Source organism: Triticum aestivum, chromosome 2B (genome assembly GCF_018294505.1).
Source record: "Triticum aestivum cultivar Chinese Spring chromosome 2B, IWGSC CS RefSeq v2.1, whole genome shotgun sequence".
In the NCBI taxonomy this organism is placed as follows: domain Eukaryota; kingdom Viridiplantae; phylum Streptophyta; class Magnoliopsida; order Poales; family Poaceae; genus Triticum; species Triticum aestivum.
Window position 1 is genome coordinate 551,273,543 of NC_057798.1, and position 144,179 is coordinate 551,417,721.

Below are 144,179 nucleotides of genomic sequence, written 5' to 3' on the forward strand. Positions count from 1 at the left end.
GGCACCACTAGTGGAATCACGACATCTCGCATTGTGTGAGGGCGTGAGGAGAATACAGTGGCCCTATTGGCTTCTTGGGGAGCATTGTGCCTCCACACCGCTCCAACGAAGACGTACTTCCCCCAAAGGGAAGGAACTTCGGCAACACATCTTCGTCTCCACCGGTTCCACTTGTGGTTATCTCTTTCCTTTACTTTGTGCAGGCTACTATTGTGTTGTATCATTTGCTTGCATTTGTTGTTGTTGTTGTTTGCATCATATAGGTTCACTACAAAAAAATACACTTTCGTGATGATATGTGTTTGTCACAGTAGGTCACGTTTTCTCTCATGCATGTACATTCATGACGATTTTATGACAGAATCAAGAGAGTCATACATGTGTTGTCGTAGAAGTGTTCCATGACATTATCAAAATTATCATCACGGAAGTGTCCACTTCCATGACTATAAATCGTGCGTCATAGAAGTGCTTTCGTTAAGGGTGACCGACACATGACACCCACCGTAACGGGACGCCATTAAGCTGTCGGGTCCGGGTTTGGATCCGATAACCCGCTAACAGCCACGACCAATGCTGATTTTCCACGTGTAAAATTCTCATTGGCCGACGGAACCACGTGTCAGCTCCACATTGGCACAGGTGTCACTCATGCAATGGGCGAGATGCGCCTATGATATATTGACACGTGGACCGGCCCAAAATTGGCCCATAAAGATTAAAAGGGCCGGCCCAACTAAAGGCCCACAAGATTTTGCGGACCATAATGGGCCGGCCCAGCTAAAGGCCCACAAGATTTTGCGGACCATAATGGGTCGGCCCAGCTAAAGGCCCACAAGATTTTGTAGACCATAATGGGCCGGCCCAGCTAAAGGCCCACGAGATTTCGCCGACCATAATGGGCCGGCCCAGCTAAAGGCCCACAAGATTTTGAGGACACTAGTGGGCCGGCCCATTAACAGGCTGCCATGTTTTGGGACAAATGCCGTCCCATATTTGATTCGGTCCATTAACAGCCTGCCACGTTCCGGGCCTAATAAAGGCCCATATGAGATCCAGCCCATTAAAAGCCTACCACATTCTAGGCCAAATTACGGCCCAGATCAGATCCGACCCATTAAGAGGCTTTGGGCTAAATTATGGCCCATATCAGATTCGGCCCGTCAACTGGACGCTATGCTTTTGGGCCCGCTTCCTAAAGGCCCATTAGTAATTCGTCCTGATATTAGTTTCGGCTTATTAAAGGCCCGTTTACCATTTCAGCCATATATTTATTTCATCCTGTTAAAAGCCTGTCATATAGTTGGGCCCAACTACGACCCGGTTTGCATCCGACCTGCTCACAGTCGATAATCTGATCAGGCCATACAAGGACCAAGACAATTTTGGCCTGTTAACAGCCTGTGATGTGATTGGCACAATCATGGGCTGGGGTCTATTTTGGCCTGCTGCCGGCCCATGAGTTGTTCGGCATGTTTCAGGCCCAACCTACTTTTCAGCCTCCTAAAAGCCCATTGAGTTTTCTTGCGAAAATAGGGCCCGCGGTTTACTCGGCCTATTAAAGGCCCAAATCTACTAGTGGGCCAGTTTACATTTAGGCCTGTTACAGACCAAGATGACGGGGCCCATGATGTGGATCATACATAGTGATTTGCATGACGACCCAATTATGTACCGTAATTTTATGGTTTGGCCGGTTTACTGCGAAGATAGGATATATATACAGTAAAATAACTACAACATCATGAATAAGAAAAAACCTAGACTATACAATAAAGAAATTACAGCATATTACATCCACTGGGCATCAAAGTTCGCCACTATGATAATAAAACACAAGCAGACAGCAGATTACATACACTAGGCATCAAAGATCGCCACCAGCGCAAATAAACACGCCGACAAAATAATATACAAAACCGACAGCACTTCAATAGAGTTCAAGAAACGTTAGCCCTGCTTGGGAGCTGCAGCGCAAGCAGCTGAGCAAGCTGATGAGGCTGCGCTTGTTTGACACTTATATCCTCCTCACTCTGAAAGATAAACAAGCAGACAGATGACATGTTTTGCACATATAAGTATCAGTGCTGACAATTCATCACGTTTCTTACTGACAAATAAAGTGACACAATTTAAAATAGCATTAACACAATCTGGTATTGTTCAGGTCAAGACATGGCAGGAAATGACATTGTGAAGGAGTTGGCAGCTTCACGACACCACTGGATTACAGATCAAGAACTCATAAGTATCAATGGTTAGTGTGTTGTCAATTTATCCCATTTCAGATTGGCAAATAAAGAGACGGTTTAAATAATAGTAGAATGATATGACATTGTTCATAGTTAAGACATTGCAGAATATGACATTGTGCTGTAGTGGGTAGGTTCACTACACCACTGGATTACGGATCAAGAACAGAAGCATACGTGCAGTGCAAAAGAAGATCACTTGCTCTGTATAGTTTAATTTAAATGGTATGAAGAAGGAACTTGGTTGTATAGCTGAAAACTTAAATTAAGGACACACTTTTGTTTATGAACTACATAATAAACTTAAAAAATGCAGTTTGATGCAAACACCAAAAATAAATAGCTATTGCAGTCATGCCTAACCAAATATACACAACAAAGTTTGAAGGCTTGAGAAGGACAAACTTACATTATTGGTGAAGACATGCTCTATAAAGCCCTTGTCCATGCTGATGGGGGGGGGGGCAATTCAAGAAGTTTACCACAGAATCTTGTTCATAAGCATTGCCTTTATTCTACATTTTGTTAAGAGTAAATATAGATGTGATAATATAAGAAAAAATGGAGAATATTTAAGATAAGATGAAGAGTGATGCTACATAACCAAGTAGCTATAAATGTAAGTACAATGATACAGGCAAAAGGTAGAGCCAAGAGCAACGCAGAGCTAAACTTCTTCAGTACCATCGGTGTTATCCAACCTTATGGTAAGAGTAAATATAGATCTGATGTGTACAAAATGGAGGGCAAAGGAAAATAAGCTGCAGAGTGATGGTACATGCTACGTCTTGAGCTTGCGTTGGGTTTCCTTGAAGAGGAAAGGGTGATGCAGCAGAGTAGCGTAAGTATTTCCCTCAGTTTTTGAGAACCAAGGTATCAATCCAGTAGGAGGCTCCTCAAAAGTCCCACGCACCTACAGAAACAAACAAAGAACTCGCAACCAACGCAATAAAGGGTTGTCAGTCCCTTCACGACCACTTGCGAAAGTGAGATCTGATAGAGATAGTATGATAAGATAAATATATTTTTGGTATTTTATAATAAAGATGCAAAAAGTAAAGATGCAAATAAAAGTAGATTGGAAGCAAATATGATAAGATATAGACCCGGGGCCGTAGGTTTCACTAGAGGCTTCTCTCAAGATAGCATAAGTATTACGGTGGGTGAACAAATTACTGTCGAGCAATTGATAGAAAAGCGAATAATTATGAGATTATCTAGGCATGATCATGTATATAGGCATCACATCCTCAACAAGTAGACCGACTCCTGCCTGCATCTAGAGTATTAATTTCATAAGAACAGAGTAACGTCTTAAGCAAGATGACATGATGTAGAGGGATAAACTCATGCAATATGATATAAACCCCATCTTTTTATCCTCGATGGCAACAATACAATACATGCCTTGCAACCCTTTCTATCACTGGGTAAGGACACCGCAAGATTGAACCCAACCTAAGCACTTCTCCCATGGCAAGAAAGATCAATCTAATAGGGCAAACCAAACTGATAATTCGAAGAGACTTGCAAAAATAATTCAATCATACATAAAAGAATTCAGAGAAGATTCAAATATTATTCATAGATAAACTTGATCATAAACCCACAATTCATCGGATCTCGACAAACACACCGCAAAAATAGATTACATCGAATAGATCTCCACAAGAGAGGGGGAGAACATTGTATTGAGATCCAAAAAGAGAGAAGAAGCCATCTAGCTAACAACTATGGACCTGTAGGTCTGTGGTAAACTACTCACAACTCATCGGAAGGGCAATGGTGTTGATGTAGAAGCCCTCCATGGTCGATTCCCCCTCCGGAAGAATGCCGGCGAAGGCTCCAAGATGGGTTCTCGCGGATACAGGAAGTTACAGCGGTAGAAATTGTGTTTCGGGTGCTCCCTGAATGTTTTTGGGGTACGTAGGCTTATATAGGAGGAAGAAGTACGTCGGTGGCCGCCCGAGGGGTCCATTAGACAGGGGCGCGCCCTACATGGGGGGGGGCACCCTCCTATCTCGTGCCCGCCTTGGCTGCTTCTGGACTTGCACTCCAAGTCCTCTGGATCACGTTCGTTCCAAAAATCACGCCTCCGAAGGTTTCATTCCGTTTGGACTCCGTTTGATATTCATTTTCTTCGAAATACTGAAATAGGCAAAAAACAACAATACGGGTTGGGCCTCCGGTTAGTAGGTTAGTCCCAAAAATGATATAAATGTGTAAAATAAAGCCGATAAACATCCAAAAGGGGTAATATAATAGCATGGAACAATAAAAAATTATAGATACGTTGGAGACGTATCAAGCATCCCCAAGCTTAATTCCTGCTCGTCCTCGAGTAGGTAAATGATAAAAAGAGAATTTTTGATGTGGAATGCTACCTAGCATAATTCTCAATGTAATTTTCTTTAATGTGGCATGAATGTTCAGATCCAAATGATTCAAGATAAAAGCTTATAAAACATAAAAATAATAATATTTCGAAGAATACTAACAAATAATCATGTCCTATCAAAATAGCATAGCCAAAGAAAGCTTATCCCTACAAAATCATATAGTTAGGCCATGCTTCATTTTCATTACACAAAATACTCCCATCATGTACAACCCCGATGACGAGTCGAGCAATTGTTTCATAATTTTTTATGCGCTTCAGCTTTTTCAACTCTTACGCGATACATGAGCGCAAGCCATGGACATAGCACTATGGTGGTAAATGGTGGTGGTTGTAAGGACAAAAAATGGGAAAGATAGTCTCACATCAACTAGGCGTATCAACGGGCTATGGAGATGCCCATCAATAGATATCAATGTGAGTGAGTTGGGATTGCCATGCAACAGATGCACTAGAGCTATAAATATATGAAACTCAACAAAAAGAAACTTAGTGGGTGTGCATCCAACTTGCTTGCTCACGAAGACCTAGGGCATTTTGAGGAAGCCCATCATTGGAATATACAAGCCAAGTTCTATAATGAAAAATTCCCACTAATATATGAAAGTGACAATATATGAGACTCTCTATCATGAAGATCATGGTGCTACTTTGAAGCACAAGTGTGGAAAAAGAGATAGTAGCATTGTCCCTTCTCTCTTTTTCTCTCATTTTATACTTTTTTCTTTTTCTTTTTCTCTCTTTCTCTTTTTCTTTTTTTTCTTTGGCCTCTCTTTGTTTTGGCCTTTCTCTTTTTTTTCTTTTTGTAAAGTTCGAAATCTCATCCCGACTTGTGGGGTAATCGTAGTCTTCATCATCCTTTCCTCACTGAGACAATGCTCTAATAATGAAGATCATCACACTTTTATGGATTTACAACTCAAGAATTACAACTCAAAGCTAGAACAAGATATGACTCTATATGAATGCCTCCGGAGGTGTACCGGGATATGCAATGAATCAAGAGCGACATGTATGAAAATTATGAAGGTGGCCTTGCCACAAATACGATGTCAACTACATGATCATGCAAAGAGCAATATGACAATGATGAAACGTGTCATAATAAACGGAATGGTGGAAAGTTGCATGGCAATATATCTCGGAATGGCTATGGAAATGCCATAATAGGTAGGTATGGTGGCTGTTGTGAGGAAGGTAAATAATGGGTTCAATACCGGCGAAAGTTGCGTGGTAATAAGAAAGGCTAGCAAAGTGGAAGGATGAGTGTGCGTATATCCATGGACTCACATTAGTCATAAAGAACTCATATACTTATTGCAAAAGTCTACTTAGCCCTCGAAGAAAAGCACTACTATGCATGCCCCAAGAGGGATAGATTGGTAGGAAAAGACCATCACTCGTCCCCGACTGCCACTCATAAGGAAGACAATCAAAAGAGCACCTCATGCAACAAATTTGTCACACAACTTTTACCATACGTGCATGCTACGGGACTTGCCAACTTCAACATAAGTATTTCTCAATTTCATAATTATCCACTAGCATGACCCTAACATTACTACCTTTATATCTCTAAACAATTATCAAGCAACAAATTGATCATAGCATCCAATTCAATTTCTATGATAGTTTTTATTATACCCAACTTGGATGCTCATCATTCTAGGACCAAATTTGTAACCAAAGCAAATACCATGCTGTTCTAAGAGACTCTCAAAATAATATAAGTGAAGCATGAGAGACTAAAAATTTCTATAAAATCAAGCCACCGCCGTGCTCTAAAAGATATAAGTGAAGCACTAGAGCAAAAACTATCAAGCTCAAAAGATATAAGTGAAGCACATAGAGTATTCTAGCAAATTCTAATCAAATAGGCTTATCCCAAAAGATGTGTACAGCAAGGATGATTGTGGTAAAATAAAAAGCAAAGACTAACATAATACACGACGCTCCAAGCAAAACACATATCATGTGGCAAATAAAAATATAGCTCCAAGTAAAGTTACCAATGAACGGAGACGAAAGAGGGGATGCCTTCCCAGAGCATCCCCAAGCTTAGGATTTTGGCTATCCTTGAATATCTTGGGGTGCCTTGGGCATCCCCAAGCTTAGGATCTTGCCACTCCTTATTCCATAGTCCATAAAAGCTTTACCCAAAACTTGAAAACTTCACAACACAAAATTCAACAGGAAATCTTATAAGCTCTGTTAGTGAAAAAAAACAAAACCACCACACAAGGTACTGTAATGAACTCATTCTTTATTTATTTTGGTGTTAAACCTACTGTATTCCAACTTCTCTATGGTTTATAAACTATTTTACTAGCCATAGATGCATCAAAATAAGCAAACAACACACGAAAAACAGAATCTGTCAAAAACAGAACAGTCTGTAGCAATCTGTAACTAACGCAAACTTCTGGAACTCGAAAAATCCTACAAAAATAGGACGTACTGTAATTTTTTTTATTTATAAGCAGAAAAAAGAATCAATACAAAAGCACGTTTCTGTGATTTATTGAATTTTTTCTCGTGAGCGCAAAGTTTCTGTTTTTCAGCAGAATCAAATCAACTATCATCATAGTTTATCCTATAGGTTCTACTTGGCACAAACACTAATTAAAATATAAAAACACATCTAAACAGAAATTAGATGCAAGATTTATTACTAAACAGGAACTAAAACAAAAAACACAAAGAAAATTGGGTTGCCTCCCAACTAGCGCTATCGTTTAACGCCCCTAGCTAGGCATAAAAATGAAGATAGATCTAAGTAGTGCCATCTTTGGCACTCGATTCATAAGTAGCTCGCATGATAGATTCATAAGGTAATTTGACTTTCTTTCTTGGAAAGTGCTCCATGCCTTTCTTTAATGGAAATTGGAATCTAATATTCCCTTCCTTCATATCAATAATCGCGCCTATCGTTCTAAGGAAAGGTCTACCAAGAATAATAGGGCAAGAAAGATTGCAATCTATATCAAGAACGATAAAATCTACGGGCAAAAAATTTCTATTTGCAACAATGAGAACATCATTGATCCTTCCCATTGGCTTTTTAATGGTGGAATCCGTAAGCTGCAAATTTAAAGAGCAATCATCAAGATCATGGAAACCTAGAATATCACATAAAGTTTTCGGAATCGTGGAAACACTAGCACCCAAATCACACAAAGCAAAACACTCATGATCTTTAATTCTAATCTTTATAGTAGTTTCCCACTCATCATTAAGTTTTCTAGGTATAGAAACTTCCAAATTAAGTTTTTCATCATAAGATTGCAACAAGGCATCAACGGTATGTTTGGTAAAAGCTTTATTCTGACTATAAGCATGAGGAGAATTAACTACGGATTGCAACAAGGAAATACAACCTTATAAAGAACAATTATCATAATCAAATTCCTTGAAATCCGAGATAGTATGTTCAATACTATTTAAAGTCATGACCTCTCCCATCCCACTTTCACAAAATTTAGCATCAAGGTCTAAAAACTCCGAATTTTTGGGACGCCTTCTAGGTAAAGTTGACTCATCATCAGTCCCATAATTATCAAGATTCATATTGCTAAACATAGATCTAATAGGAGACGCATCAATAACTTTAAGATCTTCATCATTATTTTCATGGAAACTAGAAGAACACGCTTTTATAAAGATATCTTTTTTAGCACGCAATCTAGCGGTTCTTTCCTTACACTCATCAATGGAAATTCTCATTACTTTGAGAGACTCATTGATATCATGCTTAGGAGAATAATATCTAATTTCAAGAGAATCAACATCAAGCGAAAGTCTATCAACATTCCTAGCCAAATCATCAACTTTGAGCAATTTTTCTTCAAGCAAAGCATTAAAATTCTTTTGAGAAATCATAAATTCTTTCACACTATTCTCAAAATTAGAGGGCATCTTATTAAAATTACCATAAGAATTATTGTAGGAATTTCCATAATTATTAGAGGAATTACTAGGGAACGGTCTAGCATTAAAGTTTCCTCTATAAGCATTGTTTCCAAAACTATTCCTACCAACAAAATTCACATCCATAGATTCATTATTATTCTCAATCAAAGTAGACAAAGGCATATTATTGGGATTAAGAGGAGTATTTTTAGTAGCAAACAACTTCATAAGTTCATCCATCTTTCCACTCAAAACATTGATTTCTTCTATAGCATGCACTTTTTTACTAGAAGATCTTTCGGTGTGCCATTGAGAATAATTAGCCATAATATTATCAAGAAGTTTTGTAGTATCGCCTAACGTGATTTCCAAAAACGTGCCTCCCGCGGCCGAATCTAAGAGATTTCTAGAAGCAAAGTTCGAACAGGCATACATTTTTTGTATGATCATCCATAAATTCAAACCATGAGTAGGGCAATTGCGAATCATCAAGTTCATTCTTTCCCAAGATTGGGCCGCATGCTCATGATCAAGTTGTTTAAAATTCATAATATTGTTCCTAAGAGTGATAATCTTAGCGGGAGGAAAATACTTAGAGATAAAAGCATCTTTGCACTTGTTCCAAGAATCAATACTATTTTTAGGCAAAGATGAAAACCAAACTTTAGGACGATCTCTAAGTGAAAACAGAAATAACTTCAATTTGACAATATTGTTATCCGTATCTTTCTTCTTTTGCATATCACACAAATCAACAAAGTTGTTTAGATGAGAAGTGGCATCTTCACTAGGAAGGCCGGCGAATTGATCTTTCATAACAAGATTCAGCAAAGCAACATTGATTTCACAAGACTCAACATCATTAAGAGGAGCAATCGGAGTACTAAGGAAATCATTATTATTGGTATTCGAGAAATCACACAATTTGATATTATCTTGCGCCATGGCAACAAGTAATCCAACACACAAGCAAACAGAAAAGGCAAGCGGAAAGAGAGGAGGAGATAGGGAAAGAGAGGGCGAATAAAACAGCAAGGGTGAAGTGGGGGAGAGGAAAACGAGAGGCAAATGGCAAATAAAGTAAATGCGAGGGAGATGAGTTTGTGATGGGTACTTGGTATGTCTTGACTTGAGCGAAGACCTCCCCGGCAACGGCGGCATAAATCCTTCTTGCTACGTCTTGAGCTTGAGTTGGTTTTCCTTGAAGAGGAAAGGGTGATGCAGGAGAGTAGCGTAAGTATTTCCCTCAGTTTTTGAGAACCAAGGTATCAATCCAGTAGGAGGCTCCTCAAAAGTCCCACGCACCTACACAAACAAACAAAGAACTCGCAACCAACGCAATAAAGAGGTTGTTAGTCCCTTCACGACCACTTGCGAAAGTGAGATCTGATAGAGATAGTATGATAAGATAAATATATTTTTAGTATTTTATAATATAGATGCAAAAAGTAAATATGCAAATAAAAGTAGATTGGAAGCAAATATGATAAGAGATAGACCCGGGGGCCATAGGTTTCACTAGAGGCTTCTCTCAAGATAGCATAAGTATTACAGTGGGTGAACAAATTACTGCTGAGCAATTGATAGAAAAGCGAATAATTATGAGATTATCTAGGCATGATCATGTATATAGGCATCACGTCTGCAACAAGTAGACCGACTCCTGCCTGCATCTACTATTATTACTCCACACATCGACCGACTCCTGCCTGCATCTAGAGTATTAAGTTCATAAGAACAGAGTAACGCCTTAAGCAAGATGACATGATGTAGAGGGATAAACTCATGCAATATGATATAAACCCCATCTTTTTATCCTCGATGGCAACAATACAATACGTGCCTTGCAACCCTTTCTGTCACTGGGTAAGGACACCGCAAGATTGAACCCAAAGCTAAGCACTTCTCCCATGGCAAGAAAGATCAATCTAGTAGGCCAAACCAAACCGATAATTCGAAGAGACTTGCAAAGATAACTCAATCATACATAAAAGAATTCAGAGAAGATTCAAATATTATACATAGATAAACTGGATCATAAACCCACAATTCATCGGATCTCGACAAAAACACCGCAAAAATAGATTACATCGAATAGATCTCCACAAGAGAGGGGGAGAACATTTTATTGAGATCCAAAAAGAGAGAAGAAGCCATCTAGCTAATAACTATGGACCTGCAGGTCTGTGGTAAACTACTCACAACTCATCGGAAGGGCTATGGTGTTGATGTAGAAGCCCTCCATGGTCGATTCCACCTCCGGCGAAGGCTCCAAGATGGGATCTCGTGGATACAGGAAGTTACGGCGGTGGAAATTGTGTTTCAGGTGCTCCCTAGATGTTTTCGGAGTATGTAGGATTATATAGGAGGAAGAAGTACATTAGTGGCCGCCCGACGGGCCCACGAGACAGGGGGCGCACCCTACGGGGGGGGGGGGGGGGGGCGCCCTCCTATCTCGTGGCCGCCTCAGCTACTTCTTGACTTGCACTCCAAGTCCTCTGGATCACGTTCGTTCCAAAAATCTCGCCTCCGAAGGTTTCATTCCATTTGGACTCCGTTTGATATTCCTTTTCTTCGAATACTGAAATAGGCAAAAAAACAGCAATACGGGCTGGGCCTCCGGTTAGTAGGTTAGTCCCAAAAATGATATAAATGTGTAAAATAAAGCCCATAAACATCCAAAAGGGGTAATATAATAGCATGGAACAATCAAAAATTATAGATACGTTGGAGACGTATCAGTACATGAACAACTACCTGTCAATATAAGTACACTGATAAAGGACAACAGGTACTTACAAGAACAATGCAGAGCTAAAAAATTTCATTGGCATTGGATATATTCTACACTAATGTTACCATTCATACAGATCAGATAATTTGGAGCGAACAATTGATAAGCAAGCTATCATGCATACTGCTGTCACATAATGAACCAGGTATTTATGCAAGTACAGTGATACAGGACAATAGGTACTAACAAGAGCAAAGTAGCGGGTAGCATATTTGTGATATCCCGTCGTTCTTTTCAAACAGGAATTCTTCTTTGAGCAGATTTCCTGCAAAAAAGATCTGTAAGGCACATGCGGAAAAGTGGAAGTTCAAATTGTCATGTGATATCAACGACAATACCTCATCCTGGGAACGAGACCAGTGCATAACAAGGGTTTTACATTCAGTGTCTTCTAAATTTAGCATAGGAGACTTCACCGGAAATTCGCTTATAGACTTGCCATCAAAGTGTGATTTCCTCAGGTAACACCAATACTGCTGCAATGCTTCCTTGAAAAGCGCAAGCAAGATTTGCTTGTCATGACTATCCAGATTGACCCTCGCCTACTTACAACAATGTAATATAAATCACTGATGTGTTCAATCAGTAGAAAACAGGAAAATAATCACCATGAATAATAGCACTTACATGTAAGTGGGACAGGAAGATGTGAAAATGGTGTTTGTCTTCACTATAATCTTCCCATGATGGTAATATATGCACGTAGTCCCTAACAACATTGAAAGCATTGTCTTTTAAACTGGGAATAACTAGAATGGGGCTCCAATCTACGGGAATTGGCCGTCTCTGCAGTTGGGATAGGTCTTTGATCGGTGGACTTGTAGTAGCTTTTTGCTGGAGTGGGATTTTTCTGTGGTATGGCTGGTGTTATGGCAACTGAAATCGGCATACCATTTGCTGGAGTGCAGGTCCTGTGTGATGGGGCTAGTGGTGTGGCCAGTGAAGTATGGGTACAGTCTCCTGGAGTTGGTCCTACGTTTTGTGTCACTCGTTGTACAAACAATATAAGTGGGGTGCTGTCTGATTTCTCCGGCACCACCATGTTTTTCAAGGACTTTGAAGGTGCTCCTTCAGGTTCGGTAATCAACCTCTTCCTTTTTGATGTTTGATGCAAAAGAACAACATTTGAGTGGAAAAACATGGTATGATGACAGATGGAATATGTATTGATAATGGATGGGCATGGCATCTTGACACATATGATGAGTAAACTAAGCAGATGTCGGTGCAACAAACTAGAAGCAATGCAAGACAATGTATGCAAGATACGCGCAATCAATAAAACCTTTCCAAATTAGAACGGGCACCTTGATGGGTGAACAGGACATGCCATCTGCCTTTTACTCCTCGAGGTTAGAATAGTCATTAGGATCATATTCTGGACAAGAATCTATGGGTGGGGAGCGTATGAGTTTCATTGCATCCAGAATGGCACTCAATGCCTTGGTGCCAATTTTGTAAGTCATTGCAGTGTTTAGCTTCAAGAGTGGACTGCTGCTAGTGCGACACAAAGCAGCTACATAGATCATAGTGTAGATATAACGGGAAAATGTAAGCATCAGAGTAAAATCACAAAGTGGAACTTGCTAGAATATATGTGCTAGTATTGCCGTTACGGCTAGAAAGGCTTCGGATGCCATCTCTCTTCAACTGAAGGTGCGGTACTATTAATATTAGTGTAACTCTCAAAGGCGACATAGCTTCCCGCATTTCCTTGCTATTCTTATAGGATTCAAGTGGGCAGGCCACTTCAAATCCTATTCCTATGTTTACAAATCCTACGAATAAAAAAGGCCAGAGGAGTTCAAAGTGTCCATCACAACTGACCGTATAGACCTCTACACTGCAAATGTCCCTGCTCATCTTCACTACAAGGAACCTACTGTACTACTATCATACTCCCTCTGTTCCAAAATATAAGTCTTTGTAGAGATTTCCATTATGGATCACATACAGATGTATACAGATACATTTTAGAGTGTAGATTCACTCATTTTGCTCCATATGTAGTCCATGGTGGAATCTATACAAAGACTTGTATTTAGGAACGGAGAGAGTACTTATTAAAGAAGAACGGAAGAGGAACATGCTAAAGAAGAGCAAGCAGATTTTGGATAATAAAATGTTTGTTGCGCAGTGCCCACACATGATGAACCAGAGCGCATTAAGAAATGCCCACTTAAGTAGACATGTATGTTACAATTTGTGCACCCGCGGGTACACGTGATGGTGCGCATTTATTTAAGCCAGATGACGAACCCAAGCAGTAGCTATCGGTGTCAAAACCGGCGGATCTCGGGTAGGGGGTCCCGAACTATGCGTCTAAGGCTAATGGTAACATGAGACTGGGGACATGATGTTTTACCCAGGTTCGGTCCCTCTCGATGGAGGCAATACCCTACTTCCTGCTTGATTGATCTTGATGATATGAGTATTACAAGAGTTGATCCACCATGAAATCGTAGAGGCTAAACCCTAGAAGCTAGCCTATGGTATGATTGTTGTTGTCCTACGGACTAAACCCTCCTGTTTATATAGACACCGGAGGGGGCTAGGGTTACACAGAGTCGGTTTACAGAGAAGGAGATCTACATCCGAATTGCCAAGCTTGCCTTCCACGCAAAGGAGAGTCCCATCCGGACACGGGACGAAGTCTTCAATCTTGTATCTTCATAGTCCAACAGTCCGGCCAAAGTACATAGTCCGGCTGTCCGGATACCCCCTTATCTAGGAATCCCTCAGTAGCCCCCAAACCAAGCTTCAATGACGATGAGTCCGGCGCGCAGATTGTTTTCGGCATTGCAAGGTGGGTTCTTCTCCAAATCCAGAGTACCTGTCGTGGTGAACAGTGTCCAGCCTCCATTAATGTCGTACTCCTCGGCTTCTGTGCTTCAATAATGGCTATCTCCATGCGTCAAGTGAATACGAGAAGTCGGGACATTTTTACATTTGCCACCCTGACCCTGTAAGCCAACCGTCTATTTGAAGAGACAGGGATCCTCAGATCCAAATCACACCATCTTCCTCCCAGCAAGCATTCAACAGAGCGTGCCCGGGAAAAGCCATTCCATCATGGCTGGCCGCCGAAGCTCCTCCTCTCGCACCCTTAGCTCTAAGCCAGGCGATTGGGAAAAGTGTTCTGTCCCTCATAGCCGATTAGTGGAGTTGCAGACCCAGGGGTTCCTCCCACCTGCATACATGGTCCCCGTCCGAGCCAGACTAGCCACCTATAATGGCGGGGAGCAGGCGGATAAATTTCCGAACCCATCTAGAGGGGAGCGGATATGCCTTGTCCCGTATTTGCTGAGGGGGCTTGGGTTTCCAATCCACCCATTCCTCCGCGGGCTCCTGGAGTTCTACGGTCTCCAGCTGCACAACTTCACTCCTGCCTCCATACTGCACATCGCAAGGTATGTTGCCTTCTGCGAGCTCTTCCTGGGCTGCGAAGCTCATTTTGAGCTATGGAAGAGGCTATTCTGCCTCGTCCCTCGCAATCAGGAGGGATCTATATATCAAGTGGGCGGAGCTGAAATATGGCGCATCGCTCAGGCCGGATACCTGTCCGACACTCCAAAGAAGGCATCCGAAGATTGGCCCTCAGAGTGGTTTTATGTAGACGATGTTTCCCTTCCGGACCCAGTCCGGATGCGCCTTCCCGAGTTTACCAACGCCCCTCTGAAGAAACGTCAAAACTGGCACCCGCGGAGCCCCCAGGAGGAAGACGATAGAGAGGTCCTCTATCTGATGGGCATGATAAAAATTCTGGCCAAATCAGGATTGACAATGATAGAGGTTATGTCAATATGCATAATGCGGGGGGTGCAACCACTTCAATATCGGGGGAAACCCATGTGGCACTACAACGGAGAAGACAATGCCACCCGCTGCAGTCGTAAAGGTCCGGACTCCGCCACCGCACTGGCGAAAATATTGTCCGATTTGTACAAAGGGGAAGAAGAGGAGTTCCTCCGCATTAAGCCGCGGGATGGATTTTCCATGTACAACCCCCCAAGCTGGGTAAGCTGTCATTCCTTACTCGACTCTATTCATACCTGTGACCTTTGTCACCAATCATTTTATCTTGCTATTTTCAAAGCAGGAACTGAGGAGGGCCGGGGAAGAGTTCAACAGCCCACCTCCGCAGCCAGAGGATCCTGGCCGGGCTCTCGACCCCAGACTTGAAGAAGATCCGGATATATCCGTGGAGCTTGTAGACGGGACATTTTGTCAAGCAAGCCGCGACGGTGCTTTAGTGGCCATCCTTGCTGATTATCGCGGGCTGCTCCCGGTGTCGAACATAAGTAAAGTCGGTGCCGTAAATTCCGAATTATGCCGTGCGTTAAGCGCACATGTTGTATTTTTGCAGAAACGGCCATTAGGACGCTGTGCCGAGCCCATGGGGGGCTCATCAGCAAGGGGCATCCGATTCAGGCAGGCGTAAGAGGAAGGCAGTTAGAACCGAGACGCCGGGGCAGAGGTACAAGTTGTACTTGCTCTGTGATTATCCTTGCCGAATTGTGACAGTTTGCATTGCATCCTGGTAGGAAGAACATCCACCGGACTACATCCGGATCCCCTGCCGGCCACGCCTCAAGCAGCCGGATTCCTGAAGCGGACTCATGGGTGGAGGCTGATGTGGGGGCAACGCCGGATTGCCCTCCCACAAAGGATGCAGACATGCTTTCCGCTTCAAACTCCGAAGTGAGGTGTGCCATGAATCACTGGCGCAGACGGGCCGTACTCCGCAATGGTATTTTCTCTGAGGAGGCTTTCGATGCCTTCAACTCCGGAGACGCATATATTCGCGCCACTCAAGATGGACTTGCCAGAGCAACGGACCAGTATGCGAAGGATATACGGGTATGAAAATCTGATAAGTATGTGTAGTAGTAGCTCCTGAGACTTGAAACAGTTGGCACAACTGATTTAAGGATCATTGTTTGCATAGGTTCTTATAGAGAAGAATACCCATTTATCTCAAGAACTGGAGGAATGTAAGACCCAGATGAAGGCCGTTGTTGCTGAACAAGAGGAATCAAAAAGGGCCTCTTCTGGTAAGACTAACCTTGTACCAGTTATTTATTCGACATGGTTTATAAATCTAACAAGAGACGCTGCAGAAAATCCCGGGGAGAATCCGAAGATTGTGGAAGATAATGAGCCACATTTGTGAAGTCAGCTGAAGGTGGGCGAGCGTGTGCTGACGAAGGCTATTCGAGAGAGAAATAATCTCCAAGATGCTAATATCCGACTGAGCATCGAATTAAAAGATGTTCAGGCTCAGCTTGCTGACTCCATGAAGGAGAACAGGAGGCTTCGACGCGGCATTTATAGTAAGTGCTTAAACAAACTATAGTATAGTTCAGCGAGGAAGCGTATTGACAGAGTTATGTCTGCAGGTATGCTGACGGGCCATCCTGAAGAGGAGATGCCCGGATCCGTAGTGCGGCAGGAGCGATCAAAGCATCCGTACAATTTTTAAGGCTGTATGTGAAAAGTAAAAGAGGGCGAGAAAGGAAAAAGGAGAACATAATTGAAGAAGCGGAAGTAAGGAGACGAACACTGAGTCCGGCACTAGGCGTAGAATCTTCGGAGTCTGGCCGCGTTCCATGGGTTCGGCTCGAGTCTGTTATTAGATGCATTACGCAGACGGTACGCTCCTTCGGTGAGAACTTTATCAATGATGAAGGGACCTTCCCACTTGGGTTTGAGCTTGTCCTTCTTCTTCTCGGGGAGACGTAGAACTAGTTCGCCAATGTTATAAGTTTTGGCCCGTACTTCTCTGCTTTGATACCTTCGAGCTTGTTGCTGATAAAATGCGGAACGAGCTTTTGCAACGTCGCGCTCCTCCTCCAGGGCATCTAAACTATCCTGCCGATCAAGCTCGGCTTCTCTTTCTTCATACATGCGCACTTGAGGTGAGTCATGAATAATATCGCAAGGCAATACCGCCTCTACGCCGTACACAATGAAAAAGGGTGTATATCCGGTTGTGCGATTCGGCATGGTCCGCAGCCCCCATAGTACGGAGTCGAGCTCCTCTACCCAGTGCGTGTCTGATTCCTTCAGAGACCGCAATAGTCTGGGTTTGATGCCGCTCATAATAAGATCGTTTGCTCGTTCGACTTGACCGTTTGTTTGAGGGTGATAGACGGAGGCGTAATCGAGCTTAATGCCCATGTTGCCGCACCAAGTTTTCACCTCATCGGCTGTGAAATTGGAGCCATTATCGGTGATGATGTTGTGGGGGACACCGTAAACAACCCCCGATATGAAGTCGATCACTGGTCTGAATTCGGCCATTTTAACTGATTTGGCCTCTGTCCATTTGGTGAATTTATCTACCATGACCAACAGGTATTTTTTCTTATGGCTTCCTCCTTTAAGGGGTCCGACCATATGAATCCCCCAGACCGCAAAAGGCCAAGTTATGGGATTGTTTGAAGAGCAGTGGGAGGCATATGCTTTGGTTGGCAAAGAGCTGGCAACCGACGCATTGTTGGACGAGGTCCTGCGCATCTGCTCGGGCTGTCAGCTAGTAGAAACCTGTGCGGAAGGCCTTGCTTACAAAGGGCCTGAGTTGCAGCGTGGAGGCCGCCGAGTCCAACGTGAATTTCAGCCAATAGCTAACGCCCTTCCTCTTCGGAGATACATCTTTGAAGTACTCCGGTAGCGCTTTTCTTATAAAGCTCTCCCTCGTGGACCTTGTAGGCTTTAGAGCGCCGCACAATGCAGCGTGCCTCATTTTGATCCTCAGGGAGTTCTTGCCTATTTAGGTAGGCTAAGAAGGGTTTGGTCCATGGGGCGATGACCGCCATGATGAGATGCGCCGAAGGGGTTATTTCGGTGGCAGAGCCCCCGATTATGTCAGTGTGTTCGGTATCTGGGGTTGTTGCCGGATCCGGACTATTATTGTCGGTCTCCCCTTGCCACACCACGGATGGTTGAACAGCCTTTCCAGGAAGATGTTAGGTCGGACAGGGTCGCGCTTAGCACCGATGCGGGCAAGGATAACCGCCGCTTGATTGTTTTCTCGAACCACATGATGAAATTCAAGCCCCTCAAATCGAGCTGACATTTGGAGGACGTCATTACGATAAGCCGCCATTTTCGGATCCTTGACATTGAAATTTCCATTTATTTGAGATATTGCGAGGTTTGAATCCCCACGCACTTCTAGGCACTAGATGCCCATGGAGACCGCCATCCGAAAGACCATGCAACAGGGCCTCATATTCGGGCTGCGTTGTTGGAGTCTGTGTATAGTATTTGGAGTATGTATTGGGATTGTATCTCCAGTGGGGGGATGTCAAGACAACACCCGCTCCCAGACTAGCCAGCATTTTAGAGCCGTCGAAGTGCATGATCTAGTTGGAGTATGCGCCGTACTCTTTAGGGAGCTCGGCTTCTGTCAATTCGGCGATGAAGTCGGCCAATACTTGTGATTTGATGGCCCGCCGTGGTTTATATGTAATTCCCGAATGGGGGAGCTCGATGGCCCACTTAGCAATCTGGCCCGTTGCATCACGGTCATTTATTATGTCATTGAGGTACTTCGGAGGCCACTGTGATTGAACACTCTTGAAAGTAGTGTCGTGGTTTCCGGGATGCCATGAAGACCGCGTATGCTATTTTTGATAATGTGGGTACCTTGATTTGCATGGTGTGAGGACAGTGGATACGTAGTATACTGGCTTTTGAAGCGGAATTTATGTCTGTCCTCCTCTCGTTCGACGATGAGCAATACGCTTACAACTTGGTGTGTTGCAGCTATATATAACAGCATGGGTTCGCCAATGTTTGGCGTGGCCAGGATTGGGTTGCTGGCCAAAAGGGACTTTATTTCTTCCAGTCCGGAAGTGGCTGCATCTGTCCACTCGAAGTGTTCGGTGCATCGAAGAAGGCGATTGAGAGGTAGTGCCTTTTCTCCCAATCGGGAGATAAAGCGTCTTAAGGCAGCCACGCATCCAGTTAATTTCTGGATTTGCTTGAGGTCTGTTGGGGTAGCCAACTGTGACAAAGCTCGGATTTTAGCCGGTTTGCTTCAATTCCTCTATTGGAAACGATGAAGCCCAGGAGCTTTCTGGCGGGAACGCCAAAAACACATTTTTCCAGAGTGAGCATGATGTCATATGTTCGGAGGTTGTCGAACATAGAGCCTCAAATCGTCTATTAAAGATTCGACGTGTCTGGTCTTGATGACCACGTCGTCCACGTATGCTTCAACTGTTTTACCGATTTGTTTTTCCAAGCATGTCTGAATCATGCGTTGGTAGGTAGCACCGGCGTTTTTGAGCCCGAAGGGCATGGTGTTGAAACAGAAGGGTCCATATGGCGTGATGAATGCCGTTGCGGCTTGATCAAATTCTGCCATCTTGATTTGATGGTATCCGGAGTATGCGTTGAGGAAGCACAATGAGTCATGTCCTGCGGTAGCGTTGATGATTTGATCAATGTGAGGCAGGGGAAAGGGATCCTTGGGGCAAGCCTTATTGAGGTCCTTGAAATCGATGCATAGGCGCCAGGATTTGTCCTTCTTTGGTACCATCACCAGGTTTGCTAGCCAGTCCGGATGTTTTATTTCTCTGATGAATCCGGCTTCGAGTAGCTTGACTAGCTCCTCTCCCATAGCTTGTTGTTTAGGCTCTAAAAAAGCGCCGTAGTGTGTGTTTGACCGACTTGTATCCTTTTATTATGTTGAGACTATGCTCGGCCAGCCTGCGTTGGATCCCCAGCATGTCTGAAGGGTGCCAGGCAAAGATGTCCCAATTCTCGCGTAAAAACACCCACAGTGCGGCATTAATTGTGGGGTTCAGCTTTGCCCAATGGATGCTGTTTTTGTAGAGTCTGTTGGGCGGACTTGGAATTTGACTATCTCGTCCGCTGGTTTGAAAGAGGTGGATTTGGATCATTTGTTGAGTATCACGTCGTCCCTGTCCACTGTGGAGCGTAGCCTAGTTAATTCTTCGGCCACGAGGGCTTCGGATAATGCCTCAAGGGCCAGGGCAGCAGTTTTATTTTCGGCACGGAGTGCTATATCTGGATCACTGGCTAGAGTGATGATTCCATTGGGTCCGGGCATCTTGAGCTTCATGTACCCGTAATGGGGTATGGCCTGGAAGCTCGCGAATGCATCCCGCCCTAAAAGGGCATGGTATCCACTATTGAACGGGGCCACTTGGAATGTTATCTCTCCGGACCTGTAATTTTCCGGCGTGTCGAATATCACATCAAGGGTGATTTTTCCCGCACATTGTGCCTCCAACTAGGGATAATCCCTCGGAAGGTCATGCTGCTTTGCTCAATGCAGCTCTTGTCTATTCTATTTTGTTGAGAGTTTCCTCATAGATCAGGTTTAATACGCTGCTGCTGTCCATGAGCACTTTAGTAAGCCGGAAGCCGTCCACCAATTGGGCTAAGGACCAGAGCGGCTGGTGCTCGGACTGTTCGAATTGAGGCTTGTCACTGGCATTAAAGGTTATAGCCGTGTCATTCCAGGGATTTATTACTACAACGTGGCCAGACTTCGGCAAGGCCGCGGAGTCTCTCTTGCGCCTGTTTGTTCAAGGCGAAAGTCTCAAAGACTGTCATCACTGTATTGTTGTTTTCTGCGGGGATGATGCTCTGCGGTATTGTTAATGAGGATATCCTCGCCGCTCTTGGCCACCCGCCGAAGTATCCAACATGCTCTAAGGCTATGTGTTGGTATGGTATCCCGGCGTGCGTATGGAATTTTGCATGGCCTATTGAGCCATCCCTCCAATACGGTTCCCCACGCCCTGCAGTGGGCTTTTGGTTTCTCTGTGATTGGATCGGGTGTCTTTCGAGAGTACACCCCTTTTTTTCGGACGAGGGGTTTAGCGAGAGCCGGAGGATCCCAGAATGTTGCTTGGGTTTTCCAGGCGCTTTCCATCGCACAGTACTTCTGTACTATGGTCGCCAAGTCAGCTAAGTGTGATATGTCACGGCGACTTATGGCGTTGAGGATTCCCTTGTCCGTGCAATTTTTGCAAAGAATGAGATTGTGTCTTCCTTGCGACATTCCTTAACCTTGCTCATTACAAGGAGGAACCTGGCCCAAAAGTGATGTGCTGTCTCTTGGGATTGTTGTCTGATGTGGGAAAGATCGCTTGTATCTGGGTGGGTGGGCGGATTTAAATCCGAACCCTGACCCGATCCGGGACTCAGAGGCTAAGGAGCTTCTGAACTTAGCAGTTCGAGTTCTGGGATGTTGCCCAATTTTTCCTGGCCTGCCTGTATGATTCTAGATTCAGAGTTTGGGGCACGTCCTCCCGTGAGTGAGTATCCGGCTCAGTGAGCTCGGGAGTCCGAACATGGTTCGTCCTCAATATAGAGGAAGAGTTGTTGCATCGCTCCTCCACCACCGCTATATGATGGGTGATCGGTGGAGAGTTAATCTCTCTTTGATCGCGTTTAAGCCCAATCCGATCATAGTCCGTAGCGACTCCCAAAGCAGCGATGCGATCTAGGAGCTCGTTCAAGGACGATAGCTCCATCGGATCCATCTGCTTGGCGTGTTCCAAGTTGACGTGGAGGTTGTTTTCGACGACCCGAGAAGTCATCATCAGCACGGCGCCGAGCGGGCGGTCATGACGAAGCCGCCTAGTAGGAGGGTTTGGCATGAGGCCAGGGCCTCCCCGGAGGTGATGTTGTCCTTGATAACAAGGAGAGCCATCAAAACCTTTTTCGATGTCATAGTGGAAACTCTCAATGAAAGCACCAATGTCGGTGTCAAAACCGCGGATCTCGGGTAGGGGTCCTGAACTGTGCGTCTAAGGCTAATGGTAATAGGAGGCAGGGGACACGATGTTTACCCAGGTTAGGGCCCTCTCGATGGAGGCAATACCCTACTTCCTGCTTGATTGATCTTGATGATATGAGTATTACAAGAGTTGATCCACCACGAGATCATAGAGGCTAAACCCTAGAAGCTAGCCTATGGTATGATTGTTGTTGTCCTATGGACTAAACCCTCCGGTTTATATACACACCGGAGGGGGCTAGGGTTACACAGAGTCGGTTTACTGAGAAGGAGATCTACATCCGAATCACCAAGCTTGCCTTCCACGCAAAGGAGAGTCCCATCCGGACACGGGACGAAGTCTTCAATCTTGTATCTTCATAGTCCAACAGTCCGGCCAAAGTACATAGTCCGGCTGTCCGGATACCCCCTTATCCAGGAATCCCTCAGTAGCTGCATTCATTCCCCTCCCACTGCCTCTTCTATGGTCGCCGTCGCCCGGTAGCCATGGCCCGGCCGAAGGTAACGACATACGCCATACTCCCACCGGAGCGACGCTTTAATCTGGAAATTTTAGTGGACATGCATGCATCTTTTTGTGCTAGCACTCCTATATAAGGGTTGACCGGTCGCTTCCTGCGGACGTGCGCAGGCGGTCGAAGAGGAAGGAGAAGGGAAGCGGGCTATGAAGTAACATTTTTTTACCACAATTTCTTAGGAATTTGAGTGCAATAATTGAGTAGTTTTGCAAACTACCAGTACTACACTTGAAATGGTTCAAAACCAATACTCCCTTGCCAGCGCACGCTTCCCGCGTGAAACGGTCAGCGTCACCCTGGAGCATCAGTGCTGCATTAATGCCCAACCAGAGCAGAGGCGACCTCTCACTGGCGCCGGCTTTGAAGCAGCGCAACGGCCGAGAGAGCACCGCTTCCCGGTGCACGCGATAGTTTGGATGAGTCTCCATCGTGGGCAGCCACACTAACTGCGATGATATGGATCGTTCCATCTATGAAGAACACGTGAGACTGGAACTACGAGATATACATGTACCCAGGAGTGGACGTACGAACCTGAGTAATGTAGCGCAGTAAGTGAAGTAGAAAGGCACAAATAGTATGAACATGCGTGGCATATAGGCATTTATCTCTTACTACGTACCACTAAATGTTGTACGTGCAATGCACGGTGATGTTATGGAGTACGTGCCTAAGTACTCTACTACTACTATATTAATTGGAGGCACATATTAGCTTTTATATTTGTTTACGTGTATGCCTCGAGACCTTGCAACTAGACGTGTCTTTCTCTCCGGGTCGCACTTTGTATCGTTCATACAACTAGTACTACTATGTGTGGTCTCCGACCCAGAAGTGGAAGAAGTGGAGACGCTGTACCACACTGTTCATGTCCCACTCCTTTCGCTGACGTGTCACATCCATCACGTGCCATGTTTGGCACTCCTTTGTCGTAAGAGTTGAACGCTAGCATTCATTAGAAATAAAAAATAAATATAAATCAGCAGTGATACTATACCACGCGGTTTCCTTGCTCCTCGATATCGGAAAGAATACTTCCGTTCGCCAACATGTGGGGCGTCAACCATCCTGGTCCACTTGCCATGCACGTAGAACTCCAAGGGAGAGTCACCCCGGTCATCGTGCCGCAATAATAATGACTAATGAGCCGTCAATCACAGGCCCAACCTTTCCCACCGTGAAGTTGCTCGGACGAAGGAATCATCATGACTTCGTTGAATTCCGCTTCTTGAAGAAAACTACTGTACCAGCAGTACTGCTAGCTACAATAGTTACTTCAGCAGAGGCGTCCTTTCTTTCATAGGATAGGAATTTTATAGGAATATGAAAATCATAGGAAGTGAGATGACATGCATCTCAATTCCTATAGAGAAAGAGATGCCATTTGATGCATAGGATAGGAATTTTTCCATTGAGTCTAGGCTAATGTACTGGTAATTTGCTCTAAAAACTACAGTAGTAACTAGTAGTATTGGTACATGCTCGTACTCAAACACAGACACACACAATAACTACTAGTACTACCACTTCTCACATGCTGTCCAGACGTCGTCGTTCTCTGCCGGCTGTGGCGACATCCATCGTGGGATCCCGCGAGCTCTCTGCATAGCCATGCGCCTCTTCTTCTGCGACGTGATGGCCTCTATTCGAGTGGATCTCATCGAAGTCGGCTTTGCGCTCTTGCTCTACCCATTCGCTGGCAGCTTCAAATCCCACAGAGGAGGCTGGTCGGTGTCAAAACCGGCGGATCTCGGGTAGGGGGTCCCGAACTGTGCGTCTAAGGCTAATGGTAACAGGAGGCTGGGGACACGATGTTTACCAGGTTCGGGCCCTCTCGATGGAGGTAATACCCTACTTCCTGCTTGATTGATCTTGATGATATGAGTATTACAAGAGTTGATCTACCACGAGATCAGAGAGGCTAAACCCTAGAAGCTAGCCTATGGTATGATTATTGTTGTTTCCTACAGACTAAACCCTCCGGTTTATATAGACACGGAGGGGGCTAGGGTTACATAGAGTCGGTTTACAGAGGAGGAGATCTACATCTGAATCGCCAAGCTTGCCTTCCACGCCAAGGAGAGTCCCATCTAGACACGGGACGAAGTCTTCTATCTTGTATCTTGATAGTCCAACAGCCCGGCCAAAGTATATAGTCCGCCTGTCCGGATACCCCCTTATCCAGGACTCCCTCAGTAGCCCCTGAACCAAGCTTCAATGATGATGAGTCCGGCGTGCAGATTGTCTTCGGCATTGCAAGGCGGATTCTTCTCCAAATCCGGTGCACCCGTCATAGTGAATAGTATCCGGCCTCCTAATAAGGTTGTATTCCTCGGCTTCTATGCTTCAATAATGGCCATCTCCATGTGTCGATCGAAGACGAGGGGCCGGGCATTTTTGCATTTGCCACCCTAATCCCGTAGGTGAGCCGTCTATTTGAGGAGACGGGGATCCTCAGATCCAAATCACACCATCTTCCCCCAAGAAAGCATTCCGTAGAGCGCGCCCAAAGGAGGCCATCCCCTCATGACCGGTCGCTGCAGCCCCTCTCGCCGCTCCCCCAGCTCGAAACCAGGGGATTGGGAAAAGTGTTCCATCCCTCACAGCCACCTAATAGAGCTGCAGACCAAAGGGTTCCTTCCGCCCGCATACATGGTCCCCGTTCGATCCGGACTAGCCACCTATAATGACGGGGAGCAAGCGGAGAGATTCCTAACCCATCTCAGGGGGAGCGGGTATGCCTTGTCCCGTATCTGCTAAGAGGCGCGGGCTCCTGGAGTTCTACGGTCTCCAGTTGCATAGTGTTACCCCCGCCTCCATACCGCACATTGGAGGCTACGTTGCCCTCTGCGAGCTATTCCTGGGCTGTGAAGCTCATTTCGAGCTATGGAAGAGGTTATTTTGCCTCGTCCCCCGCAACCAGGAGGGATCTGTATATCAAGTGGGCGGAGCCGAAATATGGCGCATCGCCCAGACCGGATACCTGTCCGGTACTCCCAAGAAGGCGTCTGAAGACTGGCCCTCGGAGTGGTTTTATGTTGATGACGTTCCCCTTCCAGACCCAGTCCGGACGGGCCTTCCTAAGTTTACCAATACTCCGCTGAAGAAACGCCAAAGTTGGCGCCCTCGGACCCCCCAGGAGGAAGAAAACAGGGAAGTCTTCTATCTGATGAGCCGGATACAAACCCTGGCCGAATAAGGATTGACAATAATCGAAGTTATGTCAATATGCATAATAAGGGGAGTGCAGCCACTTCAATATAGGGTAAAACCCATGTGGCACTTCAATGGAGAAGATGATGCCTCCCACTGTGGTCGCAAAGGTCCAGACTCCGCCACATCTCTGGCAAGGATACTATCCGAATTCTACAAGGGAGAAGAAGAGGAGTTCCTCCGCATCAAACCGCAGGATGGATTTTCCATGTACAACCCCCGAAGCTGGGTAAGTGGTCGTCTTTTACTTAACTCTATCTGTTCTTACCTTCTTTGCCACAATTATTTACCTTGCTGTTTCAAAACAGGAACTAAGGAGGGCCGTGGAAGAGTTCAACAGCCCCCCTCCGCAGCCAGAGGATCCCGGCCGGGCTCTCGACCCCGGATTTGAAGAAGATCCGGACATATCCGTGGAATTCATCGACGGGACTTTCTATCGGGCGAGCAGTGATGGCTCTTCGGTGGCCATCATCGTGGATTATCCCGGACTGCTTCCCGTGTCGCATGTAAGTAATGTCAAGCTTCCGAAAGGATTCCTTCGCTTTACCGTACCTTATGATCGCACGCTGTGTTTTTATAGAAACGGTGGTTGGGACGCCGTGCGGAACCCGCGGGGGCCTCTCAGCAAGAGGTGCTTAGACAAGGTAGGCTTAAAAGGAAGGCGGTTAGGAGCGGCACATAGGTGCAGTGGTATTCATTGAACTTTCCCCGTGGTATATTTGGTCTATCTGTCGAGGCATGACGGCTTTATTTATGTCCTGTCAGGAAGCGCGGGACTATGCCCCGGGACCCTTCCGGCCATGCCTCTAGCAGCCGGATTCCTGGACCGGATTCACAAGCGGAGGCTGATGTGGGGACAGTGACAGACTGTCCTCCTACGGAGGATACGGATATGCTTTCCGCCACAAATTCAGAAGTGGAGAGTGCCATGAATCACTGGCGCTGGCGGGCCATACTCCGCGGGGGTATTTTTTCCGAAGAGGCGTTCAATGCCTTCAATTCCGGACATGCCTATATCTGTGCTGCTCAAGATGGACTTGCCAGAGCAACGGACCAGTATGTGAAGGATGTACGGGTAAGAGAATTTAATAAGTATGTGTAGTGGTAGCCCCAGAGACTCGAAACAGTTGGCACAACTGATTTAAGGATCATTAAATGCACAGGTTCTTGTAGAGAAGACTACCCAGTTGTCTCAAGAGCTAGAGGAGTGTAAGGACGAGATGAAGGCTAATGCAGCCGAACAAGAGGGATCCAAAAAGATTTCTTCTGGTAATAATGTCCTTCTACCAGTTTGCGTGTTCGACATGGTTTATAAATCTGACGAAGTATTCGGCAGACAATCTCGGAGGAAATCCGGAGACTGTGGGGGATGATGAGCTGCATCTGCGAAGTCAGCTGAAGGCGGGCGAACGCGTGCTAGCGCAGTCTATTCAGGAGAGGAATAAGTTGCAAGATGCTAATCTCCAGCTGAGCGTCGAATTGAAAGATGTTTGGGCTCAGCTCGCGGACTCCGTGAAGGAGAACCGGAGGCTTCGACGTGGCATTTATAGTAAGTACTTGAACGAACTGTGGTATAGTTTGGTGAGGAGGCGTATTGACAGAGTTATGTCTGCAGGTATGTTGATGGGACGCCCTGGAGAGGAGATGCCCGGTTCCGCAGGCGATATGCTATAGGAGCTTTCACAACTGCACGAGCGAGCTTGGCAGGTGATGCAGGGTATTGCCCAGGCTTTGTGGCTGTCCGCTTCCCTGCTAGGAGGTATGAGCAAACTTGTAGAGATGCTCAAAGGAGCACGGCGGCGCTTCCGATTATGGAAGGTGGCAGCTTGCCGGCAAGGTGCGAGAGAAGCTTGGGCCATGGTGAAGACGCGATACGCCAAAGCTGACCCTAACCATATGGCCGAAGTTGGACCGGCTGGGCCAGATGGACAAGAGATACACGTTAGTTTGGTGTATGATCAAGTAGCGTTAGCTGCAAAGTATTCCCAGCAGGATTGTAAGTTAGACAGCTTGTTGGATGGTATAGAGGAAGAGTATGGCCAGTCGATATGATTATGTAATTTGAACGGGCTCATGTACTCCCTAGCCGGATTGAAAATCATTTGTCATGGTGGACCTTTTCGCGTCAGCCCCCGGATCTGACAGTCCGGGGTGTGTTCGAATACCCGCACAGTTATGAAAAACCGGGGTATGCGTGGAAACCAGGCATAGGGGTCATAAGTGCTTGAACAGACAAGTACCCAACTAGTTATGTTATATTACATGGATAGTAAGAAACATCTTCCAGAGAGAATAGTTCCGTTAGGGGTTCCTTTCTCTAGGTGCGCATGCATTGATGTGCATGTCCAATCTGCGAACAGAAGCGCAGGAAACAAAACATCTGGGTTTTTTCGTTATTATGAACGAGGACATCTTTTATTCACCGATCGAATATTCCCTTAAGAACGCTAGCTTTCGGCTTCACCTAGTCTGAGGTACACATCTGGCTCAACCGACAGTAACAATCACAGAGGTGTTCCCCTTATGCCCTAGCCGAATTAACGGGAACGTAGGGCATAAATACAAGAGCCAGTCAACCCAGCATGGCCAAAACTTAAGTCATATCGATGCATATAATGGTGAAGAAAAGGCACATATGGAAAGAAAAATGCATATGTGATTGGCAAAAAGCCATTAAAAGTGGTTATATTTAGCTTCCGAATAGGAAGCCCCTAGGTATAGTGTGCACGCAGAATGCGACCGGAATGCTCAGGGCATCCGTACAGTTTTAAGGCTGTGAAAAAGGGAAAAGAAAGAAAAAGAAAAGGGGAGAGAAAGGAGGAAAGGGAACATAATTGAAGAAGCGGAGTGAAGGAGACGAACACTGGGTTCGGCGCTAGGCGTAGGATCGTCGGAGTCTGGCCGTGTTCCATGGGTTCGGCTCGAGTCTGTTATCAGATGCGTTGTGCAGACGGTACGCTCCTCCAGTGAGAACTTTATCAATGATGAAGGGACCCTCCCACTTGGGTTTGAGTTTGTCCTTCTTCTTCTTCGGTAGGCGTAGAACGAGTTCGCCAATGTTATAAGTTTTGGCCCATACTTCTCTTCTTTGATACCTGCGAGCCTGTTGCTGATAGAATGCGGAACGGGCTTTAGCGACATCACGCTCCTCCTCCAAAGCATCTAAGTTGTCCTGCCGGTCTAACTCGGCTTCCTTCTCTTCATACATGCGCACGCGAGGTGAGTCATGAATTATGTCACAGGGCAGCACTTCTTCTGTGTCGTACACCATAAAAAATGGTGTGTATCCGGTGGTGCGATTCAGCATGGTCCGCAGCCCCCAGAGTACAGAGTCGAGTTCCTCGACCCAATGCGTGTCCGATTCCTTCAAGGATCGCACTAGTCTGGGTTTGATGCCACTCATGATAAGACCATTTGCACGTTCAACTTGACCGTTTGTTTGGGGGTGATAGACAGAGGCATAGTCGAGCTTAATGCCCATTTTGCCACACCAGGCTTTTACCTCTTCGGATGTAAAATTGGAGCCATTGTCAGTAATGATAATGTGGGGGACACCGTAGCGGTGTACAACCTCCGATATGAAGTCTATCACTGGTCCGGTTCGGCCGTTTTAACTGGTTTGGCTTCTATCCATTTGGTGAATTTGTCCACCATGACCAATAAGTATTTTTTTCTTATGGCTTCCCCCTTTAAGGGGTCCCACCATATCCAGCCCCCAGACCATGAAGGGCCAAGTTATGGGGATCGTTTGGAAAGCGGTAGGGGGCATATGGCTCTAATTGGCAAATAGTTGACAACCAACGCAATGTTGGACAAGGTCCCGTGCATCCGCCCGGGCTGTCGGTCAGTAGAATCCTGTCCGAAAGGCCTTGCTCACGAGAGCTCGGGCTGCCGTGTGGTGCCCGCCTGGTCTGGAATGGATTTCGGCTAAGAGCTGCCGCCCTTCCTCTTCGGAGATGCATCATTGGAGCACTCCGGTGGGGTTCTTCTTGTAGAGTTCTCCTTCATGGACTTTGTAGGCTTTAGAGCGTCGCACAATACAACATGCCTCATTTTGGTCCTCGGGGAGCTCTTGCCTATTAAGGTAGGCCAAGAAGGGCCTGGCCACGGGGCGATAACAACCATTATTTTGTGGGCCGAAGATGTTATTTCAGTGGCAGAGCCTCTGATTACGTCTGAAGGTTCAGAATCTGGGTTGTGTTCGGAGCCGGACTAATAGTGCGGACTCTCCTTCCCATGCCACGGACGGTTTGAACAACCTTTCTAAGAAGATATTAGGTAGGACGGGGTCGCGTCTAGCGCTGATGCGGGCGAGGATATCGGCCTCTTGGTTATTTTCTCTGACCACATGGTGGAATTCGAGCCCCTCGAACCGGGTTGACATTTTGAGGACGACATTGCGATAAGCCGCCATTTTCGGGTCCTTGGCGTCAAAGTCTCCATTTACTTGAGATATTGCGAGGTTCGAGTCCCCGCGCACTTCGAGGCGTTGAATGCCCATGGAGACCGCCATCCGAAGACCATGCAATAGAGCCTCGTATTCGGCTGCATTGTTGGAGTCTGTGTATAATATTTGGAGGATGTACTGCACCGTATCCCCGGTGGGGGATGTCAGGACGACACCTGCTCCCAATCCGGCTAGCATTTTGGATCCATCGAAATGCATGATCCAGTTTGAGTACGCGCCGTACTCTTTAGGGAGTTCGGCCTCTATCCATTCGGCGACGAAGTCAGCCAGTACTTGCGACTTAATGGCCCGCCGTGGTTTGTATGTTATGTCGAATGGAAGGAGCTCAGTAGCCCATTTAGCAATTTGGCCTGTTACATCGCGGTTATTTATTATGTCATTGAGTGGTACATCAGAGGCCACCGTGATTGAACACTCTTGAAAGTAGTGTCGTAGTTTCTGGGATGCCATGAAGACCGCATACGCTATCTTTTGATAGTGCGGGTACCGAGATTTACATGGAGTGAGGACCGTGGACACATAATATACCGGCTTTTGGAGCAGGAACTCGTGTCCGTCTGCCTCTCGTTCGACGCGAGCACTGCGCTCACAACTTGGTTTGTTGCGGCTATGTATAATAGCATGGGTTCGCCAATGTTTGGCGCGGTCAGGACTGGGTTGGTGGCCAAGAGTGCCTTTTATTTCTTCCAGTCCGGCCGTGGCCGCATCCGTCCACTCGAAATGTCTGGTGCGTCTAAGAAGGCGATACAGGGGTAGTGCCTTTTCTCCTAAGCGGGAGATAAAGCGGCTTAAGGCAGCCACACATCCAGTTAGTTTATGGATCTGCTTGAGGTCTGTTGGGATAGCCAACTGTGACAGAACTCGGATTTTTGCCAGATTGGCTTCAATTCCTCTGTTGGAAACGATGAAGCCGAGCAATTTTCCGGAGGGTACTCCGAATACACACTTCTCCAGGTTGAGCTTGATGTCGTATGTTCGGAGATTATCTAACATAAGCCTCAAGTCGTTTATTAAGGTTTCGACGTGTCTTGTTTTGACGACCACGTCGTCTATGTAGGCCTCTACTGTCTTGCCGATTTGTTTTCCCAGGCATGTCTGAATCATGCTTTGATAGGTTGCGCCGGCGTTTTTGAGCCCAAAGGGCATGGTGTTGAAACATAAGGGGCCGTATGGAGTGATGAAGGCTGTTACAGCCTGGTCGGACTCCACCATCTTTATTTGATGGTATCCGGAGTATGCGTCGAGGAAACATAATGAGTCGTGTCCTGCGGTGGCATCGATTATTTGATCAATGCGGGGGAGGGGGAAGGGATCCTTAGGGCAAGCTTTATTGAGGTCTTTGAAATCGACGCACAAGCGCCAGGATTTGTCCTTTTTTGGTACCATTACCAAGTTTGCTAGCCAATCCGGATGTTTGATGTCTCTGATGAATCCGGCCTCGAGTAGCTTGGCTAGCTCTTCCCCCATGGCTTGCCGCTTAGGCTCTGAGAAGCGTCTAAGAGTCTGCTTGACTGGCTTGAATCCTTTTAGTATATTGAGGTTGTGTTCGGCCAGCCTGCATGGGATGCCCGGCATGTCTGAAGAATGCCAGGCAAAAATGTCCCAATTTTCACGCAGGAAGTCTCGCAGTGCGGTGTCTATTGTGGGGTTCAGCTGTGTCCCGATGGAAGTTGTTTTCGAAGGGTCCGTTGGGTGGACCTGGAATTTGACTATCTCGTCCGCTGGTTTGAAGGAGGTGGATTTAGGTCGCTTGTCGAGTATCATATCGTCTCTGTCTACTGTTGCTCGCAGTGTTGTCAGTTCTTTGGCCGCGAGGGCTTCTGACAATGCCTCGAGGGCGAGGGCGGTGGTTTTATTTTCGGCGTGGAGTGCGACGTCCGGATCGCTAGCTAGAGTGATGATTCCATTGGGCATGGGCATTTTGAGCTTCATGTACCCATAATGGGGTATAGCCTGAAAGCTCGTGAATGCGTGGTATCTGCTGCTGAACGGGGCCACTTGGAATGTAATTTCTCCGGACATGTAATTCTCCGGCATGCCGAATACCACATCTAGTGTGATTTTTCCCGCGCATTATGCCTCCCGACTAGGGATGATTCCCCTGAAGGTCGTGCTGCTCCGTTCAATGCGGTTCTTGTCAATTTCCATCTTGTTAAGAGTTTCCTTGTAGATGAGGTTTAGTCTGCTTCCGCCGTCCATGAGCACTTTAGTGAGCCTGAAGCCGTCGACGATTGGGCTAAGGACTAAAGAGGCTGGTGCTCTAACTGTTCGGAATTGAGGTTCGTCACTGGCATTGTAAGTTATAGCCGTGTCGTTCCATGGGTTTATTGTTGCCACATGGCAAACTTCTGCGAGGCTGCGCTGAGCTCGCTTGCACCTATTATTTGAGGCGAAATTCTCGAAGACTGGAAATACCGTATTGTTGTCTCCGGTGGGATGTTGGTCTGCTGTATGTTTTATGAGGAGATCCTCGCCGCTCTTTGCTACCTGCCGGAGTATCCAACATGCTCTAAGGCTATGCGTTGGCATGGTATCCGGTGTGCTGTGAATCTTGCACGACCCATTTAGCCATTCTTCCAATATGGCTCCGCGCCTTACGGCAGGCTTTATTTTCTTGGTGCGTGAATCGGGTGACTTACGAGAGTTTACCCTTTTAGTTCAGAAAGAGGATTTGGCTAGAGCCGGATTGTCCCAAAAACTTGTTTGGGTTTTCCAGGCACTTTCCATTGCGCAGTATTTTTGCACTATGGCCGCTAAGTCAGGGAAGTGTACTATTTCACGGAGACTTATAGCATTGAGAATCCCTTTGTCTGTGCAATTTTTGCAAAAGAGGGAGATTGCATCTGCCTTGCGACAGTCCTTGACCATGTTTATCACAAGGAGGAATCTGGCCCAGTAATGATGTACTATTTCTTGGGGCTCTTGTCTGATATGGGAAAGATTGGGTAAATCTGGGTGGGTGGGATTATTTGAATCCGAATCCTGACCCGATCTGGGACCCAGGGGCAAAGAAGCTTCCGAGCTTAACGGCTCGGGTTCTGGGGCGTTTCCCAATTTCTTTGGCCCGTCCCCCGATCCTGAGCCCGGGACAGGGGTCATGTCCTCCTGCAAGCGGGTGTCCGGCTCAGAGAGCTTGGAAATCCAGACATAGTTCATCCCCAAAGTGGAGGAAGAATTAGGATGATGCTCTTCCACTACCGATATCTCGTGGGTGACCGGTGGAGAGTGAATCTCCCTTTGATCAGGTTTAAGCCCGATCCGGTCATAGTCTATAGCGATGCCTAGGGCGGCGATGTGATCCAAGAGCTCATTGAGGGAGAAGAGCTCCATTGGGTCCATCTGTTCAGCAAATTCCGAATCAATGTGGAGGCTATTTTTAATGACCTGAGAAGTCATCGTCGGTGCAACCGCCGATCGGGCGGTCATAACGAAGCCGCCCAGCCGGAGAGTTTGGCCTAAAGCCAGGGCTCCCCCAGAGTTGATGTTGTGTTTGACAACGAGGCGAGCCATCATGCCTTATTGCGACGACACAGTGAAACTCTCAATGAAAGCACCAATGTCGGTGTCAAAACCGGCGGATCTTGGGTAGGGGGTCCCAAACTGTACGTCTAAGACTAATGGTAACAGGAGGCTGGGGACACGATGTTTACCCAGGTTCGGGCCCTCTCGATGGAGGTAAAACCCTACTACTTTCTTGATTGATCTTGATGATATGAGTATTACAAGAGTTGATCTACCACAAGATCAGAGAGGCTAAACCCTAGAAGCTAGCCTATGGTATGATTGTTGTTGTTTCCTACGGACTAAACCCTCCGGTTTATATAGACACCGGAGGGGGCTAGGGTTACATAGAGTCAGTTTACAATGGAGGAGATCTACATCCGAATCGCCAAGCTTGCCTTCCACGCCAAGGAGAGTCCCATCCGGACACGGGACGAAGTCTTCTGTCTTGTATCTTCATAGTCCAACAATCCGGCCAATGTATATACTCCGGCTGTCCGGATACCCCCTTATGCAGGACTCCCTCAGCGAGCGGTGATGAACTCGGCATGGCGGGATGCCATCGCTTCCCTACCATTTTGTGTGTGGTCATGAGCGATGAGGAACATGGCGCAGGGGGATGCCATCGCTTCCTTACCGGTTAGTGTGCAGCACAGTGGCATGAATGATGCTTGGTGAGAGCTCTGGGGTGGAGTGGCCGGACAACCGTATAGTGCATTGGTTTGTCAAGAGCTCAAGGACAGAAGACGAAGGAAATTTGGATTCCCCTTCAATCCTAGTCATTTATTACCGAGTAAAATGCATTGGTGGTCATCGAACTTGTCTTGATAGTTCACTTTGATCATTGTATACGAGATATGGTGATTATACGGTCACCGGCTCAACGTATAGCTCCATATTTGTCTAGTTGACCAGTCAAAATAGTCCGCATGCGCCTCATCAGCTCGTGTTCTTTATCTATCTATCTATGCGGGCTACCTGTTAGTGGAGAAAGAAATAAAAACCAAAATTATGCGTATGTGAGGAATCAAACCATGGACTCATCACTGCAACGCACACTCGTCAGCCAAATGAAAATGAAATACTATGCATTAAATGCACAAATAGATTTTTTATATATTATACATGATGCACACATTAGCGCACACCATCCATAGAGGTAAGTAGCATGTACGCGTGCAAACACTCATGCTCACGCTGTAAAGCCATGCTAATGCATGCACGTCGCCTTCTCAATCGAAGTCCTGCTCATGGCGCAACGCAAATAACGAGCCCGTCACCCGCGTGCCCCGACGGTGCCTGACATTACTGTTTAGACGTTTGATGGAGGCCTCCGCGAATGCCGAGCATGTATTCACCTGGCTCAACACCAATGGTCATACTCAGGACTCGGTGCCTTGCTCATGTATATCGTCCATCACAATGACAATCTATAAAACAGCCTAGCTAGAGAGGGTACTATGGTATGGAGTATGTACTATCGTGAGCGGGCGATCATAGTGCCACTGCACACGAGTGTGTGTCTGATCATATCATCCATTATTCGTAAGTTATGCATGGTTCTGTGGTGTCTAATGGTGGTCATCGAAGGCTAGCTGGCAACAAGAGCGATTGCATGTACGCCTAGTTGTCAATACGTGTCGCATACGCTTGAAAGGCTCGTCATCCACGAGTTCACGTTTTACCACCATGCCAGCGTCTGACTGCCCTGGCCTACCGAAACCCCTTCCATGATAGCACGCGCTTCCCGTGTGAAATGGTCACTATCCCTCCAGAACGTCAATGCCGCATTCACTGGACTTAACTGCAGGTGTAGTTGGTGTGTCACTAACATGCAGGCCAGATGCCCGTTGGGCCCATATGTCAGTGACCCAACACACCCACAGTTAAGTCACTGAAGTAGTGTCCACATTCACATCCCAACGAACCTACTCTGGTGCTAGCCATCCATCTGTCTGCCGCGGCTCATTGCCATTCGCCCGCTATATTAACTTGAGCCCCAGCTCCCAGCCATAGCCAAAGACCCACACTCATTCTCCTCCGGTCCCTTCCTTCTGTCTGCACCACTCCAACCATGGCCTCCTAGCGCTCCAAAGCTCTCTTGGACGTACTGTCGCAGGAGTAGACGAAGGACATCGGCGGCTTCGCTCTGGGCGCGCTTCAAAGCTCTGTTCGACGTACTATCACAGGTGCAAATGAAGGAGATCGCTGGCTCCCCACGGCCGCCCTCCGCCGCCACGACCACGAAGCCGGCGCACGTGCGCGGGTGCAGCCGATAGAGAGGAAGAGTAGTACACGGTAGGTCGCCGCCGCTTTAGTTCCAGGAAGGCCACCGCTACTCCACTCAGTCGATGCCAAGCTTCGTGGGATAAACATTGGCGGCCGATTAGCTGCTTGACGGCGATGTGGAGGCGGAAATCTTCAAAATCTTGTGCTCCAGGAGGAGGAGGTTATCAAGGCAGATGAGGAGCAGGCAAAGGCAATGGCCAGCTTTCTCGGGTTCATGGCCCAACATGGTGGTTGGGCGCCGGCGATCATTTAGATTAGGTTTATAGTAGGTTTTAGTATGGTTTGTGCGAAATATGTAATGAATTTCGTCCAGTTTGTAGGAAAAGTTTTCGAAATGTAATGAATTTCATCCGGTTAATTTGAAATTTGCTTTGTTTGCACGAATTCCATCTGGTTAGTTCATATAGTTGTCGAAAGGTATGCGGGCAGCATTGGATGGCATCCATTAGTGTCCTCGGACAGATGCCGGTGTAAATTTGTGGGCTAGCGCTGGAGATGCCCTAACTATCATGCTATAATCGCTAACAGTGCTCCATTATTTGGCAGGGAACAGATATCCCTCGATCAAAATCAGATCTGCCGTGTTTCGCACTCCTCCCACGTAAGAGTGTAAACTCTTCCTTACATAAAAATGGAGCAAGTGGACGGCACTGTAGCACGTCATATCACTCAAACTAGCCCGCCTAACGCGCGGGAAAGCATCGCCCTTGTCATTTTGTTCTGGATTTCTATCGATTGATCGCACAAAAATGTTACGCTTTGCAAGTTCAAAAGGAAAAGGTGGCACACTTACGAATTATACGTGTAGCACGCACGATAGTCCGGCTCGCACGCCGCTCAGCAGAGGGGACACGCGTTGTCTTGCATTTTCACTGACATGTGGGACTGCAATTGAATAAACCGTCGATAGCCGAAATCTAATCGCTCGGCGGGCGTCGGCTGAGAAGAGAGAGACGGGGGAGGGAGAAGAGATCGCCCGCCCGTCGCGCACGGACTCCAATAAATATATGGTGATAATGTGAGGTGGGCAATGCAGGAGTCCGGACCGCTTCCAAGCCCGCTTCTGACTGCCCTGGCCCACCAGAACCCCCCTCCCCGCGCGTGCTCCCCCCTCAGACACCAGCTGCCCGCATTCATAGCAAGTAGTACCAGTAAAATACTAGGCTATAAGCCTGCTTATGTGGAGGAGAGAGAGGCATTGACAAAGTCAAGGAGTTGGCTCTGCAAGAGCCCGTCTCTACATGTGCTCCTAGGTATAAAAAAACTAATTCTAAAAAAAGAGGCATAAAAAACAATTATGTCTAAAAAAGAAAGGTAAAAAACATTTGAGTGGAAATAGATAGAGAGAAAGTGAGAAAAAGTTGTAACCTTATAGCCAACCTTATAGTCAACACTATGGTAGTATTGCATGAGGAAGGTGGGAGTGGTGCACATGCCAAGTTCACTGGCTGCCGTGTTTCACACTCCTCCATCGTAACAGTGGAGACAATAGCTTTCATAAAAAATAAACAATGAATACTCGTTGCTCGTCCTCTATATCGGAAAGAATACTTTCATTCGCCGACATGTGGACGTCGACCATCCTGGTCCACCCCGGTCGTAGCGCAGGCCCAACCTTTCCCACTGTAAGTTGGTCGGACGAAGGAACCATCATGACCTCGTTGAATTCCGCTTCTTCAAGAAAACTTACTGTACGCGCAATACTGCTACCACACGCAAAGACTGGACGACACTGTACCACGTCATATCACTGAAACCCACTAGGCCAAACTAGCCCGCCTAGGTCATCTATTTGGAACCGGAGGGAGTACGTCTTTGTACTGCTATGATTTTGTGTTGTACATCTCTGTACTTTTGCTACGATTTTCCTACCCTATGAACCAAATGAGGCCTGAATGTATCTGTGTCGACTATTGTCTGATCGATCGCAAGCCTACAATTTTAGGATCTTGGGCTATTGGCCGATCGACGACAGATGAGTATAAGCTTACCATTGTACCATGAGGCAAATACTGCTTTTCGGTTTACAGGGCTATACTAGCAAGTACTAGTACTACAATAGTGGGCTCAAATAGCAATTTTGTCTCATGCAAGAGCCTGGCTATACGTGTGCTCCAAGGCACTACACATGCCCCACCCCTACACAAAGACTGCCATGCGAGCATTTGCAACTGCCACGTTCAGGTTGCGCTTGGCTCTTCACCTCTTCGAGAAGACGAACAATGATGTTACTACTACTTCTACAGTATCGAATCCACTGCTGCATGTCTGTCCACCGCGTGTGGGAGGGATAGAGTGTAGCGAAAGCTTCTCCTAGTCCTGCCAGCCACCACGCTCATGCGCGAGGGAGGGACGTAGTTTCATTGACTTACTGCTCCTGCCTTTGCGTCTATGGCAGGTGGGACCAATAGGTGGGTGGCCCACCTATCATGCAGCCAAAGGCAGGTGCAGTTAAGGCACTGGAGCTCAGTCCGCGAGGGAGAGGGTGTTGTAGTAATCAAACTTCTTGGTCTTGTATGAGTTGATGCGATACATCAAAGCACTGCACTCGATATATTTCAATAATTTGTGTTTACCGATGCATTAATTACTCCCTTCGTTCCTAAATGTAAGTCTTTTTAGACATTTCAAATGGACTACAACATACGGATGTATGTAGACATATTTTATAGTGTAGATTCACTCATTTTGCCTCGTATGTAGTCACTTGTTGCAATCTCTAAAAAGACTTATATTTGGAAATGGAGGGAGTACAATGCATGCATGCATGCCGTGACTTTCCTTTTGATACTTGCATGTGTTGATTTGATGCACCTTGCCAAATTTTTACTATAAATTTAACTAACCAAATGTTCATGCATGTCACAAAAAATTACGGGGCTGTTTGGATTGTGACTATGTTTGTCTTATGTTGCAACATTATTTTTGCCACACTGGCCTAACTTGAGTTGCTCAAATTGTGCGTTTTTGGTTCATGGCTAAGTTTGCCACAACTAACCTTAGGTAAAGTGTGGCTGCCACAAAAAGTGTGGCTAATAAAATGGCCACCCCAAGTGTGGCAAGATTTGGCAAAAAATTGAGACTATGACATGTGGACCATATAACTAGAGAAGTGTGGCAAGCCACAAGTGTGGTAATGAACCAAACACATGCCTAAGATGTTGTGGCATGACTAAGGTTAGGTGTGGCAACCTTAGGTTGGGAACCAAACAAACAGACACACTTTGGCTTGCCTAAGGGAATCTTTCCACACTTTTTGTGTCGATGACATGTGGGGTTCACTGCTAATAAAAAAATTCTTGTCTTAGGTGTGGCTAGAAGCAAACACCCACATAACTTGGTCAAATTTTCCTAAGGTGAGGTGTGGCAAAGTGTGGCTGGAAATCAAACAGCCCCTACATCATTGAAGGGGATATTTGGATTGTGACTATCTTTGCCATATATTGCCACATGATTTTTGCCACACTTGCCTTAGTTGAGTTGCTCAAATTGTTAGCCACACTTTGGCTTGACTAAGGGAATCTTGCCACACTTTTTGTGTCTATGACATGTGGGGATCACTGCTCATAAAAAAAATCCTTGCCTTAGGTGTGGCTAGAACCAAACACCTACCTAACTTGGTCAAACTTGCCTAAGGTTAGGTGTGGCAAAGTGTGGCAAGGTGTGGCTAGGAACCAAACATACGAATCAAACGATATATTTTTTGTTAACATGCACTAACATTTTGTCAGTTAAATCTTTGGTCAAAATTTAGCACCAATTACAAAGGGGCCCAATAATTATTGTACTCTCACATTTTGTTTTGAGGATACACCCAGATACTCCCTTCGTTCCCAAATATAAGTCTTTTTAGAGATTCTAACAAGTGACTACATACGGAGCAAAATGAACGAATCCATACAAAATATGTCTACATACATCCGTATGTTGTAGTCCATTTGAAATGTCTAAAAAGACTTATATTTAGGAATGGGGGGACTAGAAAATATAAATAATAATGCATGTTGGGGCAGCCCACGTTTCCGATAATTTTAGCCGTGGGCTTGTTCACAATTTTTACGAGGGGGGTGGTTGTTCATTTAATGGAGGGACTTGTACAAGACTTAAACGATACAAAGTGCGACCTGGCACACCGTAACACCACTTGGAATAAGCGCGTAGCTATCTCAAAAAACAATCAACAACTAAAAAGAAAAAACGGCGACCTGGCACGTACACAATTTTAAACGATTGTTTTGATGGAGTGAAAAAGGAAAAGTACCCCACTACGTATATAGGCCGGAGCCTCCGCGCTTGCTTGCTAGGGTTGCTCTATTCACACACTCTCATCCTCTCCAGAGCTAAACAAGATAGCGGTGGTAACGCTGTCTTTCTCCCTTCAAAAAACACTATCTTTCTATCCTCACCGCTGGTTACAGATCTGGACGTATCCCCCTCCATCGGTGAAGGGGGGGAGGGGCAGTGTTTAGGCCATCGTCAACAGCGAGGGAGGAGACCCACTGCCAGCCGCACCGTTATCTCTAGCCGAGCACCGGCACAGGAGGTCCTCCGATCCCTTCGTCATTGCCCTAGTGTGGGTGGATCCGTCCTCCCTCCGCCCACTTATCCACATCCTGACGATCTTCAGGTATATCTTCCTTCGAAACTGCCTTAGCTCTAGTTCCCCAGCTCGCTATGTCGCTGCATGTGCATCATTTTCTACCTCTTAGCCCCTCTCGATCGGATGGTCCAACGTCATCTATTTTTTTCTTCTATTGTTAGAGGTAAAGCTACTTCATGGAGTCGAATCTTGTACTTGGTTCAAACAAGAAATAAAGTGGGGGTGGGGGAATTTAGTATGTACATCGGACTTGGTACAAACAGGAAGGAAAGGGGTTGAAAGTAGTATATACTGGTCATCCAACCGGTCTCTTGGTCGAAAAGGGAAATATAGGGGTAATGTTGTACATAGTGGTATGACCAGGACTAGATTTGCTATCCACACATAGGAGTAGGTGGCTAGAGTGAACAAAAATGGGGCCAACCCAGATATGTTTCTTGGATGTTTGTTCTCGAGGCAACAAACTATGAATCACCACTTTATGCCCCTGTTTAGGTACATGGTGCTGGACTGCCGGTGCACCCACTGTCCCATGCCCTTATACCAAATATTTAGTTGTTCCTAATGAAATCCTCCTGGTAAAATGAAGCCATGCCACTGTTATAAGCCCTGGCAAGTTTAGCCAAATGTTTTTGCCTGTAATTGTTTGAGACTCTGATTGTTTCCTGTGTAGCTTTTTGTGCAAATAGGGATATCCATTTCACCTGGTTGCTGTTGTGACCTTTTGGTGCACTGCACAAAACACTTCTTAAAAGAAGTGACTTTTGTGATGTTTAACTGAAATGTCAGAATGGAACTGTTGGTTCATTTCGGTGGAACTGCACAAAGGGATATCTGTGTTCCAATCCTCATCATCCATATTGGCACCATAACCTTCCTTTACGTAAGAATGATATTTAATGCATGTGTCTATCTGTATTTTGCGACTGCCATGAGAAAATAATGCTATTTTTTACTAGTACACTTGTAATCCCTCGTTGACAAAACCAATTCTGAAATAGAAGGCCAATCATGTACTTGGTTTCACCAAGTGGTGAGGAGAAAGAGAAACAAAGCATGAAGAGGAAGAAGAAGAATAAACAGTGCCAAGGTGATCTTGCTGAAGCCAGAGGCCTCAGTCGAGGCCATTCAAGGGCTCCGACAACGTCTACCTTACTTGTGAGATGATCCTCTAGGGAGCCCTTCCACTTCTGCTGTCTATCCTGCAAGGTCACTTAATTAATTAGGAGTACTTAAGTACCACTAATTTATTGCTGCCTAATTTTCTTGTCGGAGTTAAACAAATATTTAGTAGCACCCTATGCTGAATCATGTACGTGTGTATGTTTGTCTATGGAGGTGAATCATGTAGTGGAGAAGGGAGGGAATATTATTAATGTCATGACATAATAGTGCTATTGTTTTGCATGTCAATTTATTGCCATTGGTTCAATGAGGCAATGTTTTGCGTATTGTCCATCATGAATTTGATGCTACTGTTAGAGTAATATGCTAATGTCTTTCTATCCCTTCTCACTAAGCTAATGAAGGTTTCATTGTTCCTACTTATGCAAACAGGAATCATGTTGTGCCAATCATACATTTAGTGGAACCACACAAGACAATACAATGAACCGTATCCCAGCCAGTGCTTTAACTCTGCTGGAAGTTCTTGATAATCTTTTGATATAATCTCAGCACTGGTAAACAAGAGTGATTTCAACCATACATTTGAAGTGCACAAAAACATATACTATTGAGTGATTCCAGTGAGTGCTTTATCATCTCTTATGGGACTACATGAATAAGATTTTTTTTCCTCAGGTTGGTACGGGCCTAAGGCCTTCATCCATATTAGTTTGCTATCATCTCTATTTGTATCGTGCTACTGTCATGACAAACTCCTTTATCTTTGCACGTTAAAGTTTTGCAACATATGATACATGGCAATGCTTTGAGTGTTGAGCTAATTGGCACTGATTAAATAAACTAATACCTCTATTTAAGCAAGACTACTATGTTGCTAACTTTACCCATTAAGATAATGAGGGTGCTTCTATTTGTTAGTGTGTGTTTCATCAACTAGTCCCACTATTACAGTAATCTCACTCTCTCAATATATGTGCCAACAGGGATGCTCGATTTTGGTGGAACTGCACAAAAACTTTGGGTGCTTCATTGCCTTGATAACTTCCGTACTTTCCAGCCAGTCGCTAATCTGGGCTTGCTTCCTTCCTTTGCTGTCAGTCGCTTCGCTTATATCGGCTTCTAGTCAAAGGAAATAGTAATTAATATGCTACCTCGCACAGGTTGGTACTAGTCTTTATCCTGATTATTGTGCTTGTCATATGTATTGGTAATTTGGTATTGTGCTACTGTTTGCCGATTTTATAAAGGAGTAACTTGGAGCCTGAACTCGCAGGCAAATCATCACATTGGGTGATTTCAGTAGAACTGCACAAAAAGATCAAATGGACAGATACTTATGCTGCAGCTATGTACTCCAAAGTTCACTCAGACAAGCATCAATGTTGACAAGAAGAAGTGCCTATATTCATTCGAGTATCAACTAACGTCAACCAGTTGTCAAACTCCAAGTATTAGGAGAGTGAACGCAGTCCAGTCTTTGGTCCCAACTTGTGCCTTTTGGTTATCGGCAGATATGGTAGCGAACTACATGGCATGGAGTCTAAAGATTCCAGACAAGTTGGTTAACGCATATATTCATCTGGCACTTAAGCAGTCTGCACGCCAGGGATGCTCCATTTCAGTTGAACTGCACAAAAAATCTGGGTGGTTCATTTTCTCAACCGCCTCCTTTCTTGTCTGCAATGTAGAATTTTGGCGAGCTACAAGACCAAGATGAGCCAGTAAACTAGTTGTATGAAAGTAGTGGCCAAGTTGCTCAAACCTCCCTCCACATGAGGCCACTATTTGAGGATAAACCTACAAGCAAAGTTTAGATTGTCTGTGTTGCCTCTTATGTACTCGAAAGTTTACTCGTACAAGCATTAATTTTAGCAAGAAGTACCTCCGGCTGAACACCATTTCCCAGTCTGTACCCTAGGTAATTAAAGTTCATTCGTGGATGATATTAGCTATGATCTCAATCATTTGGATGCATAAACATACTGAACATGTGTATATCTGAATCTTTTTGTGAATTATCTATTAATATTGTCGTGTGATCTATCAATCATTTGGATGCATAGACATGTTGAACTTGTGTATATATGAATCTTTTGAGTTGTGATTGTGAATGTTGGCTATGAATATGAACGTGTCTTGTGAACCTGGGTTTGATACAAATGTTTACCTTTTCTGTTGTACTTGTGTGTGAACTTGTTAGTATGCCTACTTTGGGATATGTGATGTGTGGGTGTCAACGGCACACCTTCTTCCCGAGAAGAATTGCACCTGCTTTGTTAGGGTAGCAACGGCGCATCAGCTCTTTTTAATCTTTTTGCTCTGTCTTCCCCCTCCCCCACTCAACCCCTGCCGTAATGTTTTCGGCCTCAAAACAAACATAGTACTGCGTTGTTTTTGGGGCTTGATGAAAAATCGAGTGCTGCTTTCTATAGGTTGGCCCGCCCAGCAAATGGGTTGCTGGTCCACCACGGACTGGGAGGCTAAAAATACAAGTTGTATGGTGCAGAGGCAAGTAAAAAAACACCATCAAGAGCCATCTATGAAGAAACAAAATCGCTCCTGATGTGCTTCTTCAGTCGCGCCGCCGGCCCCTTCTTTAATCCAGTTTGCCCGGGGATCTAGCCGGTGTCATTGTTTTCCAGAGGGCGAACAAGTATCAGCTAGGCCTAGGTTTGTTTTTTAACATGCGTAGCCCATGACATACGGAGACAGTGGTTTCAACTTATTGTTTGAGGTCCATACCGGCCTATGGGCTTTTTCTTAAAGATCGGCAACCCAAAGTATTCTTTTAATAAAACGCAGATCTCTGTTCTATTTATCTATATATAAGAATAATAATGTTGTGTCCAATTTATGTTTTCCCTTCTAACCACATTATATATATTTATATTATTACTATTATCGTATATTTTATAGAGACTTATATATACATTATAAAAACATCCCACGTGTTATTAACTTATAAAAGTAAATGTTTAACAAAAGTTGGCAAGGAAAATCCTGGTTGTTTTTGACTCACAGGCAAGGAAAATCCCAGTGATTGCGTACAAAAGCTTGCGAAGATTTTAAGGACCAATATAATAATAATGCGCTCATTTTTCTTTTGAGCAATAACACGGTCCTGTAGCTCGCCGGTTGACCAAGAGGATTGTGGCCCATCTTGGCAAGCTTACTGGCTCATCTAAAAAATGTGTCTCTCCGGTTTATTTTTTGATATTAATTGCTCCTTCTAACCTAACAATATATATAGAACGAACCCAACTATTTCGTGTATTTCAAGAAAGTGCAAATGGGCTGGGATTTCTTAGAAAATATAAATGGGCCGCATTGACACGAAATTATTTGTCCACCCAGCCCAGCAAATGGACCATACATTCTAGAAAACATGGGTTAAATGCCACATTTTTGCAGGCTGACATGTGGGCCAATAGGTCGAAGCCTACGCAGGGCGTTGTCAACTTGGTCAACAAATGATTGTGTCATCAACTTGGTCGAAGCCCGAACTAGTCAAGTTTCCCACTCCTCTCCATCTGCGACTCCACTGCTGTGTCTTCCCCATCTCCGAGTCGTTCTGGTCTGGGGCCTTGCCGTCGTCCACTGGCCTTGGTGCGCTCGGCACGGTGTGGTCAAGGTGGTCAACAACCAAGAGTCATTGGAAGATGACTGTACATGAGAGGCTGACAGTGGGGACGCACCACGTCCATTGACGCATGCATGCAACTGCATCCTTTTTACCCTGAAAAATAATCTTTTCTCCCCCTGACTGATGGGACCCACGAGCTACATCTTCGCACGCAAGGAAGTGCGTCCATATTACGGGCAAAAAAAGTGATTCGCCCCCTGACTGCTGGGAACTACCAGCTACATCTTCGCACGCAAGGAAGTGCCTGACAGTCGGGACCCACCTGGCCAAAGCGGACGTAGCGATGTCATTCTGGTCGCAAACATGTACGTACATACTGGTCGATGTAGAGGCGCGCATGTGTTGTAGTAGAGGCGTGCACGTGTCATAGTAGAGGCACACACATAGCATGTAAACGTACGTACAGCGGCGAGGGTGCAAGAAAGTAAATACGACCACGTACGTACATACGGGCGGGGTCTCGAACGCCTAGTCGCGCATACGTACGGCTAGGGCTCATGTACATGGCTGGGTCGGAATGGAGAAGCTGCGTCGTCGTCGTGTTCATGGGGAGCCAACCGGCTGGTTCGGAACGGAATGCGTCGTCGTGTTCATCGGGAGGGCTTGGACGGAACAGCCGATGGAAATGCGGCCTGGCATACCGTAGAACGGAGGAAATGGCCTTGTGTTTGACCGGCCACGGTCGAAACGGGATCCTATTTATCAGGAGGGGTCTGGCATACTGCAAAACGGAGGAAACAGACTTCTGTTGGACCTCCTACGATCGAAATGGGTCTTGTTGATCGAGAGGGGTGTGACGTACCGCAAATCGGAGGAAACAGACTTGTGTTGGAGCGCTACGGTCGAAATGAGGGTCCTGTTCATCGGGAGGGGTGTGGCGTACCGCAAAACGGGACTCCATGGGATACTGTTCATCTCCACCGTCGACCTCCTCCAACCTCCACGGGCTATTGTTCATCCACCGTCGACTTCCTCCAGCCTCCACCTGCAACTGTTCATCCACGGGCTCCTGCTCATCCAGCCTCCACCGCTCCTCCACCGGCTACTGTTCAACCATCCCTCTCCACGGGGTCCTGTTCAACCAGCCCACCATGGGCTACTGTTCATCCAGCCCTCCACCGACTACTGTTCAACCAGCCCTCCACGAGGTCCTGTTCATCCACCCCCAACCGGCTCGATCAGGGTCCTGTTCATCCACCCCCAACCGGCTCGATCAGGGTCCTGTTCATCCAGAGGCAACACCATGGGGTCTTGTTCATCCACCCCCACCAGGAACTGTTCATCCAAACCCCCCAACAACACTCACTGTTCATCAAGGGAAGGAGGCAGCAGGGTTCAATCGGCTTCAGTTAGTAGCAGTAGCGAAGGAATCACTTGGGCTCAGTTAACAGTAATGGATCGATCGCTCGGGTTCAGTAACGTAGCTAGTGCAATTGCTCGGGTTTAGTTAGAGCCCAATGCATCGCTTGGGTTCAGTTAGAGCCCAACGCCTCGCACACATGCTCGTACGTGTACGAGAGAAACACACATCGCTCGGCCCCCGATCACCCACCGTAACCGAGAACTCCCCGAAATTTTCAACGCCCTCACTTCTACCATGGTTTTTTCCGTCATGGACGGCCCAAAGAATGTCATGCAGTTGCGTCTCCGGCCCGCCCAGGATGAAAAGGCCATTTTCTATCATGATTTTTTGTCATAGAAGTAGGAGCCCACCACATCTATGATGATACCGGGTTTTGTCACAATTATTGTCATAGAAGTGTCATAAGCATGACAGGAAAAAATTCATTCGGCCCAAAATGTCACGAATGTGTGTTTTTTGTAGTGGTTGTCACCTAGTTGCACATCTAAACAACCTACTTGTTGCTAAACCTAATTTGTTAAAAAAGCTAAAAATTGGCAGTTGCCTATTCACCCCCTCTAGTCAACCATATCGATCCTTTCAATTGGTATCAGGGCCCCATCTCTTTATTAAGGGTTTCACCACCCGAAGAGTATGGTTGACTCCCCGGAGGAAGTGCCTGAGGTCGTGGAGTTGAATTCGATCACTCAAGACGACTTAAATGAAGCTATGGCTTCACTTAAGACGTCTATGATGTTCGAGGTCAAGTCCATGATTAAAGAATTACTTGAGGGGATGAAATCCACTCCCGATCCCTTGCTTGTGGTTAATCCCACAACATCGGAGTCGGAGGCCAATTCTGCCAAGGAAGCAGCTAAAGGTACTCATGTTCCTCCCCCTCATGGCAAGATTGGGACGGGAACCTTCGCCTCGGTTCCCCCTCCCATGGTCTATGGAGGACCGGTCCCTACAGCTTGCATTAATATTCATGGTCCTCCTCCCAAGCTTGTTAAGGGTGATTTTGCTAATTGTATCTTTTGCATTAAGTCTCATTTGAATCATTGCTCAACTAACCTTTGGAGAATCATTGAGGAAGGCTTCTACCTGCATGATCCAAACAACTTCACCCCAACAGAAGAAGTGGACAATCAATACAATCACTCTGCTTTGTTCATCCTTCAAGAAGCGGTCCCTCCCGAAGACCTTGCACACCTTCGACCTTTCACTCGTGCAAAGGATTGTTGGGAGCACATTGTTTTGATGTACAAGGGGAGCTCAAGCATCCAACGATCCAACTTTGAAGTGGTCCTTGATGAGGCCGATGAATTTGTGATGCTCGAAGATGAGGATCCGCGTGACCTTTACCGGAGGCTGACTACTCTTGCGGTTGATCTCCAAGACCATGGAAGCAAGGATACGAATGACACTTGGATCAAGTGCAATTCCTCAAGGCCATCATGCCCTTCAACAAGGCCATGTCTTCTGTGATTCGTTAAAGGCCGTACTTTCACTCCTTAATAGCAAGTGATGTGTTGGATGAGTTTATTGCCATGGACATCATGAACAAGAACGCCGACAATGCTCTTGCTCGGGTCCGATCAAGGAAAAGCACTCCCACCGTTGCTTTGAAGGCCAAGGCAATCTCGGAAGAAGAAGAGTGTGGCCCTGAGGACACAAAGTATGATTATCATGAGCACATGGCTTTTGCGTCAAGGAAATTTTGGAGCAATAAGAGGAACTCAAGGCCCAACTTCACCAAGAACAACTCAAGTGGGTCAAAGAACAAGCAACGTGTAAGAACTGGTTACAATTCTGGCAATGTGAGTCACTTTGTGGTGGATTGCCCTTACTAGAAGAGGGAAGACAATGGTGGCAAACTCATTCGGAAGGATAAAGCCAAGTCCTTCCCTAGCAAGAACAACTTCACCAAGAAGCCTCCTCCAAAGGGCTTGGTGGCACATGAAGAGTACACCTCTGATGATGATGAGGAAGATACAAGTGGAGAAGGAATGGCAATGACAACCATTACTATTGCTACATCTTCCCCCGCCAAGGTGTCTCTCTTCGGCGCCCCCAACGAAAACACCATTGCCAAATGTCTCATGCCAAAGGTATCAACAAGGTAACTCCTAACATCAAAACCACCATCATTACTACTCCTTCATTGTTAGATTGTGTTGATGATAATGAGGTGGAGAAAGTTGATGAGATCACCAAGTTTGTGAGCAAGCTCAAGGGTGAGTCCAAGAAGCCCTTTGTTGCTCTCTTGGAACAACTTGGTGAGGCCAATGATATCATTGAGTCCCATGAGGATACTATCTCCAAGTTGGAGGAGCATAGCCGTGACTATGCTGATGAGATTGCAGATCTTTCCATTGCTCTAAAGGAAAAGAAAGATCTTCTCTTGACTCTTGAGGAGTCACACAATGTTGAGCATGCTAAATTGCAAAAAGATCTTGATCATGCTATTGTTCTTACTCGTGTGCTTAACTCCGAGAAAGTCAAACTTGGGGTTGGCCATGCTAGACTCAAGGAAGAGTTTGATATACTTGACAAGGCTCACAAGGTCTTGAAGGGTGTTCATGCCGCTCTCAATGAGTCTCATGATCAACTCCAAGTGAAGCTAACAAAGGAGATTTCCATGTGTCCTCCTTTCGTTATAATTGATAATACCCATGCTACTAACCCTTGTTGTGAGCATGTGCATCTTGTGGAGGAAAATGCTAAGTTGAAAGAACAACTTGAGAAGGTCCTTGTGACTTGCATTCAAGGCGAGAAGAACCTCGACGACCTTTTGAGCAATCAAAAGGAAGTTGTAGGAAAGGAAGGACTTGGGTTTGTACCAAAGTCAAAGAAGAAGAAGAAGAACGAGACCTAGCAATCTCTCCCTCTAAAGGAGACCTTAGTAAAGGCGTGTGAGGGTACTTACAAGACGAAGAAGAACAAGGAAGTGGGTGGTAATGCCAAGAAGGTAAAAACTGCTCCCAACAACAAAGCCGACGACTTTAACCCTTCTTACGTTTTATGCCGTGCTAGTGATGGGCATGTTTATGCCAAATTCGTTCGTTCTTACTATGAGTACATTGAATGGTCTATTTGGGTTTCTAAGACCCTTGTTACTAACATCAAAGGACCCATTCCAAAATGGGTACCTAAATCCAAGCCTTGATCTCTTGTAGGAGTTTGCTTCCAGTGGAGTGTCATGGTTGCTTGATAGTGGAGCAACAAATCATAGCAAGGACTTGGTGGTGGAAGTGCATCCAATTCCATCTATGCCCACCCATGTCCAATTTGGTGATGCCTCAACTTCTAAGGTATTGGGACTTGGCAAGGTGGTCATCTCTCAAGATTTAACTATTGAGAAGGTCATGCTTGTTGAGTACCTTGCATACAATTTACTTTCCGTTCACCGACTTGCACTTATGGGCTTTGCAACATTCTTTGATCTTGATACCGTGGCCCTTTTGTGGAGAAAGACTCTTAAAGTAGCCTTTGTTGGGCATGTCGAGAACGGTCTCTATGTGTTGAACTTTTCGAAATGACCCACTAAGACCGCGACTTGCCTAATGGCTAAAGTTGATGTGGGTTGGCTTTGGCATCGCCGACTAGCCCATGTCAATATGAGATCTTTGCAAAGTCTCCTCAAAGGTGACCACGTGCGTGGACTAACAAATGTGAGTTTTGCCAAAGACCGTGCTTGCAGTGCCTGTATCAAAGGAAAGCTTCATGAAATGGCTCACCGTCCATCGACTATCATCTACTCAAAGAGGCCCTTGGAGCTCCTTCACATGGATATCTTTGGTCCTCCATCCTTTGATAGTCTTGGTGGAAGAAAGTATTGCTTGGTGATTGTGGATGACTACTCAAGATACACATGGGTATACTTCTTCAAGAGGAAGAGTGAGACTCAACAAACCGGCATCAAGTTTGCAAATGAAGCTCAATGTCAACATAATGCAAAGATCTTGATGATTAGAAATGACAACGGTACCGAGTTCAAGAACTACACCTTGGATGAGTTTCTTAGTGACGAGGGGATCAAGCACCAACATGCCACACCCGATACCCCTCAACAAAATGGTGTGGCAGAGAGGAAGAACCGGACGTTGATGGATGCGGCAAGGACCATGATGTCGGAATTCAAGTCTCCGTACAACTTTTGGGTCGAAGCCATCAACACCGCATGTCATGCATCCAATAGGCTCTACCTCTGCAAAGGCTTGAACAAGACTCCATATGAGATACTTACAGGCAACAAGCCCAATCTCAATTACTTCCGGGTGTTCGGTTGTAAGTGTTTCATTCTTAAGAAAGGTGTACGTTTGTCTAAATTCGAACCTAGAGCTCAAGAGGGCATATTTGTTTGTTATGCTACAGACTCTCATGCTTACCGTGTCCTCGACAAGTCCACCAGACTCATTGAGGAGACGTGTAACATGGAGTTTGATGATAATAATGGCTGCCAAGTGGAGCAAAGTGATCTTTGTGATGTAGGTGATGAAATTCCTCCTCAAGCCATAATAAGAACGGGGATTGCTCAAATACTCCCCATTGAGTAACCCCTTGTGCCCGAAGGAGAAGGACACATCATCTACACTAGACCCACACGCTTCCGAAGAACAAAAAGAAGGCCCTCAACCCAATGAACAAGATCAAGGGCAAGATCAACTCCATGAAGGTGGTGATGCACCAAATGATGCCCAAGATCAAGTTCATGCCTCCGAGCACACTCTGCTACCTCTTGAGCATTGTATTGGTTTTCCTTGAAGAGGAAAGGGTGATGCAGCAAAGTAGCGTAAGTATTTTCCTCAATTTTTGAGAACCAACGTATCAATCCAGTAGGAGGCTCCTCAAAAGTCCCACGCACCTACACAAACAAACAAGAACCTCGCAAGCAACGCAATAAAGGGGTTGTTAATCCCTTCACGATAACTTGCAAAAGTGAGTTCTGATAGAGATAATAAGATAAGATAAATATTTTTGGTATTTTTATGATATAGATTGGAAAGTAAAAGATGCAAAATAAAAGTAGATTGAAAACTTATATGATAAAAGATAGACACGGGGGCCATAGATTTCACTAGTGGCTTCTCTCAAGAAGCATAAGTATTACAGTGGGTGAACAAATTACTATCGAGCAATTGATAGAAAAGTGCATAGTTATGAGAATATCTAGGCATGATCATGTATATAGCCATCACGTCCGTGACAAGTAGATTGAAACGATTCTGCATCTACTACTATTACTCCACACATCGACCGACTCATGCCTGCATCTAGAGTATTAAGTTCATGAAGAACAGAGTAATGCATTAAGAAAGATGACATGATGTAGAGGGATAAACTCATGCAATATGATATAAACCCCATCTTTTTATCCTCGATGGCAACAATACAATACGTGCCTTGCTGCCCCTGCTGTCACTGGGAAAGGACACCGCAAGATTGAACCCAAAGCTAAGCACTTCTCCCATTGCAAGAAAGATCAATCTAGTAGGCCAAACCAAACTGATAATTCGAAGAGACTTGCAAAGATAACTTAATCACACATAAAAGAATTCAGAGGAGATTCAAATATTTCTCATAGATAAACTTGATCATAAACCAACAATTTATTGGATCTCGACAAACACACTGCAAAAAAAGAGTTACATTGAATAAATCTCTAAGAAGATCGAGGAGAACTTTGTATTGAGATTCAAAGAGAGAGAAGAAGCCATCTAGCTAATAACTATGGACCCAAAGGTCTGTGGTAAACTACTCACAACTCATCGGAGAGGCCTTGGAGATGATGTAGAGGCCCTCCATGGTCAATTCCCCCTCCGGCAGAGTGCCAGCGAAGGCTCCAAGATGGGATCTCGCGGATACAGAAGTTTGCAGCGGTGGATTAGGTTTTGGTCGTGCTCTTTGATGTTTTCAGGGTACGGGAGTATATATAGGCGAAGGAGGTACATCGGTGGAGCAACGAGGGGCCAACGAGGGTGGGGCACCCTCGTGGCCGCCTCGTTTGTTGCTTGACGTCCACTCCAAGTCTCCTGGTTGGCATTTGTTACAAAAAGATCGCTCCCAAAGGTTTCATTCCATTTGGACTTTGTTTTATATTCCTTTTCTTCGAAACACTGAAGTAGGCAAAAAAATAGCAATTCGGGCTGGGCCTCCAGTTAGTAGGTTAGTCCCAAAAATGATATAAAAGTGTATAGTAAAGCCCATAAACATCCAAAACGGGTAATATAATAGCATGGAACAATAAAAAAATTATAGATACGTTGGAGACGTATCAAGCATCCCCAAGCTTAATTCCTGCTCGTCCTCGAGTAGGTAAATGATAAAAACAAAAATTTTGATGTGGAATGCTACCTAGCATAATCCTTAATGTAATTTTATTTATTGTGGCATGAATGTTCAGATCCAAATGATTCAAAATAGAAGTTCATATTGATATAAGAAATAGTAATACTTCAAGCATACTAACAAAGCAATCATGTCTTCTCAAAATAACATGGCTAAAGAAAGTTCGTCCCTACAAAATCATATAGTTTGGTCATGCTCCATTTTCGTCACACAAGAATTCTCTCATCTTGCACACCCCCGATGACAAGCCAAGCAATTGTTTCATACTTTAGCAATCTCAAACTTTTTCAACTTTCACGCAATACATGAGCATGAGCCATGGATATAGCACTACGGGTGGAATAGAATATGATGATGGAGGTTGTCTGGAGAAGACAAAAAAAAAGTATCATGTTAATGAGGCTAATCAACGGGCTATGGAGATGCCCATCAATTGATGTCAACATGAGGAGTAGGGATTGCCATGGAACGGATGCACTAGAGCTATAAATGTATGAAAGCACAAAAGAAACTAGTGGGTGTGCATCCAACTTGCTTGCTCACGAAGACCTAGGGCATTTTGAGGAAGCCCATCATTGTAATATACAAGCCAAGTTCTACAATGGAAAATGCCCACTAGTATATGAAAGTGACAACAAATGAGACTCTCTATATGAAGAACATGGTGCTACTTTGAAGCATAAGTGTGGAAAAAGATAGTAGCATTGTCCCCCCTTTTTTGGGGGCCTTTCTTTTTTTATTCGGCCTTTCTCCTTTTTTTATTTGGCCTTTTTTAAGGGACAATGCTCTAATAATGATGATCATCACACTTCTATTTATTTACAACTCATGAGTTACAACTCAAAACTAGAACAAGATATGACTCTATATGAATGCCTCCGGCGGTGTACCGGGATGGGCAATGAATCAAGAGTGACATGTATGAAAAATTATGAAGGTGGCTTTGCCACAATACGATGTCAACTACATGATCATGCAAGGAAATATGACAATGATGATGCATGTCATGATAAACGGAATGGTGGAAAGTTGCATGGCAATATATCTCGGAATGGCTATGGAAATGCCATAATAGGTAGGTATGGTGGCTGTTTTGAGGAAGATATAAGGAGGTTTATGTGTGATAGAGCGTATCGTATCACGGGGTTTGGATGCACCGGCGAAGTTTGCACCAACTCTCAAGGTGAGAAAGGGCAATGCATGGTACCGAAGAGGCTAGCAATGATGGAAAGGTAAGAGTGCGTATAATCCATGGACTCAACATTAGTCATAAAGAACTCATATACTTATTGCAAAAATCTACAAGTCATAAAAAACCAAGCACTACGCGCATGCTCCTAGGGGGATAGATTGGTAGGAAAAGACCATCGCTCGTCCCCGACCGCCACTCATAAGGATGAGAATCTAAGAACACCTCATGTTTCAAATTTGTTACACAACGGTTACCATACATGCATGCTACTGGACTTGCCAACTTCAACAAAAGTATTCTTTAAATTCACAATTACCCAACTAGCATGACTCTAATATCACCACCTCTATATTTCAAAACAATTATCAAGCATCAAATTGATCATAGCATCCAATTCACTTCCTATGATAGTTTTTATTATAACCCACTTGGATGCCCATCATTCTAGGACCAATTTTATAACCATAGCAAATACCATGCTGTTCTAAAAGACTCTCAAAATAATATAAGTGAATCATGAGAGATCAACAATTTCTACAAAATTAAACCACCGCCGTGCTCTAAAAGGTATAAGTGAAGCACTAGAGCAAAACTATCTAGCTCAAAAGATATAAGTGATGCACATAGAGTATTCTAATAAATTCCAAATCATGTGGATTTCTCCCAAAAGGTGTGTACATCAAGGATGATTGTGGTAATCGAAAAGCAAATATTCATATCATACAAGACGCTCCAAGCAAAACACATATCATGTGGCGAATAAAAATATAGCTCCAAGTAAAGTTACCGATAGACGAAGACGAAAGAGGGGATGCCTTCCGGGGCATCCCCAAGCTTAGGCTTTTGGTTATCCTTTAATATCTTGGGGTTCCATGGGCATACTCAAGCTTAGGATCTTGCCACTCCTTATTCCATAGTCAATCAAATCTTTACCCAAAACTTGAAAACTTCACAACACAAAACTCAATAGGAAATCTCATAAGCTCCGTTAGTGCAAGAAAAGAAAAACCACCACGTAAGGTACTATAATGAAATTATTCTTTAATTATATTGGTGTTAAACCTACTATATTCCTACTTCTCTATGGTTCATACCCCCCGATACTAGCCATAGATGCATGAAAATAAGCAAACAACACACGAAAAATAGAATCTGTCAAAAATAGAACAGTCTGTAGAGATCTATAACTTTCGAATTCTTATCTAACTCTAAAAATCCTACCAAAATAGGAAGTCCTGGGAAATTTGTATACAGATCTACAGAGAAAAGAATCAACGCAAAAGAACGTTTCTGTGATTTACTAAAATTATTTTCGTGCGTGCAAAAGTTTCTGTTTTTCAGCAGAATCAAATTAACTATCACCGTAGGTTATCCTATAGGTTCTACTTGGAACAAACACTAATTAAAACATGAAAACACATATAAACAGAGTCTAGATGAAATATTTATTACTAAACATAAGTAAAAAGCAAGAAACGGAAATAAAATTGGGTTGCCTCCCAACTAGCGCTATCGTTTAACGCCCCTAGCTAGGCATAAAAGCGAGAATAGATCTAAGTAGTGCCATCTTTGGCATTCAATTCATAAGTAGCTCACATGATAGATTCATAAGGTAATTTAACTTTATTTCTTGGAAAGTGTTCCATGCCTTTCCTTAATGGAAATTGGAATCTTATATTCCCTTCCTTCATATCAATAATTGTACCAATCGTTCTAAGGAAAGGTCTACCAAGAATAATAGGACATGAAAGATTGCAATCTATATCAAGAACGATAAAATCTACGGGCACATAATTCCTATTTGCAACAATAAGAACATACTTGATCCTTCCCATAGGTTTCTAAATGGTGGTATCCGCTAGGTGCAAATTTAAAGAGCAATCATCAAAATCATGGAAACCTAGCACATCACATAAAGTTTTCGGAATTGTGGAAACACTAGCACCCAAATCACACAAAGCATAGCACTCATGACCTTTAATTTTAATATCTATAGTAGGTTCCCACTCATCATAAAGTTTTCTAGGTATAGAAACTTCCAAATTAAGTTTTTCCTCATAAGATTGCATCAAGGCATCAAAAATATGTTTGGTAAAAGCTTTATTTTGACTATAAGCATGAGGAGAATTCAACAAGGATTGCAACAAGGAAATACAATCTACTAAAGAACAATTATCATAATTAAATTCCTTGAAATCCATAATAGTGGGTTCAATGCTATTTAAAGTCTTGACCTCTCCAATCCCTATTTTAACAAATTTAGCATCAAGATCTAAAAACTCCGAATTATTGGGACGCCTTTTAACTAAAGTTGACTCATCTCCAGTCCCATCATTATCAAGATTCATATTGAAAAACAAGGATTTAAGAGGGGATACATCAATAAATTTTATATCTTCATCATTATTTTCATGGAGACTAGAAGAACACACTTTTACAAAGCAATCTTTCTTAGCACGCAATCTAGCGGTTCTTTCTTTGCACTCATCAATGGAAATTCTCATGGCTTTGAGAGACTCATAGATATCATGCTTAGGTAGAATAGATCTAAGTTTCAAAGAATCAACATCAAGCGAAAGTCTATCAACGTTCCTAGCCAATTCATCAACTTTAAGCAATTTTTCTTCAAGCAAAGCATTAAAGTTCTTTTGAGGGATCATAAATTCTTTAACGCTATTCTCAAAATCAGAGGGCATCTTATTAAAATTTATGTAAGAGTTGTTGTAGGAATTACCATAATTATTAGAGGAATTACTAGGGAACGGTCTAGGATTAAAGTTTCCTCTATAAGCATTGTTACCAAAATTATTCCTACCAACAAAATTCACATCCATAGATTCATTATTATTCTCAATAAAAGTAGACAAAGGCATATCATTAGGATCAATAGAAGCACTCTTAGTAGGAAACAATTTCATAAGTTCATCCATCTTTCCACTCAAAATATTAATTTCTTCTATAGCATGCACTTTTTACTAGTAGATCTTTCGGTGTGCCATTGAGAATAATTAGCCATAATGTTATAAAGGAGTTTAGTAGCTTCTCCTAAGGTGATTTCCATAAAAGTGCCTCCTGCAGCCAAATCTAAAAGATTTCTAGAAGAAAAATTCAATCCGGCATAAATTTTTTGTATGATCATCCATAAGTTCAAACCATGAGTAGGGCAATTGTGAATCATTAATTTCATTCTTTCCCAAGATTGGGCAACATGCTCATGATCAAGTTGTTTAAAATTCATAATATCGTTCCTAAGAGAGATGATCTTAGCAGGAGGAAAATACTTAGAGATAAAAGCATCTTTGCACTTATTCCATGAATCAATACTATTCTTAGGCAAAGACGAAAACCAAGTTTTAGCACGATCTCTAAGTGAAAACTGAAATAACTTCAATTTAACAATATCATTATCCGTATCTTTCTTCTTATGCATATCACACAAATCAACAAAGTTGTTTAGATGAGTAGCGGCATCTTCACTAGGAAGGCCGGAGAATTGATCTTTCATAACAAGATTCAGCAAAGCAGCATTGATTTCACAAGATTCAACATCATTAAGAGGACCAATCGGAGTGCTAAGGAAATCATTATTATTGATATGGGAAAAGTCACACAATTTGGTATTATCTTGCACCATCGTGACAAACAATCCAACACACAAGCACACAAAAAGGCAAGCGAAAAAGAGAGGAGAATGGGAAAGAGAGGGCGAATAAAACGACAAGGGTGAAGTGGGGGAGAGGAAAACGAGAGGCAAATGGCAAATAATGTAATGCGAGGGAGATGAGTTTGTGATGGGTACTTGGTATGTCTTGACTTGAGCGAAGACCTCCCCGGCAACGGTGCCAGAAATCCTTCTTGCCGCCTCTTCGCACTGCGTTGGTTTTCCTTGAAGAGGAAAGGGTGATGCAGCAAAGCAGCGTAAGTATTTCCCTCAGTTTTTGAGAACCAAGGTATCAATCCAGTAGGAGGCTCCTCAAAAGTCCCACGCACCTACACAAACAAACAAGAACCTCTCAACCAACACAATAAATGGGTTGTCAATCCCTTCACGGTAACTTGCAAAAGTGAGTTCTAATAGAGATAATAAGATAAGATAAATATTTTTGGTATTTTTATGATATAGATTGGAAAGTAAAAGATGCAAAATAAAAGTAGATTGAAAACTTATATGATAAAAGATAGACCCGGGGGCCATAGATTTCACTAGTGGCTTCTCTCAAGATAGCATAAGTATTACGGTGGGTGAATAAATTACTGTCGAGCAATTGATAGAAAAGTGCATAGTTATGAGAATATCTAGGCATGCTCATGTATATAGGCATCACGTCCGTGACAAGTAGATCGAAACGATTCTGCATCTACTACTATTATTCCACACATCGACCGACTCCTGCCTGCATCTAGAGTATTAAGTTCATGAAGAACAGAGTAACGCATTAAGAAAGATGACATGATGTAGAGGGATAAACTCATGCAATATGATATAAACCCCATCTTTTTATCCTCGATGGCAACAATACAATACGTGCCTTGTTGCCCCTGCTGCCACTAGGAAAGGACACAACAAGATTGAACCCAAAGCTAAGCACTTCTCCTATTGCAAGAAAGATCAATCTAGTAGGCCAAACCAAACTGATAATTCGAAGAGACATGCAAAGATAACTTAATCACACATAAAAGAATTCAAAGGAGATTCAAATATTTCTCATAGATAAACTTGATCATAAACCCACAATTCATCGGATCTCGACAAACACACCGCAAAAAATGAGTTACATCGAATAGATCTCCATGAAGATCGAGGAGAACTTTGTATTGAGATTCAAAGAGAGAGAAGAAGCCATCTAGCTAATAACTATGGACCCGAAGGTCTGTGGTAAACTACTCACAACTCATTGGAGAGGCCTTGGAGATGATGTAGAGGCCCTCCATGGTCGATTCCCCCTCCGGTGGAGCGCCGACGAAGGCTCCAAGATGGGATCTCGCGGATACGGAAGGTTGCGGCGGTGGAATTAGGTTTTCGTGGTGCTCTTCGATGTTTTCAGGGTACGGGGGTATATATAGGTGAAGGAGGTATGCCAGTGGAGCAACAAGGGGCCCACGAGGGTGGGGAGGCGCGCCCACTCCCAGGGGGCGCGCCGGGCACCCTCGTGGCCGCCTCGTTTGTTGCTTGACGTCCACTCCAAGTCTCCTGGTTGGCATTTGTTCCAAAAAGATCGCTCCCGAAGGTTTCATTCCGTTTGGACTCCGTTTGATATTCCTTCTCTTCGAAACACTGAAATAGGCAAAAGAATGACAATTCGGGATGGGCCTCCGGTTAGTAGGTTAGTCCCAAAAATGATATAAAAGTGTATAGTAAAGCCCATAAACATCCAAAACGGGTAATATAATAGCATGGAATAATAAAAAATTATAGATACATTGGAGACGTATCACACTCAAGGTCAAGAGCAAGCTCAAGGCGGTGCTTAAGATCAAGAGCGAACTCAAGGTCAAGAGCAAGCTCAAGACAGTGCTCAAGATCAAGAGCAAGCTCATGATCAAGAGCAAACTCAAGATGGTGCTCAAGATGTGCAAGATGATCCTCAAATGCCCATTGAGGAACTTTTGGAGCGTCGTGCCACTAAGGTGGCTTCCAAGCTAAAACATCAACACCATGTCATGGAGAATGTGCTTGGAAGCTTGAGAAAAGGGGTAACTACTCGCAAACAATTGTCAAAAAATTTGTGAGCATCACATGTTTGTCTCGTGTGTTGAACCCCAAAAGGTACATGAGGCACTTGATGATGAGGATTGGCTTGAAGCAATGCACGGTGAACTCAACAAATTCGAGCGCAATCAATTTTGGAATTTAGTGCCAAGGCCAACGGAGGAACATAATTTTATTGGAACCAAATGGATATTCAAGAACAAGCAAGATGCAAATGGTGTGGTTGTTCGAAACAAGGCAAGATGGGTGGCACAAGGCTACTCCCAAGTCGAGGGTATCGACTATGGTGAAACCCTTCGCTCCCGTTGCTCATCTTGAATCTATACACATGTTGATTGCTTATGTCTCTCATCATGACTTTAAATTGCAACAAATCGATGTGAAAAGTGCATTTCTTAATGGTCCTTTGAATGAGTTGGCATATGTCAAACAACCTCCGGGATTCGAGGATCCAAAGTTCCCCACTCACGTATAAAAACTCAAAAAGGCGCTCTATGTCCTTAAGCAAGCCCCACGTGTGTGGTATGAGCACTTTACCGAGTTGTTGCAAGATCGTGGGTTTGAAATTGGGAAAATCGATCCCACTCTTTTTACTAAGAGGGTCAAAGGGTATTTGTTCATATGCCAACTATATGTTGATGATATTATCTTTGGTTCTAATAACAAATCTTTCAATGATGAGTTTGCCGCACTAATGACCAAGAAGTTTAAGATGTCTATGATGGGAGAGTTGAAGTTCTTTCTCGGGTTCAAAGTCATGCAAAGAAGAGAAGGAACATTCATCAACCAAGCCAAGTACACCCAAGACATGCTCAAGAAATTCAAGCTAGATGATGTCAAACCGGTCAAGTTTCCAATGCCCACCAAATGCAAGCTTGATAGTGATCCCAATGGTAAATCGGTGGATCAAAAGGTATATCGTTCCATGATTGGATCCTTGCTTTACCTTTGTGCATCTAGACCGGATATCATGTTGAGTGTGAGAATTTGTGCACGGTTTCAAGCCGCACCTAAGGAAAGCCACTAAGTGGCTGTCAAGCGAATCTTTCGATATTTGGCTCATACCCCAAACTTTGGCTTATGGTACCCCAAAGGACCAAGCATTAATCTCATTGGTTACTCGGACTTGGATTGGGCGGGAGATTGTGTGGATAAGAAGTCAACTTTCGGAGGGTGCCAATTCCTTGGTCTCTCTTCGGTGAGTTGGTCTTCAAAGAAGCAAAATTGTATATCTCTCTCATCCATCGAGGCCGAGTATGTAGCTACCGCAAGTTGTTGTGCACAATTTCTATGGATGAGGCAAACTTTAAAGGATTATGGTGTCACTTGTGACAAAGTGCCTCTTTTATGTGACAATGAAAGTGCTATCAAGATCTCTCACAACCCGGTGCAACATAGCAAGACTAAGCATATTGAGATTCGTCATCATTTCATTACGGATCACATCAAGCGGGGAGATACCGATATCGTCTACATCAACACTCAAGAGCAACTTGCGGATATTTTCACCAAGCCTCTAGATGAAGCAAGATTTCACGAGTTAAGGCATGAGCTAAATATCATTGATTTGAGCAATGTGGCTTGAATCTAGGCACACCCCACCGCATTCAACATCATATGTTGTTCTAGATGTAGGCATGGACATAGGGGGAGTGTTGTTCTCTCAATGAACTCTCCCTCCCCCCATTATGCATAAACCGATCAAGTCTTTCGCATTAGCCATTTTTATGGTACTTGTGCTTCAAAGATGAGTTTTGGTCATGGGCCCAAGGTTAAAATCTTCGCGGTGCCATACCTTTACACTCAAACATAGGTGGCCTCGGCCACCGCCCCTTTTTCTTTAAAAGGGTTGGTTTACTTGGATCTTATTCGCTCTTGCTAGATTTTTGTTAGGTCCTAGGTGTTGTGATATCCAAGTAGTGGTTTTCTTTGGTTGCTTGTTGCACTCATGGAGGTCACCACACCCTATTTCAGTTACTTTCTCCATCCCAAGCCTTTCTCTACCTAATAACCATCTATTCCAATTGCACACAACTTGATCATGGTGTGGGTGATGTTGACTGGGCGGTACAACCGGTGTCCCTGGCGGTTCAACCGCTAGGACACTCATTTGTGTCGTCCCAAGGGTACTACCAGGGTTGTCTGGGCGGTTCCACCGCTGGCCCCCAGGTCGTGCTCTTGGATGGTACTACCGCTCGGTATCTGGCGGTACTACCGCTTCCTTCCAAGCGACAGAAGTACTGCCCGCAACCACTGGTATGTACCAGGGAGTGGTACAACCGCTTCGCAGTCTATGGGTATATATAGGGGTCGGGGCCGAGGGGGTATCCTCTTCCTCCCCTCGCCCCCATTCCCTTCGCTTGACCTAGCCGCAGTCGCCATTGCCCCTCCCCCGGAGTGCTCTTCGGCGCTCCGGATCCATGGGCCCTCCTTGGATCCGCTCCGTGGAGGCCCCCTCTCTCCTTCATGTGTCGTGATGAGTTCTTCCATGTGCCCTAGTGGTCCTTCTGCAATACACTTGGCTATGAGGATACCGGTCTTGACGGGAATGGTGGTATTCGTCCTCACGACCGTCCCCATTCCATGCCCAAGGAGAAGCTTGCTCCTCTATACATTAGTGGATGAGGCATTATTGGTGAGTCTAGGGATCTTCAGAAGGTTTATGACATCATGCATCACGTGTTTTGCAATGTGCTTCTAACCAAGGTTGGGAATCAGGATGAGATCTGTGGGTATCTTGTTGACTTGCTTGTCGCTATGAAGACCAAAGTGGGGATTGGTGCTACTTTTGATGTGTCCAACTGGCTTTGGCAGGAGATGTACAACATGGTCATCTACAGAAAGGTTCCAATTTATGCACCATTTTTCATGTGCTTTCTGAACTCTGTTTGGGTTGTTCGTCGTCCTGGAGAGCTCCTCTCTGCACCAGATAACCTCATCGTGCATGAGGTCAATCAGCTTAAGAAGAAGAAGCATGCTGAGGCTCTCTTTCCTGCGGATGATCCCGAGGATGTGTATGCCACCTCCGATGATGAGAACTTTGAGATGGAGCTAGGTGCCAAGCCCTCCTGGGTGGCCAAGCTCACTGCTAAAGTGAAGAAGACCTTTTGTCTTCAGACATCTATTCAGAAGAAGATGTATGAGGCACATGTCAATGAGAAGCTTGCTCCATGCCGTCAGATTGCCATGATGAAGCATCTCAATATGCTAGTGAAGAGTGGATTTGAGAAGAGCATCACTCCAGAGGATTGGTGGATCTCTACGCACAACACTTGGCCTGATAATGAAGCTGAGGCATTTGGTCATCCTGCCACCTCCATGTCTGTTGCGGTTCATGATACTATGGAAGAAGATGTAGAGTCCAATGATCAGATGAGACCGAGGGGTCAGATGAGATCTACTGAGCTCGAGGGCATTAGCATCGCTCTTTTCCTTTTTGGTCTCTTGATGCCAAAGGGGGAGAGAGTTTTGTTAGGTCTCAGGATTTGCATGGGAGTTGCTTGGGTTGTGTTTCTTTGTCGATTTGAGAGTTGAACTTGAGTTTCTTTCTGCTCTGTCTTACATTGTGGACCATGTAGTGTGAGACTCTACTTGCATGGTGTGAGACATGCTTTCTCTATCTATCTATCGTATATGTTTACCCTTTGCTTATCTATCTTAGTTAGTAGGATTGGTGGGTCTATAAAATCTAGGGGGAGCTTTGATACTAATGTGTCACTTTGCATTCCAAAAGCAAAATCAAATTAGCACACACATCTAGGGGGAGCCTGTCTATATTTTCTTGACCTCTTGTGCAAATCTCATTGTTGTCATCATCCACCAAAAAGGGGAAGATTGTTAGGACATTTCCTGTCTTTGTGTTTTGGGTGATGATGGCAACTCTCATTGTGGTCTAATCATGTGTTAAGTTCTTCAGGTTCTCTATGCTCAGGCTCGCATCGATTAGACATTCTCTCTGGAAGGACAAGATCAAAGACGGAGTTTTCTGTGTGTTTATTTCCTTGGTTGTAGGAAACCCATGCTATCAAGAGGGAATCCACATCGGAAGGCGTGGGGTGAATCATTGCACGTACACTCTTCTCGTCACCCACCGTCACCTTCCGTTCCGTGTAGACAGAGGTTCCTTTTAGTTCATCCTGGTGCAGTAGTTTCTCCTCAGCGGTTGTACTGCCCACCTGGGCGGTTGTACCGCTAGCCTGTTGTACCGGTCCAACCACCGCCCTAGGGGTGATACCCTAGGGTTTCACCTCCCAGGTTCTTGCCAAGCGGTTGTACTGCCATCTCAGGGCGGTGGTACCCCCACTAGAAGAGCTCTGGTGTGGTGCTTTGGGCGGTTGTACCGTCCGGGTACCGCCCAACCACCGGACTCGCTTCTGTGATAGGGCGGTACTTGGGCGGTGGTGGCCCGGTTGTCCCGGTTGTGCTCTGCATACCGGTACTACCGGGTGTCCGAGCGGTTGTACCGCTTGGGACTTAGCCACACCGTGCACTAGGAGCAGCGGTTGTTCCGGAGCACTACTGCTTGACCACCGCCCATGGGGGTGACTCCCCTCTCTACCGAGGCGGTTGTTGAGAAGTAGGGAAGCAGTTGGTCCAGTTATTCATAATAACCGGTATTACCGCTCCAGCATCCGCTTGTACCGCCTGCTAGGGTTTCAACAGCTTATCCGTGATTCCCGGTTGTACCGGGGAGAGGAGCGGTTGTACCGCTACAGTGTAAAAACTGTTGTAATGGTTGGATCTTAGGGTTTCCTATATAAAGGAGGTTCTTCCACCTACCCTCTTCACCTCTTTCCTCTCTCTCTCTCTCTCCACCATTAATGCCCTTCAAGCTTTCTTGCTCGATCTCTCTCTCTAGCCACTCAAACTTGTTGATTTGCTAGGGATTGAAGGAGGAGACCTAGATCTACAGTTCCACCAAAGGATATTTGATTCCCCCATACTTTCTTGTGTGGATTTTGTTACTCTTGGGTGTTTGAGCACCCTAGACAGTTGAGGTCACCTTGGAGCCATATTCCATTGTGGTGAAGCTCCGTGGTTTCGTTGGGAGCCTCCAATTTGGTTGTGGAGAGAGCCCCAACCTTGTTTGTAAACGTTCGGTTGCTGCCTTCAAGGGAACCACTAGTGGAATCATGGCATCTCGCATTGTGTGAGGGCGTGAGGAGAATACATTGGCCCTAGTGGCTTCTTGGGGAGCATTGTGCCTCCACACTGCTCCAACAGAGACGTACGTCCCCCAAAGGGAAGGAACTTTGGTAACACATCCTCGTCTCCACTGGTTCCACTTGTGGTTATCTCTTTCCTTTACTTTGTGGAAGCTATTATTGTGTTGTATTAATTGCTTGCATTTATTGTATCATATAGGTTGTTCACCTAGTTGCACATCTAGACAACCTATTTATTGCTAAACTTGATTTGTTAAGAAAAGCTAAAAATTGGTAGTTGCCTATTTCCCCCCACCCCCTCTAGTCAACCATATCGATCCTTTCATTTGGGTTAGTGCCTTCGGCGTTGTTGATCTTGATGGCACCAGAACGATTAACCTTCTCGATAATGTAAGGACCTTCCCATTTAGAGAGAAGCTTTCCTGCAAAAAATCTTAAATGAGAGTTGTATAGTAAAACATGATCACCTACATTAAACTCACGCTTTTGTATCCTTTTGTCATGCCACCTTTTACCCTTGTCTTTAAAAACTTGGCATTCTCATAGGCTTGGGTTCTCCATTCATCAAGTGAGCTAATGTCAAATAACCTCTTCTCACCGGCAAGTTTGAAATCATAGTTGAGCTCTTTGATTGCCCAATAAGCTTTATTTTCTAGTTCAAGAGGTAAGTGACATGCTTTTCCATAAACCATTTTGTATGGAGACATACTCATAGGGTTTTTATAAGCAGTTCTATAAGCCCATAATGCATCATCAAGTTTCTTAGACCAATTCTTTCTAGATCTATTAACAGTCATTTGCAAAATCAATTTAATCTCTCTATTTCTCAATTCTACTTGACCACTAGACTGAGGGTGATATGGAGATGCAATCCTATGGTTGACATCATATTTAGCAAGCATTTTAGGGAAAACACCATGAATAAAATGTGAACCACCATCAGTCATCAAATATTTAGGGACTCCACACCTCGGAAAAATAACTTCTTTAAGCATCTTAATAGAAGTGTTATGATCAACACTACTAGTTGGAATAGCTTCTACCCACTTAGTAACGTAATAAACAACAACTAAAATATGTGTATACCCATTAGAGGAAGGAAAAGGTCCCATATAATCAAAGCCCCAAACATCAAATGGTTCAATAACAAGTGAATAATCCATAGGAATTTCTCGGCGTCTACTAATATTGTCAATTCTCTGGCATTCATCACAAGACAAGACAAACTTACGAGCATCCTTGAGGAGAGTAGGCCAATAAAAACCGGATTGTAATACCTTGTGCATAGTTCTATCTCCAACATGGTGTCCTCCGTAAGCCTCGGAGTGACACTTGCATAGGATCTTTTCCTGTTCATGCTCAGGTACACAATGTCTAATAACACCATCTACTCCTTCTTTAGAAAGGTGTGGGTCATCCCAAAAGTAATGTCTTAAATCATAGAAAACCTTTTTCTTTTGTTTATATGTGAAACTAGGTGGTATAAATTTAGCAACAATGTAATTAGCATAATCAGCATACCGTGGAGCATTACGAAAAGCATTTATGACAGCTAATTATTCATCAGGAGAACTATCATCAATTGGCAGCGGGTCATCAAGAACATTTTCTAACCTAGACAAGTTGTCTGCAACGGGGTTCTCAACTCTCTATCAGTAATATACAAATCAAATTCTTGTACGAAGAGAACCCATGTAATAAGTCTGGGTTTAGCATCTTTCTTTTCCATAAGGTATTTAATAGCAGCATGATCAATGTGAATGGTTACTTTGGAATCAACAATATAAGATCTAAACTTATCACAAGCAAAAAACAACTGTTAAAAACTCTTTTTCAGTAGTAGCATAATTTCTCTGGGCATTGTCTAGAGTTTTACAAGCATAATGAATAACATTCAGTTTCTTATCAACTCTCTGTCCTAGAACAGCTCCAACAACATAATCACTAGCATCACACATAATTTCAATGGGTAAATTCCAATCAAGTGGCTGAACAATAGGTGCAGAAATCAAGGCTTGCTTAAGTATTTAAAATGCTTCTACACAATCATCATCAAAAACAAAAGGAACATATTTTTGCAAGAGATTAGTGAGAGGCCTAGAAATTTTAGAGAAGTCTTTAATAAACCTTGTATAGAAACCAACATGACCAAGGAAACTTCTTATACCTTTGATATCTTTAGGAGACGGCATATTTTCCATACCATCTACTTTAGCTTTATCAACTTAAATACCTCTTTCAGAAATTTTATGCCCCAAGACAATACCTTCATTAACCATAAAGTGGCACTTCTCCCAATTCAAAACAAGATTAGTTTCTTCACATATCTGCAAAACTCGATCAAGGTTGCTTAAGCAATCATCAAATGAAGTTCCGTAAACGGAGAAATCATCCATGAAAACCTCAACATTCTTTTCACAAAAGTCAGAGAATATAGCAGTCATACATCTTTTAAAGGTAGCAAGTGCGTTGCATAAACCAAAAGGCATACGTCTATAAGCAAAAGTACTGAAAGGGCATGTAAAAGTGGTCTTTTCTTAGTCCTCTTTGGACACAGGTACTTGAGAAAAAACAGAATAACCGTCTAAAAACAAAAAATGTGTATGGTTGGACGGTCTTTCTAGCATTTGATCAATAAAAGGCAGAGGGTAATGATCTTTTCTAGTAGCTTTGTTTAATTTGCGAAAATCAACTACCATTCTATAATTTGTAAAAATTATTTGTGGGATCAGTTCATTCATATCATTAGGGACGACAGTAATACCTCCCTTTTTAGGGACACAATGAACATGACTTACCCATCTACTATCAGCAATAGGGTAAATTATACCCTCTTCCAGAAGCTTTAGTATTTCATTTCTTACCACTTCCTTCATCTTGGGATTTAACTTTCGTTGATGATCAACAACCGGTTTAGCATCAGGCTCCATATGAATCTTGTGCTGACATAGAGTGGGACTAAGGCCCTTAAGATCATCAAGAATATATCCAATAGTGGTATGGTGCTTCTTCAGAGTTTTCTATAATTTCTTTTCTTCATTCTCTGAAAGGTTAACACAAGTAATAACAAGATATATCTTCTTTTCATCAAGATAAGCATATTCCAAAGTATTAGGTAATTGTTTAAGCTCAAAAACAGGATCACCCTTCGGTGTAGGAGGATCTCCAAGGATTTCAACAGGCAAATTGTGTTTCAAAACAGGCATTTGGTTAAAGAATATTTCATCTAATTCCTTTCTTTCATTCATAAACATATCATTTTCATGGTCTAGCAAATATTGTTCTAAAGGATCGGTAGGAGGCATGACAATAGAACCAAGACCAATAATTTCATCCTTACTAGGCAATTTTTTATCATGGAGTTTTCTACAAAATTTAGAGAAATTAAAATCATGAGACACAGCCCCAAAACTTATAGTAACAATTCTATCTTAGCATTGACAGTGTTCAAGAAAGATCTACCAAATATAATGGGACAAAAATTATCTTGTGTGGAACCAAGAACAAGAAAATCAGTAGGGTATTTTATTTTCCAACACAAGACTTCAACATCTCTAATAATCCCAATTGGTGATATAGTATCTCTATTGACTTCCAACACAAGACTTCAATATCTTCTATCTCAGCAGGTCCAATATCATTCATAATTTCTTGATATAAAGTAAAAGGAAATTGCACTCACACTAGCACCCAAATCACATAAGCCATGATAACAATGATCTCCTATTTTAACAGAAACAACAGGCATGCAACAATAGGTCTATGTTTATCTTTAATATCGGGTCTAGCAATTCTAGCAGCTTCATCGTAGAAATAAGTAACATGCCCATCAATATTATCAACCAAGATATCTTTAAGCATAGCAATACTAGGTTCAACATTAATTTGTTCAGGGAGTGTAGGTGTTCTAGTATAACTCTTACGAACCATAGCTAAAGCTTTAGCATGATCCTTTATCCTAACAGGAAAAGGTGGTTTCTCAATATAAGCAGTAGGAACAATAGGATCAACATTATAAGTAACAATGTATTATTCAACTCTAATAGGTTCTACTACTTTTACTTAAATGGTAGGATGATATTTAAACCACTTCTCCTTAGGGAGATCAACATGAGTAGCAAAAGATTCACAGAAAGAAGCTACTATCTCAGAGTCAAGTCCATATGTAGTGCTAAATTCACGAAAAGCATCGGTATCCATGACAGATTTAACACAATCAAATTTAAGGTTTATACCTAACTCATTACCTTCGCCGAGTTCCCAATCTTCAGAGTTGCATTTAATTCTTTCCAATAAATCCCATTTGAATTCAATAGTCTTCTTCATAAAAGAACCAGTGCAAGAAGTATCGATCATGGATTTATCATTACGAGAAAGCCGAGCATAAAAATTCTGAATAATAATTTCTCCTGAGAGATCATGATTGGGGCATGAATATAACATTGACTTAAGCCTCCCCCAAGCTTGAGCGATACTTTCTCCTTCATGAGGCCAAATATTATAAATATAATTCCGATAACGATGAACTAGATACATGGGATAAAACTTTTGATAAAATTCCAATTTCAATCGGTTGTAGTTCCAAGATCAAATATCATCACATAGCCTATACCATGTCAATGCCTTTCCCTTCAAAGATAAAGGGAAGACCTTATTCTTGACATCAACCTCGGGTAAACCTGCAAGCTTAAATAATCCACAAACTTCATCTACATAGATTAGATGCATATCAAGAATTAGTGTTTGATCTCTTCCATAAGGATTAGCTAGCAGTTTCTCTATCATACCTGAAGAAATTTCATAATAAATATTTTCAGTAGGTTCAGTAGGTTGAGGAGCAACTCTTTTCTCTACCGTTCGAGGTGAATATACCCCGAACAAGCCCCTCAAAGGATTATTTTCCATAGTGACAAGTGACAGTAAATTTCAGCACGTAATACAAATGTTTCCTTACCAAATTCCACTCACCAAAGGTGCTTCACTCCCTGGCAACGGCGCCAAAAAAGAGTCTTGATGACCCACAAGTATAGGGGATCTAGCATAGTCCTTTCGATAAGTAAGAGTGTCGAACCCAACGAGGAGCAAAAGGAAATGACAAGCGGTTTTTGAACAAGGTATTCTCTGCAAGCATTGAAATTATCGGTAACAGATAGTTCTGTGATAAGATATTCGTAACGGGTAACAAGTAACAAAACTAACTAAGGTGCAGCAAGGTGTCCTAATCCTTTTTGTAGCAAAGGACAAGACTGGACGAACTCTTATATAATGCAAAGCGCTCCCGAGGACACATGGGAATTACTGTCAAGTTAGTTTTCATCATACTCATATGATTCGCGTTCGTTACTTTGATTGTTTGATATGTGGGTGGACCGGTGCTCAGGTGCTGTCCTTACTTGGACAAGCCTCCCACTTATGATTAACCCCTCTCGCAAGCATCCGCAACTATGAAAGAAGAATTAATATAAATCTAACCCTAGCATGAAACATGTGGATCCAAATCAGCCCCTTACGAAGCAACACATAAACTAGGGTTTAAGCTTCTGTCACTGTAGCAACCCATCATCTACTCTTTACTTCCCAATTCCTTCCTGCCCAAATCATGGTGAAGTGTCATGTAGTCGACGTTCACATAACACCATTAGAGGAGAGACAACATACATCTCATTAAAATATCGAACGAATACCAAATTCACATGATTACTTATAACAAGACTTCTCCCATGTCCTCAGGAACAAACGTAACTACTCACAAAGCATATTCATTTTCATAATCATAGGAGTAATAATTATCATTAAGGATCTGAACATATGATCTTCCACTGAATAAACCAACAAGCATCAACTACAAGGAGTAATCAACACTACTAGCAACCCACAGGTACCAATCTAAGGTACTGAGACAAATATCGGATATAAGAGATGAACTAGGGTTTGAGAGGAGATGGTGCTGGTGAAGATGTTGATGGAGATTGACCCCCTCTTGATGAGAGGACCGTTGGTGATGATGATGGATTCGATTTCCCCCTCCCGGAGGGAAGTTTCCCCGGCAGAACAGCTCCGCCGGAGCCCTAGATTGCTTTTGCCCAGGTTCCACATCGAGAAGGCGGTGCTTCATCCCGAAAGCTTCCTCTTGATTTTTTTCCAGGTCAAAACACATCATATAGCAGAAGATGGGCACCGGAGGCCTGCCAGGGGGTCCACAAGCTAGGGCGCACGCCCCCACCGTTATGGCTACCTGGTGGGTCCCCTCTAGTACTTTCTTCGCCCAATATTTTTTATATATTCCAAAATACTTCTCCGTAAATTTTCAGGACTTTTGGAGTTGTGCTGAATAGGTCTCTCAGATTTGCTCCTTTATGTCGGATGTTGGGTTCTGGCATACCCTTAAGGTTCGAACTCTGGGGTGCACCCGAAGATCTTCCCTCTACCAATCCACGTCTGATTGGCTCGCGAGGATCTAAGCTAAACGATGAACAACTCAAGGGACACAAGATTTATACTAGTTCGAGCCACCGTTGTGGTGTAATACCCTACTCCAGTGTGTGGTGTGGTGGATTGCCTCAGGGGGCTGAAGATGAACAATACAAGGGAAAGAACAGCCTCGCGAGAGGTGTTCTTGCGGTGGTGGTTTGCTTGAGAAGGATTCGATCCTCTCTTGGCCCTAGATGATATTCTCGATGCCTTCTACTGTGGTGGCTATCCCTATATATAGAGGCCCTGGTCCGCTTCCCAAATATTGAGCGGGAAGGGCGCCAACAACGGCCATTTTGAAGGGGAACATCTAGTACAAGTTATCCTGACTAAACTTGGTCTTCGGCTGCCAAAGGCACTGGCGATGATGTTGCCTTGGGCTCCACGGTGACCTCCATCCTGCCGCTCTGCTGCTCTTGGTCTAGTTGCACCGAAATGGTAACCTTTGCCTAATGCCTCAATACTCCACGCCTGTGCTTTCCCCCTTTGCACCAAAGAGGAAACAAGGACACTACACAGGCCGGCACCCGCCTGGCGCCCGCCTGGTCTTGATCGTCATGGCTTGCGTCACGAGCACCTCGTGAGGTACCCTTGCCTTGATCTCTCCGCCTCCTCGCGAACCTACCTGGCGAGGCCGCTCCTGAGGAAGCCTTGCATCGTCCGCCCTGTGAGGCTTGGCCCCTCGCGAGGGTCTTGAGTTTGAGCTGATGAAGATGGGCCGTACTGGGCCACCACTCGAGCCATGTCGTAGGTTGCAGGCAAGCAAGTATGGGGACCCCCATTCCTAGAATGCTGACAGTAGCCCCTGGTCCCAAGGCGCGCTCGGACTTGGCTTAGCAGAGAAGCGAAGGGGCAAGTGCGGAGCGTCGCGGGCCCCATCAGCCTGCATCCTTGGGCGCCGCGTGGCGGTTGATTGGACGTGGGCATCTCCGCTTGCCCATGATGCCTCGGCAACTGCCCGTGTGACAAAAGGCTGGCCTGGGGTTAGGCTTACTTTCATTACTCTCATTTGCCTTGCTCCAAATCCCCTTTCTTGCTCTCCGCCCTCCTGCTTCCGAAATCTCCAAATCTGCCTCAGTCCTCATCTCCGACGAGCTATGGCGCCCCGTAAGACCGCGGCCGGGGCTCCTCCGGCCTGGTACTCGCCGGCTCTAGATCCTCCAAACGTGACGGAGAAGAATCTTGCCCTCACGCGCCAGATGGCGGCAACACAGAGTAACGAGATGGGGGCGACCACGCTCCAGCTTGGCTCTGCCCAGCCGGAGGATAGAGGGAGCACCTTCTACCCCCTCTTCATGAGCGCTGTCATCGCGGGTCTGGTGCCTCCTTTCTCTGAGTTCTTTCTTGTTGTCCTTCGCCAATACTAGTTGCATGCTCTGCATCTCCACCCCAACTCCGTTCTCCTCCTGTCAATCTTTGCCTACTACTATGAGGCGCACGTCGGGGTGATGCCCACTGTAGCCTTGCTGCGCCACTTCTTCTCCCTCCGGGTCACTGGCGCCAATATCTCGGCGTGCGCGAGCTTTGTCGTGTACCCCAAAGCCAATGCAATCTCGAAGGCTTGGAAGAGGGCCGACGGCTTCCGGAGCAAGTGGGTCATGGTGGACGCCATATGCAACAACCCCCTGCTAGAGCTGCCCACAGAGGAGCCCGACGCTGTCGAGGCGTGGTCTCATGCAAAGCTCGACGACCGGCGGGCGAAGCTGGTGCTAGAGAAGATGAACGCTGACCTGAGGCCGGACAATCTGAGGGCGGCGAACCTGACCGGGGCCACACTCTTGAGGGAGTTCCTGTCGCACCGGGTGGCCCCTCTTCAGATGCACTCGCACCCACTATGAAGGCTCGAGGATGCGGATGTTGTCCTCCGCCTCAGCTCGGATGCCCTGGCTGACAAGGATCTGACCGCAGCCCTCCGCTTCCTAGTCGGGGAGGACGTGGCTAGCCCGGAGAGCGCTCTGGTCCCCTTGTTCCTTCGTGATGACTAGGAGCGGGTGGTGGACACCATGCCCACCTTCGACGGGGTCGGTTTGGTGCCGGCGGAGGCCCCTGAGGGCCAGGCGGCGGTGATGGTGAACTTGTCCTTCGAGGACTCTGGCGAGGGAGAGGAGGAAGATGAAGAAGAGGAGGAGGAGCATGACTCGGAGGCGACCATCGAGGGGACGGGGGAGACTTCCCCTTGGCGCAGGTCCAGCGCCCTCCGTTCCATGCTGGACGACAACAAGACAGGAGCTAGGCGGGGGGGGGGGGAGAGGACCCGTCCTTGTGTTGGGCTCTACGGTAGGGTGCATCGACTGAAAATTAAAATTCCTACATGCAGAACAACCAAGAACATGCTACGGGAGATGGATCACAAATCGTTACCACTAGACGCGCAGTGCCGTGCAGCGGAAGTAGAGTTGAGGTAGCGTGTCAGCATGGATCGTCTCCTCCTCGTCCAATCTCCCTCGAAAAGCCGGTTGTCTGATCCCACGTACAAGTTCGCCGGAGCGGCGCAAGTGCACCGCCTCTAACGGTATCCACGCGTGCAGGAGGAACACCGTGCGGCGGACTGCTAGGTCCGATCACACAATCGGCGGCGAGTGGAGGTGGCTATTCGCAACACATGCAAACCCTAGTCGCAACACCGAAGCAATCAACCACATGAGTGTGCCGCACCTCCACTTTATATAGGCGTCCGTCGCAGGCTCAACACTTGGGCCTTGTACGGACCCTAAAGCCCAAAGTCTACTCGGTCACGTTCCTAGTCCAGTTCGGATCACATCCGACCACTAGAGTCAATCAAATAGACATCGAATGCCCATAGCTCTAACGTGCCCCTCATGCTTGGGTTGTGGAAGCGGCTTAGTCAACGGATCTACAATATTTGCATCCGTGTGAATCTTGCATAACTCTACATCACCATTCTTTACGATCTTTCGTATCAGGTGATATTTTCGATCTATATGTCTGACCTTGTGGTGATTCCTCGGCTCCTTGGCTTGTGCGATGGCACCAGAATTATCACAATAAAGGTCTAACGGTTTCACCGAGGCTGGGAAAATACCAAGATCATCCAGAAAATGCCGGATCCAAACACCTTCCTTTGCAGCTTCACAAGCCGCAATGTATTCGGCTTCTGTGGTAGAATCGGCCACCATATCCTGCTTGGAACTCATCAAGTGCAATGCTCCTCCATTCAAGACGTACACGAATCCGGACTGTGATCGACAATCATATTTGTTGGTTTGGAAACTAGCATTGGCGTAACCCCTTACGACGAGCTCTTCCTTACCTCCATAAACTAGGAACATCTCTTTAGTCCTTTTCAGGTACTTCAAAATAGTCTTCATCGCTGCCAAGTGACTCTCACCTGGGTTGGCCTGGTATCTACTTGTTAGGCTTATTGCAAAAGCAATATCAGGCCTTGTACATATCATGTCATACATGATGGATCCGATTGCCGAGGCATACGGAATCCTACTCATCCTGCTTCGCTCATCAGATGTCGAAGGACTCTGAGTCTCGCTTAGCCTTATACCATGTGAGAGCGGCAAGAACCCTTTCTTCGCCTCACTCATGTTGAACCGCTTCAACACTTTATCTATGTACATGCTCTGGCTTAAGCCAAGCAGCCTCCTCGATCTATCTCTACAGATCTTAATGCCTAAAATATAGACTGCCTCACCAAGGTCTTTCATCGAAAACTTGCCATTCAATGACTCCTTGACCTAGTTTAGCATCGAAACATTGTTCCCGATCAGTAATATGTCATCCACATACAAGATCAAAAAAATTATCGAGCTCCCACTTAACTTCTTGTATAAACAAGAGTCCTCTTCGCTTTTGATGAAACGGAGACCAGTGACGACCTGATCAAAACGAATGTTCCAACTCCAAGATGCTTGCTTCAACCCATAAATGGATCTCTTGAGCTTGCATACCTTACTAGTGCTAGTCGGATCGACAAAACCCTCAGGTTGTATCATATACACGTCCTTGGTTAAATTTCCATGAAGGAAAGCCATTTTGACATCCATCTGCCATATCTCGTAATCGAAATATGCAGCTATAGCTAGTATGTTCCTCACCGATTTCAGCATCACTACCGGCGAGTAAGTCTCGTTGTAGTCAATTCCTTGAACTTGTCCATAACCTTTAGCGACAAGCCGTGCTTTGTGGATCTGAACATTTCCACCCACATCGGTTTTCTTCTTAAAGACCCATTTGCAACCAATGGCCGTTATGCCAGGCGGCGGATCAACCAAGTCCAAGACTTGATTCTCATCCATGGACTTTAACTTGGATCTCATGGCCTCCAGCCATGCCTCGGAATCTGGGCTCACCATCGCTTCCACATACGTGGCCGGCTCGTCGCTTTCTAGCAACAACACATCACGCACTTTGCGCAATCGTTCCGACCTCCGTGGTTCTGGTGCCGCTTCCACTATAGGTTCCCTGACTAACTCCGGTATGATCTCATCACCAGCCGAGTCGTCCCCGAGTGGTCCTTGAATTTCTTCGAGTCGGACCGTCCTCCCACTGGCCACCCGACTGAGAAACTCTTTCTCAAGGAAAAACCCGTTCCGAGCAACAAACACTTTGTTCTCTTCCTGGTTGTAGAAGCTATATCCCAAGGTTTCCCTCGAATATCCCACTAATATGCATTTATCCAATTTAGGTGTAAGCTTGTCTGACATAAGTCGCTTGACAAATGCTTCACAACCCCAAATCTTTAGAAAAGACAAACTAGGACTCTTCCCGGTCCACATCTCATGTGGTGTCTTGTCTACGGATTTTGATGGTACCCTATTAAGTGTGAAAGCAGCAGTTTCTAGAGCGTATCCCCAAAATGACAAGGGTAAATCTGATTTTCTCATCATAGACCAGACCATGTCCAACAAGGTCCTATTCCTCCGTTCTGACATGTCGTTTCTCTGTGGCGTACCCGGAGGTGTGAGCTGAGGTACTATACCTTAGCTTTTCAGATGATCATCAAACTCCTGGCTCATGTACTCACCCCCACGATCAGATCGTAGAAGTTTTATAGTCTTGCCGAGCTGATTCTCAACCTCGTTCTGAAACTCTTTGAACTTTTCAAAAGTCTCCGACTTGTGCCTCATCAAATAGATATATCCATATCTACTCAAGTCGTCGATAAAAGTCACGAAGTACTGATAGCCACCTCTGGCAGTTGTGCTCATTGGACCACACACATCACTGTGTATAAGCTCCAACAGCTCGGACGCCCTCTCGCAACTCTTTGCAAAAGGGGACTTAGTCATCTTGCCGAGCAAGCATGATTCACATGTCTCGAACGACCCGAAGTCTGACGAAGTTAGGAGCTCATCATCATGGAGCTTCTTCATGCATTTCAGACTAATGTGTCCAAGCCGACAATGCCAGAAGTATGTCAGATTTATCTCATTAGGCTTATGCCTCTTGACATTCACGTTATAGACCAATTCCTATTCTAGATCCAATATAAATAGCCCGTCAATAATGGGTGCATAGCCGTGGAACATACCATTCAAAAATATCAAACAACCATTGTCCTTTAAATTGAATTCATAACCTTGACTCATCAAACATGAGGAAGAAATAATGTTCCGACTAAGTGAAGGAATGTAATAACAATTATTCAATTCCATAATGAATCCGAAAGGAAGCTGGAGCTGCATCGTGCCGACCTCCAACGCAGCAACTCTTGCTTTGTTGCCGACCCTAATGTCAATCTCCCCTTGTGCCACACGCCTAGTTCTTACCAGCCCCTGCATCGAGTTGCAAATGTGAACAACCGATCCGGTATCAAATACCCAAAAGCTACTAGGTATGTCAGCAAGGTAAATGTCTATAACATATGCAACAAGTGTACCTTTGCCTGAAGCAGCATTCCCGGCCTTCTTGCCATGCTCTGCAAGCCACTTGCTACAGTTCCTCTTCCAGTGACCGGTCTCCTTGCAGTGAAAGTAAACGGTCTTCGAGTCCGGTCCAGACTTTGGCGCAGCGGTGGAGGTTACCGTCTCCGTGCCTTTGCCTTAGCCTTTTTCTTGGACCAACTCTTCTTGAACTTAGCCGATTTCTGCACCATCAACACTTGATGCGTGCCTTTCTTAATATCCTGCTCTGACACCTTGAACATCCCATGCAATTTCGTGAGCTTCTTATCCATGCCATGCATATGATAGTTCGAGATGAACGTCCCATAGCTGGGCGGAAGAGAACCCAGAACAGCATCAGTAGCCAGCTCATCCAATAGCGGGAAGCCCAAACGATCCAAAGCTTGCACATATCCGATCATCTTGATCACATGTGGGCTTAGTGGATCACCTCCTTCAGCTTGCAATCCATCAAGGATCACCAGACGTTGAACCTTTCGGTCCTAGCCTGTGTCTGAAACATGCTCTTGAGACTCTCGATCATATCGTAAGCCTCAACATTTTCGAAATGTTGTTGCAAATCGGGCTCTATACAAGCCAGCATCAGACAGCTGATCTCTGTTGATTCATCAACGAGTTTCTGGTAGGCATTCTTAGTTGTGGCATTAGCATTATCAGCAGGTTCCTTTGGAAGTGGATCCTCTAGAATATGTTCCTTTTTATCGTGCTTGAGAACAATTCTCAGATTTCTATACCAAGTGGTAAAGTTTGTTCCATTTAGTTTATCCTTTTCCAGAATTGATTTCAATGCAAAGTTGGGTTGAGCAGGTGGTGCCATTGATCTACAACAGAAAATATGCAATCACCAAGTAATGTGTTTATGTAGAGTAATTCTAGCCTAAACAGAAATACTCCAACTGAAGTCAGCATCCCTCCGCAAACTCTCAGTGATTCAGGATCCGACTAGCGCATGCGACTAGTGAGCTTTAGCATCACTGCTAGCCAACATACCTATCCGGTAAGCAACTCCTTGCTAATTGTATCTCTATACGACTCCTATCGGTTGGGAAGGTATCTCATACACCGGCTCCCAACCTTCTTTGCCACAAGGCCCAAAACCGTTTTGATAGACTTGTCAAGCTAACATGACGCAGTGCATGTCCGTGTCCGACACGAACCCTTCAGTTCAAGGACACCTAGCAGCACCCCAATTTTATGAGCCCACTACTAGACGTACTTGACGTGTGAAGGTGCAACATCGGGAATGGCAATTTACTTGATATTCATGAAGGATCTTTCTACCATTCTAACATGCATAGAAACAAAGAAGCATAACAATCACAAATAAACACATATTGTGAAATGGTATGGCTCCTTCATGGACGTTCTTCCAGGTCGGCTCCGACTCCGATGACCATCTACGAACTTCATCTTGTTTGTCACGCTGGGACGCCAAGCCACCAACCTGATCTCTATTATCCAACTACTACAACTAGTAATGAATTTTACATAGTCACAAGTCGACACGCAGGTCATTATACAATATAATGACAGCACTTTGGCTCCTGCCGGCTGACAAACATGACACGTAGGCCATGTATAAATTACACACATGCATCACATACACATGAGCCATACTATTCACATCAAACCTGCAAAACAAAGTTATGCATAGAATCACATTCTACCGGTTTGTGTGTCGGGTACGAAATACATGGTGCTACGCACACGGCAGTCCCCGCGGATTTTCTGATCTGACCGATCTTATCGATCATCGCGAATCCGATTCGGGTTTACGTTTCACTGTTAACCCCGATGGCGGATGACCGGCCGGTAGGGGTAGATCGTGTCACGACCTCATCGATCCCAATTGACAGAAAACATAGCCTCTTCAATCCCCATGTGCAGTTGATCACATCAACCGTGCACATAGCCGATCTTATCAACGACAACAGATCTCATCTGCCGCCTCCACATATCTAATATGCATACGATCTGAATCCAAATCCTATAGCAGAGGCTCTAATGCCACTGTTGGGCTCTATGGTAGGGTGCGTCGACTGCAAATTAAAATTCCTACGCGCAGAACAACCAAGAACATGCTACGGGAGATGGATCACAAACCGTTACCACTAGATGCGCAGTGCCATGTAGCAGAAGTAGAGTTGAGGTAGCGCGTCAGCGTGGATCGTCTCCTCCTCGTTCGATCTCCGTCGAACAGCCGGTCGTCCGATCCCATGTACAAGTTCGCCCGAGCGGCGCAAGTGCACCGCCTCTAATGGTATCCGCGCGTGCAGGAGGAACACCGTGCGGCGGACTGCTAGGTACGATCACACAGTCGGCGGTGAGTGGAGGTGGCTATTCGCAACACATGCAAACCCTAGTCGCAGCGCCGAAGTGATCAACCACATGAGTGTGCCGCACCTCCACTTTATATAGGCGTCCGTCGCAAGCTCAACACTTGGGCCTTGTACGGACCCTAAAGCCCAAAGTCTACTCGGTCACGTTCCTAGTCCAGTTCGGATCACATCCGACCAGTGTCCTACGAACCGACCTCGTAGGTTCCTTCCCTTAAGTGTGCGACCCCTTAGGTTCAAGTCGGCTTGGTCACAGTTCGGATCACCTCCGAACTACACGGTTTGTAGCGGCCTCTAGCAAGGTGTGCCTACCACCAAGCAGACTATGAAGCTGGTTAGGCAAACCTGTACAATGTGTCATACTTCTGTTCCCTTTGCCGCACGATATATGTTATCGGGCTCAAGGCGAGACTGTCATCCTTGTGCTAGCCCGACCTCTTTCTTGTTCCAATGATACCGACCACTACCCAGATTATCTCATAATCCTTGTCACATAGCCATGCTTCTCCTGGTCGGATCACATGAGGGGCCCAGAGTATATCTCTCCTGATTGGAGGGGTAAATCCCATCTTGCTCGACCATGTCTCGCAGCATGGGACTGGACAAACCCAAAACCTACCTTTGTAACTACCCAGTCATGGAGTAGCATTTGGTCAGCCCAAAGCAAGTCTGTCACCATCCTGAGTACATGCGTCAGCTCAGGTCTTAGGACATAGAACGTATGTTGTACTAGAGACTCACAGATGACATATCGCTGCGTCTCATAGTTGGGTCTGTCCGACTCAGACCTTATCTCGACTCGGATCCGACTACGTCGAATCTGACCAGACCTTTCCAAGTCCATATTATCCGGTTAGCATCCAATGCTCCATGGCCAGTGAGACCAAGCCATCGACCGTGTCATATGCTAGTCTAGTCGGCTGCGCGTCCACACAGCCCTTTCGACTAGGGATCTTTTAGGACAGTCATCATACAATGCATAGTCCCACAAACAAGTCACGTACTTGCTGATACACATCATTGATAATGTCCAAGGACTATATTTATTCATAAACACATAGGAAATATCATCATACATGATTGCCTCTAGGGCATATATCGAACACCTTGATCCCGAAGAAGGACGGGTCAGGGCTGGTCTCCCAAGGGTCTACTTCGGCTCGGGTGCCGCCCGGAACCAGCTCTAGCCCTCCTGGTGCGCCTTCCTCCGCCGTTGGACCCCCCGAGGTTGTGCCCCGCAGGAGGCTCTCGGGCTTCAAGCTTGGTCGGAGTCCATGGGACCCCGCGGCAGCCGACTAGTAAGTACTCGAACTCCGCTTTGGCCCTGTTTTTGCCATCGAGGCCTGACATTTCTCATTTGGGTAGGCTGCCACCTGCAGCAAAGAGGCAGAAGGGGGACGCGGCGACCCCACTTGGGACGGGCTCACCGGCCGTGGCCACGTCTTCACTCGCGAGGAAGGGAGGCAGCGAAGCCCGCACTTCCCCTGCCCGATCATCCTCGCGAGGCCGGCAGGGACGCTCCGGCGGGGAGTCAGCCCCCGTGGCCCCGCTGACTCTAGAGGCGCCTATGCTTGATGCTGTCACCGAGGTTGCCAAGGCTCAGGAGGTCCCTGCCTCCCAAGCCGTGATCACACTGTCGTCTTCTCCTCCTACTCCGCCGGCTCCCGTCTCTTCTGCCTCCTCCCTTGCCTTGGACCGTGCTGCCGACGAGCTGAGTCGGCTGCGAGAGGATCTCCAAGGCGCCGACCCCCGCCTGGTGGCCGGGCGCCTGGAGTTGGTCTCCGGCTGGGTTCGCTCTGACGCCTCTGTTCGAGCGGTGCTGAGCCAGGCTGTGACGGCTTCCAAGGAGGAGAAGCAAGTCACCTCCCAGGCCATAGCCGCTCGTGACGCGGCATTAAAGGATGCTTCAACTGTCAAGGGCCACTACAAGACGCTGGAGGGCGAGTTGCAAGGGCTGTGTGAGGAGCTCGCCAAGGAGAATCGCGACCGTCAGGCAAAGGAGGAGGAGATGAAGGCTCGGGAGGCGACCATCAAGGACCGCGACGCCGAACTCACAGCTGATCGCGGCCGGCTGAAGACGCTGGACCAGGCGCTAAAGACGGAAAGGGTTGAGCTGGATGCCAAGGCGAAGGTCTTGGCCGAGGACCGCACGGCCTTCACGCATTACGAGGAGAGGGCCCGCACGGTGCTGAAGACGCTTTACAAAGAGGGCTTGGAGAAACCGCTGGCCGGAGCGACGAAAGGCCCCGCCAAGCTGGTTCCCTTCCTTGTCAAGGCGCTTGAGGAGGTCATGACCGGCATCGGCCCCATGGACTAAGTAGAGGCTCGCGTCCTTTCTTCCATAGCGCTGACGCGGATCCTCAGTCACGTCTACCTCCGCAACCTCGACGCCAACCTTGACGACCTGCTGGAACTTGTGGACGCCAAGCGCTCTGCCGCCGCTGCCGAGGCCATGAAGGGCCGAGCGGAGGCCTTGTTGGCGAAGTTCCGCACCTTCAACAATGCGCCCAAGTGAGGCGCTGTTGGCTCCGCGGCCCCTGGGGGTGGAGCTGACAAGCGCAACTCCACCATGAGCGGCGGCGCGGCCCAGGGGTGATCTTCTCGCGGCCTCTTTCCTGCTTCGATTCCTGCAACATGCACCGTGCCTCGTGGAGGCGTTTAAACTTGTGTCTGGTATTGTGAGAACAATTTATGGTCTGTAATATTTTCTTTTGAACTTGCTAGATTTTGCAGTTTCCTTCCTATTTGCTTGTGTTCTACATGGGCAGGGCCCGGCCCCGCGCATACCTCAACCACCGTTAGCCCCGACCGGATCACCAGGATGGGACCAAGGAGTGAGGGGCTATGTGGCAAGTTAGGCTCCTGAGTTGCGATGCTCAGGAGTCCCCCTTGACGCGCAAACAGCAAATAGGGAGAGGGTGTAAGAGAGGATCTGTCGTTCTACGTCTGCAGGGCCCGGCCCCGCGCATACCTCGACCGCCGTTAGCCTTTCGGATCTAAGGAGTGAGGGGCTACATGACTAGTTAGGCTCGTGAGTCGCGATGCTCAGGAGTCCCCCTTGACGCTCAAATGGGTCTTCGTACCTTGGCTTCGCTCGGGGAGGGGCGCGCGACGAGACCAGGTCCGAGGGACCTGGCTGGGTGGCGTGTGCTCAGGCGCGACCCGGGTGCAGCCCCCGTGCCCAGCCCCCTCGTGCGGCGCTCCCGAGGGGAGGCGTTGCGATGAGGCCAGACACTGAGCTCTGGGCTCCCTGAGGTTGATACAGCCGTGGGCTGCCCTCAGTTGTATATCACCAGCGCGGAGCATAGCACTTCTGTATGTGTACGGGCATAGCCGCTCCTTGGCAGTGTCGCCAGCCAGTGCGGAGCATGGTGCTTCCACTGGTATGTGGGAGGGGGGCTCCCCTCCAGGAGGAGCCCCCGACGCACGTACAGCCCCGCCCTGACACGTGGCCAGCACAGTAGGGCTAGAGGAGGTGTATCTGGGCACTCGTGAGCCAGCGCGGGACTCACGAGGCCCTACCTCAAGGCGGGTTGCACCAGGCTCTGGGCCTTTGACGGTGGTATGTTCTTGCAAGATGTTTAGATGCAAACGCTCTACGTCCTTAGGTCTCGGCCCTCGAGCGAGCTTAGCCGCCGCTGGTATGCCAGGTCGCGATGCCGTGGACAAGGTCAGGGGGTGAGGGCTGGAGAGCCAGTAAGAGCTCCTGAGTCGCGATGCTCAGGCGCCCCCCTTTTAACGTGCAAGCAATTTGCATGGGGGAGAAGAGGCCCGCGGTGGGCGGCAGGCGATAATCATAGGTAGGTCAAGCATGAAGAGGCCATCCAACTTAGATAGATGCAAGGAAAGGCACACGCCACTGGGTTAGGCCTGAGCGGTTGGGGATGATGCAGCCCGAGGGGCGCCCCCAGCAAAGTAGGCTAAAGACATAAGAAAAAATGGATACATGCCACGGGGACAGACCCATGCGGCCTAGGAATGATGCAGCCCGGAGGGCGCTCCCAGCTAAAATGAAACTTTAGAGATGCCACCTAATAGCATTGCAGAGCGAGTGTTGGAGTAGCTGACGGTGCTTGATGAAGAAGCCAATCCTCATGAGCCTTCGGAACTCCGAGCCTCGGGAGGCTCTGGAGGTCCTGGCGGTTCGGCAATGTCCATCTCCATCTCCTCCAGGAACGCGCGGTGCCTGACCACCTGAGCCTCCAGAATGCTCCTCATCAGACGATGGTGAGAAGCAGCCGCGTTCGGCAGGCTGAAGGGCATGCGAACATAGCTGTGAGGTGGACCCTCGCAAGGCCCCACGCGCGAAGTGCTCCTGAGACGTGACTCGATTGAGCCCTGGGTAGTCGATGCAGACACGCAGCCCGCCACCCTCGCCTGGATGGGGGCTACGTCAGGCAGACGACGGTTGCCGCGCATGACTCTCGATTCCTGCAGCTCCTGAGTGACCTTGGTGATGAACTCCCGAGGGTTGGGCTCTCCTCGCCTTATGCCTTCCTGAGGAAAACGTGTCGCGAAGCATGCCTCCAAGTGGTGCCCGAGCGCCTCCCTCGTGATCTTGGCAAAGTCAGTGTGGCCCTCCAGGAGAGAGCCCCCGAGCCTTGCCCGAGGAGGGCGCCGAGCGCGCCTTCCTATGTGATAGAGGGTAGCGCCCCTTGGATGGGCGCAGATCCTGATGTGGTGCTTCCGGAGGTGCCTGCCTCCTGAAGCCTTAAGCCAGGTGGTGTCTTCTTCTTCTTGGAAGCTGCTTCAGGGAGGTCTCCACTCTTGCTGTCTGGGTCCTCGATCGACGCGGCTTGGAAGGCGCGCTCAAGAGAGCACACCGCATCCTTCTCTTCACAGGGGACCGTGATTACTCCACCACTTCCTGGCATCTTGAGGATGTTTTAGCCATGGTGAGTCACTGCCATGAACTTGGCCAGGGCCGGATATCCGAGGATGGCATTGTATGGCAGGAGAATGTGAGCGACGTCGAAGTCAATGAGCTTGGTACGGTAGTTCTTGCGTTGCCCAAAGGTGACAGGGAGGCGGACCTGCCCTATCGGGACAATGGAACCATCTGTGACTCCTGAAAAGGGCTTGGTTGGCTGAAGCTGATCGTATGGCACTTGGAGATTGTTGAACGTCTTGACGGACAGGACGTTGAGCCCTGCCCCACCGTCGATGAGGGTCCTGGTAACTTGCACATTGCTGATGACTAGGGAACAGAGCATTAGGAGGACACTGGCTGTTGCCGCGCACTTGAGCTGATCCACTGAACTGAACATGATGGCGCACGAGGACCACCTAAGAGGGCGCGTGGCCTCGAGCTTGGGGAGGACTGCATTCACTTCACGAGCAAACTACTTGAAGATGCGCTGAGAGGCTGGGGCTAGGCTCCGCCCAAGATGCAAGCGATAGCACGCGGCTCCTAGAAGCCCCTATCCCCCTCGTCCTGATGATGGTCGTCATTCCTTCTTGGTGGTGGTGGCAGAGGAGGAAGGCCTGCATTGCCTTGCGGGCGATCCTCACGAGGCTGATCCCCCCAAGCTCCCTCGTGAGGCTGGTCCTGCCAGCGGTCCTCGCGAAGCCGGTCATGCCACCCTTGGCGAGGGCCACGGTCGTCCCATCGTCCTCCACCTCTTCCTCTGCCTTGGCCGTAACCCCGATCATTGCGCTCGGGGCGTCGATCGACACGGCCTTCTCGCACGGCCCTGAGCTCTTGGCATTTGTTGGTGTTGTGGGTGTGGAGATTGTGGTACACGCAATATGGCTGCCCTTGGACGACTCCGGCTAGTCCCTGCCGTGCTTCATACCCGGCTCTGCTGCGAGCACAGCTGCTCCGTTGCACTTCACATCCTTGGCCTTGGCTTTCTTCTCTTTTGGATCTGCAGCTGGGAGCTCGAGAAGGGAGAGGCGTCCCTCCTCAGCCCTTGCGCACTTGGTCGCCAGGTTGAACAGCTCCAGAGACGTGCACAGATCTTTGTGGATCGCCAGTTCCTCCTTCATCTTGACGTCGCGGACGCCGTCGGAGAATGCTGAGATGATGGCTTCCTCGGTCACCTTGGGAATCTTGAGGCGAGTGTTGTTGAAGTGCTGGATGTACTTCTGCAAGGTCTCTCTAGGTTGCTGCTTCATGCGGCATAGGTCACCCACGGCCGGCGGACGGTCGCGAGTGCCCTGGAAGTTGGCGATGAAGAGGGTGCGCATCTCGTCCCAGGAGGACATCGTGCCAGGAGGCAGGTTCAGGAGCCAGGTGAGGGCACCGTCCTTGAGCGCCATGGGAAACCAATTTTCCATGACCTTTTTGTCCCTGTTGGCGGCTTCAATGCCTAACTCATAGAGCTGCAGGAACTCCACGGGGTCAGCAGTGCCGTCGTAGCGAGGAGGCAGGTCGGGTTTGAACTTGCCCCGCCAGGCGACACTGCGTAGCTCGATGGTGAAGGCGCGGCAGCCTGCAGTGGCCATCGGAGCTCTCTGCTGACGCGGGGATTGCTCTTAAGGATTCCCGCGCGCCGCTGCCTGGAGCAGTGCGGGGTCTTGACGTGCCGGCGCAGGGATGCGGTCATGGCGTGCCGGTGCAGGAAGCATGCAAGCACCTTCTTGGGGACGAGGGATTTCTTGGCAGCTCCTTTCTTGTCGTGCGGGCGCTGGACGCGGTGGATCTCGTCTAGGGGCCGCGCGCCTTGGAGCCAGGGCGCCTTCTTGGGGAGGAGGTGGCGGAGGCACCTCCTAGGCTGCACCACCCACGCAGGACGGAGGGCGAGGCAGCGAGAGGGACGGAGCAGGGGAGCCCCCTGCGGCGCTGACAAGCTCGGTGATGCGAGCGAGCCACTCCTCGTAGAGGTCGTCGACGGGATGGTAGTGCAGGAGCTCACGTGCCAGGAGCAACGCGGCGTGCGCGTCCGTGGGGGCCCGACGGGCGTGCGATGATGAACCGGCTGGAGTCAGCGACGGGGTGGCGGTGCGGCCTTCCCGCCGCACCGAGGGATGCAGCGACGAGGCCTGCTTGTTCCCCCCCGGGCCGGTGGCGGCGTGGGCGGCAGGCGATGGAGAACGACGGGGAGGCCAACCGACGGGAGCCGTCTGGGCGACGTGGGCGGCAAGAGCAGCCCGACGCTCGGCACGAGCTCGGCGAGTGTCAGCCATCGATGCGACAAACGATCAAACGCGGAACAGCGGAAGAGAGATTCCGGCGCACCCCTACCTGGTGCGCCAAATGTGTTGGGTTCCGGCAGACCCTTAAGGTTCGAACTCTGGGGTGCATGCAAAGATCTTCCCTCTACCAATCCACGTCCGATTGCCTCACGAGGATCTAAGCTAAACAATGAACAACTCAAGGGACACAAGATTTATACTAGTTCGGGCGACCGTTGTGGTGTAATACCCTACTCCAGTGTGTGGTGTGGTGGATGGCCTCAGGGGGATGAAGATGAACAATACAAGGGGAAGAACAGCCTCGCGAGAGGTGTTCTTGCAGTGGTGGTTTGCTTGAGAAGGATTCGATCCTCTCTTGGCCCTAGATGATATTCTCGATGCCTTCTACTGTGGTGGTTATCCCTATATATGGAGGCCCTGGTCCTCTTCCCAAATATTGAGCGAGAAGGGCGCCAACAACGGCCATTTTGAAGGGGAACATCTAGTACAAGTTATCCTGACTAAAGTTGGTCTTCGGCTGCCAAAGGCACTGGCGATGACGCTGCCTTGGGCTCCACGGTGACCTCCATCCTGCCGCTCTGTTGGTCTTGGTCTCGTTGCACCAAAATGGTAACCTTTTCTTGATGCCTCGATACTCCACGCCTGTGCTTGCCCCCTTTGCACCAAAGAGGAAACAAGGACACTGCGTAGGCCGGCGCCTGCCTGGTGTCCACCTGGTCTTGATCGTCATGGCTTGTGTCACGAGCACCTCACGAGGTACCCTTGCCTTGATCTCTCCGCCTCCTCGCGAGCCTGCCTGGCGAGGCCGCTCCTGAGGAAGCCTTGCATCGTCCACCCCGCAAGGCTTGGCCCCTCGCGAGGGTCTTGGGTTTGAGCTGATGAAGATGGGACATACTGTGCCACCACTCGAGCCATGCCGCAGGCCGCAGGCAGGCAAGTCTGGGGACCCCCGTTCCCAGAACGCCGACATTTTCTGGTCCAGAATTCCAGCTGCCGGCATTCTCCCTCTTTGTGTAAACCTTGTAAAATAAGAGAGAAAAGGCATAAGTATTGTGCTATAATGTGTAATAACAACCCATAATGCAATAATATCAATATAAAAGCATGATGCAAAATGGAAGTATCAACTCCCCCAAGCTTAGACCTCACTTGTCCTCAAGAGAAAGCCGAAATCGAAAAATATGTCCACATGTTTAGAGATAGAAGTAAAAGATAGGCCCTTAGCTTGTGGATCTTTCTCCAACACATAGCGCTTGCCAAAAGAAAAAGTGTAAAAAGGAAAGGTGAAGATCACCATGACTCTTGTATAAGGGTAGAAGATAAAAGTAAAAGATAGGCCCTTCGTAGAGGGAAGTAGAGGTTGTCATGCACTTTTATGGTTGGATGAACAAAATCTTAATGCAAGAGAATGTCACTTTATATTGCCGCTTGTGATAAAGAACTTTATTATGCAGTCTATCGCTTTTATTTCTTCCATATCACAAGTTCGTATAAAGCTTATTTTCTCCACACTAAAATATCATACATATTTAGAGAGCAAATTTTATTGCTTGCACCGATGACAACTTACCTGAAGAATCTTACTCAATCCATAGGTAGGCATGGTGGACTCTCACGGCAAAACTGCTTTCAAGGGATGTTTGGATACACAAGTAGTATCTCTACTTGGTGCATAGGATTTGGCTAGCATAAGAGGGAAAAGCAAGCTCAACATGTTGGAGGATCCATGACAATATAACTTATATTCGGATATAAGAAAACATAACCCATTATGTTGTCTTCCTAGTCCAACATCAACTTTTTAGCATGTCATATTTGAATGAGTTCTCCCAATCACAAAATATGTCCAAGATAGTACTCCCTCCGTCCCAAAATTCTTGTCTTAGATTTGCCTAGATACAAATATATCTAATACTGAAACGTGACTTGATACATCCGTATTTAGACAAATTTAAGACAAGAATTTTGGGACGGAGGGAGTATATTTATATGTGAAACCTCTCTTTCTTTATTACTTCCTATTAATTGCAACAATGGCCAAAACTAAGTTTGTCAACTCTCAACAAATTTAGTTCATCATACTCTTTATATCTGAAGTCATCACTCTCCACTAGATCATTATATGATCTTTTTATTTATTTTTCTTTTTCTATTATTTTTATTCCTCAAGATCATAGCAAGAAAGCAAAGCCCTCAAGTCAAAACTACTCTTTATTATATAACTTACAGACTCGATTACATAGATAGATCTCGAAGCAAAACTCAAGGCTAGATCATCCTAAAAACTTTATTCTACTAGATCAAGATATAACCAAAAGGATCGAACTAAGAAAAAATGATAAAGTAAAGGTGTGCTGGTGATACGTGATGTTTGCTTGAACTACGTCGGTATTTCCCCAAAGAGGAAGGGATGAGGCAGCACAGCAATGATAGGTATTTCCCTCAGTGACGAGACCAAGGTTATCGAACCAGTAAGAGAACCACGCAACAATATGTAAACAGCACCTGCACACAAATAATGAATACTCGCAACCCGACATGTTAAATGGGTTGTCAGTCCCTTTCAGGTAATGACGCCAGAAATTGGCGAGTTGACGGGAGAGAGTTGTAAATACTGATAGATCGAAAGCCAAATAAAATAAAGTGCAGCAAGGTATTTTTGTATTTTTGGTTTAATAGATCTGCAAATAAAAGCAAAGGAAAATATATTGCAAAGGCAAATGTAATAAAGAAGAGACCCGGGGGCCGTAGGTTTCACTAGTGGCTTCTCTCGAGAAAAATAGCGAACGGTGGGTGAAAAAATTACTGTTGGGCAATTGATAGAACTTCAAATAATCATGACGATATCCAAGCAATGATCACTATATATGCATCACATCCAAGATTAGTAGACCGACTCCAGCCTGCATCTACTACTATTACTCCACACATCGACCGCTATCCAGCATGCATCTAGTGTATTAAGTTCATGGAAAAACGGAGTAATGCAATAAGAACGATGACATGATGTAGACAAGATCCATTTATGTAGAAATAGATATCCTTAATAGCAACAATACATACATGTCGGTTCCCTTTCTGTCCCTGGGATCAAGCACCGTAAGATCGAACCCATCACAAAGCACATCTTCCCATTGCAAGATAAATAGATCAAGTTGGCCAAACGAAACCCAAATATCAGAGAAGAAAGACGAGGCTATAAGTAATCATGCATATAAGAGATCAAAGAAGACTCAAATAACATTCATGGATAAAAAGATAGATCTGATCATCTCAAAGTTCATCGGATCCCAACAAACACACTGCAAAAAGAGTTACATCATATGGATCTCCAAGAGACCATTGTATTGAGAATCAAACGAGAGAGAGGAAGCCATCTAGCTACTAACTACGGACCTGTAGGTCTACAAAGAAGTACTCACGCATCATCGGAGAGGCACCAATGGACATGATGCACCCCTCCGAGATGGTGTCTAGATTGGATATGTGGTTTATGAAACTTGCGGTGGCTGGAATTGATTTTCATTGACTCCCCTAGGGTTTCTGGAATATTGGGATATTTATAGAGCAAAGAGGCGCCTCGGGGGGGCACCCGAGGTGGGCACAACCCACCTGGGCCCCAGGCATGCCTTGGTGGGTTGCGCTCCCCTAGGAGCACCCTAGGTGCTTCTCTGCCCCCCGAGATGTCTTATGGTCCAAAAAATCCACAAAAAGTTTTGTTGCGTTTTGACTCCGTTTGGTATTGATTTCGTGCGATGTAAAAAACATGTAGAAAACAACAACTGGCACTTGGCACTATGTCAATAGGTTAGTACTAAAAATTATATAAAATGACTATAAAACATCCAAGAATGATAATTTAACAGCATGGAACAATCAAAAATTATAGATACGTTGGAGACGTATCAGCATCCCCAAGCTTAATTCCTGCTCGTCCTCGAGTAGGTAAATGATAAAAAAAGAATGTTTGATATGGAATGCTGCCTAACATATTCATCACATTTCTTTTCTTTGTAGCATGGACATTGGTACTTTTATATGGTTCAAAGCAATAGTCTAGTTTTGACATGAGACTTAAATACTCAAGTATATCAACAAGCAACCATGTCTTTCAAAATATCGACGCTAAAATAAGTTATCCCTAGCCCATCATGCTCAATCATTGACCCATTCATGAAACACACTCGCATATTAGCTACAGCCAATGCTCAAGTATGATCATAGTGCCTCCTAGTTGGTGCTTATAAGAGAACATGGAGACTCAAATTAAAAAAAATTGCATAAAGTTAAAGAAAGGCCCTTCGCAGAGGGAAGTAGGGGTCTGTAGAGGTGCCAGAGCTCAAAGCTAAAAACTTAGAGATAAAAACATTTTGAGAGGCATACTTTTCCCACTAATGAAAATAACTTAGAGCTCCCAACAATTTCCATGCTAGATATATCATAGGCGGTTCCCAAACAGAAAATAAAGTTTATTCCTTTTTCAACCATACTTTCACTTTCCATGGCTAGCCGTATCCATGGTTCCCTTCCATACCAACACTTTCCAAGGAATTTATTATTTGACAACATAAAGTAAATTCATTTTTCATTTCGTGATTGGGCATCCCTAATACCTTTGCCTTACTCTCGTGCAATGACAAGTGAATAAACACTCATCGTGAGAATAACACATCTAGCATGGAAAATATTGGCCACCCCTCACAGCCTTGCGAGTGGTAGGAGCACACAAAAGAGAAATTTATTTTGAAAATTAGATATGGCACATACAAATTTGCTTAGAACGGCAAAAGAATATTGCATATAGGTAGATATAGTGGACTCATGTGGCAAAACTGGTTTAAAGGATTTTGGATGCACAAGTAGTGATCATACTTAGTGCAAAATGAAGGCTAGCAAAAGATTGAGAAGCGACCAACCAAGAAACTAATAATCTCATAAGCGAGCATTGAGCATAATTAACACCGAATAATGCACCACAAGTAGGATGTAATTTCATTGCATGACTATTGACTTTCGTGCTTGCATAGGGAATCACAAACCTTAACACCAATATTTTTTACTAAGGGATAATTGGTTTTATATGACCCTAGTTGTGTCCCACTCGATAGGATTGCCCCTAATTTCTAAAATCCAGCGGTTCTGTCCAACCCACTTTGGTCGTCTTGTGCATTTTCCCTTTGACCGTTTGACCATCGCTTGGAAAACTTCATAACTAATTCATACTAAATCAGAAAAATGCAAATAAGATACCAAAATGTTCGGAAAGACATCACCTATAGGTCAATGTCACTTGCATTCATGACAAAAGTGTTGGTAAGTGCCCATCCGAGTTTTAGCTCTTATCACACCACCATGAACAGTAAAATCTTAAAAAGTTCAAAAAAATCCAAAAAAAATTGGTGTCAAAGAATGACAAATGTTTTCAGTGCTTGCCAAGTTTCATCAGGGAATGACATTTGTGGAAGTCATGGCAAAAAACAATCAACAATCCAAAATAGATTGTTTTTTTCTGCCGTGACTTCCACAAATGTCATTCCCTGATGAAACTTGGCAAGCACTAAAAACATTTTGTCATTCTTTGACACCCTTTTTTTGGATTTTTTGAACTTTTTAAGATTTTACTGTTCATGGTGGTGTGATAAGAGCTAAAACTCGGATGGGCACTTACCAACACTTTTGTCATGAATGCAAGTGACATTGACATACACGTGATGTTTTTCCGAACATTTTGGTATCTTATTTGCATTTTTCTGATTTAGTATGAATTAGTTATGAAGTTTTCAAAGTGTCGGTCAAAGGGCAAAAGCACAAGGCGACCAAAGTGGGTTGGACAGAATCGCTGGCTTTTGGAAATTAGGGGCAATCCCGTCGAGTGGGACACAACTAGGGCTATAAAACCAATTATCCCTTTTACTAAAGCACAGTTACTCATCAACATGACTCACATATCACATCATCATATCTCAAAACTATTACAAGGAATCAAGATTATTTTGTCCAATGATCTTCATGAAAGTTTTTATTATATCATTCTTGGATATCTATCACTTTGGGACTAATTTTCATGTGTTGCTTTTGATAAGCTCAAACAAATATAAGTGAAGATCATGAGCATAATATTTCTTTCTCTCAAAATAATTTATGTAAAGCAAGAGCGAATTTCTTAAAAAAAATTACTAACTCTCAAATAAATCTAAGTGAAGCATGATATCATTTCTTCAAAAATACTAAAGCACACCATGCTCAAAAAGATGTAAGTGAAGCACTAGAGCAATTCCATAGCGCATAAAGATTTAAATGAAGCATAGGGAGTAATTCTAACAAGTCATGGCATAATTTTGGCTCTCCCAAATATGTGTGTCCAGCAAGGATTCAAGATTAAAACAAAAAGCAAAACAAGCAAAGACTCAAATCATACAAGACGCTCCAAGAAAAACTCATAGTATGTGACGAATAAAAATATAGTTCCGAGTAAAATACCGATGGTCGTTAGAAGAAAGAGGGGATGCCACTCGGGGCATCCCCAAGCTTAGTTGGTTGCTTCTCTTTGGATAATAGCTTGTAATGCCATGGGCATCCCCAAGCTTAGGCTCTTCTTACCCCTTATTCCTTCATCCATCGTAACATCACCCAAAACTTGAAAAGTTCAATCACACAAAACTCAACAAAACCTTCGTGAGATCCCTTAGTATAAGACAAAAAATCACTACTATAAGTACTGTAGCAAACCAATTCATATATATATTCTTGCATTATATCTCCTGTATTCCAACTTTTCTATGGCAAAAACTCATCAAATAAAACCATAGAATCATCAAAACAAGCACACAACGCAAAGAAAACATAATCTGTCAAAAACAGAACAGTCTGTAGCAATCTGGATATTTTGAATACTTCTGAAACTCCAAAAATTCTGAAAAATTGGGACAACCTGAGAAATTTGTATCTTAATCTTCTGCAAAAGTAATCAAAGCAAAAGCACGTTTTTGTGATTTATGAAAATTATTTTCTTCGGTGCAAAAGTTTCTGTTTTTCAGCAAGATCAAACAACTATCACCCAAGAAGATCCTAAAGGCTTTACTTGGCACAAACACTAACTAAAACACAAAAAACACAATCATAACAGTAGCATAATTGTGCAAACAGTCAAGAACAGAAAGCAGAAAACAAAAATAAATTTTATTCATTGGGTTGCCTCCCAACAAGCGCTATTGTTTCACGCCCCTAGCTAGGCATAAAGCAAGGATCTAAGTATTGTCATCTTTGTTTCTAGATCCATAAGATGCCCTAATGATTGATTCATATCGTGGCATAATTCTTATTCTAGGGAAGTGTTCCATACCCTTCCTTAGTGGAAATTGAAATTTAATATTGCCTTCTTTCATATCAATCATGGCACCGATAGTACGTAAAAACTGTCTACCAAGAATAATTGGACAAGACGGATTGCAATCAATATCAAGAACGATAAAATCTATGGGCACATAATTCCTATTTGCAAGAAGAATAACATCATTAATTCTTCCCATAGGCTTTTTAACAGTAGAATCCACCAAGTGCAAATTTAAAGAACATTCTTCAATATCGGTAAGACCAAGCACATCACATAAAGATTTCGGAATTGTAGAAACACTAGCACCCAAGTCACATAAAGCAAAACACTCATAATTTTTAATCTTGACTTTAATAGTAAGTTCCCACTCATCATGTAATTTTCTAGGAATTGAAACTTCTAATTCCAACTTTTATTCTAAAGCTTTCATCATAGCATCGACAATATGTTTAGTAAAAGCTTTATTTTGTTCATAAGAATGGGGTGACATTATATTGGATTGCAACAAAGAAATACAATCAATCAAAGAGCAACTATCATAATTAAAGTCTTTGTAATCCAAAAGAGTGGGCAGATCACTAGTTAAAGTTTTGACCTCTTCAAACCCACTTTTATCAATTTTCTCAACAAGATCTTCACCCTCCGAATTATCAGGACGCCTTCTAGCTAAAGTTGACTCTTATTCAGTCCCTTTTACATCAATCTTAATTTTACTAAACAAGGAATCAATAGAAGAAACACCAATCATTTTAAGATCTTCATCAGTTTTATGAAAGCAATCGCTAGAAAACGCCTTTTCTAAAAATTCTCTTCTAGCTCTAAGCATAGTGGTTATTTTCTTACTTTCATCCATACAAACATAAGGAGCTTTAATTGATTCCTCTACCTTAGGCACAAAAAATTTCATCTTGAGATTTTCCACATCATGAGAAATTCTATCAACACTTCTAGACAAATCATCAATCTTATTCAACTTTTCTTCCATTGTAGTGTTGAAAACTTTTTGAGTGCTGATAAATTCTTTAATATTATTCTCAAGATCAGAGGTGTTCCTATTATTATTATAAGAAGGATTTCCATAGGAATTACCATAAGTGTTAGAGGAATTACTAGGGAAAAGCCTAGGATTAACATTTCCTCTATAAGCATTGTTATTGAAATTATTTCGCGAGATAAAATTCACATATATGGCATCACTATTTTTCTCAATCAAAGTAGACAAAGGCACATCATTAAAATCAATAGGAGCACTTTTACTAGCAACCAATCTCATAAGAGCATCAACTTTTTCACTCAACGAAGAAATTTCTTCAACCGAGTTAACTTTTTTACTAGTAGGAGCTCTTTCGGTATGCCATTGTGAATAATTTGCCATGTTATTGTCAAGCAATTTGGTGGCTTCACCCAAAGTAATTTCCATAAAATTACCACCCGTGGCGGAATATAAAAGATTACAAGAAATAAAATTCAACCCCACATAAATTTTTTGTATGATCGCCCAAAGATTTAACCCATGAGTTGGGCAATTCCTTAGCATCATTTTCATCCTTTCCCAAGATTATGCAACATGCTCATGCTCAAATTGCTTGAAATTCATTATCTGGGTTCTAAGGGAAATATTTTTTGTGGGCGGAAAATACTTAGTGATAAAAGCATATTTGCACTTATTCCAAGATTCGATACTATGGCGAGGCAACGAAGAAAACCAATTTTTTGCATGATCTCGCAAAGAAAATAGAAATAATTTCAACTTCACAACATCGTTGTCCACATCTTTTTTTTCTTTTGCATATCGCATAATTCCACGAATGTGTTAAGATGGGATGCGACATCCTCATTAGGAGTACCAGAAAATTGATCTTTCATAACAAGATTCAGCAAAGCAGTATTAATATCACAAGACTCCGCACTAGTGGCGGGAGGAGCAATCGGAGTGCCAATAAAATCATTGTTGTTAGTATTTGAGAAATCACACAACTTGCTGTTCTCTGAGTCATTGTGACAACGCAACAAGATTGCACTAAAAATAGATCTGGCAAGAAAACAACGAACGAAAAAGAGGGCGAATAAAACGACAAATTTTTGTGAAGTGGGGGAGAGGAAAACGAGAGGCAAATGGCAAATAATGTAAATTTCAAGGAGATGAGATTTGTGATTAGGAACCTGGTAGATGTTGATGATGTCTCCCCGGCAACGGCGCCAGAAATTCCTTTTGATGTTTGCTTGAACTACGTCGGTATTTCCCCAAAGAGGAAGGGATGATGCAGCACAACAATGGTAGGTATTTCCCTCAGTGATGAGACCAAGGTTATCGAACCAGTAGGAGAACCACGCAACACTACGTAAACAGCACCTGCACACAAATAACAAATACTCGCAACCCGATGTGTTAAAGGGGTTGTCAATCCCTTTCGAGTAACGGCGCCAGAAATTGGCGAGTTGACGGGAGAGAGTTGTAAAATTGATAGATCGAACGCAAAATAAAATAAAGTGCGGCAATGTATTTTTGGATTTTTGGTTTAATAGATCTAAAAATAAAAGCAAAGGAAAATAGATCGCAAAGGCAAATATAATAAAGAAGAGACCCGGGGGCTGTAGGTTTCACTAGTGGCTTCTCTCGAGAAAAATAGCAAACGATGGGTGAACAATTTTCTGTTGGGCAATTGATAGAACTTAAAATAATCACGACGACATCTAGGCAATGATCATTATATAGGCATCACGTCCAAGATTAGTAGACTGACTCCTACCTGCATCTACTACTATTCCTCCACACATCGACTACTATCCAGCATGCATCTAGTGTATTAAGTTCATGGAAAAATGGAGTAGACAAGAACGATGACATGATGTAGACAAGATCTATCCAGCATGCATCCAGCATGCATCTGTTGGGCATATATCAAGTTGGCCAAACAAAATCCAAATATCGGAGAAGAAATACGAGGCTATAAGTAATCATGCATATAAGAGATCAAAGAAGACTCAATTTACTTTCATGGATAAAAAGATAGATCTGATCATAAACTCAAAGTTCATCAGATCCCAACAAACACACCGCAAAAAGAGTTACATCATATGGATCTCCAAGAGACCATTGTATTGAGAATCAAACAAGAGAGAGGACGCCATCTAGCTACTAACTACGGACCCGTAGGTCTACAAAGAACTACTCACGCATCATCAGAGAGGCACCAATGGACACGATGCACCCCTCCAAGATGGTGTCTAGATTGGATTTGTGGTTTCTAGAACTTGCGGTGGCTAGAATTGATTTTCATCGACTCCCCTAGGGTTTTTGGAATATTGGGGTATTTATAGAGCAAAGAGGCGGTTCAGGGGGCACCCAAGATGGGCACAACCCACCTAGGCGCGTCTAGGCCCCCAGGCGCGCCCTGGTGGGTTGTGCTCCACTCAAAGCACCCCCCCCCATGTGCTTCGCCGGCCCACTGGATGTCTTCTAGTCCAAAAAAAATCCACAAAAAGTTTCATTGTGTTTGGACTCCATTTGGTATTGATTTCATGTGATGTAAAAAACATGTAGAAAACAACAACTGGCACTTGGCAATATGTCAATAGGTTAGTACCAAAAAATGATATAAAATGACTATAAAATGATTATAGAACATCCAAGAATGATAATATAACAGCATGGAACAATAAAAAATATACATTGGAGACGTATCAATACGATATCGGGGCACCTCCCCCAAGCTTGGCGGTTGCCAAGGGGAGTCCCCATACCCATGTATTTATGTCTCTTTCTTCGGAGGTGGTGATCCATTGTTCTTGGCAATAATACCCTTCAGGATGTGATTTTCCTCCTCGAGCTTGTTGACTTGCTGTTTAAGATCCATTATTTCCTTACGGAGTTTGCCTGTGACACCAGAGCTCCGATCACCCACGGATGCTTCCTGGCTATGGGGGAAAAAGCAACACTCTTTTTCATGTTATCATAAGAGATAAATCTAGCATTGGGAGGTATAACCGAATTCGGTATTGCTGAGCTTTGGAATTCCTCAAGCATGGCTCCTGGTTGAAGGTGAGAGGTAGCTTCTTGGTCCTCCTCCATGGCATCCAATGTTTTCAGGTCAGCCTCCATCTCTTCCTCCGTTGACGAACCAAAGTGGTCAGCTTCACTGTATGCTCTTGGGCCACGTCTCGGGTGAGAAACCCAACTTTCCCCGACCGACTCTTGCAAAGACATCTTGCTCCAAATCTGCTACAGAATTAGCTAAACACAAAAACAGAGGATTTCATCATGGTACAATGGTCAAAACCTTCGGGGGATTATATAATGATTTTTTACCGAGAAAAAGAAGTATTGTGCAAGAAAACAGAGTCCGGAGGGCACACGAGGTGGCCACAAGGCACACGGGCGTGCCTAGGGGGTAGGGTGCACTCCCTGCCTTGCCGCTTCCTCGTGCACTCTTCGGACTACTTTTAATTTTCCTAGTTTTTAAAATATTCCATAACGGAGAAAAATTGCCATTAAAACAGTTTTGGAGTCGATTTTCTTACCGTACCACAAACCTTTTCCTTTTAGGAGTCTGAAACGTTCTGGAAAGTATCCCTTATGTACTCCTCTGGTGTTATGGTATTAATAATATTTGTCTCAACATTTATGGGAGTGCCTGAAATATAATGTTTGATCCTTTGACCGTTTACCACCTTCGGGTTAGTGCCTTCAGCGTTGTTGATCTTGATGGCACCGTAACGATAAACCTCCTCGATAATGTAAGGACCTTCCCATTTAGAGAGAAGCTTTCTTGCGAAAAATCTTGAACAAGAGTTGTATAGTAAAACATGATCACCTACATTAAACTCACACTTTTGTATCCTTTTGTCATGCCATGTTTTACCCTTGTCTTTAAAAACTTGGCATTCTCATAGGCTTGGGTTCTCCATTCATCAAGTGAGCTAATGTCAAATAACCTCTTCTCACCGGCAAGTTTGAAATCATACTTGAGCTCTTTGATTGCCCAATAAGCTTTATTTTCTAGTTCAAGAGGTAAGTGACATGCTTTTCCATAAACCATTTTGTATGGAGACATACTCATAGGGTTTTTATAAGCAGTTCTATAAGCCCATAATGCATCATCAAGTTTCTTAGACCAATTCTTTCTAGATCTATTAACAGTCATTTGCAAAATCAATTTAATCCCTCTATTTCTCAATTCTACTTGACCACTAGACTGAGGGTGATATGGAGATGCAATCCTATGATTGACATCATATTTAGCAACCATTTTACGGAAAGCACCATGAATAAAATGTGAACCACCATCAGTCATCAAATATCTAGGGACTCCAAACCTCAGAAAAATAACATCTTTAAGCATCTTAACAGAAGTGTTATGATCAATACTACTAGTTGGAATAGCATCTACCACTTAGTAATGTAATCAACAACAACTAAAATATGTGTATACCCATTAGAGGAAGGAAAAGGTCCCATGTAAACAAAGCTCCAAACATCAAATGGTTCAATAAAAAGTGAATAATTCATAGGAATTTCCTAACATCTACTAATATTTCCAATTCTCTGGCATTCATCACAAGACAAGACAAACTTATGAGCATCCTTGAAGAGAGTAGGCCAATAAAACCGGATTGTAATACCTTGTGCGTAGTTCTATTCCAGCATGGTGTCCTCCGTAAACCTCGGAGTGACACTTGCGTAGGATCTGTTCCTGTTCATGCTCAGGTACACAACGTCTAATAACACCATCTACTCCTTTATAAAGGTGTGGGTCATCCCAAAAGTATTGTCTTAAATCATAGAAAACATTTTTCTTTTGTTGGTATGTGAAACTAGGTGGTATAAATTTAGCAACAATGTAATTAGCATAATCAGCATACCATGGAACATTACGAGAAGCATTTATGACAGCTAATTGTTCATCAGGAAAACTATCATCAATTGGCAGCGGGTCATGAAGAACATTTTCTAACCTAGGCAAGTTGTCTACAATGGGTTCTAAGCTCCCTTTTTATCCATAATATGCAAATCAAATTCTTGCAGGAAGAGAACCCATCTAATAAGTCTGGGTTTAGCATCTTTCTTTTCCATAAGGTATTTAGTAGCAACATGATCAGTGTGAACGGTTACTTTGGAATCAACAATATAAGATCTGAACTTATCAAAAGCAAAAAAAACACCTAAAAATTCTTTTTGAGTAGTAGCATAATTTCTCTGGGCACTGTGTAGAGTTTTAATAGCATAATGAATAACATTCAGTCTCTTATGAACTCTCTGTCCTAGAATAGCGCCAACAACATAATCACTAGCATCACACATAATTTCAATGGGTAAATTCCAATCAGGTGGCTCAACAATAGGTGTAGAAATCAAGGCTTGCTTAAGTACTTCAAATGCTTCTACACAATCATCATCAAAAACAAAAGGAACATATTTTTGCAAGAGATTAGTGAGAGGCCTAGAAATTTTAGAGAAGTCTTTAATAAACCTCATATAGAAACCATCATGACCAAGGAAATTCTTATACCGTTGATATCTTTAGGACACTGCATCTTTTCAATAGCATCTACTTTAGCTTTATCAATTTCAATACCTCTTTAAGAAATTTTATGCCCCAAGACAATACCTTCATTAACCATAAAGTGGCACTTCTCCCAATTCAAAACAAGATTAGTTTCTTCACATCTCTGCAAGACTCGATCAAGGTTGCTTAAGGAGTCATCAAAAGAAGTTCCGTAAACGGAGAAATCATCCATGAAAACCTCAACAATCTTTTCACAAAGGTCAGAGAATATAGCAGTCATACATATTTGAAATGTAGCAGGTGCATTGCATAAACCAAAAGGCATACATCTATAAGAAAAAGTACCAAAAGTGCAAGTAAAAGTGGTCTTTTCTTGGTCCTCTTTGGACACAGGTATTTGAGAAAAACCAGAATAACCATCTAGAAAGCAAAAAATGTGTATGTATGAACAGTCTTTCTAGCATGTGATCAATAAAATGTAGAGGGTAAAGATCTTTTCTAGTAGCTTTGTTTAATTTGCGAAAATCAATTACCATTCTATAACCTATAACAATTCTTTGTGGGATCAATTCATTCTTCTCATTAGGGACAACAGTAATACCTCCCTTCTTAGGGACACAATGAACAAGACTTACCTATCTACTATCAGCAATATGATAAATTATACCCGCTTCCAGAAGCTTTGGTATTTCATGTCTTACCACTTCCTTCATCTCGGGATTTAACCGTCGTTGATGATCAACAACCTGTTTAGCATCAGGCTCCATATTAATTTTGTGCTGACATAGAGTGGAACTGATGCCCTTAAGATCATCAAGAGTATATCCAATAGCGGCACGGTGCTTCCTCAGACTTTTCAATAATTTCTTTTCTTGATGCTCTGAAAGGTTAGCACTAATAATAATAGTATATATCTTCTTTTCATCAAGATAAGCATATTTCAAAGTATCAGGTAATTATTAAAGCTCAAACACGAGATCGCCCTTGGGTGGAGGAGGATCTCCAAGGATTTCAATAGGCGAATTGTGTTTCAAAACAGACATTTGGTTAAAGAATATTTCATCTAATTCCTTTCTTTCATTCATAAACATATCATTTTCATGGTTTAGCAAATATTGTTCTAAAGGATCAGTAGGAGGCACGACAATAGAACCAAGACCAATAATTTCATTCTTACTAGGCAATTTTTATCATGGGGTTGTCTACAAAATTTAGAGAAATTAAAATCATGAGACACATCCCCAAAACCTATAGTAACAATTTCTTTCTCATAGTCTATCTTAGCATTGACAGTGTTCAAGAAAGGTCTACCAAATATAATGGGACAAAAATTATCTTGTGGGGCACCAAGAACAAGAAAATTAGTAGGGCATTTTATTTTCCCACACAAGACTTCAACATATCTAACAATCCCAATTGATGATATAGTATCTCTATTGGCTAGCTTAATAGTAACATCAATATCTTCTATCTCTGCACGTGCAATATCATTCATAACTTCTTGATATAATGTAAAAGGAATTTCACTAACACTAGCACCCACATCACATAAGCCATGATAACAATGATCTCCTATTTTAACAGAAACAACAGGCATGCCAACAATAGGTCTATGTTTATCTTTAATATCGGGTCTAGCAATTCTAGCAGCTTCATCGCTGAAATAAATAACATGCCCATCAATATTATCAACCTAGAGATCTTTAACCATAGCAATACTAGGTTCAACTTTAATTTGTTCAGGGGGTGTAGGTGTTCTAGTATAACTCTTACGAACCATAGAATAAGATTTACCATGATCCTTTACCCTAACAGGAAAAAATGGTTTCTCAATATAAGCAGTAGGAACAATAGGATCAACATTATAAGTAACAATTTCTTCTTCAACTCTAATAGGTTCTACTACTTTTACTTCAATGGGAGGATGATATTTAAACCACTTCTCCTTAGGGAGATCAACATGAGTTTTGACAATGTAATTTGGCTAGTTAGTATGGGCCAAATTAATTTTATCATTGATACAACTAATTAGTTGATGCATAGCTTCAATATTGAAGTTATCTACATAAGCCTGACCAGATTTCAAGGATGCGTTGAACTAGCATACCGCTGTCATGGGCGTCTCCTAACTAATCTCGCATGCTAAGCTGAAGTATGGAGTTTGCATGGACTAGATGAAGAAGTGTACTTAGTACATGATGGTTATTATTCGGTGTGATTGCGACGTGGCTGGAGTATTATTCAGTGTGATTGTGACATGGACTAGATGAAGAGTATATCTACGTGACATGGTTAGAACTTGAGCCAATGCATTATTTCGTATGATTAGCAACATGGCCAGAATATTTTATAGTTTTCCTTGTAGGCCCAGGAATATTTGTATGCACATGTTAATTTGGGCCACTAGATAGTGCAAATTGTAAATAACCAAACCAGGGCGTGTCCTAGTCGGTTTTAGCTTTAGAGTTTTAATCTTACATGCCAAGTCCAGCGTGCCGTATATATGTAAGGTTGTGGCAGATGGAAAGAATAGCAATCGGTCTATCAATACAAAGTCTATTTTCACGTACATCTATTTTCGTTGTTACTTCCTGCCGAGCCCTAGCAGCCCTAGGGTTTGGTGATCTTTGCCGTTTTGCGCTGAAAAGCGGCCGGTTCTTCTCCACGAAAGCAAGGAAATCTGTGTTGCTTTGCTTGTAAAGCAATTGTTCATCATCACGAAAGCACGACAAATATCCTGGTGTTGCGTGGCGATTTCGCGTGCCAACAATGAAGAGCAAAAGATTCACAAAAAGAAGCTACTATCATAGAGTCAAGTCCACTTTTAGTGCTAAATTCACAAAAAGCATCGGTATACATGAAAGATTTAACACAATCAAACTTATTGTTTATACCTGACTCATTACCTTCGTCGAGTTCCCAATCTTTAGAGTTGCGTTTAGTTCTTTCTAATAAATCCCATTTGAATTCAATAGTCTTCTTCATAAAAGAACCAGTGCAAGATCGATCATGGATTGATCATTACGAGAAAGCCGAGCATAAAAATTCTGAATAATAATTTCTCTTGAGAGCTCATGATTGGGGCATGAATATAACATTGACTTAAGCCTCCCCCCACGCTTGAGCGATACTTTCTCCTTCATGAGGCCAAATATTATAAATATAATTCCGATCACGATAACCAGATACATGGGATAAAATTTCTGACAAAGTTCCAATTTCAATCGGTTGTAGTTCCAGGATCAAATATCATCACATAGCCTATACCATGTCAATGCCTTTCCCTTCAAAGATAAAGAGAATACCTCCTTCTTGACATCATCCTCGGGCAAACCTGGAAGCTTAAATAATCCACAAACTTCATCTACATAGATTAGATGCATATCAGGATGTAGTGTTCAATCTCCTACATGAGGATTAGCTAGCAGTTTCTCCATCATACCCGAAGGAATTTCATAATGAATATTTTCAGTAGGTTCAGTAGGTTGAGGAGAAACTCTTTGCTCTACCGGTCGAGGTGAAGATACCCTGAACAAGCCCCTCAAAGGATTATTTTCTATAGTGACAAGTGACAGTAAATTTCAGCACGTAATACAAATGTTTCCTTACCAAATTCCACACACCGAAGGTGCTTCACTCCCTGGCAACGACGCCAAAAAAGAGTCTTGATGACCCACAAGTATAGGGTATCTATCATAGTCCTTTCGATAAGTAAGAGTGTTGAACCTAACAAGGAGCAGAAGGAAATGACAAGCAGTTTTCAGCAAGGTATTCTCTGCAAGCACTGAAATTATTGGTAATAGATAGTTGTGTGATAAGATAATTCGTAACGGGTAACAAGTAACAATAGTAACTAAGGTGTAGCAAGGTGGCCCAATACTTTTTGTAGCAAAGGACAAGTCTGGATGAACTCTTATTGTAACATTCCAAATTTTAAATTTGGAATGTTTTACAATTATTAGCTAGCATCTATGCTTGTTATTTGAAACTTGAGTGGCATTTGAAATTTCAGAGGCAGTTGAGTCTTTTCTGAATTTGAACTTGATTGGCATTTGAAATTTATTTCAATAATACCTGACAAATACTTGAGCAAAAGTATGAGCGGAGCAAACATGACACTCCAAAAATGTTAGAAGAAAAATGTTTTTTTAGTTTCTGTTTAGCCTCTGTAAAAATGTTCATTGTAGCATTAATTCTTCTGAGTGTATTAATATATATATATATATCATATATAAAAATACTATAGATTTTTCTTTACTTAGTTTGTCGTCTTATTCAAACAAATAATAGGAAAAAACTTGAGTTGGCTAGGTCGACGGCCCAGCCAGCGAGCCGCCAGCCCAGCACGCCGCACGCCCAACTTCCCCTCCGCTTCGGTCACCCATTCGCTCTCCTCTCTCCCTCCCTCACTGACCCACGGACCCCAAATTTCTCTTTCCCCTTGCACATGTCACGTCGCACCGGAGCACACGCAAAGCGCGCCCGACACCGCGATCCCCTCGGGATCGCGCTCCGGCTTCGCCCCCTTCCCCAAGTCCTTGTCCTAAAACCCTAAAACCCTACTCTAAAACCCTAAAACTCTCGATCCGCCCTAAAACCCTACTCTAAAACCCACCATATATGTCGCCCTCTCCATTCGGATCTCGACATCCGTCGCCTCGGGTCACCGCCGTCCCCGACACCGTGAGTACCCCTCCCCCTTCCAAGTGCCTGCACCCGAACCTCCTCTTTGTTCCACACCTCCCTGACACCATCTCCCCGTCCAGGAGCCCCTGAAGCCGTCAACTCCGAGCTCGACATCAACCGCCAGAGCTATAGCTCACCAGGGAGCCACCGACGTCGCTCCGAGCCGCCTTCAACGACCCAGAGCCGCCCCGACATCACCACCACCTCCGCAACACTCCGTCGCCCCGCCCCGACGTCTCTGTTGTCACCCCGGACCATCGGAGCCGATGCACTGCCGTCGCCAGAGTCGCCGTCGACGTCTCCGTCTATCGCCGTCGTTCGCTGTAAGCCCAAGCCCTCTCTGCGTTAGATCTCAAACCGACGCCCTAGATTAGAACCCTAAAGGGGTACTTTTTTATATTCAGGTTTTTTGGCGGTTTAGTTAGTGGTTCAGTCGAACCGTCCATTTCAGCTTTTATGTTTAGCCACGGGTGCATTTTAGTTAGTTTTCGCCTAAGCGTTAGATAGGCTCAGTAGCGCTTGTTTTTTTAGTTTTAATTTTAGTTTCTATTTTTAGCAGAAAATAGTTCTGATCTTGTAAAAGCTATAACTTTTAGGTTGTTTATTGTTTTTAGTTAATTCTTTTTTTTTGTTAGTTTACAAGTTTCCTTTAGCTTCTATAGAAAATAGGTTCGGCCATGTTTAAGTTTATAAAAACTATTTTATATTAGTTTTAGTCAGATTAGTTTTTCTATCATAAATTGAGTTAGGATTATTCTATTATAGTTATCCTATTTGCTACTACTTAGGTTTGACCTTGTCTAGCAGTAGGAACTTGTTGGGTTTTTTTAGATTGTATTAAAACTAGTTTTACTTGAAATCAAGCTTTTCTAGTTTTATTTAGCTTGCTACTGCTTCCTGTTGTTCTAGTTATTATAGAATTTTATTTTTCCTATGTTATAATTTATTTTAGATTAGTTTCTGTAGTTATAGAGGGTGAAATTTTATTTACAGTAAAATAAAAGGTTTTATTTTATTTTATTGCTAATTTTGTTTTAGGCATAATAGGAGTTCTATAATAGCTTTTGATGTGATTATTTTTGCACCTAGTTTGTATGATGTTTTCCTTTCTGTTAGTTAGCAAAACCCTTGTTTAGGTTGTGTTAAGAAAAGTTTTAGTAGGATAAAACTACTTCTTAGTTGTTGCTTGAAGTGATGAAAACCTTGATTTGATTTCTTCAAGTTTTCTTTGGTTTTGGTTTGAGTGCCAGTGTGATCTTCATTAACTTGTTGTTATGTTATATAGTGGTATACTTATTTGTGCTATGTTTGACTCGATAGAATTCCTGGAGTGCGAGGCCTGCTATTACGAGTCGCTAGCTTTCGAAGATCGTCAACCAGGCAACTCATTTGATCATGTTATACAATACCTATGATTTTGTTGCATTAGAGTTACTCCTTCCCACCATGCATGTAGTAGGAGAATTTTAAGTTATGTTCTTGAGTAGTATCATGAGGTAGGATGAACCCTTTACCCTTGTTACCAATGCCCGGGACGATGTAGTTGATTGCTATGCTTTCGTAGACGGGGTTGGTTGAGTGTTTCATAAGGGAGATGTGAGTGTCAAGATGAAGACAACCCCATGAATTCAAGCTCAAGATGGACTTCAACATTCACTACTGGGTGGAGGACGGTTGACGGGCACCCTGGAGGAACCAGTGGATGGTCGGGATGCATGGAGAAGCGCCATGATATCTTGCGGAAAGCTTCACCCAGCAACGAAGAGACGGATGGATACCCTTTGACCGGAAGCTTACCTGTGCAGCCGCAAGCCATTATGGGCTCTGTCTTGGTTGACCCTAGGCGTTACTCTAGCCGGACGGTGCTACGAGATGTAGAAGAACGGTAGGATTGGATGGGCACCAACAATGGCCTAGAGGAACTCTTTAGAAGACCCTGTTTCATTTGTCCCGTCTTCAAACACCAGGCAATGCGAGGGCTAAAAAGGAGGGAACGATTCTTGCAGGTAAAGTGCACAAGACTTTGCAAAGTGAAGACCTAATCGATTAGTCGTGTCCCCATTTACAGACAAATTGAGCCTCTGGAAATTGGAGTATTTCGGAAATTTCAACACCGAACTTAATAAATTAATTGAGGGGTTATTTAATAATTGGGAATGAGGCATTGGTTGGCGGAACCATCTCAATTACAACCAACATTTTGTTGTAATTGCAAATAAGTCCTTTGTTGTAGGAAAAAATGGCTTTTCGCAAAAACATAAAACTTAGAGCCCCATAGCCAAATTGCATATAGTATTAGTAATTTTATTGTTGTTCTCTCTTCATGACTTGCCGGCATATTCAAAAATGCTGACCTACACGGCTGCAACGTCTTATGTTGCAGAGGAGTTTTCCGACCAGGAGTGAGGCTACGATCCACGCTTGGTGATTGCCCTATGGAGTCGGATGGACTCGCTATTCGTCTACGCTTTCGCAGCTTTATTTAGTTTATTTCTCATGAGTTGGCCTTCGGCCGAATTTTTTATGATGTAATAAAGACTCGATATGAGAATTGTGTAACAAATTCAGGTGTGATTGAACTTTGAATCTTTTCATCAATGTGTTGTGTGTGCCAGCATGATCTTGGGATGGTAGAGCTACACAGAGCCTTGACCTATTTTGGGTCAGGTCGTTACACTTATATAATGCAAAGCGCTCTCGATGACACATGGGAATTACTGTCAAGTTAGTTTTCATCATGCTCATATGATTCATGTTCCTTACTTTGATAATTTGATATGTGGGTGGACCGGTGCTTGGGTCTATCCTTACTTGGAAAAGCCTCCCACTTATGATTAACCCCTCTCGCAAGCATCCGCAACTATGAATGAAAAATTAAGCTAAATCTAACCATAGCATGAAATATGTGGATCCAAATCAGCCCCTTACGAAGCAACGCATAAACTAGGGTTTAAGCTTCTGTCACTCTAGCAACCAATCATCCACTTATTACTTCCCAATGCCTTCCCCTAGGCCCACATCATGGTGAAGTGTCATGTGTCGGTGTTCACATAACACCACTAGAGGAGAGACGACATACACATCATCAAAATATCAAACAAATACCAAATTCATGTGATTACTTATAACAAGACTTCTCCCATGTCCTCAAAAACAAACGTAAGTACTCACAAAGCATATTCATGCTCATAATCAGAGGAGTAATAATTATCATTAAGGATCTAAACATATGACCTTCCACCGAATAAACCGACTAGCATCAACTACAAGGAGTAATCAACACTACTTGCAACCCACAGGTACCAATCTGAGGTTTTGAGACAAAGATCGGATACAAGAGATGAACTATGGTTTGAGAGGAGATGGTGCTGGTGAAGATGTTGATGGAGATTGACCCCCTCTCAACGATAGGATCGTTGGTGATGATGATGGCTTCGATTCCCCCCCTCCTGGACGGAGGTTTCCTCGGCAGAACAGCTCCGCCGGAGTCCTAGATTGCTTCTGCCCAGGTTCCGCCAAGAGACGGCGACACTTCGTCCCGAAAGCTTCCTATTGATTTTTTTTCCAGGTCAAAACACATCATATAGGAGAAGAGGAGCACCGGAGGCCTGCCAGGTGTCGTGGTTCTAAGTCTGATAGTAATGTAGGGGGGTACTAAGGAGAGGCAAGATCCTAGCTATGGAGTAGTTGTGCACACAAGTGTTTACGAGTTCAGGTCCTTCTCGGAAGAAGTAACAGCCCTACATCTCGGAGCCCGGAGGCGGTCGACTGGATTATATGTGTGAGAGTTACAGGGGTGCGAACCCTTCTGCTAGTGGAGAGGGGTGGCTTATATAGAGGATGCCAGGACCCCAGCCTGCCCATGTAGCGGAGGGTTAAAGTACATTATGGTCTGGCGTTACTGGTAACGCCTTACATAAAGTGTCATCATGACCATAAAGACTACTTAATTACAGACTGTTTGGATACAGAGTAGATCCTGAACTCCTGGTGGTCGAGTGAGTCTTCATGGGCGAGTGTCTTCAAGTTCGTCGAGTGTCTTCCAGTCCGTCGAGTGGAATCTCTATTGGTTGACTGGGAGACAGTCTCTTCTATAGATGTCCTTGGGGAGGGTACCTGGGTCAGGTACATGACCCTACCCTAGGTACATGACTTCATCATTAGCCCCCGAATGGATTGAGGTTTGAGTGAGGAAGGAGTTGAGAATTCTTCCGACTCTTCTTTCGAAGCTATGAGTACGTCTTGTTCTGGATCAACTGACCGTAGGTGACAGCATCAACTTCTTTTTCAATCGCCTTGATCCATTCTGGATTTAGGTCGAGTGATCTTTCTACACTTGGAGATCTCCGAGCGACGGATCGCAGGAGATCTTCCGTTTGACAAGTTTCCCTGCGGTTAGCGGATTTAGTGGGATCCAAATTTTGGGAAGCGCGCGAAGCGGAGAAGGCCGCAGTACCCGGATGGGATAAGACAGAGACGCATCGATCTCCGTGCCGCCTTTTTCGCCACGTATCCCTCGCGCGACTGTTTCGGGATTTGACAGGATTTCCTGGGTCCACTAGTCAGCCACTCGGAAGCGACTCCATATAAGGAACCGGGCGGAGGTTTTTGAACAGTGCTCCCTCATTTTCCCCTCTCCCGTCTTCAGATTCACCCGCTGCCCTTGCCATCTGTTCAGTGTCGTTGCTCCGTACCAGCCTCGTCGGTGACAATGGTGAAGGAGAAGACGGCGGCTTTGGAGCGGGCGAAGAAGGCGACAGCGCAGGCGAAGGGGAGAGCGCCCAGTCGGGGTGGATCCTCGTCGCAGTCCCGCCTGCCGCAAGGTTGGATCCAAGGGGATTGGATCTGCTCGACCATCACCCAGAAGGACCTCGATGACCTAGCCAATGAGGGGCTGATCGAGCACGGAGTAGCGAGGCTTCCGGGGACGGAGTGGCAACTGCAGCCTCAGGAGGGTGAGTGTGTCCTCCTAGCGACTCATGTCGATCGTGGATTTTCTTTGCCACCTCATCTTTTCTTTAGGGGGTTTCTGAACTTCTTCGGGGCTCAGCTCCACCACTTCACACCCAATTCCATTGCCTATCTCACCGCTTTCATTTCTCTGTGTGAAAACTTCTTGGGTTGTCGGCCGCATTGGGGCCTCTTCAAACACATATTCACTTGTCGCTCTCAGACGGTCAAAAAGGCTAAACCGAATGACGAGAGAACCCAAGTAATCCAGATGTGCGGGGGTCTTGGGGTCCAGATGAGGAGCAAGAGTGCTTTTCAAGCTATGACCCTTCCTGAGTCAGTTAGAGGGTGGCAGTCGACCTGGTTCTATTGCCGAGACCAGTCGACGCCAGGGCAGTCGACTGGGCTCCCTCCCTTCTCTATGAGTCGAGTGAACAAGCCGTCTTCTCTGAAAGTAGTTCCGGAGGAGAAGGCCCAGGTTAAAATGTTGATGGAGCGAGTAGTCCAACTCATTCGCGATGGTGTGACTGGCATGGATCTTCTGGAGGTTTTCCTTCATCGGCGTATCCAACCACTCCAGTACCGGGGCCACCCGATGTGGTTGTACTCTGGTACTGAAGACACCACCCGGATTCACCCATAAGAGGTCGACGATGCCACGCTGGAGAGGTGGATGACCGCCATCACAGGGAACAAGGACAACCCTCGTGGGGCCAGTAGGATCCCGCCACTCGACCAATCTTATGAAGCAGACAAGGTATGACCACTTATCTCCGACCGTAATCATATTCCATTTATTCTGTTTTGCTGCAGATCACTCAATCGACTTTTGTCTTGTTTGTTGTTTTTCAGGTCACCACTGAGTTGTATCCAATGCCCAACGGGGCGCAAGCGCAGACTGAGGAGGAGGAAGGAAGTGGAGGTGAAAGTCAGGAGGAGTGGGAATCGGATGGCAATGAGGGTGATGTAGATGCAGGCTCCGATGAGGAGGAGGAGGAGGAAGAGGAGGAGGAAGTAGCGCCTCCTAATTCTGAAAGAAGGTCCAAGCTTGCCCATGACCCTGCTGTCAAGCGCGGCAAGGGGGCCGCGTCTGTTGTGCAATCGACCAAACGTCCTCGGACGACCTCTCCGGCGCCGATTGAGAAAGCACCGAAGCAATCTCGAGTGGTGCCGTTGAAGCCGACGAAGGCTTTACCGAAGATGAAGATGGTGATTCCAACTATTTCTGGGTAATGACATAACTTGTGTCCTCTTGTTTCTCATGGATTCATTCTTGGTCGACTCGTTAGCTGGCCGACTGATTTCTGAAACTGCAGCATTGCCACTTCTGATACCTCGGCCAGACCTAAAGATCAGGAAATGGAGGATGTCGTTACTTCCAACCCTGGTATGACCTTTGCAGTTTCGTTTTTAGTTGGTGGGATCTTCGTTTTTAACTTTGACTCTTTTCTGCAGCTCCATCCAACATCGTCATTGATCTTCCTGATGATGATGAAGACGAGGAACCACTGAGGCAAAGGAGGAATAGGAGAGCGACTGCTGGCAAGGCAGCTCAGGCCATGTCAGCACCTGAGACATTAGTCGCGGAGGGGGACAGCGTCACTCGGCCAACCGTATCCTTTGCGGTGCCGCTGACGAGTGCTCGCCCTCCGTCGTCGAGTGCTGGTCAGCCTTCACTTTTATCCACCCACCACGTCCCTGAAGACCAAGCAAGCGCTGCTAAAGAAGCTATACGCCAGGCGGGGGTTATGATGGAGCGAGTGAAGGCGATCCGAGACGCCAGTCAAGCAGCTTATGACGCCAGTTCAGCCCTTCAGAGCAATGTTCAGGTTGGTCGATCACTGCCTGTTCTGTTAGGATATGTTATCTGAAAACTTTCCTTTTGAAAATCTTAGTATCCGTTGTACACCCACTGGGTGTGTCGGTTGAGAATCTTGGTTGGTGGGGGCACGCTAAGTGCACCCACTGGGTGTAGTCCCCAAGGCTATGGTCGACTGCTGGCAGTGGACTATAGTCTTTATGTCTTGAGTTTTTCTTTTTCCTCGGTACTGTCTTCACTCGATCTGGTCGAGAGGAATCATAAACCAGTGGGGGCACACTGAGTGCACCCACTGGGTGTAGTCCCCGAGGCTGTGGTCGATTGCTGGCGGTCAACTATAGTCTGAAGAACACACACACACACTCTCTTTTTTTGGGTCGACTGATCGACTCTGAGTCTAACTGATAGAACTAGTGGGGGCACGCTGAGTGCACCCACTGGGTGTAGTCTCCGAGACTACAGTTGAATGTTTAGATTCAGCTGTAGTCTTAGAAATACTACAATTTTTCTCTTAGTCACTCGGAAGTGACCTATCTTTGACGTTTGTTGATTGGTTTTTTGCATAAATCGTGCGAGCTTTCCGCTTGTTACACTGAATTGGAGAACAAGCATATCCAACTCGAACTTGATCTGAAGCTCGTCCAGGAGAACTTCACGAAGGCGAAGGAGGAGGCAAAAGGTATGTTTGGTGAGAATCTTGACGACTGTCTCTGCCTTTTGCCTGTCCTCGAGTCTGATCTTATTGTAATTTTGTAGATAAACTGAGAGAGGCTCTGAAGAAGAAGGACCTTGACCTCGCCGAGGCGCAGAAAGCGGCTTCGGACAAGACGAAACTTGCAGAAGAGAAGTTGGCTTCGGTCAGCAAACTTGAAGAGGAAAACACTAATCTGAAAGCTGCTCTCGACGTGGCCAACCAGGAGGTCACTCGACTGAAGAATGACAAGATGATCCTGAGTGACAAAGCTAGCGAACTGGTGGGAAAGAAGAATGATCTGGAGGCTTAACTGGGAGGACTCGCCAAGAAGCTATTCCTCATGCTTGAAGGTAACCCTTTGTATCTGACAGGCTCTTTAATCTTGACCTCGCCGCCAAACTGCTGCCTTAACTTTGGGGTTGCGTCTACAGAGTTCTACCAGAACTTTGAGGAGGAGGCTGGTCGACTGGAGACGAGCCTGGATCCCATCAATTCTCCTATGAAGGATGAAACTGCTATGAACGTGCTCCGACTTGAGTCTCACGTTGATGCCGTTGTTGACTATCTTGCAAGGCTGAAGGTCGCGACGTCACCCATCGACACGACGCTCTGGCCAGGAGAAGTACTTCAGAATGATCTTGAGTCCCTGATGACTCGACTGAATGAGGTTCCAAGTCGAGTGCAAGAATGGAAGAAGTCTTCTGCCAGGTGCGGTGCCGACGTTGCTCTATCTCTTGTCCGTGTCCACTGCAAAGATGCGCGAGAAGACAAGCTGGCGGCTCTCAAGGTGGCCAATACCAAGAAGCATGACTTCCAATCCTTCATGGAGACCTTCATCGCCGCTGCCACTCGGATCGCAGATGGAATCGATCTGGACGAGTTTGTCGCGCCTTCCAGCCCTCCGCAGGAGGGGTAAAAAACTTCTATGCTTGATGCTTTGAATTTGCCAGGGGATGCCGAGTGATTTTTGTAACCGATAAACCTTAACAGGCTTGATGCCTGAGCACTTCTGGATCCGTAGGACGCTATCCGAACTTGGTTTGCCGTTGAATATGTCTGCTTCCGCTTTCGAACAATCATCCTTCTGTGATGCTCTTTTGCAGGTAGGGACGGAGCACAAATTACAGTCGACTTGTACTCGTCATGTTTCTAGGGAAGCGCCGTGTAACACCCCAAAAATTTAACCAGGTTTTAGTTATTAAAATTTTGCCAAGAGTTTAAAATTTTTGCATGCAAGTATATCTCTGTTGATTTCAAAACTTTTCTTTTAATATTAAGAAATTTTTCCCAAGTGGATCCTTCCAAAATATATTGGACTTATTTTCCCTCTCATTTAAAAAAACATCTCTCAATCAGGAGATTTATTTATAAAATTATTTCACCCTGAGCTTTATTCATTAAATGACTTGTTTTAAAATTTGGAGCTCTTTTTGAACTACAACCATTTGATATATTTAACTAAAAATTTCACCAAAATTTGGAGATGTCATGTGATGTCTCTAAATCACTTTTGTGCAATAATATATTTCATTCATTGATATTTTGAGTTCTACACCAAGTTTTCAAATCTGGTCCAGTGGGCAATTTTACACTACAACCTATTTAAATATTTCTTTAAAACTTCTACCAAAATTAGGGGAGGTCAGTAGGAGCATATTATTCCACTTTGTGCAAAAACCTAGTGCTGTTCTTTGAAAAATTTGAGTGAATCAACCTCTTTTTCATTCTGGTCCAGCCTTGTGATTTCTACTGCAACCCTATTTAATTTTGCTCCAAAGATCTTGTGTTTTCTCCTACTTGTAGACAGCCCTACCAAACCCCTAAATCCAGGAGCATGCACCCATTGGATTAATTTTGGTTCATGAAATAATGTCATTTATTTCCTGTCCAGAATTGTAGTTTTGCTAAACTTGCACTAACAAGTTTCTACTTTTGGCAAACTAACCTCACCACCCTCTTGTACATCTAAAGAGACCCCAACCTGGAAGTTTTGGCTACCCCAAGAGATGCCTAGGTGCATGTGGCATTCTATCGAGCACCCTGTAGGCATGACCAGTTTTGACATGAGTTTTGGCATTGCACTGTGAGCTTGCACCTCTGATCAAACTAGCATGTCCACTAGACTCCCAGTTGCTCCTAACCTCGATCTGGTAAACCCCAACCTCACCTGCGACCTGTAGCATGCCGCGGCATTGTGTCGAGCATCTCCCGTGCGTGCACTGGACGCGCCCAGAGCGCGCGTATTGCACGATGCCGCGCCCGAGCCGACACGCTGGCCCCCCTGGCTTTGGCCCACACGGCAGCACCTCGCCACGCACTCCCCGCCTCGCAGCATCGCGCCAAGCCACCCTGGCACGCTACAGCGCCGCCGCCAGGGCATTCTTGGCGGCACACCGGCGTCCGCAGTGGCTCCAGCCACGGGCAGCGCCGCCCAAGCCCCTCCCGCTCGCCACCTGGCCCCTGGAGCAGCGCGAGCTCATCCGCAGCCATGTCCACTAGCGCTCGTCGCCGCCACGATGCCCTGCAGCTACAGAAAGACGGTCGCCGACGAGCTCATCCGCGGCCGCCGCTGAACCGCCTCGACTCGCCTATATAAGGAGCCCCGAGCTCATCTCCGCACGCAGGCAGTCCCAAGCCACCTCCCGAGGACCCCCTTTGGCAGCCAATCGACCCGGGGAGGCCTCCTTCCTCATCTCCGGCGACTGCAGCCGCCGCCACTGCCCAGGCCCTGCCGGTGCCTCCAGAGCCTCCCCCTCTCCGTTCTCTTCGCCAGAAACCTCCTCATCCTCCCGTGAACCCTTCCCCCTACTCGATTTTGATCGGGAACCACCGCCGCCTCAAAACCACTTTACCACCGAAGCTTCCCTCCGCCGCGGAGCTCGCCGCCGGCGATTTCCTCCACCTCCGACGACCCTACGACTACCGGAGTGACCACCTCGGCCCCCTGAATCCGCTGGTGGCCTCAGCTTTCCGAACGGAGCCACCGTTCGCCGGCGATGATCGCCGGAGCCCCGCTCCACTCGGGCAGAGGAGGGAGACGACGCGGGCGACTGGTCAAACCTGACCAGTGGGCCAGGCGGGCCCACCGTCAGAGACCCAGCGCCGGTCCACGTGGTTAAGTGGAGGCGTAAAGGGCGCAAATACGTTTTCTCTGCACCGAAAGCGTAATCTCGTTTGAAACGTTTTCCTTTTCCTGATTTTATTAAAAACAGATTTTGACCACAGCTTTGACTGTCTATAACTTTTTAAATATAACTCCAAATGAATTGATTCTTTTTCCTACCTCTCTCAAATTTCACCTAGTTTATTTTAAGATTTATTTGAAAAAATTCAGAACAACTTTTGGTGCTGTTTTTATTTTGTGTGTTAATTCTTTTATATTGCTAAAATAGGATTTTTGAAGAGAGGAGAAATGTTTCAAGTTTTGGAGTGCACCCTGCCTTTCCACACATTGAAGGCAAGCATTCTGAACCCCGGCATAATATTTTTGTGTGTTCGATGACACGTTCATAACATCACCTCACTTTGGAGAAACTTGTTATTTCATGTGATATGATCATATGCATGGGTGCATGTTATTGATTTCCATGCTGTTGGAAATGGACACACTTGTGATGATAATCACCCTCATGTGCCTTGCATGCATACCGGCAGGAACCCGGGAAAACCTCTGCCTTGGGTAGGCATGAGTTTGTCGCCGGTCTCCGTCGGGACGGTTATGTCTGGTATGGCATGGCAAGGTGATATGAGCGGTGACTCTGTTGGTTGAAATATATTCGTCATGCTAATCATGCAGGGAATACTTAAACCTCCTGAGTCGACCGTAGATCGAGTCTTGTGCCAGTAACCCCCATACTTGTTTCGTACTACCACTCGTCTCTACAGCAAGTAGAGTACGGTTCAGTAAGTTGTCAACCTCTTTCTAGCACACACCGTACAGAGAGGCCATGGTGGAAGATACCGGTTGTAGCTGGTAGGCAGGCCACCTGGTCCGGGGGCATGGGTGTTTCCGGTTGGGACCGAGAGGGGAGGCCACCCCTTAGAGCGCGCGATATAAATTTGATCCCATGCTACGCGAGGTTGTAGCCTCCCCACTTAGAGTTTGCTTAACAGGTGTCGTGGGTGATTCCAGACACGTGTGAGATAAGCTGGTGTGTGCAAGTTAGGTGTGTTTTCAACAAAAAGACCGTAGACGGAATTAGTCCCGATGGACTAAAGAAATCCGTTACTCGTGGGTAAAGAGTACACCCTCTGCAGAGATTAAACCTATTCGAATAGCCGTGTCCATGGTTAAGGATTACAGTCTGGGATGGGTCAAGTGTCGGTCTTAGTGTCGGTCTTCGGAGGTGAAACTGTTAACCAGAACTGGAACTACTACCTGTGACTTGTGATAATTATGATTATTATTATTGTTGACTAACCCGTGATATTATTGTTATTATCGAGTATCTCTGGGATGGTTCTACCTCCGGGATATTCACTATGATTGTTTATTTTAAAGCCCTTTGTGTGGTGTCGCTCAGACGCCCGACTGTGGCATTTCTTTTAAAGCCCTTTATGTGGTGTCGCTCAGACGCCCGACTGTGGCATTTCTTTTAAAGCCCTTTATGTGGTGTCGCTCAGACGCCCGACTGTGGCATTTCTTTTAAAGCCCTTTATGTGGTGTCGCTCAGACGCCCGACTGTGGCATTTCTTTTAAAGCCCTTTATGTGGTGTCGCTCAGACGCCCGACTGTGGCATTTCTTTTAAAGCCCTTTATGTGGTGTCGCTCAGACGCCCGACTGTGGCATTTCTTTTAAAGCCCTTTATGTGGTGTCGCTCAGACGCCCGACTGTGGCATTTCTTTTAAAGCCCTTTATGTGGTGTCGCTCAGACGCCCGACTGTGGCATTTCTTTTAAAGCCCTTTATGTGGTGTCGCTCAGACGCCCGACTGTGGCATTTCTTTTAAAGCCCTTTATGTGGTGTCGCTCAGACGCCCGACTGTGGCATTTCTTTTAAAGCCCTTTATGTGGTGTCGCTAAGACGCCCGACTGTGGCTTTGCTTGTTATTTATTTCATAAATTTTAATACTACTATGTTATTGCAATTTTAAATAACTTGCTTGCACGCATCAGAGATTTATTTATCTTTTGTGACTGACGTCATGAGCATAAAATATTTTCAGCACATCATTGTTATATTATACCTGTGTTCATAATGTTTGCGAGTACATTCAAAGTACTCACTGGCTTGTCCCTGGCTATTGTCTTGGCCAGATTTTCTTGCACGAAGAGGAGCGACGCGATGACAGCCCCGGAACCTAAGTAATGGAGATAGCAGCCTCGCGAAGATAGGAGTTAACCTGGTCAGCTGTTCCCGTGGGAAATGGAGTCCCATAGACACTGATGTTTCACAACCCGCTTCCGCCATCAACCACTAGAAACCATTTGTTGTACTCACAGGCCAGAATGGCCTTGTACTACATATTTTGTTTTCTGCTTGGAATTTCTGTATCAAGTTGGAGCCTCATCAGCTAACAGTAATCCTGGGGCTGATGAGCACGACGGTCTTTTCTGGAAATTTATTACCCGGAAAACCGGTCGTGACAGACTTGGTATCAGAGCCAGGCTGACCATTGGCTAATCCTATCTTAGCCAGGTCGAAAAACTTAGGCAAACCAACCCACTAGACCTTAGCCAAACCCCAGCCAAGCTTCTCGTGCAAGATAGCCACACAGTAATCCCGACACTTTTGGCAGTCGGTGCCCAACCTATCAGCCTAGCCTGTCGATCGCACACCAGTGACCAGGCACCCAAGGTCCTCATTCGCAAGCGTGCGGAAGAAGACTCCGTCCCCTTTTTCCTATAAAAAGGGCACGCTAGCCTCAACCCAGCACAGCACAGCCTCTACCCCAAACCGAGCCACAATGCCTGGACCCATAGTGCACAACGAGACCACAGCAACCAACCTTGGAGGTTTTGTGACCATCCTCGCAAACCTCACCCGTCGTGCCTATGCGTTAGAGGAGCCACCAGAATATGTTGTGTACCAAGGACCCATGAGCGGTGAAGACCGTCAATTCTGGGCCACTGTGCACATCTACGGTAGGGGTCTAGCACCCGAGCGCCCCTACAGGTTCACCGGAAGAACAACTTCCTTTGAGCCACAAGCCATACAACTAGCTGCTCGAGAGGCTATAGTTCATCTCAGGCACTTGTCGCCCAGAGTTAACTGTCGCTCGTTCCACTACTACCCCAGACGTGAAGGGTATGGTAGACCACCCCAAGTTGCCAACGGAGATCACGAGACAGATCCTGCATTGTTGCACCTGGTGCGCTATGTAAGTGCACTAGAGGAACTGTGCGATCAAATCACTATTGATTTAATTGCAGCTCGTGGAGAGCTGGTTCGTCGAGCCCCGGCGAGAGAAGAAAACGAGCCCAACGCCGACAACCCAGTCGTGCTGTTTGGACAACCGATCGAGACCCCGAGATCAGCTCCAGCCATCAGCCGAGATGCTTTGATGACCCCAGAAGTGCTTCGTCGCCTTTTGGGAGCACACTCCAACGGGGTTGTGGCCAACAATCCCCGCGATGGTCATCATCACTACCCCGACCCTGCAGTTCCTCCGCCATCTCCGACTAATCCCGGCAGTGAGACACGTGGAGAAGCCTCGACATCCACCAGGCACGCCCGTTTAGACATAAACGAGGTAGACTAAGCCGTACGAGTAGTACCGAGTCTCAGTGTATCCTCACTTTGTAATCGTGCGACCGTGTATATTAACGCAGCCTGTCGTTGTGCCTCTGTTTAATAGTAGCCTTGCATTTTTGGTCAGCGCATAGTTGCACATTTTTCCGGGCACAACTACCAAAACCAACCCGACGACAACCACAGTAACACGTCTCTTTATGAGATATGTGTATCTCTGACACTGACCTGACCTTTGGAGCTAAGCTGGCAAATTTATTACCTTTCACCACGGTAAAACGAATCCGGCTCCATTGCTATATAAAGGCCACCTTGTGACCTTACCCAGCAACCCTCACCTTGTGCACCACACTCACAACTTTTCCTGTCATGCCGAGCCCCAGCATTCATCTGAGAACCCCAGATGCAACCCCAGGTAGCTTTGTCAAAATATTGTGGGATTTTACCCGCAGTACCATGGGTTCTACCCAGCCACCTCAGTACGAGCTGTTCAAATCAAGGATCACCCCATCCACCTCGGAATATTGGGCAGCAGTACACATTCCTCCTGTAGACCCCAACCAAGATCCAACGGAAGTTTCCTTCGTGGGGAAATCTATGCCAACCCCACACTTGGCCATAGAAGCTGCTGCGAAAGAAGCGATTGCTCGCCTTCGATCCGCAGTACCCTATGCCCGCGAACGAGGATATTATTACTTTCCGAGCCGTGCAGCACCCGGAGAAGTAACGTCTTTTCCCGGTGGACGCATTGAGAGAGACCCAGTTCTGGCCAACCTTATCCAGTACATCATCGCTCAAGAGCATTTGAACCAACGAGTGATGGATTATCTCCAGAATCTCACTGATCTGAATCCTCAGATTGCCATCGGCAGATCACTGAGACCCGACCCGGAGAGACGCATACATCGACTGGTCAATCCACTTCCTCCGATAGAAGAGGAGTGTATCCCTTTACCAGAGACATTTTATCAGGACCCCACCCAGTTACCGTTTTCATTTTAGACGTCACTACTGTATTTGTTTTTGCAGCATTTATATTTGCGTGTATCTTATGCATGGTACCCCAAATTTGTGCGACGAGTCGAGTATTTAGTTTCTACTGGTATGAGTAATTTTTCTTCGTGATTAACTTGTGTAACCGCGAAAGATCCTAGTATGAGTTTTCTTTTTACTGAATTGCTGCATCATTTATCCCCTCACTACGTGGATTATTATTATTTTTATTCACGCAGCACCACGGCAGCAGTCTCACAACCGCTCGAACGCATATGGAACTTTTGTTTTTCACAACGGCTCTTAGCAAATCTCGAGGACGAGATTTTTCTTAAGGGGGGTAGTATTGTAACACCCCAAAAATTTAACCAGGTTTTAGTTATTAAAATTTTGCCAAGAGTTTAAAATTTTTGCATGCAAGTATATCTCTGTTGATTTCAAAACTTTTCTTTTAATATTAAGAAATTTTTCCCAAGTGGATCCTTCCAAAATATATTGGACTTATTTTCCCTCTCATTTAAAAAACATCTCTCAATCAGGAGATTTATTTATAAAATTATTTCACCCTGAGCTTTATTCATTAAATGACTTGTTTTAAAATTTGGAGCAATTTTTGAACTACAACCATTTGATATATTTAACTAAAAAATTCACCAAAATTTGAAGATGTCATGTGATGTCTCTAAATCACTTTTGTGCAATAATATATTTAATTCATTGCATATTTTGAGTTCTACACCAAGTTTTCAAATCTAGTCCAGTGGGCAATTTTACACTACAACCTATTTAAATATTTCTTTAAAACTTCTACCAAAATTAGGGGAGGTCAGTAGGAGCATATTATTCCACTTTATGCAAAAACCTAGTGCTGTTCTTTGAAAATTTTGAGTGAATCAACCTCTTTTTCATTCTGGTCCAGCCTTGTGATTTCTACTGCAACCCTATTTAATTTTGCTCCAGAGATCTTGTGTTTTCTCCTACTTGTAGACAGCCCTACCAAACCCCTAAATCCAGGAGCATGCACCCATTGGATTAATTTTGGTTCATGAAATAATGTCATTTATTTCCTGTCCAGAATTGTAGTTTTGTAAAACTTGCACAAACAAGTTTCTACTTTTGGCAAACTAACCTCACCACCCTCTTGTACATCTAAAGAGACCCCAACCTGGAAGTTTTGGCTACCCCAAGAGATGCCTAGGTGCATGTGGCATTCTATCGAGCACCCTGTAGGCATGACCAGTTTTGACATGAGTTTTGGCATTGCACTGTGAGCTTGCACCTCTGATCAAACTAGCATGTCCACTAGACTCCCAGTTGCTCCTAACCTCGATCTGGTAAACCCCAACCTCACCTGCGACCTGTAGCATGCCGCGGCATTGTGTCGAGCATCTCCCATGCGTGCATTGGACGCGCCCAGAGCGCGCGTATTGCACGATGCCGTGCCCGAGCCGACACGCTGGCCCCCCTGGCTTTGGCCCACACGGCAGCACCTCGCCTCGCACTCCCCGCCTCGCAGCATCGCGCCAAGCCACCCTGGCACGCTACAGCGCTGCCGCCAGGGCATTCTTGGCGGCACACCGGCGTCCGCAGTGGCTCCAGCCACGGGCAGCGCCGCCCAAGCCCCTCCCGCTCGCCACCTGGCCCCTGGAGCAGCGCGAGCTCATCCGCAGCCATGTCCACTAGCGCTCGTCGCCGCCATGATGCCCTGCAGCTACAGAAAGACGGTCGCCGACGAGCTCATCCGCGGCCGCCGCTGAACTGCCTCGACTCGCCTATATAAGGAGCCCCAAGCTCATCTCCGCACGCAGGCAGTCCCAAGCCACCTCCCGAGGACCCCCTTTGGCAGCCAATCGACCCGGGGAGGCCTCCTTCCTCATCTCCGGCGATTGCAGCCGCCGCCACTGCCCAGGCCCTGCCGGTGCCTCCAGAGCCTCCCCCTCTCCGTTCTCTTTGCCAGAAACCTCCTCATCCTCCCGTGAACCCTTCCCCCTACTCGATTTTGATCGGGAACCACCGCCGCCTCAAAACCACTTTACCACCGAAGCTTCCCTCCGCCGCGGAGCTTGCCGCTGGCGATTTCCTCCACCTCCGACGACCCTACGACTACCGGAGTGACCACCTCGGCCCCCTGAATCCGCTGGTGGCCTCAGCTTTCCGAACGGAGCCACCGTTCGCCGGCGATGATCGCCGGAGCCCCGCTCCACTCGGGCAGAGGAGGGAGACGACGCGGGCGACTGGTCAAACCTGACCAGTGGGCCAGGCGGGCCCACCGTCAGAGACCCAGCGCCGGTCCACGTGGTTAAGTGGAGGCGTAAAGGGCGCAAATACGTTTTCTCTGCACCGAAAGCGTAATCTCGTTTGAAACGTTTTCCTTTTCCTGATTTTATTAAAAACAGATTTTGACCACAGCTTTGACTGTCTATAACTTTTTAAATATAACTCCAAATGAATTGATTCTTTTTCCTACCTCTCTCAAATTTCACCTAGTTTATTTTAAGATTATTTGAAAAAAATTCAGAACAACTTTTGGTGCTGTTTTTATCTTGTGTGTTAATTCTTTTATATTGCTAAAATAGGATTTTTGAAGAGAGGAGAAATGTTTCAAGTTTTGGAGTGCACCCTTCCTTTCCACACATTGAAGGCAAGCATTCTGAACCCCGGCATAATATTTTTGTGTGTTCGATGACACGTTCATAACATCACCTCACTTTGGAGAAACTTGTTATTTCATGTGATATGATCATATGCATGGGTGCATGTTATTGATTTCCATGCTGTTGGAAATGGACACACTTGTGATGATAATCACCCTCATGTGCCTTGCATGCATACCGGCAGGAACCCGGGAAAACCTCTGCCTTGGGTAGGCATGAGTTTGTCGCCGGTCTCCGTCGGGACGGTTATGTCTGGTATGGCATGGCAAGGTGATATGAGCGGTGACTCTGTTGGTTGAAATATATTCGTCATGCTAATCATGCAGGGAATACTTAAACCTCCTGAGTCGACCGTAGATCGAGTCTTGTGCCAGTAACCCCCATACTTGTTTCGTACTACCACTCGTCTCTACAGCAAGTAGAGTACGGTTCAGTAAGTTGTCAACCTCTTTCTAGCACACACCGTACAGAGAGGCCATGGTGGAAGATACCGGTTGTAGCTGGTAGGCAGGCCACCTGGTCCGGGGGCATGGGTGTTTCCGGTTGGGACCGAGAGGGGAGGCCACCCCTTAGAGCGCGCGATATAAATTTGATCCCATGCTACGCGAGGTTGTAGCCTCCCCACTTAGAGTTTGCTTAACAGGTGTCGTGGGTGATTCCAGACACGTGTGAGATAAGCTGGTGTGTGCAAGTTAGGTGTGTTTTCAACAAAAAGACCGTAGACGGAATTAGTCCCGATGGACTAAAGAAATCCGTTACTCGTGGGTAAAGAGTACACCCTCTGCAGAGATTAAACCTATTCGAATAGCCGTGTCCATGGTTAAGGATTACAGTCTGGGATGGGTCAAGTGTCGGTCTTAGTGTCGGTCTTCGGAGGTGAAACTGTTAACCAGAACTGGAACTACTACCTGTGACTTGTGATAATTATGATTATTATTATTGTTGACTAACCCGTGATATTATTGTTATTATCGAGTATCTCTGGGATGGTTCTACCTCCGGGATATTCACTATGATTGTTTATTTTAAAGCCCTTTGTGTGGTGTCGCTCAGACGCCCGACTGTGGCATTTCTTTTAAAGCCCTTTATGTGGTGTCGCTCAGACGCCCGACTGTGGCATTTCTTTTAAAGCCCTTTATGTGGTGTCACTCAGACGCCCGACTGTGGCATTTCTTTTAAAGCCCTTTATGTGGTGTCGCTCAGACGCCCGACTGTGGCATTTCTTTTAAAGCCCTTTATGTGGTGTCGCTAAGACGCCCGACTGTGGCATTTCTTTTAAAGCCCTTTATGTGGTGTCGCTCAGACGCCCGACTGTGGCATTTCTTTTAAAGCCCTTTATGTGGTGTCACTCAGACGCCCGACTGTGGCATTTATTTTAAAGCCCTTTATGTGGTATCGCTCAGACGCCCGACTGTGGCATTTATTTTAAAGCCCTTTATGTGGTGTCGCTCAGACGCCCGACTGTGGCATTTCTTTTAAAGCCCTTTATGTGGTGTCGCTCAGACGCCCGACTGTGGCATTTCTTTTAAAGCCCTTTATGTGGTGTCGCTAAGACGCCCGACTGTGGCTTTGCTTGTTATTTATTTCATAAATTTTAATACTACTATGTTATTGCAATTTTATAAATAACTTGCTTGCACGCATCAGAGATTTATTTATCTTTTGTGACTGACGTCATGAGCATAAAATATTTTCAGCACATCATTGTTATATTATACCTGTGTTCATAATGTTTGCGAGTACATTCAAAGTACTCACTGGCTTGTCCCTGGCTATTGTCTTGGCCAGATTTTCTTGCACGAAGAGGAGCGACGCGATGACAGCCCCGGAACCTAAGCAATGGAGATAGCAGCCTCGCGAAGATAGGAGTTAACCTGGTCAGTTGTTCCCGTGGGAAATGGAGTCCCATAGACACTGATGTTTCACAACCCGCTTCCGCCATCAACCACTAGAAACCATTTGTTGTACTCACAGGCCAGAATGGTCTTGTACTACATATTTTGTTTTCTGCTTGGAATTTATGTATCAAGTTGGAGCCTCATCAGCTAACAGTAATCCTGGGGCTGATGAGCACGACGGTCTTTTCTGGAAATTTATTACCCGGAAAACCGGTCGTGACACGCCGGGATGCAGCTAAGCCTCCGAGTGGGAGATTAGTTCTCCACTCGGCAGGTTTTCGAAACTTAGGCGAGCACTGTGCTGCAGCTAAGCCCCCGAGTGGGAGGTTTGCTCTCCACTCGGTAGGATTTTATAAACTTAGGCGAGCACTGGGCTGCGGCTAAGCCCCCGAGTGGGAGGTTTGCTCTCCACTCGGTAGGATTTTACAAGCTTAGGCGAGCACTGGGCTGCAGCTAAGCCCCCAAGTGGGAGGTTTTCTCTCCACTCGATAGGATTTTATAAACTTAGGCGAGCATTGGGCTGCAGCTAAGCCCCCGAGTGGGGGGTTTGCTCTCCACTCGGTAGGATTTTACAAACTTAGGCGAGCACTGGGCTGCAGCTAAGCCCCCGAGTGGGAGGTTTGCTCTCCACTCGGTAGGATTTTACAAACTTAGGCGAGCACTGGGCTACAGCTAAGCCCCCGAGTGGGAGGTTTGCTCTCCACTCGGTAGGATTTTAAAAACTTAGGCGAGCACGGGGCTGCAGCTAAGCCCCCGAGTGGGAGGTTTGCTCTCCACTCGATAGGATTTTAAAAACTTAGGCGAGCACGGGGCTGCAGCTAAGCCCCCGAGTGGGAGGTTTGCTCTCCACTCGGTGGGTTTTTCGTTGCATAGTTTTGGAGGACAAGGTAGCAGTCGACCTGCGCTTCGTCCTCCTTGCAGAGCGCACGTTGTATTTGTGGCGTAGCTCGGAAGGAGAAAGCAGGAGTCGACCTGTGCCTCGTCCTCTTCACGGAGCGCACGTTGTATTTGTGGCGTAGCTCAAAAGGAGAAGGCAGGAGTCGACCTGCGCCTCGTCCTCTTCGCGGAGCGCATGTTGTATTTGTGGCGTAGCTCAGAAGGAGAAGGCAGGAGTCGACCTGCGCCTCGTCCTCTTCGCGAAGCGCACGTTGTATTTTATACTTAGGCGAACACTAGGTTGCAGCTAAGCCCCCGTGTGGAAGGCTGGCTTACCACTCGGTAGGGTTTTCAAAAACTTAGGCGAGCACTGGGCTACAGCTAAGCCTCCGAGTGGAAGGCTGGCTTACCACTCGTTAGGATTTTGTTGAAACTTAGGCGAGTACTTGGACTGCAGCTAAGCCTCCGGGTGGAAGGCTGGCTTACCACTCGGTAGGATTTTGTTTAAACTTAGGCGAAACGGATTCGCAGCTAAGTCTCCGAGTGGAAGGCTAGCTTACCACTCGGTAGAATTTTTTTTACAAACTTAGGCGAAACGGATTCGTGGCTAAGCCACCCACTGGAGGACTAATTTATGAGAACAAAAGCAATAACAATCACTAGGAAAATTATGAAACTCTTGTCTTTGATAAATAAACTATAGAAGTACTTTTATTACAACTCATCCGAGTGAATATTTAAGTATAAAAGGGGCGGAGCAGCTCCGCGTTCCATGCTCGGGGCTCGTCAATCTAGTTCTCGACATTGTAAAGGCGGTATGCTCCATTGTGGAGAACCTTGGTGATGATGAAGGGACCTTCCCAAGTAGGAGCAAGCTTGTGTGGCTTCTGCTGATCCACTCGGAGAACTAAATCTCCCTCCTGGAAAGCTCGACTCTTCACGTTTCTGGCATGGAAGCGACGCAAGTCCTGCTGATAAATGGTTGATCGGATCAAAGCCATCTCTCTTTCTTCTTCCAGAAGGTCGACTGCGTCCTGTCGGGCTTGCTTTGCTTCAGCTTCGGTGTAGAGTTCGACGCGAGGTGCATTGTGGAGCAGGTCACTCGGCAAGACTGCTTCAGCTTCATAGACCAAGAAGAACAGAGTTCTCCCAGTCGACCGGTTTGGCGTGGTTCTTAATCCCCAAAGCACCGATGGAAGTTCGTCGACCCATGCACCAGCTGTGTGCTTGAGGTCGTGCATCAATCGGGGTTTCAACCCTTTGAGAATTAAGCCATTTGCTCGTTCTGCCTGTCCATTCGACTGGGGGTGAGCGACTGAAGCATAGTCGACTCGTGTACCTTGAGATGTGTAGAAGGCTCTGAATTCCTCGGAGTCGAAGTTTGACCCATTGTCTGTGATGATGCTGTGTGGAACTCCATATCTGAATATCAACTCCCTGATGAAGCTGACGGCGGTGCCGGCATCCAGATTCTTGATGGGTTTAGCCTCAATCCACTTGGTGAACTTGTCGACTGCTACCAGCACATGGGTGCAGCCGCTTCTGCCTGTTCTCAGTGGTCCACCGATATCCAACCCCCATACAGCGAAAGGCCAGACGAGTGGAATGGTCTTCAAGGCTGAGGCAGGCTTGTGCGACATATTGGAGTAAAATTGACATCATTCGCACTTGTCGACTATTTCCTTTGCCATTTCATTTGCTCTGGGCCAGTAAAAACCCGCTCGGTATGCTTTAGCCACAATGGTCCGAGAGGACGCATGATGGCCACAGGTCCCCGAGTGGATGTCGTTGAGAATCATTCGACCTTCTTCCAGTGTTATGCATTTCTGGCTGACTCCAGTTGTACTTTCTCTATACAACTGTCCCCTCATGACAGTAAAGGCTTTGGATCGGCGGACGATCTCCCGAGCCTCTTCTTCATTCTCTGGGAGCTCTTTCCTCAGAATATAGGCGATATAGGGCACTGTCCAGTCGGGAGTAATGACCAGAACTTCCATGATTAAGTCGACCACAGCTGGGACTTCGACTTCAGTCGGATCTATGGCGCTTTTTGGCTGCGGGGCTTCCTCAGTGAAAGGATCTTCTTGAACCGACGGCGTGTGAATATGCTCCAAAAACACGCCACTCGGAATGGCTTCTCTTTTGGAACCTATCTTCACCAAGTCATCGGCTGCTTGATTTTTCAGTCGGGGGACGTGATGGAGCTCTAATCCCTCAAATTTCTTCTCCAGCTTTCTGACTGCATTGCAGTAACCAGTCATGGCTGGGCTTCTGACGTCCCACCCCTTCATCACTTGGTTGACCACCAAATCCGAGTGACCGTAGACCATGAGGCGACGGACGCCGAGTCAAATGGCCATACGCAACCCGTACAAGAGTGCTTCGTATTCTGCTTCATTGTTGGAGGAATCAAAGTGAATCTGGAGTACATATCTGAGTTTATCTCCTCGGGGGGAAACCAACACTACTCCGGCACCGGAACCATTCAGCATTTTGGAGCCATCGAAGAACATAGTCCAGTGCTCCGAGTGAACTTGAGTCGGTAACTGCTGTTCAGTCCACTCGGGGAGGAAATCTGCTATTGCTTGGGACTTGATAGCTTTCTTTGCCTCAAATTTGATATCTAGGGGAAGGAGTTCAATCACCCATTTTGCCGCTCGACCAGTTGCGTCTCTGTTGTGCAGAATCTCTGATAAGGGGGCGTCGCTGACGACTGTGATGATATGGTCAGAGAAGTAGTGAGCAACTTTCTTCGTGGTCATATAAATCCCATATACAAGCTTCTGATAATGAGGGTATCGTTGCTTGGATGGGGTCAGGACTTCGGAAATGTAATATACTGGGCGCTGAACTTTGAAGGCTTTCCCTTCTTCTTCCTTCTCGACCGTAAGTATAGTACTGACGACTTGTCCTGTGGCTGCAATGTAAAGCAGCAAAGGCTCTTTGCTGATCGGGGCATCAAGCACCGGCTGGGTGGAAAGCAGGGTTTTTAACTCTGCAAACGTTGCGTCAGCTTCAGGAGTCCACTCGAACTTGTCTGACTTCTTCATCAGTCAGTAAAGAGGCAATGCCTTCTCACCGAGACGAGAGATGAATCGACTTAAAGCGGCCAAGCAACCAGTAAGCTTCTGAACATCGTGCACACGCACAGGTCGTTTCATTTGGAGTATAGTGCCTACTTTCTCTGGGTTTGCATCGATTCCTCATTCGGAAACGAGAAAACCGAGTAACTTTCCACCAGGAACTCCGAATGTGCACTTGGATGGGTTAACTTGATATCGTACCTCCTGAGGTTGGCAAATGTTTCAGCAAGGTAAGTCAGCAGGTCGGAACCTTTCCGTGACTTGACCACAATGTCATCCATGTACGCTTCCACATTCCGACTGATTTGAGTGAGCAAACACTTCTGAATCATCCTCATGAACGTGGCTCTGGCATTCTTGAGGCCGAATGGCATGGTGACATAACAGAAGCACCCAAATGGGGTGATGAAAGCTGTTTTGATCTCATCAGGTCCAAACAGACGGATCTGATGGTACCCGGAATAAGCGTCCAAGAAAGACAGTCGCTCACACCCCGCAGTCGAGTCGACTATTTGGTCGATGCGGGGAAGAGGAAAATGATCTTTCGGGCAGGCCCGATTGATATGCTTAAAATTGATGCACATGCGAAGCGAATTGTCCTTTTGGGGGACCATGACGACATTGGCGAGCCACTCGGAGTGGTAAATCTCTCGGATAAGCTCTGCTGCTAGGAGCCGAGCCACTTCTTCGCCAATAGCCTTCCTTTTTTGGATGGCGGACCATCGCAGATGTTCCTTCACAGGTTTTGCCTTTGAATCGACTCGCAGACGAGGCTCAGCCAGTCCCCTGGGTACACCCGGCATGTCAGAAGGTTTCCATGCAAAGATGTCCCAGTTCTCATGGAGGAACTGGATGAGCGCTTCTTCCTATTTGGGGTCGAGTGTTGTGGAGATATGAGTCGGAGCAGCGTTGGGGTCGGTCGGGTGGATGTGAACTGGCTTTGTCTCACCGGACGACTGGAACGCTGATTCCGTAGCAGGTTTTTTGGCTCGCAACTAATCACTCGGGTCTGCATTCCTCTGGTGTTCCTGCCACTCTTCTGCCACCATCTGAGCATCGGCGATCTTTGAGCCTTTCTGGGAGCACTCTTCCGCCTTCCTGCGATTACCAGTGACAGTGATCATGCCTTTAGGGCCAGGCATCTTTAGTTTGAGGTACACGTAACATGGTCGGGCCATAAAACGTGCATAAGCTGGCCTGCCCAAAATAGCATGGTAGGCACTCTGGAAATCCATAACCTCAAATGTCAGCTTCTCTTTGCGGAAATTCTTTGAATCACCAAAAACCACATCAAGAGCAATCTGGCCGAGTGACGCGGCCTTCTTGCCAGGGATGACTCCATAGAAACTCATGTTGCTTGTGCTCAGTCTGGACATCGGAATGCCCATCCCTTTCAGTGTCTCGGCGTACAGTATATTCAAACTGCTGTCGCCATCCATCAACACTTTGGTCAGTCGAGTGCCCTCAATGACTGGGTCGACCACCAACGCTTGCCTCCCAGGGGTGGCTATGTGCGTCGGGTGATCAGATTGGTCGAATGTAATGGCAGTTTGAGACCACTTTAGATAATTGGGTGTTGACGGAGCAGCCATATTCACTTCTCGGTTTATAACTTTCAGTCGGTTTTTGCTCTCCACGTCAGCAAAAATCATCAGGGTGGAATTGACCTGTGGATATTCCTCGTCACTGTCCTCCTTGTCCTCAACCTTGTCCGACTCTTTTTCTTTGTCCTTGGACTGCTTCCCTTGGAACTGTTGTATCATGAGTCGACACTGTCGAGTGGTATGCTTAGGGTAAATGAAGTTACCCTGTTCATCTTTCTTGGTGTGGATGTGACATGGTAAATCCATCACGTCATTTCCTTCTTTATCTTTTACTTTCTTGGGGTTCCAAGGCCCCTTGGGCTTCCCTTTGAACTTTCCTTGATTCGGGGTCAAGGCTTCTCCAGGAGCGGCTGGCTCGGCTTTACGCTTTTTCTTCCGACTGGAATTTCCGCCTCCAGTGTCCTGGGCGAATGACTTGTGCTTGCCGCTCCGGAGCCAATCCTCTTCCTCACCATTGGCATATTTGGTGGCTATTTCCATCATTCGACTCAGAGACATGTCTCCGGTTCGACCGAATTTCAGGCTTAGCTCTCTGTATTTTATGCCCTCCTTGAAGGCGCAAACTGCCTGGTGATCAGATACATTCTCTACTGTGTGATGCAGTGTGATCCATCTCTAGATGTAATCCCTCAGAGTCTCATTCGACTTCTGCACACAAGATTGCAGCTCTGTCAGTCCTGTTGGTCGCTTGCACGTTCCTTCGAACGTCCTGACAAACACTCGGGAGAGGTCTTCCCACGTGTAAATGCTGCTAGGTGTCAACTGATTCAGCCATGCTCTGGCTGACCCTTCCAACATAAGAGGCAGATGCTCCATGGCCACCTCGTCATTCCCGCCGCCGATCTGAACAGCCACTCGGTAGTCCTCAAGCCAAGTATCAGGCTTGGATTCACCGTTGAACTTGCTGACTCCAGTCGCCAACCTGAAGTTGGGAGGAATCACCGCGGCTCTGATGGCTTTGCTGAAACACTCTGGTCCGGAGACATGCACTCGGCTGCTGGTGGGTACATCAATGTCATTACCCTCTCTGTGGGCTCTGTTCCGGTCAACCAAACCTTGAACGATGGTGGATCTCGCATCAAAGCCTGGTTCCCTGGGGTCGACTGGAATCCTTCGCCCACCACTGTGCTGGCGTCTATCATCCTGCTGTCGAGGCACATATGATCCACCCCTTGGGGGGGAGTGGGCACTCGATGTCGATCATTGCGATCGAATCGGTGATCATACTACTCATAGTTCCTGTACTGATCGTGCCGGTCACCGCGCCTTTCATGCCTCGGGGGCGATCTGGGGCTATGAGCCGACTGGACCGTATTCGCTGCCACGGATCTGCTATGAATCCTGTTCCGTGACTGTGATATAGCCGAATTCTGATCTCCTGCTGCTCGGAGCAAGTCCCTGATCTGCATCAAACCTCTGCCAGCTTCTGACTGGGAAGGCTGAATCGACTCTGCTATACGGGTTGCAGCTGCTAAATTCTGAATCGGAGTTCGATATACCTGAGTCAGAGGTTTAAAGAGTTGGCGTCGACTGGAGTCTGGAATCCGTTGCCGCGCGCGCTTGTCGAGTGCCCGCTGAAGGTTCTCCAGTCGAGTGTGCTCAGCTAGGTTGGCCAAGCGCGCGTCCTCTAAGGCGCGAGCCTCAGGGGTATCTCCAACGATCGGAGTGTGAAGCGCATCCATGTTCCGGCGGCGAAGCTCTTCCCTCTGCTGCAAATTGAGGGGCTCGGGGAGGTATTCCTCATGGTCGTGCGACGAGTCGCCTCCGCCGTTGCCTCCCTCGGTGCCAGGAAAGCCGGGGGGAACGTGCGGTCCATTGACCATCAGGACCTCCGCCGCTAGATCACTGCTGTCGCACTCGGATGCAGTCTCTGCGGAGCCAGTCGACAGGTCGAACAGGCCGTAGAGAGATTCGTCGGGCTCAATTGCCGCGACTTGGGCGGTGGTCGACTGGCGAGCCACCGCGTGTCTCACCCACCGCTGAAGCCTCGACCGACCGGAGCGCTTACGCCGGTGGGAAGCGGGGAGGGAGGATGACACGAAAACCGGCCGATACTGGGTCGACAGTTACCGCAGAAGGACGCCGTGGACGCATGCTCGAAAGTGCGTAGCTCCGCGGACCGGGAGCGCATCCACGTCGATCAGAGCCTCCTGCAGCCAGGCAGAGTCGTCGGCAACGAATGTGAGTGCGCCAAGACAGATCTCGTGGCCCTCAACCAAAACTCCACCTGAAACCATGATGATGGGAATCGGAAAGATTGCAACTTCTCCAATAAGTCGCTAAGACACCTGCCCCACGGTGGGCGCCAAATGTCGTGGTTCTAAGTCTGACAGTAATGTAGGGGGGTACTAAGGAGAGGCAAGATCCTAGCTATGGAGTAGTTGTGCACACAAGTGTTTACGAGTTCAGGTCCTTCTCGGAAGAAGTAACAGCCCTACGTCTCGGAGCCCGGAGGCGGTCGACTGGATTATATGTGTGAGAGTTATAGGGGTGTGAACCCTTCTGCCAGTGGAGACGGGTGGCTTATATAGAGGATGCCAGGACCCCAGCCTGCCCACGTAGCGGAGGGTTAAAGTACATTAAGGCCTGGTGTTACTGGTAACGCCTTACATAAAGTGTCATCATGACCATAAAGAGTACTTTATTACAGACCGTTTGGATACAGAGTAGATCCTGAACTCCTGGTGGTCGAGTGAGTCTTCATGGTCGAGTGTCTTCAAGTTCGTCGAGTGTCTTCCAGTCCGTCGAGTGGAATCTCTATCGGTCGACTGGGAGACGGTCTCTTCTGTAGATGTCCTTGGGGAGGGTACCTGGGTCAGGTACATGACCCTACCCTAGGTACATGACTTCATCACCAGGGGGCCCACAAGCCAAGGGGCATGCCCCACCCTTGTGGCTACCTGGAGGGTCCCCTCTGGTACTTTCTTCGCCCAATATTTTTTTATATATTCCAAAATAATTCTTCGTAAATTTTCAGGACTTTTGGAGTTGTGCTGAATAGGTCTCTCAGATTTGCTCATTTTCGGTCCAGAATTCCAGCTGTCGGCATTCTCCCTCTTTGTGTAAACCTTGTAAAATAAGAGAGAAAATGCATAAGTATTGTGCTATAATGTGTAATAACAACCTATAATGCAATAAATATCAATATAAAAGCATGATGAAAAATGGACGTATCAGTTTTGGAAATAAATTCAAACTCAAAATAGATTTGAATTATAAAGAAAAAGGAAAAAAGGAAAAAACAAAAACAAAAGGAAGAGCACCTAGTGTGACCAACCTGACCCAGCCAGCCCAATTAACCCATCCCACCTAAGCCGCCTAAAGTGAAGGGGTACGCGTTGTTATAATGTGGCCATCAGATGAAGATACAATGGCCATCGCTTGCCTGAGCCCCCTCTCTTTCACCTCTCTCACTCTCACCGCCAAGTGGGACCCGATTGTCAGCTTTGTCCCCGAGCACCCGCACGTCACGTGCCATGATCCCGTGCATGTCGCGGACGACCTCCCATGTTTGCCTCGTCTTGGCCATGCCCAAGCCCTACGAGCTTGTCCTATAAGTACCCTGACCCCATCTCTATTTTTCCTCGCCTCACGACGCCTCTCGCCGTCAGGCTGCTCCGCCATGACCCCATGGCATCCACCCCTGCCCTAACCGCCTCCGGCAAAATTCCAACAAACATAGTCCCTATCCCGTTGAGTCAGTGCCACATTCAGCTACACCGCATCTAGGCGCTCCTCCCAGACATCGCCCATGTCTCCAGCGATGCACCAACGCCCAAGTCTGATTGAGATCGAGCCCCGCTTCCGCTTCACCATTGCCTCCAACCACATGAGCATGCCTTGGACGCCCAGACCTTGTCCATTATGTTCCAACGTCCATGCGCATCTCTCTGAACCATTTGTGCATCCAGAAATGTCCCATTTCATCACGCACGTCCAGGACCGATGCTTCTCACCGACGTGCCCAACTCCAACAAGCTCCTGTCATCGCCACCATCCACCCCGGCGACTACAGTGGCCACCATCATCTACGCCACCGTCTGTTGAAGCCTATCGACCACTTATTCATCGCCATAACCCCCTACTTTGTCGGAATCATCAACCCCGAGTACCAATGTCGTCGTCCCCAAGTTTCCAAATGAACCTCTGGTGAGCCGCCCAGTGAGCTCCAGATATTATCTCCACCGCCTGAGCTCGATCTAACGCACCACACGGACTAACTTGAACGAAAGGTTATATTCTAATCTAGACCATCCGAGGCACTTTAAATCAAACAACCTTGGTTTAATCTCAACCAAAATGGTACCAGATAGTCAAAGAATACCACGTGTCCCTACTTCATTGTAATTTGAATAAACATATTAAATCTCTGCCATTTTTATCGAAAACTCCCTAGAACTTCAAACCTCATAACTTTTTACACATAAGTCCAAATTGAGCGAAACTTATTGCAAAATGACCTTTAGGATAAAACCTTTCATCTAGAACAATATATTTGACTTTTAAATAGTGCCGACTTCAAATAGAACCAATCCAAACTTAAATAAGGTCTAGAGGGTAAATTATAAATCCAATTTAATTGATTCTTTTTGTAGAATAAAGCTAGTGAATTGTAGTTCAACATAGCTCGGTATAATTCAAACTTGAATAATTTAAAATACAAATTTATATATGGATCAACAGAGGCTTCAATTCAAAAGAAATTCAAACTTAACTGAGTTACAACTTGTAAACTGTAAAATTAAATTGGGTAATTGTTTTGCATTTTAATTTAGTAATATAAGTTAAACCTTAGTATTAATTTTGGATCATATTTGACTTTAGTAAATTAAACTTAATTAGAATTTAGTTTAACATAGATGGAACCTATAGACCAATTCTTTAAGTCAAAATAAATGAAACCTTTTACAAATGGATCCTTGAACCAACCTTAATCAAATATGAATTCATTTGAACTTCAACCTAATTTACAAATTGAAATTTATTTGAATTCAGATAACCTTAATTCAAACTCAATTCAACTTGAACTAAAGCAAGTTAAACCATAATTTAAATTCAAGCTCAACTGTAACAACAAGCTATGAACTCAAGTGAAACTCTTCAACTTACTTAAACCAAATTCAATTCAAACTGAAATTTCAAGAGTTCAAATTCAGTTATGAATTCAACTTACGGCAAGATCAACCATGAGTTCAAATGGAACCAATTGAAGCCTAGTGTGGATACAAATCCAAGAAAGGTCATTCAAGTTTGAATTGTCATTCAAACTTAAACGCGAACTTGTCAGACATAATTCATAGATAATGTATCCAGTTGTAATGATTCATTTTGTCAATTGAATATGTTGATGCAACCTTGCATCACATACTCCTTATGTGATGAAACTATTCTATCAAAACCACATGCGTGTGAACCCTCATGTCGCATGTATTCCAAGTAACAACTAGTTTATTGTTTCCAAACTCTTTGAGTTGACACATGACAACTAATCTCACATCACCATCTACAATAACACCATGCACTACACTTGTTTTACATTGATTTTTATTGTATGGTTGGTTATGTGAACTCTTTATTTGCGATAGATTGTATGAAGAGCGAAGAGTAGCTTTACTAAGATTGTGAGATATAAGGAACATCGTCACTACCAGGCAAGTTTCACTTTGATCATGAATACCCACTATTTCCACTATGCATTGTAGTATGCCATGATTAGGAGTGTAGTTTAGGCTTATGCTATGATATTGCATGACACCCATTAGCAAGAACATAGGATCCTTTACCTTGTTCCTCGTAACCATCGTGTAGTGATGCTTAGTTGCTAAATATTAACGGGGTTGGGGCCAACATTCGATGATAGGTTACAACTATATTGTTGACTACCTAATAATAACTTAATTAATGAACCATATAGGCGGCATTTTGATTTTATTGTGGTGGTTGACTGTTGAGTGGCTCCAGCGGGCCCATGTCGATGGTTTGCCCGCTACGAAGTGCACTTGTGGGTGATCGTGATTATACGATTTCAGGGTTGAATAGCTTCCATGTATAACTGTGAGTCAATATGGGCTCTGTCTTGACCAACTAAGTTGTGGGAACCTGACCCAACAGACTAGCTGATGTAGATATTATATGTAGGTTCGACTAGACTCTTCCTGTGGGTACGGGCTACCATGTCCCAAAAGTCTCATCGTGATCTACCTAGCTACTTCATAAATGAAGTTTAGTAGAAAAATGATGTCATTAGGTCTCGTGAGTAAAGTACATAAACTTGTGTAGAGTGTATAAATTGGGCATGATTAGCCGTCTCCCCGGTTACAGACAAATTTGAGCAACTTTGCCAAGAACTTTTAGCTTGATCTCATCACCTTCTTTTAACTAAAACTTGATTGGTTCAACCATAGAAATAGGACTACTGGGGGGTTTAACTCTGTGCCCAAGGTTACAACCTCTGACTACACTAGGGTTTACCGAGAACGTCATGTGCTGCCAATAGATAGATGGGGTTCACCAGTGTGGCCTATCTACTAGAGTAGACCACCTGCATACAAAGGAAGGGCAAAACTTGCTATTGCTTTTAGAAGGGAAAGCAGCCTCCACTTACCCCCAAAATGCATGTAGGCGAGATAGGGTTGTTATAACAAGTGTGAAATCTTGCCAACACATTCATTGTATTCACCCTAGTGGTTGCAACGTATCGTGTAGGTTTACCATACCGAAGGAGAGATACGAAGTAGGGCTACGATGCTATACTCAATGCTTGCTTGTGAGTGGATGGATGCCACAAGATAGTATTTTATTTCCGCTACATAATATTGTAAGCTAGCCTTGAGCTAAGCAGGTATGTAATGTAAAAGAGACTAGATTGGTGATGTCATACTATGATGTGTGTTGTATGTTGGTATTTCATCGTCAACTGTGTGTGTTAGCTATTGACCCAGGGACTGACATAGTAAGTGGAGAGATTCAGGGCCTCTATCAGGACTGAGTTGCCATAGACCACCCCCTTCATGCCTGGCCTAGCCAGACTAGTCTCCTCCACGCCTGGGCATTCCACCCCCTCCATGTTCGGGTGGGAACAACGACTGATACGAATGACATTGGCGTGAATGAACCAACCATCTATAACTGGCTCCTATGGACATCGACAAGATGACTCGATCTCCCCATCATGTGTGGGGTAGTGTGCGAGAGAGTGCACGTGGGCACAGCAAAAGCCACCACATACGGTGGCCCCAACTACGCATGTGGTCCACCTGTCGTGGACCCCCTGAGACAAGACGCCCGAGTGCACGCCATTTGGGTAGATCAGACGGTGTGGAGAGCCCTAGGGAGCCAGCCACATGAGGTCATGGCAAAGTAGACGACGTGGAGGGCCTCATCGCTCGCGGAGGCTCGCAGTAGGTGGCTACTCCAGCATCCTTTATAGGAGTAATGACTAGATTACTGACTCTAGTGCAAGTGGGAGTCTATTAGAAATTTGTCCTAGAGACGATAATAAAGTGATTATTATCTTATTTCCACATTCATAATTAAATTTATATTTCTGTGAAATAATTGTAATGATTCTAGAATATGATATTCGGAGGAAAACTCAGTTGCATCTGTAGAAACATAAACACCATAATGTTCCCAAGTATGGCCTCTAGGACTAGCTCATGTATTGTTGATGATCTCGTTTTCCTAATCATGGACATTATCTATGTGAAAAGGATGCCGACAATAATGCGAACACATTGTCAGCAGAACAATGGTGTTGGATAGACCCAACTTATGAAATACTCTGAGATCACATCGTGTAAACTGGTGTTAGTATTTTTCATACAAAGTGGTAACGTTTATGCAAGTCCTTAGTGAAGGAAATATGCCCTAGAGGCAATAATAAAGTTATTATTTATTTCCTTATATCATGATGAATGTTTATTATTCATGCTAGAATTGTATTAACTGGAAACATGATACATGTGTGAATACATAGACAAACTAAGTGTCACTAGTATGCCTCTACTTGACTAGCTCGTTTATCAAAGATGGTTATGTTTCCTAGCCATGAACAAAGAGTTGTCATTTGATTAATGGGATCACATCATTAGGAAAATGATGTGATTGACTTGACCCATTCCGTTAGCTTAGCACTTGATCGTTTAGTATATTGCTATTGCTTTCTTCATGACTTATACATGTTCCTATGACTATGAGATTATGCAACTCCCGTTTACCGGAGGAACACTTTGTGTGCTACCAAATGTCACAACATAATTGGGTGATTATAAAGGAGCTCTATAGGTGTCTCCGAAGGTACATGTTGGGTTGGCGTATTTCGAGATTAGGATTTGTCACTCCAATTGTCAAAGAGGTATCTCTAGGCCCTCTCGGTAATGCACATCACTATAAGCCTTGCAAGCAATGTAGCTAATGAGTTAGTTACGGAATGATGCATCACGTAACGAGTAAAGAGACTTGCCTGTAACGAGATTGAACTAGGTATTGGATACCGACGATCAAATCTCGGGCAAGTAACATACCGATGACAAAGGGAACAACGTATGTTGTTATGCGGCTTGACCGATAAAGATCTTCGTAGAATATGTAGGAGCCAATATGAGCATCCAGGTTCCGCTATTGGTTATTGACCGGAAACAGTTCTAGGTCATGTCTACATAGTTCTTGAACCCGTAGGGTCCGCACGCTTAACGTTACGACGACAGTTTTATTATGAGTTTATAAGTTTTTATGTACCGAAGGTTTTTCGGAGTCCCGGATGTGATCACGGACATGACGAGGAGTCTCGAAATGGTCGAGACATAAAGATTGATATATTGGACGACTATATTCGGACACTGGAAGTGTTCCGGGTGATTTCGGAGAAAACCGGAATGCCGGAGGGTTACCGGAACCCCCCACCCCCCCCGGGAACTAATGGGCCTTGTTGGGCCCTAGTGGAGAAAGAGAGGGGCTGGCCAGGGAAAGAGGTGCGCCCCCTCCCCTTGAGTCCGAATAGGACAAGGAAGGGGGGCGGCACCCCCCTTGCCTTTCCCCTCTCCCATTCCTTCCTTCCCCCTCCTTCTTTGACTAGGAAAGGGAGGGGCAAACCAACTTGGAGTAGGTTTCCCCCTCCTAGGGAGTGCCACCCCCTTTGCCGGCCCCCTCCTCCTCCCCCCCCCCTTTATATACGGGGGAGGGGGGCACCTCTAGACACACAAGTTGATCTTCGTGATCGTTCCTTAGCCGTGTGCGGTGCCCCCCTCCACCATATTCCACCTCGGTCATATCGTTGTGGTGCTTAGGAGAAGCCCTGCATCGGTAGAACATCATCATCGTCACCACGCCGTCGTGCTGACGGAACTCATCCCCGACACCCTACTGGATCGGAGTCCGGGGATCGTCATCAAGCTGAACGTGTGCTGAACTCGGAGGTGTCGTACGTTCGGTGCTTGGATCGGTTGGATCGTGAAGACGTACGACTACATCAACCGTGTTGTCATAACGCTTCCACTTTCGGTCTACGAGGGCACGTGGACACACTCTCCCCTCTCGTTGCTATGCATCACCATGATCTTGCGTGTGCGTAGGAAATTTTTGTAAATTACTACGTTCCCCAACAGTGGCATCCGAGCCTAGGTTTTATGCGTTGATGTTATTTGCACGAGTAGAACACAAGTGACTTGTGGGCGATACAAGTCATACTGCTTACCAACATGTCATACTTTGGTTCAGCGGTATTGTTGGATGAAGCGGCCCGGACCGACATTACGCGTACGCTTATGCGAGACTGGTTTTACCGCCGTGCTTCGCACACAGGTGACTAGCGGGTGTCTGTTTCTCCAACTTTAGTTGAATCGAGTGTGGCTACGCCCGGTCCTTGTGAAGGTTAAAACAGCACTAACTTGACGAACTATCGTTGTGGTTTTCATGCGTAGGTAAGAACAGTTCTTGCTCAGCCCGTAGCAGCCACGTAAAATTTGCAACAACAAAGTAGAGGACGTCTAACTTGTTTTTGCAGGGCATGTTGTGATGTGATATGGTCAAGACGTGATGCTATATTTTATTGTACGAGATGATCATGTTTTGTAACTGAGTTATCAGCAACTAGCAAGAGCCATATGGTTGTCGCTTTATTGTATGAAATGCAAACGCCCTGTAATTGCTTTACTTTATCACTAAGCGGTAGCGATAGTCGTAGAAGCAATAGATGGCGTAACAACAACAATGCTACAATGGAGATCAAGGTGTCGCGCCGGTGACGATGGTGATCACGACGGTGCTTCGGAGATGGAGATCACAAGCACAAGATGATGATGGCCATATCATATCACTTATATTGATTGCATGTGATGTTTATCCTTTATGCATCTTATCTGGCTTTGATTGACGGTAGCATTGTAAGATGATCTCTCACTAAATTATCAAGAAGTGTTCTCCCTGAGTATGCACCGTTGCGAAAGTTCTTCGTGCTGAGGCACCACGTGATGATCGGGTATGATAGGCTCTACGTTCAAATACAACGGGTGCAAAATAGTTGCACACGCGGAATACTCAGGTTAAACTTGACGAGCCTAGCATATACAGATATGGCCTCGGAACACGGAGATCGAAAGGTCGAACGTGAGTCATATAGTAGATATGATCAACATAGTGATGTTCACCATTGAAACTACTCCATCTCACGTGATGATCGGACATGGTTTAGTTGATTTGGATCATGTGATCACTTAGATGACTACAGAGATGTCTATCTAAGTTGGAGTTCTTAAGTAATATGATTAATTGAACTTTAATTTATCATGAACTTAGTCCTGGTAGTATTTTGCAAATTATGTTGTAGATCAATAGCTTGCGTTGTTGCTTCCCTATGTTTTTGCTTCCCTATGTTTTTATATGTGTTCCTAGAGAAAACTAAGTTGAAAAATGTTAGTAGCAATGATGCGGACTTGGTCCGTGATCTGAGATTTATCCTCATTGCTGCACAGAAGAATTATGTCCTTGATGCACCGCTAGGTGACAGATCTATTGCAGGAGCAGATGCAGACGTTATGAACGTTTGGCTAGCTCAATATGATGACTACTTGATAGTTTTGTGCACCATGCTTTATGTCTTAGAACCAGGACTACAAAATTGTTTTTGAAACGTCATGGAACATATAAGATGTTTTAAGAGATGAAATTGGTATTTCAGACTCATGCCCGTGTCAAGAGGTATGAGACCTCTGACAAATACTTCGCCTAAAAAGATGGAGGAGAATTGCTCAACTAGTGAGCAAGTACTTAGATTGTCTGAGTACTACAATCACTTGAATCGAGTGGGAGTTAATCTTCTAGAGAAGATAGTGATTGGCAGAGTTCTCTAGTCACCATCACCAAGTTACTGGAACTTCGTGATGAGCCATAATGCAAGGGATGACGAAAACGATTCCCGAGCTCTTCGTGATGCTGAAATCGACGAAGGTAGAAATCAAGAAAAGAGCATCAAGTGTTGATGATTGACAAGACCACTAGTTTCAAGAAAAGGGCAAAGGAAAGAAAGGGAACTCCAAGTAGAATGACAAGCAAGTTGTCACTCCCGCGAAGAAGCCCAAAGCTGGACCAAAGCCTGAAACTGAGTGCTTACATTGCAAAGGAAATGGTCACTGGAAGCGGAAATGCCCCGAATATTTGGTGGATAAGAAGGATGGCAAAGTGAACAAGGGTATATTTGATATACAGGTTATTGATATGTGCCTTACTAGTGTTTATAGTATCCCCTGAGTATTTGATACTTGTTCGGTTGCTAAGATTAGTGACTCGAAATGGGAGTTACAGAATAAACAAAGACTAGTTGAAGGGGAAGTGACGATGAGTGTTGGAAGTAGTTCCAAGATAGATATGATCATCATCGCACACTCCCTATACTTTCGGGATTAGTGTTAAACCTAAATAAAGGTTATTTGGCATGAATATGATTTGATCATGTTTATTGCAATACGGTTGTTCACTTAAAGTCAGAGAATAACTGTTATTCTGTTTACATGAATAAGACCTTCAATGGTCATACACCCAATGAATATAGTTTGTTGGATCTCGATCGTAGTGATACACATATTCATAATATTGATGCCAAAATATGCAAAGTTAATAATCATAGTGCAACTTATTTGTGGCACTGTCGTTTGGGTCATATCGGTGTAAAGCGCATGAAGAAACTCCATAAAGATGGATTTTCGGAATCACTTGGTGATGAATCATTTGATGCTTGCGAAACGTGCCTTTTGGGCAAGATGACTAAAACTCTGTTCTCCGAAACAATGGAACGAGCTACTGACTTGTTGGAAATAATACATACCGATGTATGCGATCCAATGAGTGTTGATGCTCGTGGCAAGTATCGTTATTTTCTAACCTTCACAGATGATTTGAGCAGATATGGGTATATCTACTTGATGAAACACAAGTCTGAAACATTTAAAAAGTTCAAAGAATTTCAGAGTGAAGTGGAGAATCATCGTAACAAGAAAATAAAGTTTCTATGATCTGATCGTGGAGAAGAATATTTGAGTTACGAGTTTGACCTTCATATAAAACAATGTCAAATAGTTTCACAGCTCACGCCACATGGAACACCACAGCGTTATGGTGTGTCCGAATGTCATAACCATACTTTATTGGATATAGTGCAATCTATGATGTCTCTTACCGATTTACCACTATCGTTTTGGGGTTATGCATTAGAGACAGCTGCATTCACTTTAAATAGGGCACCATCAAAATCCGTTGAGACGACGCCTTATGAACTATGGTTTGGTGAGAAACCAAAGTTGTCGTTTCATAAAGTTTGGGGCTACGATGCATATGTGAAAAAGTTTCAACCTAATAAGCTCGAACCCAAATCGGAGAAGTGCGTCTTCATAGAATACCCAAAGGAAACTGTTGGGTACACCTTCTATCACAGATTCGAAAGCAAAAAATCTTTATTGCTAAGAATGGATCCTTTCTAGAGAAGGAGTTTCTCTCAAAAGAAGTGAGTGGGAGGAAAGTAGAACTTGATGAGGTAACTGTACCTGCTCCCTTATTGGAAAGTAGTTCATCATAGAAATCAGTTCCAGTGATTCCTACACCAATTAGTGAGGAAGCTAATAATGATGATCATGAAACTTCAGATCAATTTACTACATAACCTTGTAGGTTTTCCAGAGTACGGTCTGCACCAGTGTGGTACGATAATCCTATTCTGGAAGTCATGTAACTAGACCATGATGAACCTACGAACTATGAGGAAGCGATGATGAGCCCAGGTTCCGCGAAATGGCTGGAGGCCATGAAATCTGAGATGGGATCCATGT